This window comes from Carlito syrichta, unplaced genomic scaffold, assembly GCF_000164805.1.
Source record: "Carlito syrichta isolate Samal-C Ts95f unplaced genomic scaffold, Tarsius_syrichta-2.0.1 Scaffold306578, whole genome shotgun sequence".
Taxonomy (NCBI): domain Eukaryota; kingdom Metazoa; phylum Chordata; class Mammalia; order Primates; family Tarsiidae; genus Carlito; species Carlito syrichta.
Window position 1 is genome coordinate 352,900 of NW_007250674.1, and position 144,179 is coordinate 497,078.

At 40.9% G+C, this 144,179-nt stretch overlaps 2 protein-coding genes across 2 annotated transcripts; one reads left to right on the forward strand and one right to left on the reverse strand.

Moving 5' to 3' along the window:
• The first annotated feature begins 47,178 nt into the window (after positions 1-47,178).
• Positions 47,179-48,093, forward strand: LOC103265432. The gene has a single exon (XM_008063097.1). The coding sequence runs from the start codon at positions 47,179-47,181 to the stop codon at positions 48,091-48,093; it is 915 nt and encodes a 304-aa protein (XP_008061288.1).
• A 20,063-nt stretch (positions 48,094-68,156) lies between these two features.
• Positions 68,157-112,626, reverse strand: SP110 (SP110 nuclear body protein). The gene is made up of 18 exons (XM_008063098.1): positions 112,593-112,626; positions 109,636-109,783; positions 107,538-107,706; positions 105,077-105,343; positions 104,427-104,510; positions 103,503-103,586; positions 102,044-102,121; positions 99,557-99,625; positions 93,374-93,523; positions 91,379-91,459; positions 88,306-88,374; positions 81,020-81,118; positions 80,388-80,530; positions 71,509-71,624; positions 70,702-70,810; positions 70,331-70,402; positions 69,626-69,766; positions 68,157-68,270 (listed from the first exon to the last, which is right to left on the reverse strand). Exons 2-18 carry the CDS (start codon positions 109,780-109,782, stop codon positions 68,157-68,159), a joined length of 1,992 nt encoding a protein of 663 aa, XP_008061289.1. The 5' UTR covers position 109,783; positions 112,593-112,626.
• Between the last annotated feature and the right edge of the window lie 31,553 nt (positions 112,627-144,179).

Consider the following 144,179-nt stretch of genomic DNA (forward strand, 5'->3'; position numbering starts at 1 on the left):
AATAAAATGAAAAAATTAGCCAGGCATGGTGGCACATGCCTGTAGTTCCAGCTACTTGGAAGACTGAGGTAGAAGGATCACCTGAGTCCAGCAGGTCAAGGCTGCGATGGCCATGAGTGTGCCACTGCACTCCAGCCTGGGTGACAGAGTGAGACTCTGACTCAAAATAAATAAACACATAAATAAATAATAAAAGTGAAATTTAAAAAAATTCTTATGTCAGGTGGGGACCCTGGTTATGTCTGGTCTTTGGCAAGCATCTTTAGTCTTTGCCTGCTACCAAACCAGCTTCCAGGGTTTCAGACTTTAGCAAGGCTTGGGAGGCAGAAGGAGGCTGGAGGTCTTATAGCTGTCTGGAGGCTCATGACAACCGCCACACTGGGACAACATTGGTGCTCCATAAATGTATTTTCAGACTTCAGTGAGGCCTCATTTTTATGCTTTATCCATGAATCACATATGCTAGTAGTTACTCTTCAGCTATTCATTTATTCTTTCCTTCTACACAAATTTGCTGAGTGTCCATTATGTGCTTTTATGAAGTGCTAGGGATACAGCAAAGGGCAAAACCAATAAAAGTGTTTTCCCTAATTGAACTTATGTTCCAGTGAGTGAATGACAGATGATAAACAAGACAAATAAGATATATGTATGTGTATAGATATATGATATCTATATATCTAAGATATATATGGCTAACTATATATCCAACTGTATATATCTACACTATATGCATTTAAATATATATATATATAGTCAGATAGTAATAAGTGCTAAGAAAAAAAGCTAAACAAGGACAAGAAATTTGAAGGATTATGATGGTGAGAAATCTTAGATGAGAGAGAAAGCTTCAACAAGAATGTGTTAGCCGGGCTCGGTGGCTCAGCCTGTAATCCCAGTGCTTTGGGAGGCTGAGGTGAGTGGATTGCCTGAGCCCGCGGGTTCAAAACCTGCCTGAGCAACTTGGCAAGAGCTCATCTCTACAGTAAATAAAAAATTAGCCAGACGTGGTAGCGCACGCCTGTAATTCCAACTACCTGGAAGGCTGAGGCAGAAGGATCACCAGAGCCCAGCAGGTTGAGGCTGCAGTGGCTGGGAGCGTGCCCCTGCACTCCAGTTTGGGTGACAGAGTTGAGACTCCAACTCAAAAAGACATGTGATATCTGCAGAAAGTGCAGGAAGGAGCCATGAGTGTATCAGCAGGAAGCTTATTCTAGCAGAGGAAATAGCAGGTGCAAAGGTTCTGAGGCAGAGGAAAGTGCCTGAAGCCTTGAAAATCATAGAAAAAAACTGGCATTTATTCAGAGACAAGAAGCCATTGGAGAGTTGAGAAGAGGAGTGACATGAGGATAGTGACATTTACCAAGATTCCTCCGGTTGCTAGATTGAGAAGGGATTGTGGGAGAACAGGGAAGAAGCAGAAAAACCAGTTAGAAGATGATTGCAATAATCCAAGGGAAAGACAATGGTTACTTGGACCATACAGGTTGCAATGACAATAGTGAAAAGGGATTGAATTCTGAAAATACTTTGTAGGCAGAGTTGCAGGATTTGTTTAAGAATTAATGTGGGGGCCGGGTATGGTGGCTTACACCTATAATCCCACACTTTGAGATGCCAAGGTGAGAGAATTGCCTGAGGCCACGGGTTTGAGACCAGCCTGGGCAACTTGGCAAGACCTCATTTATACAATCAATCAAAAAATTAGCCAGGCACAGTGGTGTGTGCCTGTAGTTCCAGCTACTAGGAAGGCTGAGGCGGAAGGATCACCTGAGCTCAGCAGGTCGAGGCTATGGTGGCTGTGAGCGTGCCACTGCACTCCATCCTGGGTGACAGAGTGAGATTCCAACTCAAAAAAAGAAAAGAAAAGAAAGGAATAAATGTGGGGTTTGAGAAAAAGAGGAATCTAGGATGACTCCAAGGTCTTGACCCAAGTTATTGAAAGAATGGAGCTACCATTAATCAAGATGGGAAGACTGTAGAAGGAACATATTTGGAGAGATATTAGATCAGATTTAGACCTGTTAATATTTTGCTTTACTGTGGCATATATATAGTCACACAATGAAGTATTATGCAATGATCAAAGGGATAAACTGCATCAACACACCATAATATGTTAAACATTAAATGGAAAAAACCCACAACAGTCTTTACATAAAGTTTTAAAAATTTAAACCAAATATTTCTGGAATACATCTAGATGCAACACAACTATATAAAAAGAAAACAAGAAAATGATGAGTATGGGTTGTAGGATGATAGCCTAATCACCTCCCAGTGGCCCCACTTCCTAATACCATCACCTTGGAGGTTAATACCATCACCTTGGAGTTTCAATGTGTGAATTTGGGATTGCAAGGGACATAAGTTTCAGGCCATAGCAGAGAATAATGGTAATAATAATAATACCTACCTCTTGGGTTGCTGTGAATATATGATGTCAACATAATAAAGAACACAAACACATGATCATCTCAACAGACACAAAGCAGCATTTGACAAGATCCAATAACCTTTCATGATAAAAACACTCAACAGACTAGCAATAGAAAGAAACTTCCTCAAACTGATAAAGGGCATCTATAAATATCCACAGTTAACATCATACTTGACGTTGAAAGATTAAATGCTTTACCCAAGGATCAGGAACAAGACAAGGATGTCCACTCTCACCACTCCTATTCAGTGTTGTATTAGAGGTTCTGACTAGAGCAATTTGGCAAAAATAAATAAATATTTTAAAATTAAGAGAAATAAAGGACATCTACATAGGAAAGAAAAAAGTAAAATTATCTTTATTTTCAGATGATATAATTTACATATAGAACAAAACAAAAATAGGACCAATAAATGAATTCAGCAAAGTTTCAGCATAGAAGATCAGTGTACAGAAATTAGTGGCATGTCTATCCACTAACAATTTCATTTACAATAGCATCGTAAGAATTTTCAAAATTTGGAATAAAATTAACAAAAGAAGGGACAAACTTGTACTCTGAAAATTACAACACACTACTGAAAGAAATTAAAGACTTAAATAAATGGAGAGACATCTCTCTGAACACCAGTGGTCCTTCCAGCCCATGCTGTTTCTGTAATCCTAAACCAGTTCCCTGCTGGGCCGGCTCTGGCTTCTCTGCAAGAGAGAATTAGACAGTTTCAATGTATTGCAAAGACCAAATACCAGCATTAGGGAACTCTTACAACTGTGTAATCAGTGATTATGAAAACAGGAAGCTGTCTTCTTCCCTGTTGCAGAGCATGTGTGGTGAATGCCAAGAATGCTCAGGGTTGAAGTGTTTGTGTTCCAAGGTCAGCCGGACCTGAGCTGGAAGTGCAGCTCCTTCATCTGCATCAGCTCTAGAGTGGGAATAATACAGAATCTACATCGAAGGATTATTGTGAAGATTAAATAAGATAACACATGTAAAGCACCGGGCTTGGGACATTATTTAGGGGACTTATTTCTGAAGTAGTATTAACAGTGTCATCCAAACCCATTCTCCCCATAGACTAAAATTGTCTGATATGAGAGCCTTTTTGAGAGGCAGCATACATTAGTGGTTATAAGCATAACACCTGGAGCCTCATTTGTTGAATTGAAATCCCAATTTTTTTCTTTTTCTTTTTCTTTTTAGTTGAGGTCTCAATCTGTCACCCAGGCTGGTGGCATGCTCATGGCCACTGTAGCCTCGACTTACTGAACTCAGGTGATCCTTTCACTTCTGCCTTTCAAGTAGCTCGAACTACAGGTGTGTGCCACCAAGCCCAGATAAATATATTTTTTTATTGTACAGATGAGTTCTCACCAAGATGACCAGGCTGGTCCCAAGCCCCTGGACTCAGGCAATCCTCTCGTCTCCGTCTCCCAAAATATTGGGATTACAGACATGAGCCACCGCACATGGCCAAAATCTCAACTTTCACCACTTAACTCTTTACCTATTAAAGAGGTGACTTGACTTAGCATCTTTACATCTCAGTATCATCCTCTATAACATGAGAATGTCTCAGTCCATTTGCACTGTTGTATCAAAATACCATAGACTAGGTAGCTTATAAACAATAGGAATTTATTTCTCACAGGTTTGGAGGCTGGGAAGTCCAAGGTCAGCGTGTCATAGATTCAGTGTTTCCTGGTTTGTAGATGACACTTTTTTACTGTGTCCTCACACAGTAGAAGGGGTGAGGACACTCCCGGGGGTCTCTTTTATGAAGGCACTAATTCCATGTGTGAGGGCTCATGACCTAATCACCTCCCAGTGGCCCCACTTCCTAATACCATCACCTTGGAGGTTAATACCATCACCTTGGAGTTTCAATGTGTGAATTTGGGATTGCAAGGGACATAAGTTTCAGGCCATAGCAGAGAATAATGGTAATAATAATAATAATACCTACCTCTTGGGTTGCTGTGAAGTGTAAATGATTTAAAGTCTGTGAAGTCAATTCACCTGTGCCTACTAATGTGATGAAATACACAGCATCCCTTCTGTGAGATTCTTGACAAAAAGAAATAACCTAAGTCTAATGGCGAGGAAACATCAGGCAAACCTGAATTGCAGGACATTCTACAAAATAACTGGTCTGTACTAACATCATGAAAGACAAAGATTCAGGACTTGTCCAGATTAAAGGAGACAAGAGAAACATAATAACTAAATGCAACATGTGATCCAGGATTGTTTTTACTAATTATAGTGGGCCATTGGCTACATCTGATTAAGGCCTAGAGATTAGGTAATAACACTATAACTTTGCTAATTTTTTTATTTTAACAACTGCAGTACTGTGGTTACACAAAGAATGTCATTTTTTAAAGGAAATTTTCACTGAAGTATTTAGGAATAAGAAACAATTTGTAAAATATGTAAAATTCTTAGAACAATGCCTGGCACATAGCTCACATGAGTGTTAGCTGATATTTTCTAACTGAATTTTTGCAGCACTGAATCCCACATAGTATCAAACAGTGCTATTGTGACCTTCATTAACAATGCTGCAGGAAGCTGCTAATCTAACTGCTTTTTCTTTTCCTGTTTCCCAGTGTTTGGTTTCCAATATTATGCAGTTCCAGAAAATATAGAAAAGCAACAAGGTGTTTCCTTTGCCCATACTTAACACCTCTCTGATTCTCTTGGCTCATCCTGCCCTCCCTCCCTCTCTTCATTTCTCCTTTAAGGTCTCAGTTTAGTGCATCCCCCTTTATGGGTCTCAGTTTAGTGCAAGCTGAGCCTGTCTGTAGCACCCAAGGGACGACTGGGTGGATCAGACTCCTTTGCCACAGCAGAGCGACCTGCGGCTGAATATGGAAAGGGTTACTCAGCAGAGAGGCATGGGATGATTACAGAGAAAAGCATCCCTAAAAGATGGCCTTTAAACAGTGTACTATAGTTCCCTCTCCCATGTGGGATGGGATTAACAAGTGGGATAAGGCAGAGGGATAGTGGTAAATAAAAAAGCCTACGTAAGCCATGTGTTGGTTCCCATGTGTGACTAGCTCCTAGGGACCAAGATGGCCAGACAAGGGCAAAAGAGCTGTTTTTCAAAACCCTTATCATACATGGATGGCTAAATCCTGAACACAATTCTCAGTGATTTATACCTTAGGATGAGTTGACTGAATTATTGTGGTTACCTTGGTTACTTGACTGCTCCTACATAAAACATAGTAACCTGAATTCATTGTAAGAAAGGTCAGCTTTTGACATGGATGTATTACTATGCTGGAATCCCACCCATTTGAACCATATTGTGATCTTCAGGATACTTAGGGTAAAAAAAAAAAAAAAAAAATATATATATATATATATATATATATATATATATATTTGATTATATATATATATAATCAAACATATTTCATAGGGTTTAAAAGTCTCTATGGAGAGAGGTCTGCCAATGAGAAGGATGAAAAAATGGCTTGGCCCTCCTTCAAAGTATATATAGCTGAGAGGACCAAGCCATTGTTCATAGAGGTTATACTGGCTGCAAAAATAGGAGAGTATTCTTCTTGGGTGCCAGAATTATTTGTCACAATGATTTGAGGTAGTATTTTCCAGAGGGTAAGATGGAAGATACCTTCATAATGGCACTGCCACGTGCCTTCAAGGTGGCCCTGCCACAGAACACTGGTGATTTTAGACTTACGCTGACTAGCAGTGACTAGTAGTCTCCTTCATGCAAACAAAAAATATTATTGAGCTTCTACAGGGTACCAGGAACTATATGTTTCAGTGCTGACAAATCATCAATAAACAATGCCCAGTTATTTTTCAGTTCTTTGAATCATCAAAGAGAAAGTCAATTTGAAGTTGTAAGGTCTTAACACCTCTACAATTTATTAAGGGAGAGAGTAGTCTTCAAACAAGTAGTCCTATCTAGTTAGAATTTAATAACCATGTTTTGTTTTCATTTATTTATTTGTGGTTTATTTTATTTATTCATTTCTTTAACAATAGTTATTGACAGATTACTGTGGGTCAGGTGAGTTTCAGGTGATAGAGAACACCCCCTGGACAAGCTGACAGTTCCTGATCTTGTGGAGCATATATTCTAAGGGAGAACAAAATAGGCAATATTTCAGGTGCTGATAAAGTAAAACAAAGCAGGTATGGAATAAAGCAGGTCAGCTAGACAGGGGACTTCACTTGCTTCCTCCTTTCTTCCTACCCACCCGTTCTCATGTTTGTCTCATCTTGTATTCTACTAAACCTCCAGAACAACACTGAGATGGAAACATAAGGGCAATATTTATACATATCCTTCTCACTTTCAGCTTTACAAAAATCTCTGGAACATTTAGCTTGTGTTGGACACATTCTTAAAGACTCAAATGTTTATAATTTCAAGGCCAAATTCAAGGTCAAAGTTAGGTAATTATATGTTTACCTGATATTGCTAATCCAAACCAGTAAGTACTAAACTAAATTGGACTATGAATCATCAGATTCTTTGGGATTTCAATGGGGGAAAGCCCAGGATCTGTTCCAGTGCTAGGTTAAGTGTGAGTGCAGCTGGTTTCCTCAAATTGGAATATTATGTAGTAAGGTTTTTTTTTTAGTGGTTGTTACCAACATTAATTGTTATAACATGTTCAGCCTTGATAAAGGTTCATACAACAATAAAGTATATAAATATTTTGATAATTCTATCAACTTCCTGATACATGCAACAAAACATTGTCTATATTATATGAATGCCTGATAAAGTATGAACAGAAATCTGTTTGCTAAGGGTTTAGTCATAGTCCTTTTAAAGTATAAGTAGGAACTTGGTAAATCAATAATCTTCATCAGCAAATACCTACTAAGTACCCTCAATAAAAGAAAAAAAGAAAGTAAAACAAAGCAGAGTGAGGGTATGGCTTTTCTCTTTTACAAACTTAGGTTGGTCTTGACAAGGGGTAGATTTACTTCCTATTTACATTAATGATATGACACTTCCTATCAAAATAACATTTAAGTTAAAACTGATTTCATTCAAATAAAATGAGAAGCAAGTAGTTGTTCAGCAAGATGGTAGGCAGATAACTGACATTTGGCTAACATTGCTTTAAGGCACTGGTTCCCAGCCTTGGCTGCACACTGGAACACCTGGGGAACTTTTGAGAAATGCAGATAGTCAAGTCACACTCTAGACCAATTGCATCAGAAAAATTGGCCAAGTAATCCTCATCCCTCAACCTTACGTGAAGTTGGGTTTATTTTCTGTAGAAATTGAACCAGCAAAGATCCAGCTTCAGATATCAGCAGGACAGAAGGTGCAGCTGAGGATCCACAGAGCTGTAGTAATGAGTGACGTCTAGATGCCCACCATCCTTGGCACCTCTCCTGTTTCCAGAAGAGCAGTCTGGCTTATATTTCCCGAAAGGGAGACTAGAAGATTCTTCCATGAAGAAACTGAAGGGGTTCAAAAAGAATGATTCGGAAATAATGATGTTTTGAGGACACCAATGAAAATGTTGGCTTTCTACCCAATAATAACCAGCAAAATACACCGTTTGGCAAACACTTCTCTGCCCAAGAACACAGAGCTTCTAATCATCTATGTCCGCGAAGTTAGATACCATGGTAGAATTGAAGCGATGGTCCCTGCCCAGGGCATGGGCACTGACAGACCCCATCATGAATGATGGAGATTAAACGATGGCATCAGCTGGTTGAAGGTGACTCTCCACTGGCCCACCATTGGTATGTGCTCATTAATAAGAATAATGACCACATGTCTATTGTGAGCCTGGCTCTATTCTTGGGTCTTTACATACTATTTTGCTTAATTCTCACAACAACTTCACGAGGGAGATAATATTATTTTCCCATTTGCAGGTGGAAAAACAGAGGCGCAGACAGGTTAAGGAACTTTCCCTGGAGCAGCTAGTAAGTGACTGAGTTGGCATTTGAATCATAGTAGTCTGGTTCCAGAGTCCCTGCACTCATACACTAAAAAATGTTACTTTTAGATGAGAACACATTTCCAAGGGGGGGAAAAAAATCTCAGAGGACACACTCCTAGTTCCTGCAGGCTACAGTTGTCTTGAAGAACAGGTGTCCCCATTTCTCTAACCAGGAACTCAAAGGCCTCCTTGATCTGACTCAGCTCATTAGTGTCATTGTCTACTACACCTCTGTGTCATCATTGTTCCAGGCTAAGTGAATTTCTCTCAATTTCCAGAGGATGTTTATACTTTTGTGCTTCTATGTGCCTTTTCCTTGGTCCAGAATTCTCTTCTACAGTACTTCTTTATTTATTAAACTAGCTCCTTCACATCTCTCACATCAAAATAGATAGGACCTTTGGACAAGCCCATGGCATTTGTGTGCACCTCTGGTATTCTGTACGGCACCTCTGCTGTTTTTGCCTCCCCAGTACCCATCCTCCCTTCTCTTAATAGCACATTGGTTTACCCCTTAGTGAGCTATCTCTGGAGAGGGTTGAGAGGCTTTGATAGAATCCATGCCCATTCTATCAGGGCATTCCTTTTCTCTGACTATAGAAATTGGCTTAGAAATAGACTCATGACTCAAACCAAGCCAATTACACCCAATCTCAACTCTTTAGCTGTAACTGTTGGGAAAGTTACAACTATTGGGAAAGTAACTGCAGGGCTTGCCAACTTGGTAGGAACCAAGCCTTAAACTGCTGGGGGAAACTTTTGCTGCCTCATGGCGTCTTAGCTAAGGTTAAAGTCAGCACAAAAAGAACAGGCCAAGAGTTAAGGAGACCAAAAAAAGGAAAAAAGAAAAAAAAAAAGATGCCCTCATCTGAACAGTTGGGACTAGCCCTGCTTTCCAGAATCTCATTCTGTGCTTTGCTGTTACTTGAATCTAAGTGTGCTTTGCTGTTACTTGAATCTAAGTGTGCTCTTGAGCCAGGTTGAGTTGTAGCTCATCCTATGCAAATCAAGGATCCTGACTCATACATGGCCCATATGCCTTGTATTTTGATGGATTCATGGCTTTAAGTTCTAGGGGACAGGGACACATGTGATTCTCCATACTAGCGCCAGGTATAGCGTGGGTTTTCGGTAATGTATACAGATTCGTTGAACAATTCATACTCTTTGCTGTTGGATATGCCAAGGGTTCTACACAATTCCTAGGGGACTCGGAGAGCAGTCTCTGGTTTGCTGATCTTGCCCTCTCTACTTAATTCTCTGGAATCAAACTTTTCCTGACTGCTGTTGGCAAAACCGTTATTGTGGGAAGGCATCTTTTTACTTGTTCAGTCCAGAACCATGGCTCCTCTGTTCCCTTTTCTTTAGAAAAACCCCACCTTGGGGATTAGAAGGGTGTGCTCTTCTCTTGCAGTTGGTCTCAGAGCATTTTAAACACCATCACAGATCACTGGTAGATAATCTCTATGTTTTGTCTAAATTTTGCAGGAAACCCAAATGTGTGAGAAGCACAGAGAGGATGGGGTTTAGAGAGAGCTAACTCCTGAAGTGGGGAAGAGAAGAAAGAAAAAGGTTCAGCACAGGGCCTGAGGTTCAGAACTTAGATGACCATCTATAAACAGGAACTGTCCAGAACAAAGTTGTGGAGTAAATTAGGTGTGTCTTTGGAGACCAATCTGTTCCTAATTCAGTGGCCCATCTTCTTCCTCCATCGTTCCTCTCTAGGTAACTTCTTGCCCATCAAGCCACTGGGATCAACTGGTCTTCATGTCCGGCTGGCTCACTCACACCCTTTACCTTAGACTGCTGGAAATTGCATTCCTCATTCTCAGCTGAATCTGTCCACCTCCTGAGACCCCAGTGTCTTAGTGGTACTATTATTGCTGGTCATTTCAGACATAAATGTCAGATGGCACTGTGGCTCATACTCTCTGTTGAATCAAGACTGCCACTTGAAGCATTCATTTCTCCATTTTTCCCCTCCTCCCTCAGCCTCAGTTCCTACAATTTAGACCTCGGGCTTTTGCACATCCTGGGCTGTAGCCAGACTGGATCCTCCCTGCCATATTCATCACATTCTCTGAATATGGCCTTGTATTTTTCCACCTGTGTGCCTTTTGTCAGACAATTCCCTTTTCCTGGGATGCCTTTCTTTCCCATCTTTTCCTGAAGGTCCTTTCCATACCTCAAGTTCACTCAGACTGTCTTCTGCCACTCAGCAGGAGTGAGTGTTCTCGCCATCCCTTGAACTAACCCATCACTTGGTATGTGCTTTCTCATGGCATCTACCACATTCTAGCTCAGAGTATAGCTATTTATCATCATTTGTCATGTTTCCCTCGAGTCCACTCTTTAAGAAACCAGGTGTTACCCATTTTTGCAGAGCAGTTCAGTGAAGTGGTTATGATCATGGGCTCTGGAGCCAGACTGCCTGGGTTTGAACTCTGGTCTGGCTACTTACTAGCTGGGTGACCTAGAGTATTTTATTTAACACTTCTGGTCTCAGTTTTTATATTTTTATTGTGCGCAGAATAATAACACTTGCTCATTGAATTGCTGTGAGGATTCAATAAAATAATATGTGTAAAAAGACCAGGACTGTAAGTAGCTACTTATAATGTTAACTCTTGTCATCCTCATCACTGTCATTGTCATCATTGTCGTATCATCATCTTAGGGTCATTCATTTAACAAATATTCAAGAAATGCCATTATGTGCCAGACACTGTTCTAGGCAGTGGGATTACAGTGATGAACCAAATCAGACTCATGAACATTTGTGAAGTTCATACTGGGGAAAAGGAAACAGGTAAACAAATGGAGAGTGATAGATGGAAGCACCAGAAAGATGATGTGATAGAGAGGAATGGAGAGGCTAATGCATTTTTAATCCCTCTTATATGATACCAGTTGTAGATGTCTTGCACAGTCCCAATGCTCAAAAATATTTGGTAAAGATGAATAGATGAACGAAAAATGAGTTAATATATTACTTCCCCAAGGGCTGTGTTTTCTTTTATTGACTTTGGAGTCTTGAGGAGCTCTTATGATTCAATAGACTTGGGGCATCTGATTGAAGGTGGAATGGGAAGAGGATATTTTGAGACAGGGACTTCTTCCCTTCTCCATCCCCTCATTTCATATGTTGTAGGGCTTCCTTCATCTTCAGCTCAAGTCCTCAAGTTCAGACACTTTGTCTGGCTGAATCATATAGCCCCAGCTTCCTGATGTGGCTCTCTTCAGTCAGTCACCCAGTTGGGGTAAGATAGCTGCATGGTGGGCAGTGAAAGGCAGCGTGACCAAAGAGGGAATCCTCATATTAATCTGACTTAATCCCACAGAGCCCAGTAAGAATGTGTTCTTGGGGACCAGGGCCAACTTTATGCAGACGGAATAGAACTAACCCCTTCCCCCAACCACAGAGCACACTTTGAGGTTTTTCTCCCTTAAAATCCACCTGTATGGGCCCTTGAGAGCTTTTCTTTTGGGGCATTCACAGCAGCTCTTACTCCTTGGGTGTTGCTGGGAGAGTCCCTCTTTCTGCTGTAGGCAGCTAAACACAGATGCATTTCTCAGATCCTTAACATAGAGCAGAAAACTAAGGGAATGAGATGAGGGCTCAGACATTTGCATATAGGATGACTGTATCAAGAGTATGAGCGATTTCTCCATGCATGGAAACATCTCAAATGGGAAACAGAAAGCCTGAACCGAGTGCCTGAGGCTGAAGAAGGCCAAGGCCAGGAAAGAGTGAGTGTGTAGAGAGGGGAGTGAGATAAAGGAGCAGCTGGGACAATCTTAGTCTTTGTCCTACCTTGCCTGAAGCTGGTCATGCTATGAAGGCTAAGTCTGAGGTTCCTGCGCTCAGAAGCTCGATTGTGAGCAAGGTACTGAGATTTAAAACAACTTAGTACTCTTTGCTCTTATGAAGTGATTCTTTTTTTTTTTTGAGTTGGAGTCTCACTCTGTCTCCCAGGATAGAGTGCAGTGGCATGCTCACAGCTACCGCAGCCTCGACCTGCTTAGCTCAGGCGATTCTTTCACCTCAGTCTTCCAAGTAACTGAACTATAGGCATGGACCATCATGCCCAGCTAATATTTCTTGATTTATTGTAGACATGAGATCTTGTCCAGGCTGGTCTTGGACCCATGGGCTCCTGCAATCCTCTCACCTCGGCCTCCCAAAGTCCTGGGGTTATAGGCGTGAACCACTAAGCCTGGCTCTAAAGTGGTTCTTCATGCATTGGAAAATGATAATTATGACCAGTCTTGTTGCCATGTGATCGATCCAAAACTGTCTTCTGGTCCATTTTGAGGACAGCAGGACTGATGCCCAACTGGTATTTCCAGTATGGCCATACAGGGTACTAAAATGTTGACATATTACTATCATAACTGGTAAATAGGTAAACAGCTGCTTCCTCTTCCCACCTACCCCTCCCACCCCCGCCAAGACTGGGTCCATTCTGACTTGGTGGGTGATTTTGCCTTACCAGATATGAAATATTTTGAATATCATTCCTGGGATATTTAATATTGTTGCACAAAATAGCTATGACTCTATATTAGACATTTACATGTATTGAGTTAAGTTATTTGCAGCAGAATACTTTTTGAGTATCTGCTATGTGCAAATCTTCTGAGGAGGTCTACATGCCAGGCCTAAACAATGCAGGAGAGAGCCATGCATCCCCACACGGACATACTGTACCCCAAAAAGCCCAGATGCTTGAACGTCTCAGGCTCCTGTTTCCTGGGGTACAGAAAAACAGGAAGTGAGAAGACAAAAGGTGAATACCACGATGGAGAGGCCACTGAGACCAATTGTCTGACAGACAGTTGGAGGCCTTGGGGGTTAGGTGACTTTGTGTCAGACTTTGTAGTGTGTGGTGCAATCTGCAGGGTGGTGGTGCTGGAAGTGGCAGTAGAAAACAGGCCACACAACTTGAGAAGAACCTCCTGACACCCCGGGCAATTGGGAACAAGACTCTCTTTCAAGTGTCTGACAATGGATAATATCTTTGCAGTGAAGGCTTTCCCCTGTCCTGAATTCTTTATTTTCCAAAAAATGCACAAGTTATTTTTGGATGATTTCTATGACATCAACTCTATTTGAAATGGCATAAAATGAAGGCAGTAGATAGAATTTTTTAAAAAACTAATGGGAAAAAAATGCTGATGTTCTCATTTTTTTCGTGTTATTAATCCTTAGAGAGTCTGTTTTATTCCTCGGTGGGTCTGCAGGGCCCATCTCAGTAGCTGGGAGAACTCAGGTTCTCCTTGTTAAACGGACAACTGAGAAAATCTATGCAGCATAAAGGTCCCTATTCTAGAGATGAACAGACTTTGTCTTTCAAATTGCCTCACCACTGGGAGATGATGAAATTGGCTTTTCCCCCACTCTTGCTATGAAGATGTATTTATGTCATTTATTTCCACATACAGGAGCAGGGTGGGGGATGGGGTGACTGAAGCAAGTAGCGCTCTCTCTGTTCCGGATCTGCAGCTGTGTGGAGCAGGGGGCAGAAGGGGGCTGGGCTGGAACAGAAGCTGAGCACACGGAGATTGTCTGTTTTTAGGTCATCTGCACCCCACATGTCAAGCAGGGCCAGAGTTTTCAGGAACTCTTTCTCCTCCTCTGCACACTGACTCTCCCCAACCACCTCTTGGGCCTGCCTATGTCCATTCTCATGGGCCTGGATTGCAAATCCCAGGCTAATGTTCAAACTGTTAAGGGACCACTGCTTATGGTGTTGACATTTTGAAAGTTAATTTATTGGAGAATCTGCGGGTTGAAAAAAGGATGTTGGAGATTATCCAAGGTAGGGATCAGAAAATTGGCCCAAATCCAGTTTGTTACCCATTTTGGAGAAAAAAGTTGCATTGAGTATAAATCCCATTCACTTAACGTATTGTCTATGGTTACATTTGCGCTACAATGGCAGAGTTGAGTTGTTGTAAGAGAGACCGTATGGTCTGCAAAGTTGAAAGTATTTCTTATTTACTACTTTCCAGAAAAGCTTGCCAAAACCTGATCCAAACCAATCCTGTTTACCTTTTCGATATGTGATTGTCCAATTATTGAACACTTTCTGTGACAGTTCTCTTTCTAACACTCATCAGTTCTCTAATTCTAGAAGTTTCCTTCTATGTTAAGCTGCATTTGCTTTCTTGGTTTTCAACTCTCTTTTATTTTTTACTACTTTATTGGAAAGTCAAAACATCACATAATCCCAAAGAGCTAGTTTCCTCCCTTCTTCCCTCCCTCCCTCTCTCCCTTCCTCTCTTCCTTCCTTCTTTTTTTCCTTCTCTTTCTCCTTTTCCTTCTTCTTCTTCTTCTTTTTTGAGTCAGGGCTCACTCTGTCATCCAGGTTGGAGTATGGTGGCCTGATTATGGCTCCCCGCAGGCATGATTATGGCACAAACTTCTGGCCTGAAGTGATTCTCCCTCCTCAACCTCCAGAGTAGCTGGGACTACAGGTGCTCCCCACCATACCCAGCTAATTTATTTTTTATTTTCTGTAAAGATAAGGTTTTGCTCTGTTGCCAAGGCTTGAACTTCTGGAATCAAGCAATACTTCCACCTCCACCTCCCAAAGTGATGGGATTACAGGCATGAGCCATTGCGCTTGACCCCAAAGAGCTAATTTCTAATGGTAGAACTGCAAACATCTTTACAGATTAGTGAAAGAAATAATGGGTGAGAAGGAAATGAAGTAACTACCTTTTAAACCATATAACATAGGTAGTCACCTCTATTTTTCCAACTTCAAGGTTCACCCTAGTTCTAAAAATCTAAAGATTCGGTTTTATTCTAAAATGAGTCAAATTAGCATCTGGAGGTGGAATTAACTACATACCAGCATTCCCTTTTCAGCCCTTTGAAAATCATCAGTTCATAACATCTACAGAGTGTGGATTCCAGATCCCTCTCTTCCAGTAAAGGAGAAATAATAAAACTGAAATAATTATGCAACACAGGAAAAGAGTCTGAGATTTTGTAATTTCAGGGTTTCACTCAGATACTATTTGCTTTATTATTGCTGTGTGACAAATCACCCCCAAAGGTTAGCTGCTTAAAATAGCCATTTAATTTTGTTCAAAATTTAATGGATCAGAAGCCCAGGAAGGCCTCCACCGGTATTTCTGGTTTGAAGTTTCTCCTGTGGACAGTCAGGTGTCATCTGGGCTGGCCCTGCAAGATGGCGCACCCTCATCGCTCTCTTGACTGGCAGCAGATATTGTCAGCTGTATGCTCAGCTGGGACATTAACTCCAATATCTATACATAACCTTTCAAGCATGACAGCTTCAGTGTCACTGGACTGCTTACATGGTGACTCAGGGCTCCAAGTGCAAGTCTTCCAGAACATGGCACACTTGCCATGTGCCCTAATTGGTTGAAGCAGACACTAGCCCACTCAGATTTCAGGAGTAGGGGAACGTGGGTCCTACCTTTCAATGTCAGGAATGGCAGTTACATTGTAGAAGAGCAGGTAGGATGGGAGATATTGTGGTGACCGTCTTTGGAAAATGCAATTGGCCACAGATATTGTCCTAAAATTGTATTTCCTGCTTCTTCAGAAGCTGTGGCATATTCAGAATACGACCCAAGTGAGAGGAGCTTTAAAAGTTTTGTCCACTTTCTATCACTAAGTCCTTCTCATTTGTTTTCCATCCTTCATGTATAACAATGGCACAAATGAACTATCTAGCACACCCAGGATTACAATATTATAAATTATAATATTCGTTTTGGACATCAATAGCAGTGTCATTTTTAGTTCTACTCTACTTCGATACTAGATTTATGACTTTGCACAATCATTTTCTCTATTGCATAGTGTTCAACAGCTTTGTTTTCCTGATGTTTATTTCAGGTTTGGTTGACAATAGATGGCAATCGATCATTTTCTGGAAGTTCTTTCAGAAAATTGTCAGAAGGGTGAAAGGACCCATTCCTTACCCTCTATGGGAAACTGTCCTTCTGCCCTAAGAAGGTCATCTGACTCTGGAGCTCTGGATAGCATGGCCTATGCAGTCTTGCCTTGCATAGCTCCTGATACACTGCCATAAGGCACACATCTACTCTTCCTCCTCTGACCTTACAACTATTCTATTGGTTTGTAGAGTTTTTAGTAGTTGCTTTGGGAAAACCCTATTTATGCAAAATATATAAACACATTAATCATATGCAAATATTTCTAACCTGTACCAGCACTTCTAGTGCTTGGCAAGCTATTTAAGAGAAACAAGTAAGAGCCTGTGGGAGAAAAAGTAGATTATTTACTGATAATTATCTTATTCATCACGTGTATATGACTATCTTAGTCTGCTTTCTACTGCTGTAACAGGATTTCCACAGACTGGGTAATTTATAAGAAAGAGAGTCTTAGTTGACTCATGGTTCCAGAGGTTTGGAAGTCCAAGGGCATAGTGCTCAGTCATTTGGTGAGAGCTTCTTGGTGCACCATCCCATGGAGGAAAGTGGAAAAGTAAGTGAGCACTCAAGACAAAGAGAAAGCTGAACCTATCCTTTTTGTCAGGAGCTCATTCCCAAGATAACTAACCCTCTCCTGAGATAATGACGCTAACTCATTCATGATTGAAGACCCTCCTAACCTAATTATCGTTTAAAGGTCCCACCTCTTAATACCATCACAATGGCAAGTAAATTTCAACATGAGTTTTGAAGGGAACAGTCAAACCATAGCAATGACTAAGCTGTTTTGTAACTTGATATAATTCAGATCTATATCAAAATTAAAGAGTTTTCTAAAAATAAATAAAATTTGCAATGTTTTATGATAGCATTAGGCAAATATGTGTGTGTGTATAATTTTTTTACACCCATCCTAGGGAACTGTCACATGATTTGTGAATAATTTCCATTCCGTATGCTAGTATAATTGCTTGCTATATCAGCTAATCCACCTCTACTTGGTTTTCATCCAGTGTATCTTCCATCAAAGACATGTACTAGTCCTCAGCAATGCTCAGACAACCCAGGCAGCAGATAGGAGATGTAGTTTGGGGACCTGTCATTCCCAGTATCTAATTTTTCCATCTTAGAGTTAAAAAGCATTTGCTTATGCTATAAATGCACTCAAACTTTATTTGCATGAAAAAAGCATGGCAAGTGTTTTAGGCCCAACCCCGAAGATTATGATTTAGTAGGCCAGGGTGGGGACCAGGATTCATTTACCATCAACTGCAGAACACATTTTGCCAAGCATTCTGCCAATTCCTGTTCCTAATGTCTATTGCCATGTTGACTCACACGTCCCCCTTCCACTCTTATCTTAAGGTTCCACTTTCTACTACGTTATGCCCTGATTATTTTAAACTATCAGAGAGAGAGGGAGGGGGAGAGAGAGAGAGAGAGAGAGAGAGAGGGAGAGAGAGAGAAGAGAGAGAGAGAGAGAGAGAGAGAGAGAGAGAAAAGACTTTAATTTCCTTCTCTATTGCCTTCATTTCATTTAGTTTAGCATAGGCCTAATTTCTTAGTCTGAAGGGCATCTGGCCAGAGACAGAATTAGGACAAAATAAGTACTTAATCAAATTATCAACACTTTCTCTCTCTCTCTCTCTCTCTCTCTCTCACTTCAGCCTTCCAAATAGCCGGAAATACAGGCGTGCGTTACCACATCTAGCTAATTTTTTAAATTTATTGTAGAGACAAGATCTCGCCAAGTTGCCCAGGCTGGTCTAGAACCCACAGGCTCAGTCAATCCACTCGCCTTTGTCTCCCAAAGTGCTGGGATTACAGGCTGAGCCAACGATCCCAGCCTAACCCTTCTCTTCTTCCTCTCTCTAGCTTCTTGTTGAGGTACTTGTGAAATTACCTGGCAACAAAAACAGACATTTCAGGGGCATACCCAGAAAATGAGAGGAGGTAGTGCTTTCTTCCCCGGGCTTGAGAAGTGAGAAGTTTCTTCCATTTCTTCCATACTTCTAAGCTCAAGGGGAAATTGGATCATCCTAACACAACTCTCACTGATCTCTAGATGTGTTCTTCTAGGGCTTTAGTTTGCCTACAAATCACCTGAGATCTTGTTAAAATGCAGAGTGTGACTCAGCAGGTCTAGGGTGGAGCTGAAGATTCTGAGGTTCTAACAAGCCCACAGGAGATTCCCATGGTGCTGGTCCTTGGACTACACTTTGAGGGTGAGTAATAAGGAGGGTGAATACCAGCGTCTTGTTGAAAGAGAGTACCATTTTCACCCCAGTCGTGTCTTCAATGGACTGTCAAACTAGGGGAGGCTGGCAATTAAAAAACATTGTGGAACTGAGGCTTCCTCAGAAATAAGATGGGTGGAGGATGGCAAAGGACCCAAGATAGGAGAACAAGTAAAGAAAAGCAGAGTGAAGTGGAAAAAAATAGTCTGGGTAGGAGATGACTAGTTTGCAAAGGGGGCTTTTTATCAGATCTGTTTGAAGGACTCGTGATGGCTGAGGGCATGACTCTCCCGGGGATCCTTCCCTGAGATATGGTGTTGCAAGACTTAGTAAACAAAAAAAAGTTTCCAGTTACATTTGAACTTCAGATAAACAGTGAACACTTTGTAGTATAAATATGCCCCCAATACTGCATGAGATATATTTACGTGAAAAAATTACTATTTGTTTATCTAAAATTCAAATAAAACAAAACTTCCTGTGTTTTTATTTGCTAAATCTGTCAACCCTATACCTGATCCCCATACTCTATTCCCTCCTAATATGCTCCCAGAGTAACAAGTTATCTGTCTGTTTCAACGCCCATCACACTGTATTGAACAAAATCACTGTTTCATTATGTCCCTCTCATTTGTAGGCTTCTAATAATTGACAGTCTTTTGAAAGTTGATTCGTTATCATCAGGATAAAGTGGCAAAATACATTTGACGTGTACTTGCACAGAATATGGCTGTGTTTGAACGTTTTTTCTTGCTTCAAAAAGAATTTTTTTTTTTGGTCTTAGACTTCTTTGCTTAAAGTATAAACATGGTTGAGGGCCCTTAGTCACATTTGTACTACAGATAATGTTATTGAGAAATAATAAGCGTGTTAGTGCTTTTCATAGCCTATTAGTTATTGGTCTTAAAGCAATCAGTTAAGACTGAATAAATTTAAACATGATAACAATACTAAAAATGACATAAAAGAAAAAGAAACATAAATTGCTTTTGCTTGTTAGTAAAATATCTTTTCAGAGATTTCTCTGGAACTCTTTTTTGCAACCACCTAAGTCAGACAGAGGAAGATCAGGTACTGAAGCCCAAAACTGAGAAAAAGATTCTGTTGAAAGTTTTAGACTGAGTGACTGGCATTCACAGAGGAAAAACCCTAACAGAGCTTTTCTGACATTTCTGTATATTGCTATGCTCTGGCAAAAATGCTCACTGATGCTTTGAATCCCATCTTTTTTTTCAGTTCAGTTAGATAATTCTTCATATCTAACATAACAAAAACCCCAGGCTGGGCACCAGAGAAGATAAACTAATGAAAGACCCAGGAATTCAAGGAAGTGAAAACCCAGTTAGTGGAGATTAGTCTGGTACAAGTCATGCCTCAAGGGATTCTTTTATTTCTCTCTTCTCCCACACATCAAATTTATTCACAAGTTGAGCTCAAAAACATACTCTGAATCTGTCCACTGATCTCTCTTTCATCATCTTTGCTGGGATGTCAACAGTGGCTGCCAATATCTCCTCAGTTCCACTCTTGGCCCCTGACATAGGCTGAATAATGTCCCTCAAATACATCGGGTCATATTCCCTTGAACCGGTAGATGTTGCCTAAATACAATCACAAGTGACCTTATAAGAGGGAGGTAGGGGGAACTTGGACACAGAGGAGAAGTAAATGTGATGACAAAGGCAGAGATTGGAGTGAGGTAGCCACAAGCCAAGGAATGCCAGCAGCCACTAGAGCTGGAAGAAACAAGATACAGATTCTCCCCCTAGTGCCTCCAGAGTAAGTGTGACCCTGTTAACACCTGAACTGTGACCCAGTGATACTGATTTCCTTCTATGGTTTCCAATATCAAGAGAGAATAAATTCTTGTTGTTTTTAAGACATCTGGATTGTGACTATTTATTTATCTTTGAGTTGGAGTCTCACTCTATTATTTATTTATCTTTGAGTTGGAGTGCAGTGGCATGCTCATGGTCACCGTAGCCTCAACCAGCTGGGCTCAGGCAATCCTTCCACTTCAACCTTCCAAGTAGCTGGAATCAAATAGTGCGCCACTGCATCCAGCTAATTTTTAAAAATTTATTTATTGTAGACACAAGGTCTCGCCATGTTGCCCAGGCTGATCTCAAACCCATAGGCTCAGGCAATCCTTTTGCCTCTGTCTCCCAAAGTGCTGAGATTAAGGTGTGAGCCACCACACCTGGCATGATAATTTGTCACAGCAGTCCCAGGAAGACAGTTCCTCAATCCATTCTCCAAGCAGAAGCCAGAGTGAACTCTCTCTCACTCTCTCTCTCTCTCTTTCTTTTCTTAGGATCTCACTCTCTTGCCCAGCCTGAAGTGCAGTGGCACGATCTCGCCTCACTACAGCCTTGACATCCTGGGCTCAGGCAATCCTTCTAACTTGACCTCCTGAGTAGCTGGCACTACCACTACAGTCGCACGCCACCACACCTGGTTAATTTTTTTTTAATGTTTTGTAGAGATGATATCTCACCATGTAGCCCAGGCTGGTCTTGAACTCCTGGGTTCAAGTGATCCTCTTGCCTTGACCTCGCAGAATGCTGGGATTACAGGTGTAAGCCACCATGCACAGCCCAGAGTAGACTTTTAAAGGTGATAATCAGACCATGTCAGTCTTTTGCCTAAAATCTATTTATGATTATCATCACATTTAAAATAAATCAAAGTCTTAGAGACTTGTTGAATAACTGGTAAGTCTGAACATGGGTTAGAAATTTGAGGAAACTGAGGAATTATTGTTAACTTTCTCAGATGTGGTAATGTTATGGTGGTTATGAAGGTGAAGGTCTCTACTCTTGGGAGATATATGCTAAAGTATTAAGAGGCGAAGTGTCCTGATAGCTGAAACTTACTTTCACGCAATTCATTTAGACAGTATATATATTTTTGGGGGAAGCCTGGTTGGGTGGTTCCACTTAGAGCCTGTCAGATGTCAGCTGAGGCTGCAGTTATCGGAAGGCTTTTCTCGGGCTGGTAGACCACTTCCAAGGTGATTTACTTCTCTGACTGAAGACTTACTGCTGTCGAGTTTGCTTCTCTCAACACAAGTCTCTCTCTGTGGGAATTCTTGAGTAGCCTTGCAATATGGTGTTGGCTGCCCCCAAAGCAAATGCTATGGTTTGAATATTTTCTCCTCCAAAACTTATGTTGAAACTTAATCCCCAATGTGGCAGTATTGAAAGGTAGGGCCTATAAAAGGTGAATGTATTAATCCACTCATGGATTAATGGGTTAATGGATTAATGGGCTATCATGCGAGGGAAACTGGTGGCTTTATAAGAAGAGGAAAAGAGACTTGAGCTGGCAAGCTTAGCCCCCTTGCCATGTGATGCCCTGCGCCTCCTAGGGTCCCTGCAAAAGGCTCCCACCAGAAGGCCCTCACCAAATGTCATCCTTTAACCCTGGATTTCCCAGCTTCCAGAGCTGTAAGACATAAATTTCATAAATTTATAAAGTTGTTTCATAAATAACTCAGTTTCAGGTATTCTATTATCAGCAATAAAAAATGAACTAAGATGGCAAGAAATCCCAAAGACAAAAGCAGAAGCAGTAATGTCTATATGACCTAACCTTGGAAGGGTGTGCCCAGGAAGTTTGGGTCATTTGGACCCATGTTGGATGCTGGAAAATAAACCAAATAAAATCATAACAAAACACCTTGCTCTAGCATATAAAGTCCTACATGATCTGGCTTCTCGTCTACGTCTTTTCAAATCATTCTTCTCCTTGTCCACTCTGTTGTAGCTACACTCATCTTTCAGTTCCTTGAAATTATCAAGTGTACTTAGGTTTCAATTACCTTAGGAACCTTGCACTACCCTTCATCAAGTATGTTTTTCCTCTTCCTCGTGACATGGCTGAAGTTAGTCAAATCTTAGTTTAAATATCACCCCATCAGAGAGGTCCTCCTCACCATTCTTCATTCACCATTTCTTCTTTTTTTTTTTTTTTTTTTGAGTTGGAGTCTCACTCTGTCGCCCAGACTGGAGTGCAGTGGCCGCTCCCGGCCACCACAACCTCGCCTGCTGGGCTCCGGCGATCCTTCCCCCTCAGCCTTCCAAGTAGCCGGAATTACAGGCATGCGCCACCACGCCCGGCTGATTTTTTGATTTATTGTAGAGATGAGGTCTCGCTGCCCAGGCGGGTCACGAACCCGCGGGCTCAGGCAATCCACTCACCTCAGCCTCCCAAAGGCGCGGGATTACAGGCTGAGCCACCGAGCCCGGCTCCACCATTTCTTCTTAAGTAGCTAGCTACCTAGACCCTTGTAATGACTCCATCCCTTTTTAATTCTCTGCATAGCAGTTCCTACAATTCGATAGTTTTTTAAAACATATTTGTTGACTTGCTTATTGTTTATCTTTCTCACATAGCATATACATTCTGTGAAAACACCTCTGTGGTAATCATCTTTGGATCTCCAGTGCCTAAAACATTACCCGGCACAAATTGGCACTCAATGAATATTTGTTACATGATGCTGGAGGGGAGAAATAAGTGTTCTAGCAGTAGTTCTAAAGAGTGCTGTAGGAGCACAGAAGAGAGGGTGTTTTCTGGACCCATAACTATGATAATCTATCAGGTAATTGCTTCCTGGAACGGCCGTATGAATAGGTGAATTAACTGCCTTTAGACGCTCTGTGACGTGGTCTGACAAAACAATCTGTTTTTTTTTTTTTTGTTTTTTTTTTGAGTTGGAGTCTTACTCTGTCGCCTAGGCTGGAGTGCAGGGGCACACTCATGGCCACCCCAGAATCGATCTGCTGGGCTCTGGCGATCCTTCTGCCTCAGCCTTACAAGAAGCCGGAACTACAAGTGCACGCTACCACACCCAGCTAATTTTTTATTTATTGTAGAAACAAGGTCTTACCAAGTTGCCCAGGCTGGTCTCAAACCCACAGGCTCAGGCAATCCACTCGCCTCAGCCTCCCAAAGTGCTGAGATTATAGGCTGAGCCACCGCGCCTGACCACAATCTCTTGACAGAGCCTAAACAGACCACAGTCTTCCTACCAGCAATCATTGGTTACTAGTTGCCACCAGAATTCCTTTTTAAATGTTTTGATGTGGTGTGAAATCCATCTTAGTTCTCCAGCTAAAAGGCACAGCAGCATCCCCCATTGTGTGTTCATGGCTTCCAGCCTCCCTCATTCTGTCCCCTTCCCACGGCTCAGAGACAGGTTGCTGATCATTGCCTTTCAGTGGTCAAGGAGGCAGGAATTTCTTATGCCTTTCAGCCCATAAATACACCTCCATCACAAGAATGCCACCCGAATTCTAGGGCACTTCTGAAACTTTTGTAGATAAAAACCCTCTGTAGCCTGCCTGTGGAAACACATCTTGTCTAGGGTGTCCTCTGGGCTTTTTACTCTTGCCCTAGACAAAGAGGTGAGGTGTAGGAGCCATTGGATAGGTCCTGCAGGGAACTCTGAAGAGTCCCTTGCCACTTAAAGTGGGATCTGCAGATGGGCAGCATTGGCATTACCTGGGAGCTTATTAGAACTGGAGAGTCTCATACCTCATGCATCAGAATCTGCATTTGACCTTGATTCCCAGCCAATTTATATGAGCTTTAAAGAGTGAGAAGCACTGATGTGAAACACACTTTGGAACTGTCTTATCAGGAGCCAGGGAGCTGAGGTATTTATACTCCTACATTTGCCAGTCACTAGTTAAGGGCTGCCCCCAGGGGGAGTGAATTCTCCCCAGGAATATCTGGCTGACCAAGTGCAGCAGGGAGGTGGATTCTGGCAGCCTGAGGACAGTTCTCCAAGAAAGAGAAGCAGATGTTGAAGACTGGGAGGAAAAGCACATGGCTAGGGAAAATGGAAAGGAATGGGGGAAAAGTGTGGGCAGAGCACAGGTCTGTTGGCCTCGCTTCTCAGATGAGCAGATTAGATTCGATTTTCTCTCTCCTGATTTTATCCACCATTGCTCACATCAACCCAGTCTGAGAGGAAGTGAAAATACTTGAAGCAAAACATCCTTCCAACTAGAAGCCAGGCTGCCAGCCTTAAAAAACTGTGACTAGGTTGGAGGAGCAGGGAGAGACAATCTTAGCAAAGGTAATTTCTTTCTCAAAAAAGTAAGTAGTCTGTTGTTAAACATTTTTGCAAAGTGAGTGAAGTGTGAATGTTCATAGGTGTTCAGTTGTGTTTTGGAAAATGAGAAAGGTAAATTTTCAAAGGAGTAAACATACCTGGTTTTTCTTTCCCTCTATGGAAATCTTCCAAAATTTCTTTTAATAAGTTTAGTGCAGTTTTTGTTTGTTTGCTTTTATTTTCGTTTTGGGCAGAGGAGTAGAGGTGGATTGATAATCGAGTTTATTTTTTAATAATCAGAGTTATTGAGGTATAGTTTAAGAACAAGAATAAAGAAGCCACCCTTTGAAGCATACAGGTCTCTGAGTTTTGACAAATGTTTATTATTGTGTAATGACCACAATCAAGACAGAACAATGTCCATCAAAACACGAGTCCCTCTGTAGTCAGCTCTTTCCCTCACCCGTTAACACCTGGCAACCACTTATCAGACTTCTGTCTCTAGAGTTTTTGCTTTTCCAGAATGTCATGTAAATGAAATTATATCCTTGATATCCTTTGGTGCCCGGCTTCTTTCACTTAGCTTAATGCCTTTGAGATTTACCCATGTTATGTGTGTCAGTGAGGATTTCTAGTTTAAATATTCCTTCTTTCTGCTGAGTAGTATTTCATTGTATGATTAAACCAAGATTGGATTATCCACTCACCAGTTAATGGATATTTGGTTTGTTTCAACTTTTTGACTATTAGTGAATAATGCTGCTGTGAACATTGTGTTTGTTTTTTGTGTGGACATATGTTTTCATTTCTCTTGGGTCAATACCTAGGAGTGGAATGGCTGGATCATGTGGTAAGCGTATGTTTAACTTTTTAGACAACTACCAAACTGTTTTCCAAACTGGCTATACCATATTACATTGTCACCAGCAGTGTATAAAAATTCCAGTTGATTCACGTGTTTGTTAATAGTTGATACTGCCAGTTTCTCCCCTCGCAATGTTAAACATTCTAGTAGTTATGTAGTGGTCTGTCATTGTAGTTTATATTTTCTTCATGACTAATGGTGTTGACTGTTTTTTTGATTTGCTGTAGCAGTTCTTCTATTCTTTTCTTTTCTTTTTTTGGAATCTTCTATCCTTTTAGGAAATAGGTTATTTTCTTATTATTGAGTTTTGAGAGTTCTTTTATTTTCTGGTTACCTTTTCCTTTATCAGATCTATATTTTGCCAATATTTTCTCTTACTCCCTGGTTTATTTTAATTTTCTTAATGTCTTTTAAAGATCAGAACTTTTTCTTACTGCTTTACTTAAAAATGGAGATATAATTCACATACCACAAAATTTATCCTCTTAAAGTGTACAATTCAATTATTTTTAAACATACACAAAGTTGTGCAATCATCACCATGATCTAATTCCAGCTAATTTCAGAACATTTTCATCACTCCAGAAAGGAATGCTGTACCATGGCCAGGTGTGGTGGATCATGCCTGTAATTCCAGTACTTTGGAAGGCCAAGGCAAGAGGATTACTTGAGACCAAGAGTTCGAGACCAGCCTGGGCAACACAGCATGACCTCATCTCTACAAAAAATTTTTTAAAAAATTAACTGAACATGGTGATGTATGCCTGTAGTCCCAGCTACTTGGGATGCTGAGTTGGAAGGATGGCTTCAGCCCAGGATGTCGAGGTTGTGGTGAGCTGTGATTTTGCTACTGCACTCCAACCTGGGCAACACAGTGAGATCCTGACTGAAAAAAAAGAAAGAAAAAGGAAAAGAAAAAAAGTACCAAATAGCATTCACTGCCCATTTTTTTCTTCTTGCTAGATCCCAGAAACCACTTATTTTCTTTGTGTTTCTATACATTTGCCCATTCTGGATATCTCATGTAAATGAAATCACACAATATGTGGCCTTTGTTTCTTTCATGCAGCATAATGTATTCAAGGCTCATTCGTGTTGTAGCAGGTATCAGAACTTTATTTCTTTTTATGGCTCAATAATATTCCATTACATAGATATATTATATTTGTGTATTCATTCATTAGTTGATGGACATTTAGATTGTTTTCATGTTTTGGCTATTATGCACTATGTTGCTATGAACATTTGCGCACAAGATTTTATGGGGACATGTTTTCATTTCTTTTGAGTATATAACTGGGAGTGGAGTTGCTGGGCCATATATTAATTCTACATTTAATTTTTTGAGGAACTGCCAGTACTAGTCATTATTTGGCCTTTTGATGCCAGCTATCCTCGTGGGTGTGAAGTGGTATTTCATTGTGGTTTAATTTGCATTTCTTTAGTGACTAGTGAAAATGAGCAATTTTTCATGTCTATTTAGTTCTGGGCATATTTTCTTTGGAGAAATGTCTATTCAAATTCTCTGTCCTTTACAAAATCTGGCTATCCTTCTTCTTATTTTTTTTTTTTTAAGAGATAGAGTCTTGCTCTGTGACCCAGTGGTGCAATCATAACTCACTGCAGCCTTGAATTCCTGGGTTCAAGTGACCTTCCTGCCTCAGCTTTCCCAGTTGGTATTACAGGCATCTGCCACCACCCCTGACTCTTTTTATTGCTAAGCTGTAAGAGTTCAAAGAGCAGCAGTTTTAAATTTTGGAAAAATATTATACATTTTTATTTTATGGTTTGAAGCATTTTGTGTCCTATGTAATATTTGGGGTTTTTTTCCACCTTTAAATTTTTTATTTTAAAATTGTGGGGCACAATTTTAAATTCAGGGTTAGGTATACAAATATTCATTGTGTAGGTAACCTTGCTGATGAGGTGTGTCCCCTCTTCCCCAGGCAGATTCCCACTACTGCCAATCCTACCTCCCCCTGCCCCGCAATTTCCTGCTACTGTCAATTCTTTTCTTATAGTATTATGATAGTTGTTCAAGGTCCACTTATGAGTGAGAACATGTGATACTCAGTTCTTTATTTCTGTAAAAGATTACTCAGTATCATAGACTCTAAGTCCATCCAGGTTGCTGTGAAGTTCATGATTTTGTTCTTCTTTATGGCTGCGTAATATTCCATTATATATATGTAACACATTTTTTAATCCAGTTCTCTTTTGATGAGCAACATGGTTGGTTCCATGTTCTTGCTATTGTGAACAATGCTGAGATAAACATATGTGTGCAGGTCTATTTTTTATAGAGTGATTTGAGTTCTTCTTCAAGCATATATATATATATATGTACATATACACAGAGGGCACCAAAAGATGTATACACATTTTAAGAAAGGAAAAATGTACTAAAATTGTAATACTTAATATACACCTGCCTGTCGCATGGTGATGCTAGTATTTGAGCAAATGTCATACTACACATTGTTACTGTAATTCAATTCGACTTCAAAAAGTGATACATAGATAACATCTCTTAAAAATATGTATATATTTTTTGACACCCCTGGTATAAATGCACATACTTTTTGGGTATATAGTAATAGTCAATGAAATCAATAATCAATAGTAAATACATATGTACATACATAATACTTCCATCTATCTATATATGTATTTGCATAATGTAATTATCGCAACACTATTTTTTGAAAGTTTCCCCATTTACCACTGATTTACCTTGGCCCCTCTGTCAATAATGACCAAATATGCATGAGTTTTTTCTTAACTCTATTTGGTTCCATTGAGCTGTAGGTCTAGTCTTACAGCAATACCATGCTCTCTCAATTACTGTAGCTCTATAGTAAAGCTTAAAATTCAGTAGTATTATTCTTCCAATTTTGGTCTTCTTTTCCAAAGTTGTTTTGGGTATTTTAAGTTCCTTGTTTTTCTATATAGATTTTAAAATCAGCTTGTCAATTTTTATTTTAGAGAATTTTCCTAGGTATTTTTTTTTATTGCAGTATCAATGAATGCAAAGGTTTGGGGAGAACTGAGATTTTTTTCTTTTTTTTTGAGTTGGAGTCTCACTCTGTTGGCCAGGCTAGAGTGTCGTGGCACACTCACAGCCACCCCAGCATCGACCTGCTGGGCTCAGGGAATACTTCCGTGTCAGCCTTCCAAGTAGCCGAAACTATAGACCTGCGATACCACACCCGGCTTATTTTGAATTTATTGTAGAGACGAGGTCTCGCCAAGTTGCCTGGGCTGGTCTCAAACCCATGGGCTCAGGCAATCCACTCATCTCGGCCTCCCAAAGTGCTGGGATTACAGTCTGAGTCATCAAGCCCAGCTGAGAACTGAGACTTTAACAATATTGATCCATGAATATATTCATGAACAGATAGTTTCTTAGGAAGGCTTATTGCTTTGCCCTGTTCCTGTATGTTTCGTTTTCATGGTTAATGATCGCTCTAAGTCATAGAGGGTAATTCTCCTCTTGCTGTGGTTGGCTCAGAACAGGGCTTGTTACTCAATTCTGGCCAATGAGACTGAAGGGAATATCAGCACCAGGAGTTCCAGGAAAGGTTTCTCAGTCTTAAGAAGGTGTTACAGGAATAAGGGCCCTTTTGGTTCTCTGGATGTCTAGGTATAATGCCAGGAACTGTTGCAGTCACGCTGGACAACAGAGCAAGACCCTGACACACACACACACACACACACACACACACACACACACACACACTCACACTCACACTCACACTCACACAGCCTGAACATATGACTCAGTTGCTGCAATCTCATGATAAAACTTGAACAGATGAGAAGTTGCTTCTTATGGAAAGAAAGCAAAGAAAGTGGTTTCTTGAGATAAAGATCTAATTCTTGTGAATATTGTTGAAATGACAACAAAGACGTGCTCACTTATTTGTGGAGTTAAAAGATGTGAATACATGGAAGTGAAGAGTGGGAAAAAAAGAACAGAGACTGGGAAGAGTGAGGGGAGGGAGGGGGATGAGGAAAATAAGTGGGTTAAAGGACACAAATATACAGTAAGACAGAAGAAATAAATGCAAAGTTTAATAGCAGAGTAAGATGACTAAATTTAACAAAAATGTGTTGTACTCAGGTGATGGGCATCCTGAATACCCTGACTTGATCATTACACATTATACACAACAAAATTTCTCATGTACCCCATAAATCTGTACAAATAAAATATAAGGCCGGGTGCAGTAGCTCAAGCCTGTAATCCCAGCACTTTGGGAGGCCAAGGCGAGAGGATTGCCTGAGCTCAGGGGTTCAAGACCAGCCTGGGAAACTTGACAAGACCTCATCCTTACAATAAATCAAAAAAATTAGCCGGACATAGTAGTGCATGCCTGTAGTTCCAGCTATTTGGAAGGTTGAGGCAGAAGGATTACCTGAGCTCAGCAGGTAGGAGCTGCAGTGGCATGAGTGTGTCACTGCATTCCAGTCTGGGCAACAGAGTGAGACTCCAATTCAAAAATATATGTGTGTGTGTGTGTGTGTGTGTGTGTGTGTGTGTGTGTGTGTGTGTGTATAAAGGCTATCGAAGAAAAAATAATGTAGAATATTGCATAAGTTAAGCTATATTACAGAAAGTAGCAGGGTTTGAGAAGATTGACTCCAGTTTTGAAAGCAGTTTTACTGGTGATAAGATGCTGTCAAACAGCATTGCACACCACAGAGAGATCATTCATGAAAGAAGAGTCAGTCAATGTGGGAAGAATCGACAATGAGGCAAGCTTCATTGTTAAAAAGATGAGGACTTGAAGACTCAGATGATCATTAACAAGTTTTTAGCAAAGTATGTTTAAATTAAGGTATGTATTTTTTTAGACATGATGCTTTTTCACATTTATAGACTGCAATATAGTATAAGCATAACTTTTATAGACACTGGAAAAACAAACAATTTGCTTGACTTTTATTGTGATACTCATTTTATTGCAATAGTTTGGAACTGAACCTGCAACATCTCTGAGGTGTGCCTTATACATATATTTCAAAAAGATAACATATTTGCATGTTTGTAGGCACAGGTGAATAAATATTCAAAATTTACAAGGACTTTTTAAACATAAGAACTTTTTGTTATGTGAGTATTGAAATGGTTTTAAAGATTTTTTTCTTTAATAGGAAAAACACTATACAGTAAGTCCCCTACATATGAACCTTCAAGTTGTGAACTTTCAAAGATGGGAATGTGCATTTGCATGTCCAGTCATGTAAATTAGTTCACGTGTCTGGCACACATGCATCCTATACAAGTGGTTGTGCTTTTGTGTACTTTATTGTACAGTGCTGCATAGAGTACAGTAGTACGGTAATCTATTTCAATACAAGATGTCTGGAAACAAGTGTAAAAAGCAGTGGTGATGACTGGGCGTGGTGGCTTATGCCTATAATCCCAGCACTTTGGGAGGCTGAGGTGAGAGGATTGCCTGAGCCCACAGGTTCAAGTCAGACTGGGCAACTGGTGAACACTCATCTCTACAAAAAATCAAGAAAAATTAGCCAGACATGATGGCGCATGCCTGTAGCCCCAGCTACTTGGAAAGCTGAGGCAGAAGGATTGCCTGAGTCCAGCAGATCGAGGCTGTGGTGGCCGTGAGTGTGCCACTACATTCCAGTCTGGATGACAGAATAAGATTCCGACTCAAAAAGAAAAAGCAGTGGTGATGTAGCTGGTACTGTATAGCCAATTGTGTTAGTTGGGTACCTAGGCTAACTTTGTTGGACTTATGAATAAAATGAATTTACAAACATGCTCTTGGAACGGAACTCGTTTGTATGTAGGGGATGTCTTATATTGAAATACATATGATATATGTATTATATTTCAGAATCCCATAGATTTTCCTGCAGTAACTTTCTAGTAACATTTTAAAACTTGATAGACATGCACATCAAAAAGAAATTTATGAATGTCACTGAATATTGGTTCGTAGTAGTAATGAAACACCCATTAGTTATTGATGATAAAGTTCCAATCTCAACCGAGCCTGTTAGAGTTAGAAACTATTCCACCTGTGGTAAATTTTGCACCCTTTCCTCAGTTACATTTTTCTTCCATCTATAGAGATGAAGCTGTAACTTTTAACTAAAAGAATCTATTTTAAAAATAGAGGTATTCTGAGTTATTAAGTCAGGGCTATCCAGATTTTTTTAAGTGTTAAAAATTTGTTAAACAAATCCATGTTAAAAAGAAAAGTTTATAATTTTCTTCCAAACTCCTACAATCCCAATTCCTGAATTAATTAACGTCAACAGTTTGAGTATGTAATTTCTTTATTTTCTCTCATGCTGCAGTGTGTATATGAGTATGTGTGAAATGTGGCCATGCATTTTTGTAAAAAAATCTATATGAGTCATTTACGTTGCATCTTACAAAGAATAGAAAACTCAATTTAAATTGGCTTAAATAAGCAAATTCACTTTTCATATCTAGAAACTTCAAAGTAAGACAGATTTTGGTGTTAGCTTAATTTAGCAGCTCAGAAATTTCTTTAAGGACCTAATTTCTTTTTATATCTCCCCCACCCCCTTTGAAGCTTAGCCTACATCTGAAAGCTGGTTCCTCAAGTGGTAGCAAGATGTCCACCAACAGGCTCCAAGACGATCTCGCCCAAACCCAGAGGTGTGAAGTTCTCTTTTCCAGCCACTAAGCAGAGTCCTAGGCTTCCCTTTGATCGGATCTTGATCATGTGTCTTTCCTGGGTCCCAGGGAATGCTGTGCATTGATTGGTTTAGAACTGGGTTTAGTGTTGGCTTCTAAAACAAATCCTGTGTCAAGGGCATGGTATGATTGCTGTACAGTTGAGCCAAGACAGGATCCATGTGGGGCTGGAGCAAATCCCCGGAAAATTGCCTGGAGGTCTCCAGTGGTGTGAGGTGAAATGGACGCCGAGAAGCTCACCCTAATATCCACCTCATCACAGAAAAAAACGGGAAGGATGTACACCAAAGTGCCCACAATAGTTATCTTCAAGTGGTGGTATTATGGGGAAGTTTTATTTTCTTTTGTGTTCTTATCTGTATTTTACATTTTTGACAACAAACATATAACTTCAAAGTGAAACGAAGGCTATAAATATGAGAAAGAGCTGGTATGGTACACTTGCAATATATAATTAGCAGTTTGAGGGATTTAAAGCAGACATGTTGGCAAACAGGAAATATGAATTTTCAGAATGGTACCAACTGTGCCTTGCAGAAGCTTCCAACTGTCTTTCTCTTGTCTCTGTTATGCAATTGTTGTCATTTCTACAGAAATAGTCTGAGATCTTTGAAAGACAGTCTGACTTAAAACCACCAGTTCCAGTGACTTGAAAGTTCCGCTTATATTAGAGTGGTAGAGACTCAGAGTCGGTTTTTTCTTAGAGACACTTTTCCTTGTCATCTTTAAATATCATGAGGTGGCTCCAAACCCTAGAAGAGGTTCAGAGAATGTGCCTCTTTGTAGAAGGACCCCTGTGTGCAGCAGGGGGCAATGGCCCTGGCCTCCTCCACTTCCTCTTGAACAGAAGGTGCTGAATATTCTTTCAGGAAGTGGCCACCTCAGAGAGTCCCTGGCTTTTTCAGTTGTCGTGCAGCTCTCCACATGATAAATCACGGTGTGACATTGTCCCAAGCACCACGGAAGGGACCTTAGGTCTGAAGGCTCAAGGTCCTGGGAAAAGGTAAAGTTGGGGCATACTCCTTGGTTCCCTACAGTTAGATGCCGGGTGTTGGAAGTTCTTCTTCGGAGTCACAAAGAGACAGCTGCTGTTCTTCCACATTCTTTTTCCTGGAAAGAACTCGTTGTGCTGGCAGAAAAGATCTTCACAGGTAAAGTAAGAAAAGAATGTTTCATGTCAGACTAGGCATCTGCATTTTCACTTTGATTTCTGCTTAAAGTTGAATCTCAGCTCTGCATATTCAGAAACTCGATTTTGTCTGATCATGCCCTGCTGGAGTTATTCCATCGTGATGGTAAGCAATATACTGGCATTTTTGTGTCATGGGGATAGTTGTACTTTTCCAAAGGATCAAAATGCTGCAGGTCGAGCAGTCAAGGCACTCTAGTCTCCATAGGCAAATACAATGTGGGGAGGAAATGAGGCCAGAAGATAGACACTAGATAGTCTTAAGGAGAGCCATTCTGTGTTTCTCCTGTTAATGTCCTCCATTCTTCCAGAATGCGAATTTTAGGAGATAAGGGCCTCATCTGTTTTTTGGGGGGGAGTCCTCATCTGTCTTGTTCAGTGTTGTATCCACAGCTTCTAGAATAATCACAGATACTCAACATATACAAGATGAATGAATGAATGGAAGACCAGCTAGCTGAAGGGACTAATCCTTGTCATTTTTCAAGTCAGGGTCCTCTGGGAAGGCTCTTCTATTTCTTCTAGGAAGATTAGATTCTCTTCTTTGTGTTTCCACAAATGCAGGGATTCATTTCTTCACTTAGTTGCAGATACTTTGCACAGGGTTTGGCACATAGTAGATACTCTTTGAAAAAATAATAATACCGAGAAAGCTTCATAAAATATCTCTCAGCGTGTAAAAATACTTGGATCTTATATTAACCAGGGCACCTTTACTTCTTCAGTGTTGGTGATGCATTAGCAAATTTTTGCTCTTTGCTTTTCATGGCTTCTAAGGGAATAACCACCCTTCTATTTTCAGCTGTTATTACAACCCCCTCTAGATTTGTTGGACCTACAAAATGTAATGAGCAATTTTAGTGAATTACATTTCCAGGATCAGATATTTCATCTCCTGATGTGGCTTAAAGAGATAACTTCATCCCGTCAACAAATCATCTGCAAGTCTTAGGGTAGGGTGTGTTATTTCTAGGAGGACCTCTGAGAGACAGCACATCCCTCTTGGGTTATGTGGCTTCTTACAACTTTGGTCACACAAGCTGAAGCCCCTGATATGGTTCCCACTCACTTTTGACCCACCTCTTTTATTGCCCATGGTCCTCTGTCCTCTATCAGGCCACACTCCCTCTGATAGGTATACTTGCCTTCTGGCCAGGCCTCCCTTCCTTGGTAGGGATTTGCATGGCACCTCTCTGACCACCTTGAAAGAACAAATAGCTTCACGTGCCTCCCAGTCCTGATAATCCAGAAATAGCATTCAATGTTTTAAGACCAGTGATCCAAAGATCGAGACACAGACTAAGTGGCAAACATTTTAAGGTGAAGGCAGGCCAAAAGTCTGAAACAACAGATACTCAAGTTACCTAAAGTTGTCAATAACCAGAGAACAATGACGTGGGCCTGATTGCTTAGTAGAGTTTGTTATGGCCAAGGATTCCACATTATCTGTTAATTTATGTGGATCTGAGCCTATGGATGTGGATGGCTTACGTGGTCAAAGAGGCAGTGAAAAAATAGGCAGGAACCTTAGAGTCCTATTGGAAGGCTTTTTGAGTACTGGAGCAATTCTCAGTAGACCAGAGTGATAATCCTGCATTTGCTGGGTACACATCACAAGATTTATGCGTTCTAGCCATTGTTCCCTTATCTAAGGGCTACTCTCCTGTCCCAGGAGGCCTTGCATTCTGTACCTGTGTCATCACTGGATCTGTCCAGTTGTGTTGCACACTAAGAATCCCTGCAATGTTCTGTGATTAGGTAACTTCTTCATACCTTGCAACCTGATGACTTTGAAAACCTAAGTTATTTGGGTCAAACCCCAATGTTGGCCAGGATCTAGATTTAACTGACAATACCCTTCAAACTGTGTTTACTTAAATTAGGTTTTTTGTTGCCTGTTTCTCTTCTGCGGGCATCATTTACAAGTTTGCCTTCATCAGATTTGCTGTCATTTCCTGTCCATAGTGCCAGCCTCTTTGCATAGCTGTGGGTTTCTACTCGCTCTGTCTTTCTTCAAATAACCTTACTAAACTTTTTGGTGCCATTGTATTTTTTTCCAGGTGGATCCCAGGGGGCTTGCTAGCCCATGTCTGTACTGACTAGGATTCATCTCAACAACTCCTTCCGTGACTTTTCATGTAAAAGAAGAAAGAACACATGCTCCACATCCTCTTCTTGGTAAAAGGAGGGAGGAACTGACTTTTCTCTAACTAAAGGTTTGTGGTTTTCATACATTTCCTCCGGTTCAAAAAATTTGAAATTGATCTGTTTTTCTCGCTCACAAACCATACCCTAGTGTTCACGCCTTCTGCACCCCCAAGTCAATGAAGTAAATTTTTCGAGGTCAAAGGCCCTATCTCATTCATCTCTGCAGATCCAGCATTTAGCACAGTACCTGACATATGGTAGGAGAAAATACATGTTCATTGAATAGATGAATGAACGTATACATGGACACATCGGAATAAGAGCATATATTGAAAAATTCTAACCGCTTATAAATTATTTGCTCATTCAAAAGTGGATTAATGATAATATAGTGGGGTTTTCAAAGTTAATAACTTTCTTTATACTTTATACTTACAATATAAGTTCTTTTGAAAAGTATAAAATATAGTTATTTGCAAACTAATGTTTGCAAAAATAGCATTAATAATGAATATGTTTTTCTACTTGGGAATAAGTTCATTACTAAAAAAATATAATGGTTATAATTTTTAAAAATCACAAGGAAAAGTATTAAAACTACTATTTGCTCTCTACATACGAATTTATAATATGATTCAAATTTCTAAACCAATTCTAAAAGGTAAATATAAATGCTAATGAAAATAACCAAAAACATGAATAACTTGGCATAAATGGACGTCGTTATGGAAAAATGCAAGTCCATCCAAACAGTAATAGAATGCGCTGTGTTAGATGAGCTTGTATCTCTGCCAAAGGAACTTTATAAATATATAGGCTTCCTATAAGTGAGAAACCAATCATACATTAATTAAGTAAAAGTTCAAGTTAAACAATTATATGCTAAGCAAAAGTTCTCAGAGCAGACAAAAGGGCAAGTTATTCTGTAGATTTTCAGTTTCAATGATAAGATTTATTTAAAATCATACAGTTTTTAGATCTGGAAAGCTGACTTTGCATGGCATGTACAATCAAGTACAGTATTATTATGCAAAGATACCTGATAAAGATAGAGGTACTTAACTAAGCAATGTATACTATAAGCAGATTTCAAAACAGGCTTTTCTTTTTTATCAGTGAAACAGATCATAGCATATATAAAAGTTTAGTAAGAATAGCTGTAATTAAATTGTACTTTGATTTGGAGAAATAGAATTAAGCCTGACAGAAAGTCCACACAAATACTAAGTCAGAGAGGGAAAACAGAAGAGGTACATGGAACCTCCCGATTTCAACTTTGCCAAGATTGTTCCAATAAAGCATCTGATTTATGGATAAAGCCAGGTGTGGCCTGCTGAGACAGAAAAGGTGTGTCTTGTTGCTTTATGATGGGGCAACTTAACTGCTATGAGAGAAAAACATTGACTATGGAGTAGAGGATAGCCTACCTTGGAAAACACAAAACTCATCATCTTAGCTGCTGGGTGTTGTGCTATAAACTTTAATCATGTTAAAGTCCTACATGAGCAAATTAACTTTTAATTAGTTTAGTAATTACAATAATGCAGCATTAAAATAGCTTTAGCATATTTCAAAATAAATATTACAAGATGAACTCAACAGAGACAAATTCATTGACCAAAGGCAAAATCCTCTGAGATTCTGGGAAAAAGTATTGGCAGCGAACCGTATTCTCAGCAACATACAGACTGCTGTTTGCTCTTTGTAGTTTATTGCCATCAATTGACTTTTGACATCTGGAGAGATAAGAAGAAAGGGAGGAAGGCTACAAGTTTACTGCCTGCCAGGTAATTGTCATAAGATTTAGGACTGTGTAAATTCTACAATATGAGACTTGTATATTGGCCACTTAAATCCATGCTAGGAACACACAGGTAGGTGGAATTCAACAAATAATTGAATAAATATTCATCTGTTGAGCTTGCTACCTTTTATTTATTTTTGGAGGGTTGGAGTCTCACTCTATTACCCAGGCTGGAGTCCAGTGGCATTATCTCAGTCACTGCATCTTGACTTGCTGGGTTCAGGTGATCCTTCCATCTCAGTCTTCCAAGTTGCTGGAACCACAGGTGCATGCCACCACACCTGGCTAATTTTTTTGACTTATTATAGAGATGAGGTCTTGCCATGTTGCCCAGGCTGGTCTTGAACTCCTGAGCTCAGACAATCCTCTCACCTTGGCCTCTCAAAGTGCTGAGATTACAGGTGTGAGCCACCATGAGCCTACATTTAGCACCTAGAGCCTGCTACTTTTGTTCCTTGGCTAGTCCCACCCCAATGCAGAGAACTCCAGCCTAGTAAAGTGGAATGACTTTTATTTTAGCCAGTGTATCATCATTTCTTATAAATTCATTGCTTATTTAAGTGTCATTATTTAAGATTCATTGACTGGGCATGATGATTCATGCCTGTAATCTCAGCACTTGGGGAAACCAAGGTGGGAGGACTGCTTGAGACCAGGAGTTTGAGACCAGCTTAGGCAACATAGTGAGACCTTATCTTCACAAAAATAAAAAAATTCTCTGGGTGTGGTGGCATGCACCTGTGGTCCCAGCTACTGGGAGGGAGGGGAGCGTTGAGGTAGGAAGATCCCTTGAGCCCAGGGAGTTAAGGCTGCAGTGAGCTGTGATAGTGCCACTGCACTCCAGCCTGGGTGACAGAGCGAGACCTCAACTCAAAAAAAAATTTTTATGAAATATGTTCTTTGTTATTCATTATATTATATGAACATTGAATAATGTTTTTCTGAAATCCTGAAATGACTCTTATGGTTTATTTCTATCTCTATGTGTGTGTGTGTGTGTATATATATACAGGTGTGTGTGTGTATATATATATATATATATATATATATATACAGGTCTCGCTGCCCAGGCGGGTCTCAAACCCGCGGGCTCAGGCAATCCACTCACCTCAGTCTCCCAAAGGCGCGGGATTACAGGCTGAGCCACCGAGCCCAGCTAACATAGTACTCTTATGAGTACTTAAAAGAATGTCTGCAGTCAAAATTTTGGTTAGAAGAAAGTGGAGAAGAAAGCTAGCGAATTCCCTTTGTATGAAAAGCGGCAGCTTAAGGCTCAAAAAGTTAACTGCCTGGGAAATCATTCATTAAAAAAATATGCCATTTTTCTGTCTTCAGCAGTCACAGGATATACCTAAGAGGCTTTGTGATTTTGCCCAGTTCTCCATGTCACCCCGTAAGTTGTTTCCAGATGATTAACAATCATAGCTGATATATATATATATATATATATTTATTTATTTATTTATTTTGAGTTGGAGTCTCACTCTGTCACCCAGACTGGAGTGCAGTGGCCGCTCCCGGCCACCACAGCCTTGACCTGCTGGGCTCCGGCGATCCTTCCTCCTCAGCCTTCCAAGTAGCTGGAACTACAGGTGCGCGCTACCATACCCGGCTTATTTTTTGATTTACTGTAGAGATGAGGTCTCACCAAGTTGCCCAGGTGGGTCTCAAACTCACAGGCTCAGGCAATCCACTCACCTCAGCCTCCCAAAGCGTGGGATTACAGGCTGAGCCACCGAGCCCGGCTAGCTGATATTTAGTTAAGTGCTTATTTTTGACAGTGAGTGCCTGGTGCTCAGCAAACACTGGTTCCCTTCTTGCTTCCTGCTTGATTTGAGGAGAATAACAGAGGAGATTCCTGAAGCATGGGCTAGAGTGATTTTTAAAATGCCAAAGAAGTCCGCAATCAGATCAGAGGAAAAGACAAGTTTAAAGAAAAAAGGGCATGTTTACTGTGGGAGGGGAAAAGGTCTGATCATCAGGAGAGGTTGTAAGAGCCATCTGGAATGGCCTTTTGCCAGCAGCTGCTGAGCACTTGAAATCATTTCCAAATTTCTTTCTCAGCTGATGTGTTCTTCCCATCGGTGGTGAGTCAGGTTCTGGCCCTGACCTTAGCGGCAGACGCTGCCTGACTGATGGTAAGCACCTCTGAAAAGGCCCTCCCTCTCTTAGAGGTCAGAGATCTTTCCTCCTTTAGAAATTCCATGAAGCCGGGCTCGGTGGCTCAGCCTGTAATCCCGTGCCTTTGGGAGGCTGAGGTGAGCGAATTGCCTGAGCCCGTGGGTTCGAGACCCGCCTGGGCAGCAAGACCTCATCTCTACAATAAATCAAAAAATCAGCCAGGCGTGGTAGCGCATGCCTGTAATTCCGGCTACTCGGAAGGCTGAGGCGGAAGGATCGCCGGAGCCCAGCAGTCGAGGCTGCGGTGGTCGGCAGCAACCACTGCACTCCAGTCTGGGCGACAGAGTGAGACTCCAACTCAAAAAAAAAAAAAAGAAATTCCATGTGTAGGTTCTGAGGGAGTCTATCTGGACCCACCAGGAGCTGATAGCTGCTCTTTCCTGCTGTGTTATTGTGCTCGGGCTACTGTTAATAAAACACAGCAAACTGGTTGGTCTAAATAATATAAATTTATTTTCTCACAGTTCTGGAGGCTGGAGGTCCAAGATCAAGGTGTCAACAGGGTTGGCTCCCTTGAGGTCTCTCTCCTTGGCTAGCAGGCAGCTGCCTTTGTGCCGTGTCGAGGCTGCGGTGGTCGGGAGCGGCCACTGCACTCCAGTCTGGGCAGCAGTGAGACTCCAACTCAAAAAAAAAAAAAAGAAATTCCATGTGTAGGTTCTGAGGGAGTCTATCTGGACCCACCAGGAGCTGATAGCTGCTCTTTCCTGCTGTGTTATTGTGCTCGGGCTACTGTTAATAAAACACAGCAAACTGGTTGGTCTAAATAATATAAATTTATTTTCTCACAGTTCTGGAGGCTGGAGGTCCAAGATCAAGGTGTCAACAGGGTTGGCTCCCTTGAGGTCTCTCTCCTTGGCTAGCAGGCAGCTGCCTTTGTGCCGTGTCGAGGCTGCGGTGGTCGGGAGCGGCCACTGCACTCCAGTCTGGGCAGCAGTGAGACTCCAACTCAAAAAAAAAAAAAAGAAATTCCATGTGTAGGTTCTGAGGGAGTCTATCTGGACCCACCAGGAGCTGATAGCTGCTCTTTCCTGCTGTGTTATTGTGCTCGGGCTACTGTTAATAAAACACAGCAAACTGGTTGGTCTAAATAATATAAATTTATTTTCTCACAGTTCTGGAGGCTGGAGGTCCAAGATCAAGGTGTCAACAGGGTTGGCTCCCTTGAGGTCTCTCTCCTTGGCTAGCAGGCAGCTGCCTTTGTGCCGTGTCGAGGCTGCGGTGGTCGGGAGCGGCCACTGCACTCCAGTCTGGGCAGCAGTGAGACTCCAACTCAAAAAAAAAAAAAAGAAATTCCATGTGTAGGTTCTGAGGGAGTCTATCTGGACCCACCAGGAGCTGATAGCTGCTCTTTCCTGCTGTGTTATTGTGCTCGGGCTACTGTTAATAAAACACAGCAAACTGGTTGGTCTAAATAATATAAATTTATTTTCTCACAACTCTAGAGGCTGGAGGTCCAAGATCAAGGTGCTGGCAGGGTTGATTTCCTCTGAGGTCTCTCTCCTTGGCTTGCAGATGGTTGCCCTCTTGCTGCCTCCTCACATGGTCTTTTCTCTATGTGTGCATCCCCAGAGTTTCTCTCCATACATCCTAATCCTCTCTTATAAGGACACAAAGACACCAGTAAGACCATATTAGGACCACCCTAATAGCCTGATTTTACCTCAGTTAAAGGCCCTATCTCTAAATACACTCACATTCTGAGGCACTAGGGGTTAGGACCTCAACATATGAATTTTGGGAGGGACACAATTCAGTCTATAACACCTGCTCACTCACTCAGTCGTTTTCCTTTTTTAAAAAAAGTGTGCAATTCACACACATTAATATGGTGCTATTGGGAAACAAAAAAACGAAACCAAGAGCAGTAACACAACATGGTCTCACAGATTGGAAGAGATGGGTTTGAAGCCAGGCTCCGCCAGTTACCAGCAACTCCTTTTACCTCAATATTCCTGGGTCACCTCCTCTCATGAAGCAGGAATGAGAATACTACCTGGTCTCCCACCCAGTCTTTGCGGTCTGTTGGGATGGCCAAGTCAGAGGATATGTAGGGAGCCTTCCACAGCCATTCAGTGTTGACCATCACTGACATGGGGGCCCCTGGTCCAGTGGCTTAGCAAGTGGGCCTCAGAGTTGGATTGCCTGGTCCAAATTCTAGAGTCACCATCATGAGCTGATTAACCTTGGCCAGGTTACTTCCTTCCTCTGTCCTTCAGTTTTCTTTTCTGAAAAATGGGAATAATGATAGCACTGACTTTATAAGTTTGTTACGCAGATCCAAGAAATAAGCTCTAACGAAAACTGTCTCATGGTAAATAATCAACACATGCTTTCTACTCTTAAATTTTGCACACATCATCACTCCTTTTCTTATGTCCCCTTCCACTCCAGCCCATCACTCCTTTGGTTTCTCTGAAGGGGGTGGAGGGTGTCTGATTAGCAAGGTTGTGTTGTGGTCCCTCAGAGGTGAAAGAACTGGGAAATTCCCCTAACCCAGTGACCTACAGCCCTTAATGAGGCCAAGGTAATGGTTGCCCTCCATGAAAGGAATCTATCTCACTCCGCCCATACTTTCTGGCAGATCCCCGTTACTGGCTAGGGGGGCACAGGATGGAGAGGGAGCATGGACTCCCACAAATTCATCAGCTTCCTTGGAAAAATGACTCAAAGTACATGTCCTGTTGCAGAGCCGCCAGAGTCATCTTTTCTTACTGATGTAGAAATAAATGAAGACCAACCAAATGATAACAGGCAAAGGTTATATATTCAGAGCTTGCCTTTTGGCAAAGACTCAAGGGCAGGCAGAGGGAGTGAGAAAGCTTCATAGTGGAAAAAAGAAAAGGTTTCAAGTGTGCCCTCGTTGGAGGCTGCTAGCATGGGAAGGCTGTAAGCAGCTAACTAGAAGCGGGGCATCCTCTGTGATTGGTTGGGGGCACATATTGGGCTTTTTCTGGTTGGGCCTAAGTTGGAAGTTTGGTCAAAAATTAGGAAAACTGTCAGCATTAATCAAGTACTGGTCATTTTGGGTCTGTTGTTATAGGGATTATTGCTTACTTCCTGGATTGTTACTAAAGATAGCAATCTGACCTCCTGTGAGTCTAATTTACAGCGGGCTGCCTTTCTAAGCTGGTTACTATAGATAAGGGATTGGTTTCCTGGGCTGGTTGCCGTAGGTTGTGAATTGGAGTTTTATTTTTTATATATGGTCTGGCCATATCTGTTCATATGTTCAGTCTCTCACCAAGGGCAGCACGTTGCCCTCAGGAGTTTGCCTTGAGCATGGCTCCTAGGACAAGCCACTCACTGCACCCACCACCACGGCTCACTTGCTTCAGTGTGCTTGTGTGTACCCAGGCCAACCCTTAACATACATCTGCTTCCTACGGAACTTTTGCAGAGTGTGGTGGCTGCTTCTGATTTTGTCAGGGTACTTGTGGATAGAATGCCATTCTTTGCTGAAGTCTCTAGGCTCCATAGTTTTCTTTCAAAGCTGAAGTCAAAACAACATTTTGGGCTAAAAGGAAACAGGCCTTCCCCGTTTTAGATTTTTTTTTTTTTTTTTTAGTTTTTGAGTTGAAGTCTCACTCTATCGCCCAGGCTAGAGTGAAATGACATGATCATAGCTCACTGCAGCCTTGATCTCTGGGGCTCAGGTGATCCTCCCACTTTAGCCACCCAAGTAACTGGGATATAGGCACGTGCCACCATGCCTGGTTAATTTTTTTTTTTGTATAGATGAGGTCTTAGTGTTGCCTGGGCTGGTCTCAAACTCCTGGGCTCCAGCAATATGCCCGCTTCAGCCCCCCAAAGTTCTGGGATTATAGGCTTGAGCCAATGCATCTGACCCTATTTTAGATTTTAGAAGAAGAAGAAGGCTATAAGAACTATGACTAAATGGAGTAAATATGTATAGTAGGGGCAAATTATAAAGGTTTGGTTGCCACAAGCTCTTGATATGCAAATACACCTCTGAGAAGGAATGTGAATTTGGAGACTGGGAGATTCTTTCTGGATGTGTGATTCTGAATAAATTACTGATCTTCCCGAGTCCTCATAAATAAATGAAAGGCAATCAAACTTGCCCTCATTGATTTTGCAGATTTCCAGCCTGCCTGGAGATTCCACGTGCTCAAAAAGTATTCTAAGCCACTCACTATGGTAATAATGTCTTCACTGTGAGAATTTCTCTTTTACTGAGTTTCCTGCTCTGCAGATAGAACTCATAGCAGATGCTACCATGTGCAGGTGGGCATCTCATATTGGCTTTTAACCTGTGGCATATGCTGTTCCTTACTGCCTAGAAAATGAATTTTCACCCTTGGAATGGTGTCAAGGGCTTCCAAATCTGGTTGTGCTCTTAATCTGTCCCAAATACACCAAATAATCCCTTTACTCCCACAAAACCCATTCACTCATTGTCCCCTGGACACAGCAGCTATGGTTCCACCTTGGTTCTAATGATTCTTTTGGCCTGGAATCTGCGTGAGTCCTTTCTCCTTTCCACTTCAGCCCTCATGCTACTTTGTTCTGCTTTTCGTCCATGAAAGGTCTGATTCAAGGAAGTCTCTCTGACTGTGTCAGACCACAGGGATTCCTTTTATCTCTGAACAATCCTCCTGTAGCACACTTGGCTTTCTTATTCATTTGGTAAATGAGTAAAACTATACAAGATGTTTTTGGTTATTATTTAACTACACCGTATTCTGCCTCTTTCACTGGAGAATAAGCTTCTGTATGTCAGCAACTCTTTTACGACCTTATAACGTCACTGCTTAGGATATGCACTATATGTTTCAACGCTCAATAAAGGTTGGTTGGGTACCAAGACAAAGCAATGTGCTATGTTGATTAATGTGCTACATATTAGAAAACTAAAGTAACTAGTCTCTGCCTGGTCTCAAAAGTAAATAGTTCCCTGAAACCATTTCAGATCCGGGGGGGGGAGGATTTTGGTGGTTTAGCTTTTATTATACTTGCAGCTGTAGTAATTTGGGGAGGGCAAAAAAACAGCTTTTAAAATTTTATTTCTATTTTTTATTTTTTGAGCCAAGGTCTCACTTTGTCATCCACACTTGAGTGCAACTCACCATAGCCTCCACCTCCTGGGCTCAAGTGATCCTTTTGCCTCAGTTTCCTGAGTAACTGGAACTACAGGTGTGCACCCCCACACCCAGTCAATTTTTTTGTTTTTTGGAGAAGTGAGGTTTTGTTGTGTTGCCTGAGCTGGTCTCAAACTCCTGGGCTCAAGCAATTCTCTTGCCTTGGCCTCCTAAAGTGCTGGGATTACAGGCGTGAGCCACTGAGACTAGCCTTAAAATTTTGTTCTAAAGGAAGCTCAGTGATGGCCACTGCATGCTCTTTGTGGGATTTTGGGTCTTGGAAGACAGCTAGGCAAAGGGGAATATGTAGCCCATCAACTGGGCCAAACCTGGCAATAGTGAGTCTAGGAGTATGTATAGCTGGGAGGTCCATGCAGACAGGGAGGCCATTACCACTGTAGACTTTGATATCCAAAGTCACAGTCTTTGTTAGCAGCAGATCTAGGCTTAGAGCCTGGTCCATGTGATCATGTGATTCCCCCAGTCCAAGTGCAGAGTGTTTGTTTCAGCTTACCAGGGTTTTCATACAGACTTCACTGGGGCTCTCAGTTTCTATGGCAATGCCTTGAGAACAGTTTTGGGGTGTGCTCTGGGAGTGAGCGATTAAAGAGAAAGAATTTAAAGACATCAGATATGCATTTTTATGTTTAATATTGAGGGGTTCTTGTGTAAGACTGTGATTGAAAAATCTGCCCTTAAAAGAAAGCTCGATGATGACTTTGACAATGACAATGGACATCACAACTTAAATTCCTCTCTGGAGAACTGAAGAGAAAATAAATGCCTGGAGTTCAGAAATATGATAATGACACCAAAATTCCACATAAAAAAGAAAGTTCTCCACAAAAGGGAACAGCACAATACCCAGGGAGAACAATTATGCCTATAACGAGAGATTTTATAAGGAGTTACGGTATTTCAGATTCTCGGGAAGTTGAAATAGTTGTATTTCCATTGTGATATGCCCTTTAGGAAATCGATATAATTTATTTTGCCTCTTGAGGGTCCATTTTATATACTTTGTAGTCTAGAGGACAGAATAAAGAAATGGAAATCCATTTAAACTAGCTCAAATAATAGAGGATGTGTTATATTTTTAGAACCCAAGGACAGAAATGTCAGGGCATCTCAGTGAAATAAGACATTCAGGGGCAAGGGTTGTTCTCTTTGTCTTGCACGAGCATTTGTGGCCACCTAGGGGCCTTGTGGTCTCACTTCTCTGTGCTTCTTTCCATCCTCTCTGTGCCTCTTTCTTCAACTCACACTGTGACTTGACACCAAGTATGAGATGTCACTCTCAACTGCATTCTTTGTGTGCCTTGTGTGGATTTTTAAGAAACTGACTCCAATTTGACTCAGTGTAGTCCATGAGTCAGATGACAATCAACTTTGATAGGGGAGGAGGTGATGCTGTCGTTTATGAAGAAGGAGTGAGACACCTTGGAGGGGACATAGGTGGGGAGGCAACAGTTGGTATCTCCACTGTAGACTTTCATGGTGACAACAATGATGCAATAATTTGGGGGTTCCCAGGCTGCTACACAGTGTGTGGTCCATGGCTGTGCACACTTGAGAAGGCTTTATGAGGTAGGCATAAAGTGACCAGTTTGTTGGTTACATTTCCCCAGTGACCCCGAGATCCCAGTACCTTCCTAGATGTGCAGTCTTCTAGTTTCCTAAGAACAAAAACAATATTTCTACACATGGAATCAGTTTGCTGGTCAAATGACAATGACCAAAGGAGAACTCAGAGAAAAACATTTATTTGACCTTGCATTTGACATAAGCTTTCTTGTAGGGGTTGAGAATGTAGGCTCCAGAGATAATCCTGGTCCCATTATGCAATTACCATATGCTCTTCAGCAAGTGATTCAGCCTCTCTAAGCCTCAGTTTCCCCATTTATGAAAAGTGGATAATAAAACCTCATGGTATGAAATAAAACATACCCAGGGATAGTGAGAAATGTGCTCTGAAAACAGTTTTTGATCCCTAGAAAGCACTTAGTAAATTGCCATCATTATTGTTACTTTCCCTTTCATGTCCTATGGACCTAAATGAATTCAAGGCTCTGAGTCAATGACTTCCCCCATTCCTTACAGCTCTTGCCCTAGCTTCTTTCCAGAGTGCTTTGCATTTATGAAATGTTTACAAGAGTTTGGTGGTAAATCAACTGGTTTGATAATGTGGTGCTTTGTGCTCTGAATTGAAAGTTATCACAATCAAAGATGGAAAAGGATGCATAAACAGTAAAACCTTGACCTGAATTTGAGCGATTTGCTGAGTACCAAGAGTACATCTTTCAAATCTTCCTTTTGGATGATTTGTGTGTCTACTCCTCCTCTGAAATAAAACAGAACCAAGATGATTTTTCCAGTGTCTTTGATCCCTATTAACACTGTCTAAAATTGTCATCTTCTGTACTGAAGAATATGCAATCTGTTCATTGAGCTTGCACACAAAATCTGAGAGCTGGAAAACTGTATAAGAAGCTTTAACCCAGGTTCACTCTTTCTTGTTCTTTTCTCCTCCAGGAGCCAAGCTATCCCCGAAGATCATGAACTTGTCTTCTGAGCACTGCAACATCTCAGATTGGCTGAGGCTAGAAGCAACAGTGAAGGCCTCTTTCTATGTGGTTGCCTTCACCTTTGCCATGTTTGTCACTGTCATCATGACCAAAATAGTGTCACAGAATTCGGAACTGCGGAGAGAGGTCCGATACATACTCCTTTGTCATTATCTGCTGTGCATCTCTTCCTTCTACTGCTCGGGGATTGTTTTCCAAGGAATGCGGGCCCTGTCGGCCAACAGCCCCCTGCTGATATGCTGGGTGGTGTTTGGGGCACATATAAGCTTTGGAGATGGGATCCTCTTTACTTTGACTTTGATGGCTGTCAACACTTATATGATGATTTGCTGGCCACTGACATCTCTGTCCCTTGTAGATTCAGTTAAGTATAGAATTCTGACTGGGACTTGGATAACTATTATACTCAAAAATATTTGCTTGTTCTTCATAGAAGGCACTAACTTCACTGCAGTTGCTATTTTAAAATCTGAGCCCCTTTGCCCTGTGATCTTGAATGGCATTCCCACCAGGGTCACTGACATGGTTTTCTTTTTCCTTCTTTTGACTATCATTCTTATAAGTTACTTTCTGATATACCAAGAAGGGAAAAGGGCTGGCCATTTTAATAGGTCAAATGCCAAAGCAAGGAAAACAGTTCTTATTAATTTAGTGCAGATAAGTTTACATATAATACCAAACCTGATAGTTGTAGGTTTGGGGAAGATATGTGGGGTGTTTTTCTTTGCTTTAAATCTGGTGCTTCTTGGTATTTTTGCATTTGCCCAGTGTTTTAACCCTCTGATCTATGGGCTCTGGAATAAAGAGCTACAAAGAAGACTACAACATTGGATGTGCTGTCAGCTTTGGCATGGTCCCACTGTGAACAGTAGAGGGCCAGTTTAAACAAAACTCAGCCATCTTGAATCAATAACTCTAACCGTCATCAACTCATCAGCTAGGGCTGAGGGCGTGCCTTTTGCATAACCTAAAATTAGTGTCTTAATTTAATTTTGAAAGTAACATAATATGGGGACCAAAGTGATCCCCAAACTTTAATGACCATTTGTATACCTAACCCTGAATTGTACCCCACATCTTTAAAATAATAAAATAAAAAAAGGCAATATGAGTAAGTCAAAGTTATTTGTTTGACTTACAAAATTCACTGCTATGTACACTGAGTTGGCCTCAGTGAAATCATTTCTGTGTCTTTAATTTTAAAACTACATCAACATTTTTGGCAGCATGCCTACTGTGTGTGAGTAGTTAGGCAGCTCTTGAGAATGTACTTGTTTTTAGAAACTGAGAAATAGTCCATGGCTTATATAAAGAGAAGTCTGACTGTTCCTCTAATATTAATTAGGGGTAGTTTTTTGCTGCATTTAATAATAAAGTAGCAATAAAATAATAGTGACTTCAAAAAGTTAGAGATAGATTTTGTTTTCTTATGTAAAATAAATATGGAGGTATGCAGTCCGGGCCTGTGTGGCAAACCTGCAGTCAATAGGTTCATTTTCTTTTGAGTCCCACTCTGTAACCCAGGCTGGAGTGCAGTCTTGACCTCCTGGGCTCAAGCGATCCTTCCACCTCAGCCTCCTGAGTATTTGGGTCTACAGGCATGCGCCACTAGGCCCGGTTAGTTTTCTTTTCTAATTTTTTTTTAAAGATGACATCTCACTATGTTGCCCGGGTTGATCTCAAACTCTGGAACTCAAGTAATCCTTCTGTCTTGGCCTCCAAGGTGCTGGGATTGCAGACGTTGAGTCACTGAACCCAGTCTCAGTTTTATTTTCTTTTTAAAAAAATATTATTATTATTATTATTATTATTACTATTATTAGAGTTGGAGTCTCACGCTGTCACCCAGGCTGGAGTGCGTGGCACACTCATGGCCACTGCAGCCCTGACCTGCTGGGCTCAGGCGATCCTTCCCATCTCAGCCTTCCAGGTAGCCTGAACTACAGGTATGCGTTACCACACCCAGCTAATTTTTAAATTTATTGTAGGGACGAGGTCTCACCAAGTTACGCAGGCTAGTCTCAAACCTATGGGCTCAGGCAATTCACTCGCCTCAGCCTTCCAAAGTGCTGGGATTACAAGCTGAGATACAGAGCCTGGCCCAACGTTATTTCAAGGACAATTTTCCTCTGAATCAAATGTGAGGTATAGAGAAGAACAATGGATAGATTATGATCACCCCAAACCTATACATATAATCAATCTGGCTTTCAATATGATATGCAAATAAGAGTTAACTATTCAGGATCTCAGAAAACTTACACTGTGTTATGTGAACAGCTTTCAAAGAGAATGGCATCACAAGGAAAACACCGAGCTGGTTTAAACATGGGAATTAACTCATCATTTAAATCTAAGCAAGTTTAAGGCAACATTATGAATAAATTCTTTCACAGAAGTTTACATGCGATATTTTTTTTAGAGGAATCATCCATTTCTGAATCGGTCATGATTCAGTTCTAGAAATAAGAATCATCACTCTAGATATTTTAAGCAGAAAGGATTTAATACAGGAATCAGATGCCAATATAGTCATGAGAATAGCTGAAGGAGTGGAAAATTAGGACTCCACGCCCGCCCCCGCCCTGACTGATGTCAAGAACAAACCACTGCAGCTTGGTCTGAAGGTCAAGTAGCTGCCTTACCACAACTTCGGCTGCCTCTCGACACTCTTGTCTTTGCCATTTTGCTTGCCAGAAGAAACAGTAGCAGGGAGATGGCTTCTACCTCCTTCCATCTTCCAATCTCACATGATTACCTCTAAATGGCAGAACCTAATTCACATTCAGAAGGCTCAAAATTTTTTTAAAAAGCTGGGAAATGTGGCCAGGCTAGGTGGGTCAGTCTGTAATCCTAGCACTTGGGGAAGCTGAGGCGAGTGGATTGTCTGAGCCTGAGGGTTTGAGACCAACCTGGGCAACTTGGTGAGACCTTGTCTCTACAATAAATAAAATATTATCCGGGCATGGTAGTGCATGCCTGTAGTTCAGGCTACTTGGAAGGCTGAGGTGGAAGGATTGCTGGAGCCCAGGAAGTCGGTGCTGGGGTGGTGGTGAGTTTGCCACTGTACTCCAGCCTGGGCAAAGGAGTGAGACTCCAACTAAAAAAAAAAAAAAAAAAAAAAGCTGGGAAATGTACTTCTGAGTTTCATAGATTTGGCATTGCAGAAATTACCCCCAAAAAAGAGTAAAATGAGAACTGACTGAGCCAAGATGTGGAATCCACCATTACTTTATTTACTTTTATTTATAGGCAACAACAACAGTAACAGCAAAAGCAAGAGATAGCATTTACTGGGCAATGATTATGTTCCTGACATGTTGAAAGCTATTTTATACACACTATATCAAATCCTCAAATCCTCACAATTTTATTTGCGGGTATACTTATTCTTGATAATAATTTTCTTGAAGAGAAAACCTGAGGCTTCAGAAGGTCTTACATGAGCTTAGGATGTCAGAGCCTTCCCTTTAATAGATGCCATATATATTATCTGGCTCAAGGTGATCATTTCCTCACTGTTGAGAGCTGGAACAATTGATTGGGAAACTCAGGCCTCAATTCTCCACTTTGCTTTGGGTGTGGACACCCAGATAGTGGAAGAAAGCATTGTTTTGACTACATGCTTCCCTCCTCAGGCCTTCCTTGTTTTCAGGTTCTAGAGGTTTCTGTGGTATGTCTCTATTCCGGTTAGACTTCAAGTCCTTTCGGTCCTCGCTAGGTGTTCAGTCTGTCATGCCTCTTTTTTTTGTTTTTTGAGTTGGAGTCTCACTCCTTTGCCCAGGCTAGAGTGCATTAGCACACTCATGGCCACCCCAGTGTCAACCTGCTGGGCTCTGGCGATCCTTCCGTTTCAGCCTTCCAAGTAGCCGGAACTACAGGCACGTGTTACCATGCCTGGCTAATTTTTTTTTAAATTGTAGAGATGAGATCTCACCAAGTTGCCTGGGCTGGTCTCGAACCCGCCAGCGCAGGCAATCCACTCACCTCAGCCTCCCAAAGTCTAACCACTGAGCCCGGCCGTCATGTCTCTTTCTCCAGCCCCAACTCTGAGAAGGCAAGGAATCCCCGTCCCTTTCCAATGTTCAAGTGTGTTTCCAGGGTCGGCACTTGGTCTTATTTTTTCCTTTATCCTCCAGCACCCAACACAGGGCCTGGTGGACTACACGCCCTAAGATGAGGAATAGACCTATCAACCAATAATACATGACTTTCTTTCTACAGACCCCTATCCCAGAAAACCGAGCTCTGTTTTTTGTTGAAATATTAATCAATCTGAGAGCAAATAATATCTTTGTCCTCCAGAAAGTGAAAGTCAGAACAGTTAGTAAGCTTAACTAATTTATAAGTCCTAGATCTAATATAAGCCATTTAATGTATCCTTAAAACTATTAAAACTCTATTTTCTGATATCAGAAGGTGACCTGGCTATAGGATTGAGTGCTAAATAGGTAGTTTTATACTTTCAAATACACTTTTTTATTTTAAAAATTTGAATTGGGAATCTAAATAGCATAAAATTCAAAAGATTCAAAATGATTTAGTAAACTTCAAGTCTTTCTCCTCCCCATTTCCCCAGGTCACAACTCTCCTCTAATAGTCAACAAATGTTATCCATTTTTTGTGTTTCCCTCAAGAGACGATCTACAAAAAGCAAGTAAAATTTTCACTTATAAGATAATTTTGGTTTTGATATCCTGGATTTGGATTAAAAAGATATTTAGGCTGCTGTTTGATCGGGGGCAGGGTTTCACTCTGTCACCCAAGCTAGAGTACAGTGGCACGATCACCTTATGATAAGATCAAGACATTTACTGATGACTAATATCTTTTTTTCTTTAGGCCAATGGGAAATTTGAACTTCCCCATCTCTTTGAGATTAGGTGAAGCCATGTGAATTGTACTGCTGCATAACAAATTATCCCTCAAAACTTAGAGGCTTATTATCTCACTGTTTCTATGGCTCAGGAATTCAGATGGGACCATGGGTGAAGTGGCTTTTCTCTTCTCTGTGATGTCCAGGGCCTCAGCTGGAAGACTTAAAGGCTGAAGGGCTGGAATCACTTGATAGCTTGACTGAGGCTCGAGGATTCACTTGTGCGGGGCTCACCAGCAGGGCCTGCAAGTTGGTGCTGGCCAACTGGTTTCCCTCCACGTGGATTTCTCCTCACATGGACTTCTCAAAGGGCTGCTTGAGTCCTCATGACCTAGTGGCTGCACCTCACTGGAGTAAACAATCTGAGAACAAGAGTGAGAAAGCGGTGCCAGGTGAAGTCATCCTTTTTATGACCTAGCCTCTCAGGTCACATGGCTTTACCTCTGCCACAGTCCTAATAGTGAGGCACAAGGTCTGGCCTACCTGCACAGGAAAGGGAATTAGGCTCCACCTTTTGGAGGTGGGAATGTCAGTAAACTTGTATATGTATGTGTGTGTATATATATATATATTTTTTTTTTTTTTTAATTTATTTACATGGACAAAATTTTAGAGAGAAGGTCTTGGCATCACTGCAGGTGAGGAATTGTAGGGATTTCTAGGGCTTGTAGGGACACAGAAAAGTGGGACAATGGTAGCTTTAGACGCCTGCCAGTCTGTGGGTGGAGGTGGAACACACAACCTTGTTTTCTGACTCATCAGCTGTAGTCATACCTAGGACAAAGGAAATGATTTAAAAAATTGAGAGGGACTTGCTCACGTCCAAGGATTCACTCATCAGAAGAATTTTTCCTTCAGCAGGGTTTTTCATCAGGTGCTGGGCTTTCCCTTATGCAGGTGCTCTTTCTCAGGTGCAGGATTCTTCCTTGGGTTCTGGGTTCTCCTTTGAGTGTATGGTCTCTTCATCAGATGCTTGTGCTCTAACATGCATGACTCTCCCTCAGTGCAGGACTTTCTCTTAGGTGCAGGGGCCCTTCATCAGGTGCTGGGCTTTCCCTCAGGTTCAGAGACTTTGTTTCAGGCACAGGGCTCACGCTCAGTTGCAGGGTTCTCCATCAGGTGCAGGGATTCTTTCTCAAGTGCAAAGGTGTTTTTTAGGTACCAGAGCTCTTTATCATGTGCAGGTCTCTCCCTCTGGTTCAGGGCTTTCCCTCAGGCGCAAAGCTCTCCCTTAGGTTCTGGGACTCTCCCAGGTGCAGGACTTCCTCAAATGCTGGGCCCTACCTCAGGTGCAGGACTCTCTCCAGGTTCAGGGCTCTGTATCAGATGTAGGACTGTCTCAATCAGATGCAGAGCTCTCCCTCAGGTGCAGGTCTCTTTCCCAGGTTCATGGCTCTGTCTCAAGTGTAGGACTCTCTCCATTAGGTGCAGGACTCTCTCCATTAGTTGCAAGGCTCTCCGTAAGGTGCAGCACTCTTCGCTTCATCAGTTGCAGGACTCTCCCTTCAGGTGCAGGACTCTCTCCCAGGTCCAGGGCTCTGTCTCAGGTGCAGGACTCTCTCCGTCAGGTGCAGGACTCTCTCCCAGGTCCAGGGCTCTGTCTCAGGTGCAGGACTCTCTCCATCAGGTGCAGGGCTCTCTCCATTAGTTGCAGAACTCTCCCTCAGGTGTAGGACTCGCTCCATCAGGTGAAAGACTCTCCCTCAAGTGCAGGACTCTCTTCCAGGTTCAGGGTTCTGTCTCAGGTACAGAACTCTCTCCAACAGGTGCAGGACTCTCTCCATCAGTTGCAGGGCTCCTCCTCAGGTGCAGGACTCTCTCTGTCTCAGGTGCAGAACTCTCTCCCTCAGGTGCAGGACTCTTTCCCAGGTTCAGGGCTGGGCATTCCCCACCCTCCTTTGTGTGAGTCTTTAAAGAGGAGGGGAATGCGAGCAGCCCCCCCTGGCATCTTCCCTGCCAGCAGCCACAGTCTGTCAGCAGCCAGTCATCCAGATACTCTGGTGGTGGTCGCCATCCTACCACCTGGAGCTACATGAATGCCAGGTCCAGAGTGTCTGACTTGGCCACACAACTGCCAAGTGCTCTGGGCAGTTCCCGCCCAGATTTCCTGGGTCACCATTCCTGATGTCACAGTCCCTGATGTCACAGTCCATGATGTCACAGTTCTTGATGTCGCTGCTCCCTATGTCACATCCCTGATGGCCCAGGGGAGGCAGCTGGCACTTGAGAACGGAGGGTTCCTCAGCATTCCAGAGTGAAACCAGATGACTGGGCTTTGAGACCAGGTGGGCGCCCTTCTGGTCCAGAGGCCTTTGGAACTGTCCTCACCTCCCAGCTCACCACCCACCTCCAGGAGTCAACCTTAGAGTTGGAGTTTTTCCTGGCTTCTTGTACAGCTTCAGGCTGTGATGCTGACCCAAATTGAGATTTAGGTAACAAATACTGGTGATGGCGGTGACCGGATGAATTAACCCCATCAGTGCCAAGGACACCACGGAGCCTCCGCGGGCAGCCATCTTATGGCCGCTGCCGGCAAGCGACAACACAAACACACAGGACTGCCCTTCCTATGTATATTTTTTTGAGTTGGAATCTCACTTTGTAGCCCAGGCTGGAGTGTAGTGGCACGCTCACGGCCACCGCACCTCTACCTGCTGGGCTCTGGTGATACTTCCGCCTCAGCCTTCCAAGTAGCTGGAACGACAGGCATGTGCCACCGTGCCCCGGCTATCTTCTTTTCTTTTCTTTTTTGATTTATTGTAGAGATGAGGTCTCACTGTGTTGCCTAGGCTGGCTTGGAACCCATGGGCTCAGGCAATCCTCTCATCTCAGCCTCCCAAAGTGCTGGGATTATAGGCATGAGCCACCACCCGCTGCCTGTAGATATATTTTAAACCCCTGTGCCATGTGACTGGTTTTGCAAATAGGAATTGACACCTGTCACCTCTGAAGGCAGGCCCATAAGAGCTGATGTGTGCTTTTCCACATTCTTGTCTCCTGTCAGCTCCATATGTTCAGGCATATGGAGGAGCAAAGCTGAGTCATTACACGGGGCAGCTGACCTGCAAAGTAGCCCTGACCCTCAGGGGATCTTGCATGAAAGAAATAAACCTTTGTTTTCAGCCTTTGAGGTTTTGGGGGTGGTTATTACAGCATAACCCAGTCTACCCTGATGACTATTCTTCAGCATCCACCTTTGCAAAACAGATGTCAGCCGTCCAAAGTCAATCCTGGAGACGCGAGTATATCTTTTTAAAAGAAACACTGCATTACCAGTGCTCCCAGTGGCACAGAGCCAGCCGGGGATGGTAAACCATGGCCCGCAGACCCAATCCAGTCCACCATCTGTTTTTGTATAGCCTGTGAGTAAGAATGGTTTTTACATTTTTAAGTAGCCGAAAACAATCAAAAGAAGAATAATAGTTCATGGTGTGTGAAAATTATATGAAATTCAAATTTTTGAGTTCATAAATAAAGATTTTTGGGGAACACACCCCCCCCCATTCATTTCAGTCTTGTCTGTGGCTGTCTTTACTTCACAGTGGCAGAGTTGAGTGGCTGTCACTGGGAGCATATGGCCTGGCAAAGCCTGAATTATTTGCTATGTGGCCCTCTGCAGAAAATATTTGCCGATCCCTGACTTAGCAGACAAGAGAATCTGACAAAACATGAAATTTGATGACTTTGATTTTAAATGTGATTCAGAAAAATCAGGTTCTGTAAAAGTTTAAGGAACACCCTAGCCAACTTATTTTCTTTTTATTTTAACATCCCTGAAGATGATACAATATAAAAATCTGTCTGAATAAGTTTAAAAGCTCTTTGAATTCAAGTATCCGGTGCAACTCCTAAGAAATAAGAAAGCATGATGGGATAGTTTAATTTGCAACTTATCTTCCTTCCATACACAATCTATGGTGCCTTAGACACAATGAAACATAGTAGCTTAAGAAATAAAAAGTGAAATAAGCAGCTTCCTGGAAAAGTCTTTGAAAGCAATTATGACTAGCAGGCATTCCAAGTTAGTCGCTCTTTCTTGTACTCTGGAGTAAGCTGTCGGGAGTGTCCGAATGGGTAACTGAAGCAGGATTGCCTCACAGATGCTATATTTACTCTTTCTGAGAAGGCCTTCCTCCACCAAGAAGGTCGACTGCCACCAAGGAGGCCTGGGTTGAGCGTGAATTTGCTTTCTATGGTCTCTGTTGACAGTGCTTCCAATGATGCCCTCGTTTCAGAGAATTCAACAATGTGTTTCCAGTAAAATAAACAGACCACGTGCCCTAAGTTGAGATAAGCTGCGCTTTCCTTAAAAAAAAAAAATTCCTCGCCTACTCTGGCAATGAAATATTAATTGTGGATGAGAGGAAGAAAAGTAGGTAATTAATTCTAAATCATTACACTGGGTCAAAGCAGGGACGCGCTCATAATGATACATTGCATTCTCCTGGGAATTGCTCCTTTCAGGGGACCCTTCACTACAAGAATAATTGCAGAAAAAGCCGAGAAAACATATCTGCTACCTTGGAGAGTGAGAATAATAAGAATGCTCAACTTAGGGAACCACATGGGCTAGGCCGAACCAAAATATGGGGTTTTATTTTGAGTGGAAGTGAGGGTCAGGCTGCTTGATGATGTAGCTTTTTGTTTTTGAGTTGGGTTCTCACTCTGTTGCCCGGACTAGAGTGCAGTGGCACGATCACAGCTCACTGCGGACTCGACCTCCAGGGCTCAGGTGGTCCTTCCACCTCAGTCTCCTGAGTGCTGCAGTCACGTGCCACCATATTCAATTAATTTTTTTGCAGAGATGAAGTCTCATTATGTGGTCCAGACTGGTCTGGAACTCCTGGGCTCAACCAATACTCCCCCCTAGGCCTCCCAAAGTGCTGGGATAACAGGCATGAGCCACCGTGCCAGGCAGTCATGTAGTGTCTTGAAGTCAGGTTTATTCGGGTATAATTGATATACAATAAAATTCACCCTTATTAAACGTAGGTTTGTTAAGTTCTTTTCTTTCTGAGTTGGAGTCTCACTCTGTCACCCAAATTGAAGTGCAGTAGCATGTTCACGGCCACCCCAGTGTCAACCTGCTGGACTCCAGCGATCCTTCTGCCTCAACCTTCCAAGTAACCGGAGCTACAGTCGAGCACTACCACACCTGGCTAATTTTTTAATTTTATTGTAGAGATGAGGTCTTGCCAAGTTGCCCAAGCTGTTCTCAAACCCATGGGCTCAGGCAATCCCCTCACCTCGGCCTCCCAAAGTGCTGGGATTACAGGCTTGAGTCACCGCGCCCAGCCTAGGTTTGTTAAATTGTGACAAATGTATAGACATATGACATCAATACAATCAAGAAAGAACCGTTCCTCACCCTGGAAGCACCCTTGGGACCCTTGGCAGAAGATCCCCTTTCACCACCCCACTCCCAGCAGCCACCAATACCCATGTTGTCCCTATAGTTTTGCCTTCTTTAGGATGTCATATAATTATGTCACTGCTGGCCTTTGAGTCTGGCTTTTCACAGGTAACCTATTCTCTTGGGGCACACCCCTGCTGTTGCTTGTGTCAGTAGCTTGTTACTCTTTATTGCTGAGTAATATTCCATTGTATGTAGGTACTAAAATTTGTTTACCAATTCACCAATAACCCAATGATGAACATTTGGGTTATTTCCAACTTTTGGCCTTTACAAATAAAGCTGTTGTAATCATCCATGTACAGATCTTTATGTGAACCCATGCTTTTATTTCCACACCTAGGAGGGGATTGTGGGTCAAATGATAAACATACATTTAATCCTGCAAGAAGCTATCAAACTGTTTTCCAACATGACTGTATCCATTTGCATTCCCATCAGCCAAACATGAGATTTTTGGTTGCTCTGCATCCTTGTCTGCTCTTAGTATTGTCAGTTTTTCTAATTTTAGCCATGCTAATGGGTATGTCATGATATCTCATCAGGGCTTTAATTTTCATTTTCCTGATGACTAGTAATGGTGAGTATCTTATGTGTTTACTTTGCATTTGGCAGGGCAGCAACACAGATAAGAGGGGCACAGGCAAGGACATCGGCAGGGAAGGACACAGAAGGGAGTTCCAGGGCAGAACCAGAACGTGAGCCCGGCCTGCCAAATGTCAGGATGTGGCCTGGGTGCTAGGCGTGAGACTCCAACTACCAACTGAGGGGTCAGGGAGGCGGATGCTGTTTGGAGAAGCTCTGGACCCACAGGCCAGCCTGCTCAGAATAACTGGGAGGCTACAGGCATTCATTCATTCAACAAATATTTATTAAGCACCGGTGAGTCCAACATCCAAAAACAAAAACCCCAAACATTAGCAATAATGAAAACATCTTAAGCCTCTCGAGGCTGTGTCAAAGCAGGATCCAATCCATGACCCACCTCAGAGCATCCTATAGATCATCTCCACTAGCCCATCTCTCTGAAGTCCTGATGACAGCTGCTCAATAATAATATTCTCCCCATATACCTGCCCCCTGCACCCCCAAATCTCACCTCTCTTTCTCGTTACTTTCAACTTCTTTCCCTTCTTTAATTTTTTTCTTCTGTAGATGACTTCATATTCTATTCTTATTACTGTTTCTGAAAGTTGGTTATATAATCAATGTTTAAATAAACTACAAAATGTTCATCCAACCAGTAAATCAACCAAACAACAAACACCAGGCTGTCCTCTTAAAAGGTATGGGGCAGCTCTTGCTATCAAGTTGCAGGCTTTACTGCTGCCAATACCATGGATACTTTGGCCAAATCTGCTCATTTGTCAAAAGTTTAAGTCAGATAAAGGACCAGTCTTTGGGCAGTGAGTCTCAAACTTAATCGTGGCACACACACACACACACACACACACACACACACACACACACAAAAGGTCACCTAGAAAATTTGTTCAACTTGTTAAAAACACCAGTTTCTGGGCATTGGTCTTAGTGATTCTCATCCAGGGACAAAAATCCCACAATCTGCATTTTAACAAACTTCCTGGTGATTCAGAAGCAGTGGTCTATAGACGATGTGTTGGGACATGGTTGGGTGTCCTGCCATCTCAGAGGACCTCCTCTCTAAACACTTTGGTCAACTTTGCTAGTTTGGTCCCAAAGACCCCCCTCTAGTGAACTGGCTTTCTTACCCCCTCTTTGCCCTCCAGCATCCCTGAGAGCAGGTCAGCTGGGGCACCTTGCAAATGGGAGCATCTAGAATCCAGGTGTGAGCCAGCTGAGAGCCATCCCCAGGCTGGGCCTACTAGCAGGCACCAACCTGCTTAAATGAACAACTAACAAAGCACAATGCTCTTTCCAGCCCACATTACCGAGTGCATCTCAGTTGTCTCATTACCATAGCTGTGAGGTTTTAAACTCATGACAAACAACAGAAGGGACCTTTTGTCACAGTAAGGAAATCCTCAAAGCATGTGCTTAAACATGACTGTTCTGCTTGCTTATTCTTCACCAGCCTAGTCTTGGGAGGACCTGGCACATGCTCTTGGTTAGCTCTGCTGTTTCTGGGTGCTCGATTATGGAGCCATTAAGAGCATCTTTGCCCCTTTAAACGCCTTCACTAGTTCCTTCTTCTAGCTTCTAGTTCTTGGAGGAGTTAACACAGCAGTTCCTTTCAGACTCTGGAGGGGGTCCACACTGCCCTCTGGTGGTGGAATAATAGCACTGTATACTTTTTGCAGAAATCCATGGCTCCTGCTGCTCTCAGAGCTGGCTTCTGCACCTCTCCTGGAAGAATAAGAAAACCTCCTCTGTGCATTTTGCTGTACTCGAACGCTCTGAAGAGCTCAGAACCAGGCCCAGGGGTACAGAGTAAACGTTTTTGAGGAACTGGAAACTGAGATGATGTTGATATTAGGCACTGGCTATGAATATACATGGAGTCAAGGTCGAGATACAAAAATAGTCAAATCTGACCTGTGGGATCTGTCTGGGAAAATTTAGGGCACATTTAGGATACATTGTCCCCTTGTTTGGACCAATTCTTCTACCTTCCTAGGAGGACATGGCACTTCTACCTCAGGGATGCTAGTATGTACTTTCCTCTTGGTTTTTCCTGCTAGTGAGTACTAACATATGCCCATTAACCTAAACTCACATGTTTCCAGAACTCACCTGCTTGAGGGCAGAAAGACCAAGCTGAAACAGGCACTACCAGGACACTTTCGTAGGCCCATGAATCAGTTCTGGTTAAGTCATGGGGCAGTGGAGCCAACTCAGCTCAGTCCAGTCCTTGACAGCTGGACACAGTTGCAGCCCTGGGTCTGAATGTTGCAACCACAATACCTGACGCCTGCCTGAAGGGCTGTGAAACCTTGAGAGCCGATGCTGGGCCTAAAGGCTAGAAACCTCACTGCTGCCCTTGAAAAATAAGAAGGATGTTTCTACCTTACCCCCTAGATCAATCTAGTCCCCAAGTCCCCAGGCTGTGGACCAGTACTGGTCCATGGCCTGTTAGGAACTGGGCTGCACAGCAGGAGGTGAGCAGAGGGCAAGCTGAGCTCTGCTTTCGTCATATCAACTGCGGCATTAGATTCTTATAGGAGCGTGGGCCCTATTGTGAATTGCACATGTGGGGATCTAGGTTGCACTCTCCTTATGAGACTCTAATGCCTGATGATCTCTTCCTGCCCCAACTCCATATAAAAAACTGTCTTCTGGGCAACCCCCTTGGGTTCTCTCCCACCGTGGGAACATTTTTGTCCTCTCAATAAATTCTGCTTTTAAAAAAAAACAAAGAAAAATTGTCTTCCACAAAACTGGTCCCTGATGTCAAAAAGGTTGGGGACCGCTGCCCTAGATTGTAGAACATTCAGGGAGTGAAAACTTCACTCTACATCCAACAGACTCTTGGTTCTAGAACAGTGGGTCAGATGGCTCTAGTATCATGTACCAACCTTCCTGCTGATACTTCCAGGTTTGGGTCATGGTCTTCCCTGAGCTCTTGCTTGAGGCCAACGTGCTGCCTTACTGAAACTGGCTACCTTGCCATATCTGCATAGCAGAGGAGAGGGTTCCTTTGGGGCTCTGCCCAACCTCTCTGGAAATAATCAGATGTCAGTAGCTGCTAAAGGGGAAAGGTGTCCCCAGTGCTAACTGATCTAAGCTTTGGTCTTGTTCAGTGAGTCCACCTGGTGACATGCTGCTTGGAATCCTGTGCTGGGAGGAACTTCACTAGGTGGCCTTCCTTTTTCTAGATGGCTCCAGAGATGCAAATGGCCTACTTGAGACCATGGTGAAGTGAGCAAGACAATGATTTCTGGGATTTCATTATCTTGCATGTCACTTCACAGTGGTATGACTTAAAACGAATAAGGTCCGTGCTTTTCTTTTTTCAGAAACAAGGACAAAAGGGAGAGTTGGGAATCCTATAACCCACACACCCATTTCAAGAGGAGAAGGATTCCATGGGGGGGAGTGCCAGCATTTTTAGGAGGAAAGAGAAAAAGTCAGGGTCTTCAGGGCTCAGGGGAAGGAAAAAGACTCTAAGGCCCCCAACCAGGTGTGACCCTGCACCCCAGAGGCAGACTCCCATAACTACTTGCAGAATTTGAGTTTGCGCTAGAGGCTTGTTTCTGTGAAGCTGGAAAGCATCTGAGAAATGTCCTCATCCCAGATGCTGATTGCCATGAAGCCTACCTCTTCCGAGGACAGAAGCACTTGATCAGGAGAAAATGTCTTTCTAGTTCCTAAGAATGAAGCTTCCGGCCAGGCACAGTAGCTCACGCCTGTAATCCCAGCACTTTGGAAGTCCAAGGTGGGAGGATCACTTGATCCCAGGAGTTCAAGACCAGCCCGGGCAACAAAAAATAAAGAAATTATCCAGGTGTGGTGGCACATACCTATAGTCCCAGCTACATGGGAGGCTGAGGCATAAGGCTTTCTTGAGTCTAGGAGATATAGGTTGCAGTGAGCCACGCTTGTGCACTGCAGTCCAGCCTGGTAACAAAGTGAAATCTCAACTAAAAAAAAAAAAAATTTTTTCCAGGTGTTACTGGTATCAGCCAGAGGGAAGAATATATTTTTATATATAATTTCTCCAGTCACTACTGAGAAGAAAGCTTTTCTTTGTTCCATTTTTTGCAACTTTGGCCCTGCCCAGCTTCAGGGAACCATTTCAGAGTCATTCAAAACCTCCTGCGTCATAATTTGAATGGAGGCAGTCCTGTGTCGAACGTGCTCTCAGAGTCTTGTCCAGTGAGGGAAGGATGGGGTGGAACCCAACTGGACCAGGGTGGGTCTCCGGGGAGGGACAATTGGCATTGTCTTCAGGGGTGTCACTGACATTGGGTTCATTACAAGCTTTTAATGTCTAAGGAGGCGGGTGCCGAAAGTGGGTGAGGCCTGGGCAGTGGGAATCCACCAGGAGGGTAAGGCCTGAACCTACAGCTCAGAAGTTCTAGGGGAAGATAAGGATAGCTGATCCTCAGCTGAGCTAAGCAGGATAAGCCAAACTCTGCACTTGCAGGTAGAAATTTGAAAACTGGGGGCGGGGTATGGGGGTAGGGGGAAGGAAGGGAAAGGAAATGGGAGAGTACAGCAATAAAAGGGAACCAGAGGAAGAGGGTTCCAGGGACAGGAGTCTTGATTGTCAAGGCAACCACACTGCTAGTGGTTGAAACTTTCAATGTGAAATAAATAAATGACTCATTAAGGTCTCCCCACCTCCTATACAAATTGTAGAGCAATTCAGAGCCAGGTTAGGTGATAGACAGGTAGACCTGGGTCAGCATACCAATGCCAGAATGGAAGAGGGTCACAAATGCATGTATGATTTTTTAAAAAAAAAAACACAACAGTCCTGCCCATTGGTAAACTGGTAGGAAGTGGGATCTTTTATTATAATGCATTGATATTATGGAAGGAAGGGGAATCTTTAGTGCACCTCTTGGAAGGACTTGGAAGCCTGAAGCTTACATTGTTGAAATTATCATCTTTAGGACCTCCAGAATGGTATCAGGAGTGGCAGTCTTTATGGCCGCATTTGTCCTCTTCCCATATAATAAAAGGAATTCTCTCTCATTACATGTGTTTCTTGAGTCAGTGCTCACAGCACCTCCATCCTTTTCTGGATCATAGGCGAAGTCAATCTATTTCAAGGTTCACTCTATTGTGAGAACACTGGGACATAAATAGGAACTGAATGGATCTCTATACATTTTCTGTTTCTTAGTCTGTGATACTAGGTACCTAGATGAAAACTCCAACCCTCTTCTCCTCGTTCCTCACTGGGATACTGGGGAGAACCTGGTGAACAGGTTCTGCCTCCCTAGGAGGAGGGAATAGGGGCTTTGAGGCCTCACAGCTCCATGAAAATGAAACAAGGAGGAAAAGCCAGAGAAACAAATTAGATAACTTAGTAAATTGTAAAGATTTTCTATTTTTGTATTGAAAAGGAAAAGTATTGTGTTAAGAAAAGTTTATATCCTTCATGCCTTGGTTAAAAGATAGCAATCAACATTATTAAAATGCTAAAATGCTGGGCCCAGTGGCTCAGCCTGTAATCCCAGCACTTTGGGAGGCTGAGGTGAGAGGAATACCTGAGCTCAGGGGCTTGAGACCAGCCTGGGCAACTCAGTGAGACCTCGTCTCTACAATAAATCAAAAAATTTGCCAGGCGTGGTAGCATGCACCTGTAGTTCCAGCTACTTGGAAGGCTGAGGCAGAAGGATTACCTAAGTCCAGCAGATCGAGGCTGTGATGGCCGTGAGTGTGCCACTGCACTCCAGCCTGGACAACAGAGTGAGATTTCAACTCAAAAAAAAAAAAGCTAAAAAGTAACTAAGTTTAAAATATTGGCTATCAAACTCCAGTTGTATTAGGTTAATATATTTAAGTCTCATACTAATGGCCTAAGAGGAGAAGTGCTTCCTGGAACTTTTTTTTTTTAAATGATAAATAGGGAGGACAAAGAACCGCCAACCAGCCTACAGATAATAGATGTTCTTGAAAGTGAGCCCAGAACAAATGGATCAATAAGACTTAATGGGGCTGTAAAAAGAACCAGGTATAAATACTAAAAGGGCTCAGTATGCCAGGCAAGATGAATGAAAATAATACTATATGAAATCACTCCTGGCAAAAATAACTAAATATAAAACTATAGGGATAATGGTGGACTATCATTAGTGTCCACACACTAGTGAAGAAACAGAATTCTAGCTGGACTTAGGCTTCAGATATGTAGAACAAGAAGCCCAAAGACAGTCGAACAAAGTTTAAATCAATTTTGAAGGTGAGAAATTATAATAAAATATATATGATAGCAAAATATGTTGTTAATCTATAAAAGCTATGGAAGACTTTCTGAGATATGCTAAGACTCAGAAAACATGCCACCCTGCACCCTTCTTTTGATTAAAAGAAATTTAGAAACTTCAGTTAACTGAAAGATGGACCAAAAGGAAAGTGTGGAGAAGTCATGGCAAGAAAAGACCAGTAAGGCAATTTAAACAGTGAAAACAGAAATATATTAATATTGTTTCTATAAATATGGGTTATCATGTAACACAAATGTCCACTTTTTGCTTTTTAATGATGGTATATGACATATGACATGACAAATAGTTTACATGATAAAAAACAAATAATGACATATAATTGAGTAGAATAAAAATAATTATATGCATTAATAGCTAAAAACTTAGTAATAGTAATGCATGCCCACATTATAAGACAGTGAAAAGACATAAACTAGGGAGCTAAGGGGTATAAAAATAATAAACACATTGCTTTAAATATGTAGTACATTAAAGATATTTTATTTTTGGCTTTGACATTAAAAATAAGTTAAAATGCATTTGGAAAAATTATGAGTAAATATTAGTAAAAAATGCATTTGGAAAAATTATGAGTTAATACTGTTACAATGCCTTCCAAAATAGAAGGAAAAATGAAATTTAAAAATAACATGAAAATGCTAAAAAAGAGAAATAACAAAATAATATAACAGAAATAAGGCCAACCACATTAATTTTAACAGCAAATGCAATAGATGACTTCTTAGAAAAATGTAAAAGTAGAATTGACTAAAAGAAAATAGAATATCTAAATAACCTAATAATAACCATTTTAAAAAACAACAACAGAGAATGTGGTCATTATTGTCTTCCCAAAAAACTCTGGGTAATATAATTTTGAGTTGGCTAATCTAAAATACTATAAACTATTCCAGAACATACTAAAAGGTAGAAAGTTTTACAAGTCACCATACCAAGCTAGGAGAACCTTAAATCTGACTAAATACATTTAATATGCAATACAGTATAAAAAACTATAGACCAATCTTATTTACAAATATACATGCAGAATCCTAAAAAATACTCTCTACAATGGCATAGGAAATATATAACAGAAACAAAAATAAGTTGTACACAACTTCAGAATTCAACTTTTTTGGTTTTGACATTAAAAATGAATTAAAGTGCATTTGCAAAAATTATAAGTAAATATAGGTATGAGTATAGTAATTCTGTAACTATTGTTGTTGTACTTTGAGATTGATTGAGCAAGTAAGTAAACACACTGTGGGAAAGAAGAGACTCCAATCTAGAATGGAGGAAGACAAGGAAGAAGGTTGTGGTGCTGGATGGGAATTAGAGGTATATAATACATATACATCTTGTTAGTACATCCTTACCAAGGGAATTTTCCTGCCCTGGGATCAGGAGAATCTGGCAACATCTGCCAACTGGACTTCAGAATTGCTATAGACCGGTGACTGCTGTCTGTTTCTTATTTTACCCTATTTGAATGGAAGTGTCTATAACAGTTATTCTGTCCGTGTTTCATCACTGAATGCTGGGAATAGGGGAAAGTCAACTTGTCTTTCAGATCACCGTTCCCTAGCTCAAGAGAAGGTTCACCTAAGGAGCTACACCCAATGAACTGTACCCAAGGAATTTTATCAGATCTGAACCTGATTTAGATGATAAGGTCCTGGACTTACGCTGCCATGAGTGACACTTCCAGGGGAGGGGAGTGAGTGTTCTCTGCATATGGGAAGGATGTAAACTGCTTTGGCCAGAGGGTTGACTATGGGAGTAACAGTGTTTCTTCCCAAGAAATATTCTCCTTTGAAATGTGACTTTGCCATTCATCCTATCAAGAGGTAGAATCTACGCTGGGCATGGTGGTTCACACCTGCAATCCCAGCACTTTGAGAGGCTGAGGGAAAGGGATTGCTTGAGTCCAGGAATTTGAGATCAGCCTGGGCATCATAGTGAGACCTCATCTCTACAAAACATACAAAAGTTAGTCATGCATGGTGGCATGCACCTGTAGTCCCAGCTACTTTGGAGGTTGAGGTGGGAGGATCACTTCAATCCAGGAGTTCGAGTCTGCAGTGAACCATGATCATGCCACTGCATATACACAACCTAGGATTTGAGACAAGTCTGGGCAACAGAGTGAAACCTTGACTCAAAAACAAACAAACAAAAAACAACAAAAGTAGAATCTATTTTCCCCCTTTTTGGATCTGGCCCTGTGACTTGCTTTGACTGACAGAATGTGGCAGAAGTGACATTGTGGAGGCATGGATGGGGTTAGTCAACATCATGTGGAGCAAAGGTAAACACTCTTGTGGATGACACCTGAATTCTTGATCCACTGAATAGTGAGCAATACACTGGTTTTTCTTTAAAGCAAATAAGCTTTGGGGTCATTTATTACATAGGAATAGTCAGCTAATACACTACCAGAGAAATGGGGTCACTTCAGAGCAACTCAGGAGCCAACTTGAAGAGACTCACCACTAGAGATGGGTGATCTGGGCATCAATAAAGAAATTAACTGCAATGGCTTACAGCACACTAAATATATTTAAACCCATGAATTCAAGATACTTTAAAGAAAAAAAGTTTGTTCCCCTTTAGGGAACCAACTAATTTTGAATGCTGCTAAATGAAGCAAGAAAGCATTTATTCTTTCTTGTACAAACTGTATGTCAAGGTAACCAAATAATGGTGAAGAGAAATTATTTGAGGAAGAATTCTAATACATGTTAAAAAAAGAAAAGAAAAAAAATTCTGATTGGGCACGGCGGTGGCTCATGCCTATAATCCCAGCACTTTGGGAGGCAGAGGTGAGGGGATGGCCTGAGTCCAGGAGCTTGAGACCAGCTCGGGCAACTTGGTGAAACCTTGTTTCTACAATAAATAAAAAATATTACCCAGGCTTGGTGGCATGCTCCTGTGGTTCCAGCTAGTTGGAAGGCTGAGGTGAAAGGATCATCTGAGCCCAGAAGGTGAAGGGTTCAGTGGCCGTGAGAGTGACACTGCACTCCAGCCTGTGTGACAGAGTGAGACTCTAACTCAAAAAAAAAAAAAAAAGAAAATCTGAATATCACCAGTTTGCAACCCCTGATGACATCATGGACTTAGGTGATGAGCATCAGTGGCTGCTAAAACCTTGTGGTGATGTACTGGTCGGGCTGACAACACCTGCACCTGTTGCTGATCTTAACATCAAAAGAAATGATGCGGTCCCCCTGTGAAGTCTGCTTGCCAAAAACCACATTAAAAAAACCCCAAACCTGAGTTAAAACAAGCCTTTAGATTTACTTCCAGTTTACAAAAAAGTGTGACGAGAGAAAATTGCCATTAAGGAAATGCAACCAGAAAATTCTAGCACGTGAAACATTTTATAGGACAAAAGCCTCGGTGTTCTTCAATAAATACATAGCAAGTAAAGAAAATGGGCGATCTTATAGCTTAAAAGGGACTTAAGAGCAGATGAGGCAAGGGCAGCATGTGGAACTTGTTCGCATCCTGATTCAAATACATCAACTGTAAAAAGATGTATGAGACAATGGGGAGAATGTGAACTACGATGCAAGTATTATGGAAGTACTAATTTTTCTTAGTGTTCAATATTATCTTTTAAGGGCAAAAAAGAAACAATAAAGAAGGTGGAGGGTGAGATGATGCAATGAAGGGTCTGGGCTTGTGTCAAGAGGGCAACCAGTTACATCCCAGGCTCACTGGCGATCAGTGTACTGGCCCAGGATCATGTCAACTGGATCCTGAGGTTGGGGTGTCTGGGTGTTTCCAGAACAGGTCAAATAAGAGTCCGGAAACCGTTCTTATTGGCTTCATGAAAACCAAATACCTCTTTGAGATCCTTTTCAAATTCTGCCTCTAAGTCAAGTCCTACCTGACCAAAGTCAGAAGCCTGAAAGAGAAAAACGCAAACAGATGTCTAAGGATAAAGGATCAGAACCATCTCTCATTTTACTTATTTTATTTTTTTAAGGAGACCTAGCAGTCAGGCAGAATGGGGAGATGCTGCTACTAAAATATTAAAATAGATGAATCTCCACCTGGTTGTTAACTTGGACCTGACAGGTGATCTGGACTGAAGACTTGGTTTTGATCACAGCAAAACCTGAGCATGGTGCAAGATAGAATTTGTTTTAAAAAGGCATTTCTTGAGAGCCCACTCTTTGAAGGAAGGATGACTTTCTGTTCTACAAGGCTAAGGCTGTGCCAGGCATTGAGGGGCTCTCTGGGTCAACTCTTTCTCCCTCCAGCTCCATGAGTGGATACCAGTTTACAATTTATGGTTTGGCTTGGAGGAAGAGAAGGAGGCTGGTTTGAAATGGAAATCTTTCTTAGATACCTCTCAATAAATAGCTGTACAAGTGAGCATACAAGTCACAATAAACTCCGTAAACTAAAGTTAAAAATGCCTTAGACTGAAAGATAGCTCAATTAGCTGTCTCTAATAAATAAAGGAGAAACCAACACTGTATCAGAAGGCAGTTCTAGGCCGAACTCTGTGGCTCAGCCTGTAATCCCGCGCTTTGGGAGGCCGAGGTGAGTGAATTGCCTGAGCCTGCGGGTTCGAGACTCGCCTGGGCAACTTGGCGAAACCTCATATCTACAATAAAGCCAAAAATCAGCCGGGCGTGGTAGCACATGCCTGTAATTCCGCCTACTTGGAAGGCTGAGGCGGAAGGATCGCTGGAGCCCAGCAGGTTGAGGCTGCAGTGGCTGGGAGCGGCCACTCCAGTCTGGGCAACAGAGTGAGACTCCGACTCAAAAAAAAAAAAAAAAAAAAGAAGAAGGTAGTTCTAGATGTTTGGGTCTGCTAAGAAATTTACGTAAAAAAATTACATGGGCATCCAGGAAGTTTAATTGATTTCATTTTGTTTACTTAATGCATTGAGGTCCGTATTTCTGAGATAGAAAGATCAAAGCAAGCATGAGCTGCCGTCCTTCCTGTTTGAACAAGGAGGTGAGATGCAAACTACTGTTCTCAGAGGGAGTGAGCAGCCTATTTGGGACCTGAGGATGAATTTTTTTTTTAGCTACTGTTTTACAAGGGCCTCCTCCCCACCTCCCTGGCTGCCTTGCCACCCTCATTCCCCGCCTCCAGGAATGCCAAGGTGGTTTTCTTCTGTCATTCTTGCCTTGTTTGAGCTCTCCCCAGGGATAAGACTGGGTGCAACCTTGCAAAGTTCTTCTGTCCCAGAAATTAAGGGGAAGTAGAAAGGATGTGAAAAGAAAGCAGGAAATGTTCTTTACCTTGTAAAATGTTTTATGGTTGTGAAAGATAAGGCGCATGTCCCTCACAAACCATGCCACTGTATATACTTCCTTAATCAGCCTTTCCTTGATCAGGTCCAACCACATGGCTTCCTTAAAGGGCTCACCGTAATCCCAAATCTGGGGACAAAGTCACCAGAGGGGTGACATTAGCACAGCTGTCATCACCAGAATGGATCCAACTTAAATATTTCCCGGGTAATAATGATAAGAACATCTGACATCTCTATGCCAGCCATTGTTCTAAACACTAGATGAACTAAGTTCTAAGTCAAGTATTTGAACATATGGTCTCCACATTTATGGATACCATAAATAGTCATGTCCATTTCATAGATGAGGAAACTGAGGGATGGAGAGGTCAAGTAAGCCACTCAAGGTGTCTAAGCTAGAAAGTGGTAGAACTGGAACTGGAACCTACACAGTTTGGCATCTGTGCTCCTAATCCCTAGGCTATCTCTAAGAATGGCAGTTCTACTGAAGATGAAACTGAGATACACGGGAGGAGAAGGAGCGAGTACATGGTGGGCTGAAGTTTGAACCAGGTTGTCCCTCTCTTAGTGTACAGTTAAACCCCCTACTCTCCTGCTTCTTGCCTCCCCAGCAAACCACAGCACATGGAAGACTCAGACCCCACATTTCTTGAACCTATTTTATGTGACAGAACCATAAAATGTGACTTACATTATGTGGGATCTCCGCAAAAAAGGTGCTTTGTGGATGACAGTAGGCCCTCAAGAGGAGGAACTCACATTTCTATAAAATGTGAAGAGAACTTTAAAGTAAAATGCAGCTTGGAGACGGTTGAAGCAGACCTGCACCCAGACATGCACATGAACGACACAGTCAAGCCCAGTCAGCACTCCTACTGTGCTTACCAAGGCCCATGGGGTGTGTGGAATTTTGTTTGGGCTCTGTGTCTGAACATTGAATTGGCACCCCCTAAAGTGAGACACCGAGGGCTCCCCCTTGGTGCATTCCCCTGAACCTGTGCTTGTTCGTGCTTCTCGTGTGTGAGGGGAAGGGAGAAGGCTTGGACTTCGCATCTGACTCACTAATTGCTCCTCAGGCCGCATCTGCCTCTCCAGCACCTCAGATTCCTGATGACACTGTTGGCTTCCTGGAAACCCCTTCATCCTGCAGAAGGTGCAACTCCATGGGGTCCTAAGAGGTTGGACATGAGGTGAGCAGGGGGCAAGGCCCCTGGACATGGCCACTGTTCCTGTGACTGTCACTGCCCTCCTTCAGAAATGACCAATGAGCTTGGCCATGGGGGCGGAGGACATCTCCCAGAGAGTCTAAGACCCCACATGGGGTCTCTAGCCATTGGCAACCATCCCTTTAGTGGCAGGAACAGGCCAGCAGTCTGAGGAAGATGATGCCACTGTGGTGGGCTCTCCCTTCTCTGTCTGAGCTGCCGGGAGCACATGGAGCCCTGCCTGCCCAGTCTGAATATCAAAAGCTGGGCTATAACTCCCAGGGACCTTGGGCTTCCATCGGCCCGATGAGACCGTGGTGAAATGCTGGACCAGGTCATGCTTCCTACCTTTCTGGAATAGGCACAGAACATAAACAACTGGCTTTCCCCATCCCTGGCCCTCCTTAGACAGAAGTCCATGCTGTCCAAGGAACAACATCCGAGGAAAGGGCATCTCCCAGGGGCATTGGCTGTGTGGGGTCAAGTGGCTCAGTTGCAGTCTCAGGATCCAGAAAGGCCCAGAGTCACTGACAACAGACTGCTTTATGTCACATCCTCCTACACGATGCTCACAGGGTTTGCCCTTTCCACATAGAGACGAGAATGCAGAGGCAGAACCACTGCAGAGCACTGTATGCATGAGGCAGGGCTGCGTCCCACTCACCTCTCAGCTTCCACAGGTGGGATGTGACAGTCCTCATGGAAGACTCGTGGACAAGTACCGCAGTAGAGCAGCGGTCCCTCTCTACAGCACACCTCACATTCTTCTGAGTTTTTCCACTAGAAGAGTAGATAACATGGGCATCACTGGGATCAGGGAGATCCATGAATGCTGACACTGTGGGGCTCTAGAACACACTGATTTTGTGTGTACCAGAGTGGATATCCAAACCTAGTTTTTGGTGGGGGGAGCTGATCCTACCTTCCTGAGGGGAAACCCCAAGATCATTGGCACAGCAAGCAGAGGGTCTAGGTGATGACCACTGCCACCAGGGCCTTTCTTCTCTGGCCTTTGCTCGCTAACTGGCTCCGCTGTACCTTGGGTTGTATTACTGCCTGCTGGCAAGCCTGTGCTTTGAGCTGGGCTGCTGTATGCTGCATTTGCTGAGCCCTACCAAGTTCCTGACCAACGAAATAGATTTAACTGACTAAAGTCAGAAACGATGATAATTGGCATTTAGGCGCAGGAGTATGGGTGCTGTGGGGGTACCTTGCCTACATGCCCCATGGTCACAACACTTATGGCCCTAAAATGTTCCATAATGGCCATGGATACTACAAACCAGTGAATAATATCTTAAAACAATTAAAATGCAATGATCTTTGGCACTTACAATCAATCGCCTTTACAAAATGGAACTCCATAGACCTTCTCCCCTGTTGAAATAGTTAATACACTTTAGAATGAAGGAAAACAGGGCCCTCAGGGATGGAAACTCATTGTATAATATCTGTTTGGAGAAGGAGTGATCATCTCCACTGTTTCTCCATTTAACAGCCCAATTTGGTCTGTTGTTTATTTATTCATTTATTTATGTTTTTTGAGTTGGTGTCTCACTCTGTCACCCAGGTTGGAGTACAGTGGCACACTTACAGCCACTGCAGCCTCGACCTGCTAGGCTCAAGTGATCCTTCTGCCTCAGCCTTCCAAGTAACTGGAACTACAGGCGCACATTACCATGCCCGGCTAATTTTTTGATTTATTGTATATACGAGGTCTTGCCAAGTTGCCCAGGCTGGTCTCAAACACCTGGGCTCAGGCAATCCTCTTGCCTTGGCCTCCCAAAGTGCTGGGATTATAGGCGTGAGCCACCATGCCTGGCTAGGCTGTTTTTAAACTTGGAAATAATGAGCGGTGTCTCGTGGTAGATTACCAAACCCTGAATGCTATGACCCTACCCATGAAAGGTCCCTATGCCCAATACTATTATAATTACTGACCTCATCCACTTAGCAAATGGCAATTACTCTACAGGCATACATTTGGCTAATATGCTCTGTTTGGTGCCTATTTCAACAGCATCTCAGCTACAGATTGCCTTCACAACTGAAGGGACACAATACCTGGTCACCATGGGAAACCTCAACAGCTCTGTCACCACACACTATCTTTGCAGGCAGGATTTGAACTGCATCCAACTTTCTCCCGGGGCACAGCTATGACACACATCGATGACACCCAGCAGATTCTTCTGATACACTCATTCAGGACATTACTCACAAGGAGCTTTCCCAATATATGGTATACAGACCCATCACCACAGAAGATTTCTGGGCATTATCTGGTCTGTTGAGGAATGCTCCATCTGTGCCGCTGTCAATAAATAATCATTGGCCCTCTAAGTACCCACAATGTCACAGTAAGCCACCCAACATCTTTTTGGCCTTTAGTGTTCGGAAAGCAGCATATCCCTCACTTACAGGTTTTATTTAAGCCCATTTATGCTGTTACTTGCAAATAGGCCCACTTTGAATAGGGACCCCTCTAACAGAAGCCTCCAGAATCTGTCCAATAGCAATACAATAGACATTCCCATTCGTGCCCTCCAGAGATCCATTCACTACAGAGGCTTTAGCAACCACATCTCAAGCCTCCTGGAGTCTCTGGACCACTCCTAATGGCCACGGGCTTATTGTGCAAAAAAAGCCAAAACTCAAAAAACTGTTTTCCTCAGCCCCATACTATATGCCTCAGGGCAGCCCCTATTGGCTATATCCTGGGCTCTTCTGGAGAGACAGGCTCTCATTGGCCCTGAGTCCATGACTCTTTACACCAGCTGTCCATCATGCCTTGGGCCATGGAGGCAGCACCAGACAGGGTAAACACAAAACACATTTTTGGAGTACCAGCATCAGGTCTTTTTATTGTCCCCATATGCAGAGCTAGACACCAGTGGAGACTGGGCATGTTGCTGGGCAACAGTGATATATTGGATGATACGAATGAGAGCAAGGTTTGATTGATCCATTCTTACTCAGAACTAACCTTCATTCTTATTATTCCAAAGTGGCCCTGGGTAGAAAGGTTGTGTCAAGTGTACTCCTGGCTATCATGTGTTGATGTGTGGCATTATAAGAGTTAGAGGGTACTATAATGTTTGGGCTTTAAAGGTCTTTATTTTTTTTCTGGTTACAAAAGTAATAAATGGTCATTATGAAGATTCCAACTATACACAAATGTATAATACAGAAGGCAAATGTCCCTGAAATCTTGTCTCAGAATCATCACAGTTGATACTTTCAGATATTTCTTCAGTCATAGACCTAAGTATTCACATAAACAAAATGGGGTTCTTCCCATACACATTGCAACCAGCATAAACTTCCTGAAGTTCTCCTGACCTTGAAACCTTTTGGTGGTTTTTCACTGATTGACTATCAGATGAGTCCATAATTATGAATCCATGTGTTTAAAAAGATACCTATGTCAAAAATACCATTCTGTAGATATCTATTTTACAATACTGATGTGTCCTTCCCTAATCTTTTGCTATTAAGATGTTTCACTGAGCATCCCTGATTCCCACTGTATTTCAAATTGACATGGAAAAGATGATTTATATAATATAATAGATTGCATTGGGGGACCACTGCCTTAAACTATGAATGAATCCAGCCAAGGGTGAGGCCAGCCTCCAGGGCGAGATGTGAGAAACACCATTGTCTCTGCTAGAAGTTCATATCTTGTGGGAAGCCATGAGCAGAATTTATGTCTGGAGAAGCAAGTATCTAAGCAAGTAAAGAAGGCTGAACAGGAAAGTCAGTACAGCCAATGGATGACTGCCATTTTTACCTGCAGGGAGCCTCTGCAGACACAAAGCTCAGTTCAAACACATCAATTCATCCTGGTATGACTAATAATATGCATGTAGCAGTGAGCAGTACTTGGTGTGTGATCAAGTATGATCCTCTTGTCCTTTCACATACTGCTCTTGACTATTTCAATACTTTGCTTTTCATACTACAGTATTCTATTTCTGACACCTTTGTTTTATAGTCATTTAAACATCCAGATCTTTTTTTTTGAACACACGAACATCATCAGTTTTTGTCCTAATTTTTATTTTAAAGAGCCATTTTCTTCCCCATCCAAAATTAACCATGAAAATAATGGTAGCATTTACATGTAACAGTGTGCTAGAGAGCAGTCATTATGACGATGCCATGCCCCAATCTGAAGGTGACTCAGAGCTGGAAAACTCAGGGGCTCTCAGAGGAGCCTTCAGACATGGAAAGTCTGCAACATGGTGACTGAGAATGTAGAAAAATTCACCTGCTATTTACCTCTCTCTTGAGACTTATTCTTGGAAGACAGAGCAAAAATCCTTTCTGAAAGATAGAAAGAGTCAATGAATGAAGTTATTCTGGAGGCTCTTCTTTTGTAGATATCAAAGTTCCTACTTCCTAGTTAATATCTGTACCCGGACATCACATTGAATCTCAAACCCAAGAACAATTAGCTCCCTCCCCCAATCAGTTCTTTTAGATTTCACTTAATGATAAATCATTCTTTCCTTGTTACTCAAACTCAAGACCCAAGTTGTTTCCCAATCCCTTTCTGATCCATTCCTTTCCTCTTTCCATTTCTTCCTCTCTAGATAAAATCCTTAAGATTTCATTCTAGTGATAATTTTTTGAGTATTATCAGGAGCCTTTGTGTTGGTTCCTGGGATCACAAAGACCAGGGCCCTCTGCAGTTGTTCCCAGGACAGAAATAGTGTATGGTGGAAGTGTGGAGGAGAGACAGACCATGAACAGGATGGCTTGTAAATGCTTCAAAAAGGGGTCCAGATGAGCTAGATCTTGAATAGATGTTTATTAGGTAGAGGATGCAGAGAAGCAGTGACAGGCATCTATGTCTTCAGTTGGTTTCTTTCTAGCTTCTTAAATCTCTCCTGACCTCAAAACCCTTTGCTTGCATTTAATGCTCCCAAATTTTACTTGCATTTAAAGTTATCCACCAACTACTCCTATTTAACATAGTACTGAAATTTCTAGCCAGAGCAATCAGGAAGGAGAAAGAAATGAGAGGAATCCAAACAGGAAAAGAGGAAGTTGAATTATCCCTTTTCACAGATGATATGATTCTATACCTAAAAAGCCCTAGAGATTCTGCTGAAAACCTCCTAGTACTGATAAACGACTTTGGTAAAATCTCGAGATACAAAATTAGTGTACAAAAATCACTTGAATTTCTTTCTTTTTTATATTTTTTTGAGTCAGGGTCTCACTTTGTTGCTCAGGCTGGAGTACAATGGCACAATCACAGCTCTTTGCAGCCTTGACCTCCTGGGCTCAGGTGATCCTTCTGTCTCAGCCTCCTGTGTAGCTGGGACTACAGATACATGCCACTGTGCCCAGCTCATTTAAAAAAAGATTCTTTGTAGAGACCAGGTCTCACTATGTTGCCCAGGCTGGTCTCAAACTCCTGGGATCAAGCAACCCTGTCTCCTTAGCCTCTCAAAATGCTGAGATTACAGGTGTGAACCACTGTGCCTGGTATCAGTTGGAATTCTATACACCAACAACAAGCAGACTGAGAGCCAAATAAAAAACACAACCCCATGCATGACACACACACACACACACACACACACACACACACACACACACACCCCTCAGTGTTCATCCAGTCAAAAAGGTGAAAGATCTTTATAATGAGAACTACAAAGTATTGGTCAAAGAAATCAAAGATGACACAAATAAATAAAAAATATCCCATGCTCATGGATTAGAAGAATCAATTTCAGCAAGATGTTCATACTACCCAAAGCAATCTACAGATTCAATGCAATCCCTATCAAACGACCAGCAACATTTTTCACAGAACAAGAAAAGACAATACTTAAATTCACACAGAAGCAAATAAGAGCCTGAATAGCTAAGGAAGTACTCAGAAAAAAGAAGAAAGCTTGTGGCATCACACTCTCAGACTTCAAACTTTACTACAAAGCTACAGTAACCAAAACAACATGATAATGGTACAAAAATATACACACAGACCACTGAAACAGGATAGAGAACCTGGAAATAAAGCCACAGGCTTTCAACCAACTTGTCTTTGACAAAATGGACAAAACAAACATTGGGGAAAGGAAACCCTATTCAGTGAGTGGTTCTGGGAAAACTGACCAACCACTTGCTGAAGAATGAAACTGAATTCCTACCTATCACCACATACAAAAATTGACTCAGAATGGATCAAGTACTTAAATGCAAACTCCCAAACTATAAGAATCTTAGAAGAAAATCCAGGGTACATCTTCCTGGACACTGGCTCAGGCAATAAATTCATGGTCAAGTCCTCAAAAGAAAATGCAGCAAAAACTAAAATTGACAGGTGGGACTTTATCAAGCTAAAAAGCTTCTACATAGCAAAAGAAACCATCAAGAGAGTGAAGAGACAACCTACAGAGTGGGAGAAATATTTTCAAACTATGCATCCAACAAAGGCCTAATATCCAGGACCTATGAGGAACTCATATGAATTGACAGGAAAAAAAAAAACAACCACATTAAAAAGTGGGAAAAGGATATGAACAGGCACTTCTTAAAGGAAGACATATATGCAGCTGACAAACATGAAAAAATGCTCAGTTTCACTAATTATCAAAGAAATGCAAATCAAAATTACAATGAGGTACCATCTCATACCAGTCAGGATGACTATTATTAAAAATTAGAACAAAAAACAAAAAAAAACCCCAACCAAACAAACAATAACAACAACAACAACAAAAACAGGTGTTGGTGAGGCTGCAGAGAAAAGGAAATGCTTATACACTGTTGTTGGGAATGTAAGCTAGTTCAATCTTTGTGGAAAGCAGTTTGGAGATTTCTCAAATAACTAAAAATAGAGTTAACATTAGACCCAGCAATCCCACTTCTGGGAATATATCTGAAGGAGCACAAATTGCTCTACCAAAAAGACACTTGCACTTCTATGTTTATTGCAGCACTATTCACAACAGCAAAATCATGGAAACAATCCAGATGCCCGTCAAAGGTAGAGTGGATAAAGAAAATGCATGTATACTATGGAATACTATGCAGCCATAAAGAAGAACAAAATCATGTCCTTTGCAGCAACATGGATGAAGTTGGAGACCATCATTCTAAGTGAATTATCACAAAAGCAAAAAAACTAAATACTGCATGTTCTCACTCATAAGTGGGCACAAGACATTGGGCACACATGGGCACAAGGATGGGAGTGACAAAGCCTGGGCATTGCTAAAGGAGGGACAGAGGGGATACAAAACCACCTACTAGGTACCATGCCCACTACTGTGGGGAGAGGGCTCATCAGAAACCCAAACCTTACCTTCGCCTATACATGTGTAAAAAATCCTCACATATACCCCACAATTCTTTTTTTAAAATTTGTTTTAAAGATGTGGGGTACAATTCAGGGTTAGGGATTCAAATGTTGATTATGTAGGCACCCTTGTTGATGAGGTGTGCCCATCCCTCCCTAGCAGTTTCCCTCAACTGCCAATCCTACTCCCTCGCCCAATCCCACAATTCTAAATTTAAAAAATTAGTCTGACAGTTTCATACCAAAAATAAATAAATAAGAATAAAATAATGTTCTCCACCATTAGGACCAATCTGTGTTCCTAACTTTGCCACCCTTAATTGTTTTCTATGAATGTTTAGCTCTTTTTAAATCATGCTGTTGAATCCTAATGGGAACTCTTCACATTTATGCTGTTAAAATTCCAATCCTCCTTCAAGGATTTAAACCTACCACTTCCATTCACAATAGCAACAACAATGACAACAACAAAAAAATGAAATACCCCAGCATCTTCCTAACTAGAGAAGTGAAAGACTTTTACACTGAAGACTACAAAACACTACTCAAAGAAATCAAAGATGACACAAGCAAATGGAAAAATATTCCATGCTTATGGATGGAAGAATCAACATTGTTAAGATGTCCATCCTACCAAAGGCAATCTACAGATTCAACACAATACTCATTAAATTACCAATATCATTCTTCTCAGACTGGAAATGACAATATGGAAATTCATATGGAAACATAAATGACCACAAATAACCAAAACAATCTGTAGCAAAAGAAACAAAGCAGGAGGTATCACACTTCTAGACTTCAAACATTACTATATGGCTATAATAATCAAAACAGCCTGGTATTGGTACAAGAACAGGCATATAGACCAATGGAACAGGATAGAGATTCCAGAAGCAAAACCTCAATTTCTCAACCAACTCATCTTCGACAAAGCCTCTACTAACAACCACTGTGGAGAGGAGAACTTATTCAGTAAATGGTGCTGGGAAAACTGGCTGACCACATGCAGAAGATAAAAACAAGACCCCTACCTATCACCATACACAAAAATCAACTAAAAATGAATCAAAGACCTAAATGTAAAATCTCAAACTATAAGCATTTTAGAATATGCAGGAGATACCCTTATGGAAATTGGAACTGGCAACCAATTTCTTATCAAAACTCCAAATGTCCATGCCATAAGAGATAAGATAGACCAGTGGAACCACATCAAACTGAAAAGCTTCTACAAAGCAAAAGAAAACATCAAGAGAGAGGGGAGACAGCCCATAGAATAGGAAAAAATATTTTCCAACTGTATATCTGACAAAGGCTTAATATCTAGGATCTACAAGTAACTCAAATGTGTCAAAAAGAAAAAAACAAACAGCCCTATTAGAAAATGGACAAAAGATATGAATAGACACTTCTCAAAAGAAGACATAAAAATGCTCAGCCTCACTAATCATCAAAGAAATGCAAATTAAAACCACGCTGAGATACCACCTAACTCCAGTCAGGATAGCCATCATCAATAACTCTAAAAACAACAGATGCTGGAGAGGATGTGGGGAAAAGGTAACACTTCTACACTGTTGGTGGGAATGCAAACTAGTACAACCTCTGTGGAAAACAGTGTGGCAATTCCTAATAGATCTAAAAATTGACCTTCCATACACTCCAGCAATCTTGCTTCTGGGAATATACCCAGAGAAACTCATATCAGTCTATGAAAAAGACACCTGCACACTCATGTTTATTGCAGCATTATTCACAATAGCAAAAACATAGAGCCAATCATGCTGTCCAGCAAAAGTGGGCTGGACAAAAAAATTTTGGTACATATACATGATGGAATATTATGCAGCCATAAAGAGGGGCAATATTATGAACTTTGCAACCACTTGGATGGATTTAGAGTCTATAATACTCAGTGATCTATCACAGAAACAAAGAACTGAGTACCACATGTTCTCACTCATAAGCAGACCATGAACAATTATCATAATACTATAAGAAAGGGATTGACAGTAGTGGGAAACTGTCAGGGGAGGGGGGGGCACATAATATCAATAAGGAATCTCAAGTCAGGCAAAGCGGGAACCAAAGTAAGGCCCAAACTTTATCTGTACAATGACCATTTATATACCTAATCCTGAATTGTACCCCACATCTTGAAAAGAAAAAAAGAAAAAAAGAAAATAACCCTATCACTTATCTGTCCTTTGTCACTATAATACCTTCTGCAGTTCGCTTAGGGTCTTTCCTCTGCAATGCACATTCCGCTTCCAGTTCTTTGTGTTTCTTCCTTTTCCTTCAAATTCAAATTCTTTTGGTGTTAACCAATCTCCCTTCTCATTCTGAATGCACTTCTCTGAGGATCCTGTAAACAAAAAAAGAAAGACAGCTGATTCTGGATTCCTCCTCTATCCTCTGTAAATTCACCCCAAACTTCCAAACAACTAATTGTAGCCTTCCACCTTTCTGGATTAGCAGAGACACTTTCTGTGAGATGCGGGTAGTAGTAGGCATTCTGGATTCTTCTCTTAGTTTGAAGGAAGCCTTAAAACTTGCCTGAGTGGTGGAGGGGGTAGGATAGAAATTGCTTTCATGTGACACCTACATGCAGCAAGGACATGGTGATCAGTATTGCAGGGTCCATTGATGACTTCCATGTGGGAGTAGAGTGGTTTGGTTGCCAGAAATACCACGATGTGGAAATGTTTGGAAATTCCATCTTAACAAGCATTCTTTTTATGCAGCCTAGCTAGTAGGGTTCATTTCCTGAACAATTATAGATATAGGTATTTTCCTTCTTTCTAGTGGTTCCTTCATCTAGAGGCTCTGAAGAGCAGAAGATCAAGGAACTCACCTTTTTTAAATTTCTCCTTATATAAAATCCCTTTTGCCTCACCACATGTCACAGGAAGTTTAGAACAGTGAAAATCCATAGTGTCATCTTTGGGTTTTTCTGAAAGTAGAAGAGAACAGTTTAGCATTATTCAGTCTTCATTCTGTCTTCCTCTTGAATTCTCTCCTCCATGAATTTCAATAATAATTATTAATAATAATAATGTAAGTAATATTGGGAACATTCTCTGGTTAGTTCCCAGAAAGTCTTCCATTTTGAGTGACAGATTAGCTACATGTAAAGAGTGGTCTGCAACAAACAAAACCATCATTGCCACCAATACTACCTCAAATAAAACATGCTAGTATAACATATAGGCTTCTTTGGTGAATGTGTTTTAATTTGCAAACTAATTGGCCATCACCTAATGTTCTTTTATTGCATAAATACCCTGCTTATCTCTCTGTGCTGATGGAGTTGTCTACCTAAAGTATTTTTTTGCATTCATGTTGCTGGAGGAAAAAAAAATCTTTGTTTATAGTCTTATTTCATGATTCAAATGAAGACTTGAGTAAGTGAGAGAGTTGGCAAACACTGAGAGGATGGTGTCAGTCTTCACTGTTTGCTGTCTTTCTTCGTTTTGTTGCTTCTCTATTTCTTCCTCTATGAATACAAGAAAACCCTGGAGAGTTCTAGATGAATCTCCAAATTGTACATGGAGACATTTGGCGACTCAGAGCCTCTGAGTAGGAGACTGGGGTTCTGATTTAGGAGATGTAGTTGAAAAAGGGTTTAAAATAAATATCAGTAGTTCCTACTGCCTTCCCCTCCAACTTCACTGTGGGTGGATTCATTAAAGAGAGCCTGCAGGTCTTGTTTCTCAGGGAAGAGAGGAAAAAGCTGTTCACATCTTTGGTTGAGATACCGAGAACGTTACACCTAAAGTGAGTCTGGGAGAATGCCTGGTCCAACTCCCTCTCTTGTTTCAAATACTTACTGCAAGAGTCACAGAAAAATGTATGAACAAAGTAGAGCACTATTGAAAAGAGGAAAGAGCACCATCAATGGCGAGGAAGATATTTACTACTTTGGAAAGATATGGAACAGAAGTGCCATTTTTTTTAAACCAACAAAGGCCTTCCCAGAAAGAAGCTGCCAGGAGAGACTGACTGAGTAGGGACTTGGGAACAAGTGGCCAGGGCTGTCCTGGTGAAGTGGCTGGTGCTGCAGTTGCTCTGCTTGGTCCCTACACTTCCTGGGGCGCAGAAGCCAAGCACTACTTTTTTTAAACCAATAAAGGCCTTCCTGGGAAGGAGTTGCTGGGAGAGACTGTGGCTTCAGACTCTGTTTCACCACTGCAGCAGGAAGAACTGCTGGCTCCAGGTTCTGCCTCACCACTGCAGTGCTTAGCTGGACACTGGCAGCTAGGGCTGTGGAGGGAGAACAGCAAGGGAGCCCAGAGGCAGAATTCCACTGGAAAAGATGAAAGAGGCATCCTGCCATCATCTTGAAAATGGGGCAGGAAAGTACTCTGGCTTACTCACCACAGAGCAACAGACCTGATCTCTGTGACCAGCGGATTAACTACTCAGGGGTTGATTGTGACCCAGAGGGAATATCCTGAAAGCACATCTCTGGAGTGACAGGATGAGTGCTGAGTCTCAGATGCCCCACTCCCTACCCTGATTCAGTTGCAGGACAAAGGGTGTGACCAGAAAAGGACGAGGAAGACCTCCAGAGAGATCAGTGCCCTGTTTCAAAACAGAACAAATCCAAGCTCAACAGAGAATACATCACAATTGCAAACTTGAAAACACACACACACATCAACCCCAAAACTAAAAGAAAACAAACAAACCATCAAAGAAAAACTTTATAAGAACCTCATGATGGGGATAAACAATCACATTTCAATAATCAGCCTGAATGTGAATGGACTAAATGCACCATTGAAAAGACAGAGAATGGCAAACTGGATTTTAAAAAAACTATGATCCAATTATTTGCTGCATTTAGGAAACTCATCTCACCACAAGGGACACACAGAGACTCAAAGTTAGAGGATGGAGAACAAGTTTCCAGGCAAATGGATTACAAAAGAAGGCAGGAGTCATGATCTTAATATCAGATAAAACAATCTTTAAGCTATCAAAATTTTAAAAAGATATGAAAGGATACTATATAATGATAAAATGCTCAATCCATCAACAAGAAATATTCATCCTAAACATATGTGCACCCAAGTCAGAAGCACCAGCATTTATAAAGCAACTACTAAGTAAACTAAAAAAAAGGTATTGACTCTAACACTATTATAGCTGAGGACTTAAATACCCCACTGACAACCCTAGATGGATTACTGAGGCAAAAAAATCAACAAAGAGATCTGGAACTTCAACTTGACACTTGACCAAATGAACTTAATAGATATCTACAGAATATTCCACCCAACAACCACAGAATATACATTCTACTCACCACCGCATGGAATATACTCCAAGATTGATCACATCCTCAGCCATAAATCAAGCATAAACAAATTCCATAAGATCTAAATACTGCCATGCACCTTCTCAGACCATAATAGAATAAAAATAAATATCAACACCAACAAATTCCACCAAAATCCACAAAGACATGGACACTAAACAGCATGATGCTGAAAGACTACTGGGTCAACACTGAAATCAAAACAGAAATTAAAAGAATTCCTGGAAACAAATAAAATTGAAGAAACATCTTATCAAAACCTCTGGGATGCCGTGATAACTGTTTTAAGAGGGGAATGTATATCTCTAAGAATACATATCAAGAAAATGGAAAGATCACAAGTTAACAGCCTAACAAATCACCTAAGGGAATTGGAAAGTTAAGATCACCAAAATCCTAACTTTAGCAGAAGAATCCAGATCACCAAAGTAAAAACCCAAATATGGGACATAGAAGACAAAAACATAATAGAAAACATCAACAAAACAAAAAGCTGCTTCTTTGAAAGATTAATGAACCACTAGCCAGAATGACCAAGAAAAAGAAAAAAAAGTCCAAATAAACACAATCAGAAATGTAAAAGATCAAATCACAGCTGACCCAAAGAAATACAAAAGATTATAACAGATTATTATGCATACTTGTATGGAAACAAACTTGATAACCTAAATGAAATGGAGGACTTCCAGACATCAGACAACCTCCCAAGATTGAAACAAGGAGATACTGAGGCATGAAATAAACCAAAAGCAACCCAGGAAATTGATTCCATTATAAGAAAACTACTTACAAATAAAACAAAACAAAAATCCCTAGACTGGACGACTTTCCAGCAGAATTCTTATAAAACATACAAGGAAGAGCTGATACCAATCCTAATTGAAAGTATTCCAGGCAATTGAGAAAATGGAATTCTCCCTAAATCATCTTATGAAACTAACATCACACTGATACTCAAACTGGGTAAAGATCCAACAAAAAAAGAGAACTACAGACCAATATCCCTTATGAACTTAAATGCAAAAATTCTCAACAAGATTCTAGCAAATTGGAGCCAACAACACATCTCAAAACTCATCCACCATGACCAAGTAGGCTTCATCCCCAGGATGCAGGGCTGGTTCAAGACCATAAACATTAATTAAATACATCAATAGATGTAAAAACAAGAACCACATGATTATATCATTAGATGCAGAGAAAGCTTTTGATAAAATCCAGCATCCTTTCTTGATTAAAAACCCTCAAACACTAGACATAGAAGGAACATACCTCAAAATAGTAAGCACCATCTACGATAAACCTGAAGCCAGCATATGGCTAAATGGACAGAAACTGGAAACATTTCCCCTGAAAACCAGAACAAGACAAGCCTGCCCACTCTCACCCCTCATTCAACATTGTGTTGGAAGTCCTAGCTAGAGCAATTAGACAGGAGAAGGAAATCAGGGGTATCGAAATAGGAAAAGAGGAAATTAAGTTATCCCTCTTTGCTGACAATATGATCCTATACCTCAAAAATCCAAGTGAATCAGTCAGAAAATTGCTTTCACTGATAAAGGACTTTGGCAGAGTCTCAGGGTACAAAATAAATCTGCAAAAGACAGTTGCATTCTTATACACCAACACCAACAACAACCAGACCGAGAATCAAATAAAAAGCACAATCCCATACACAATAGCCACAAAACAAAACAAAAACAAACTAACAAAAACCCTCAGCATCTTCCTAACCAGAGAAGTGAGATACCTTTACAATGAATACTACAAAATACTGCTCAAAGAAACCCAAGAAGACACAAATGGAAAAATATTCCATGCTTATGGATTGGAAGAATCCTATTAAAGGCAATCTACAAATTCAACACAATACTCATTAAATTACCAACATCATTCTTCTCAGACTGGAAATGACAATATGGAAATTCATATGGAAACATAAACGAACACAAATAACCAAAACAATCCTTAGTAAAAGAAACAAAGCAGGAGCATCACACTTCCAGACTTCAAACATTACTATATGACTACAATAATCAAAACAGCCTGGTATTGGTTCAAGAACAGGCATATGGAACCAATGGAACAGGATAGAGATTCCAGAAGCAAAACCTCAATTTCTCAACCAACTCATCTTCGACAAAGCCTCTACTAACAACCACTGCAGAGAGGAGAATTTATTCAGTAAATGATGCTGGGAAAACTGGCTGACCACATGCAGAAGATAAAAACAAGAACCCTACCTATCACCATACACAAAAATCAACTCAAAATGGATCAAAGACCTAAATGTAAAATCTCAAACTATAAGCATCTTAGAATATGCAGGAGATACCCTTATGGAAATCGGAACTGGCAACCAATATCTTATCGAAACTCCAAATGTCCATGCCATAAGAGATAAGATAGACCAGTGGAACCACATCAAACTGAAAAGCTTCTACAAAGCAAAAGTAACCAAGAGAGAGGAAATGCCACAAGACTCCACATCATACCATCAATAACAGCACAGATACCTCCGTTTGATTAGAAGTTACAGACAGGGTGGAAGCACTAAGGAGAAAGGAGAAACACTGATGCTGGCAGACAATTGTTGGTATTTGTCTGGGCTCCTGCATATACCAGTGTTTCATAAAAAGACTAGGTGGTATCTGAGTTTATTTATTTACTTTTTTAGTGTAAAGAACAAAGGACTTGGGATTAGAACAGCTAGGTTGATCGTAATTCATGCAAGTCTTTTACCTTTTTATTTAATCTGCTAAATAGACTGATAACACTCATTGTTAGGGATAAATGACAAAATGTAGAGCAAAGGGCTTTGCTGACTGTGAAGTGAGGTGCACACTTACATTGTTATAAGGTTTCTGTAGAAGGTTGTATGGGTTGTGTACTAAGTAAGGACTCCATCTTTAAAGGGTGCTCCAATTCACATCAGAAACGATTGATTGTCGAGCTTGGCGGCTCAGCCTGTAATCCCAGCAATTTGGGAGGCCGAGGCGAATGAATTGCTTGAGCCTGCGGGTTCGAGACCAGCCCAGGCAACTTGGCCAGACCCCGGCTCTACAATAAATCAAAAAATTAGCCGGGCGTGGTAGAGCGCCTATGGTTCTGGCTACTTGGAAGGCTGAGGCGAAAGGATTGTCAGAGCCCAGCAGGTCGACGCTGGGTTGGCCACGAGTGTGCCACTGCACTCCAGCCTGGGAAACGAAGTGAGACTCAGACTCAAAAAAAACAAAAACAAAAAAAACCACACCCAAACAAAAAAAACAAACAAAAGATTGATTTGTATGCTTAGTACAACAACCTTCCAGTAGAGGGCAGCAAAGGGCTTGGTTTCAAGAATCAGTTCTGACGAGGTTGTGCATTGAGAAAGGGTACCTTTTTCTACTGGATATTAGCACTCACACTCAGTGAAGAAGTATGAATAACGTATTGATTCATCAGTTATTTAAGTGCCAACTGTGTGAGGCACGGGGAGCTGGACATCCAGGGCTGAATAACATTAATCCACTTTCTGACTTCATGTGACTTTCACACAGCCAACAGCCTGTACACAGCTCATTAATTACAGTTGAGATACATACTATGAAGGAAAAATGCAGAGCCTGTGAACTATGACTGGGAGACCCACCTCCACCTGCAGGGACAGAGACTGCCTCCCTGTGCAAGTGATGTTTAAGGTGAAGTCAGAGGGTGTACAGCAAAGGCGGGGGGGGGGAGGGTGAGGGGATTGGTTTTGGGGAGGGTTGTGTGAGAGGGGAGACCCATGTGAGGAGGCTCTGAGTAGGAAGGAAGATCAAGCATTCAGTGTCCAATGACCTAAGTTGCAAGAGATCAGCTGGCATGAATCTAGATGTGTGGGTAAGGATTGGACTCTTGGGGTTGGTTAAGTTCTGTTCCTTGGCCTGGGTGCTGGGTACATGACTGCTTTGTGTGTGTGTGTTAATCTGTCAGGCTGTACACGTGCATTTTTCTAAAAGCATGGTACACTGGTGCTACTTAATAATCTGGCCTGTGATGATTCAGGACTTGATCAGAATCCGCACTGCTATCTCCACTGAGGAGCCTTGCAATGAAAACAGTGTACTTAGTGTCACAGTTGATTTACCAACTCCTTATTCCTGCAGACCTGCAACAAACAGGCTTGAAGATGGAAGCAGTCTGGGGACCCTACTGTGTGTAGCAATTATTCTACTTCAATAATGAAAAAAAGGCCAATGTGGCAGGAGCCTAAAGAGGGAAGAGAGAGTGACATGAGGTGATGCTGAAAGGATAGGCATAAAAGCAGAAGAAAAATGAATGCAAGAAGAGGAGTGGAAGGGAGAGGAAAACAGTGATGCAAAGGGGCTCAAGAATGCAGAGGGTCAGAAGCAAGCCTAGGCCCGGACTGCAGAGCTCAGCCCACAGACCCTGACCAACCAGGAAGAGAAAGCTCATCCCCCAGGAAATGAGAGCACAGCCAGGTTCTTCTTGGATAAGGGTTTCCTTTAATTTCTAGAGTGGAAAAAGCAGGAGTTTATATTAGCACTTGACTTATGAGTTCAGCCATCTCCCTGAGACATTTTTGGGTCTTTGTTCAGTCCTGTGTTAAAGAATCCTTCCAAGTGTGGGAATAGAGGGTAGGTTAGGCAGCCAGCACTCCTGATGTGGATGTGCCATCATTCAGTACCTTGGAAGGGTGGAGAAGAACCCAGGAGGAGAAGGACAAGGGGGGACGGTGGGAGAGAAAGAGGAGGAAGAGAGGGAGGATGGAGACTGCAGCAGAACCTAGGGCCTGGAGGAGCCCGAGGGGGAGGCGCTGTCATTTGCTTGCTTACCCTTTTGGTGAGTATTTTTCCGAAACTTTTTTTTTGAACTTGAACAGATATCATTTTTCCTGTTCTTTCCTAAAAAAAGATGAATAATCACTTATAGCTATAAACATAGATTTATAAGCTGCATATATCAATACTTTTAAAGTACTTTTCCCTATCTTTCTACCAGTTTGGAGAGACAAGTTATAAATGAATTGCTATAAAAGGAAAATTATAGCATTGACTAAGGAAAAATCACAACCTTGTGTTAATAGACAGGAAGGCTAAAAATAGCCCAGACGCCAAACTTTCACAAATGAATGCATGTATATACACTTGAATCTCCCCCATTCACAGAGGGTATGTGCCAAGTGTCCTAGTGGATGCCAGAAGCTGCAATAGTACCTAACCTCGTATACATGATGTGTTTTTCAATCTGATAGCCGAGATGGCTGCCAAGTGACTAATGGGCAGGTAGTGTACACAGCAAGGACAAAGGGATGATTTATATCCCCTGGCGGGACATAATGGGACACTGCAAGATTTCATCATGCTTCTCAGAACGGCATGCACTTTAAAACCTATGAATTGTTTATTTCTCTAGTTTTCTATTTAATATTTTCTAACTGCAGTTGACTGCCAGTTACTGAAACCATGGGACATAAAACTGCTGATCGGGGGAAGGCTACCGTATAGCCTTAAACATATTACATAGAAAGGGCTTGCTAAGGAAGACGTTCAGGGCATGACTCATTGGTTAATGCTGGGTGATTTTGCTCCATAGGAGATAGCTGGCAATGTTTGGAAATCTTTAGTTTGTCAAGACTGGAAGGCGGGTGCTACTGGCATCTAGTGGGTAGAGGCCAGGGAAGTTGCTAAACACCCTGTGACACACAGACGGCCTCTACAGCAAAGAATTATTCAGCTCAAAATGTCAATAATGCCAAGATTGAGAAACTGCAGTACCAACCATACTGCTAAAGGTAAACTGATGTGTCCATCTATTTTTTTTTAAGTCTCCAAAACCAAAACTTTTAACTTTTTGTAAGTTAAAAGACAAAAAAAAGAAAATTGCAGTAAGTATAATGAATGGATAATTTTCGCAGCTGATTACACAAAAATGCCTAGTACTATATAAAAATGAGCAAATCAAACAAGTGGCTCCCAAAAGAAAAAAAATTCAAGTGACAAATTTATTTAAAAACAGGTAAATTAATAAAGATAGGATAGATAATGTTGTGGTAATTCATGATTCTCCCAAATCTCAGTGGTTTCTTAAATGTGTCAGCAAACTATGGCCCAAGGGTCAAACTGGCCTACAGCTTGCTTTTGTAAATAAAGTTTTATTGGAACACAGCCACACCCATTTGTTTAGGTATTTGTCTCTGGCTGTCTTAGTGTTACAAAGGCAGAGTTGAGTCATTGAAATGGATTGTATGGCCAGCAAAGCCTACACTGTTTGGAAACTTTGAAAAAAAATGTTACCAAACTGACTTACAACAATAAAGATTTATTCATGCTACTTTTTCATGAATGAGATAAGGCTCAGCTCCATATCATCGACACTCATGGCTCCTAGAGACAGAGGAGCCTCTGTCGAGAAGATCACTGGTCTTGGAGCAGAGAGAAAGAAAACACGAGGACTTTTAAATCTTTGGAACACAGACTTGCTAACTGAACACTAGTGAAGGGAATGTCACATGCTGAGGATGGTGGAGCAAGTAAGAATGAGCAGGGACTCTATGGTACAAGACATCAGACCTTGACCACCTACTTCTGTACAGGAAAGAGAAATAAACTCTTTTGCATTAGCTATTATTATTATTATTTATAGTATGGAAATGTTTTTGTGTTAAAAAATGCTTTTAAAAAGGATAAGTCCTTTTCTGGCATGGAGGGCACAATAAACAGTGAGAGTAACATCAATTCCACCCCAACAGAGATTAAGTAGGTTCTTCTCTACACTTATACTCGTCCACAGGAGATTTCCCCAAAGAAAATCCTATTATCCATAGGATCTAGAAAGTAACAAAAAAGAAAATAAATTTTAAATAAGCACATTACATATTTTTGTGATCATTCTCATTTCAGGCAATAGTGAATTAGCAAAGGTTTGACAATATTTCTGTCTCTTCATTTCTAATGAAGAATGACAGCTACTGAAAAGAGTTCCTGGGACCAGGATACTAGTCCTGTGCCAGTTAGCCATTACCCACAGGATCTTGGAAAAACTCATCAATCCTTTCCATGTCTCAGTTTCCTCATCTGTAAATTGGAATAAGTCATTCAACCATCTCCAAAGGTTGTTGTGAGAATAAAATGAAATTATCCATGAGAAAAGTTGAAATAGTGCAATGTAGGAGAAACTGTTTAAAATGATTATTTGAATTTTAAGTTGCTAAAATCAAGGAACTCTTCCTGACAATAATTAGATAGTTGCTGTTTGAAAGTCAAATTTGTCATGCAAGAGTTCTGTGACACAATGACCATATCACCAACAAACAGAAGCATATTCAGCTGCTTTTTTCCCTCTAAGGACAGTGGTATCAATTTACTCCAGAAATATAAATATGGTAGCAGTGATGAGGTGTGAATTAACACGCACCATTTTACCAGCACACGCCCATAACAACGTTAGTGGCACACGCTCAATCATGGTGTTACATATGTGTTTATGATGAACTTTTTGCCCTCTAATTTTCTTAGAAAAACAACATGAGAAATACGGAGATTGAAATTCAAGGAACAAGCCTGATTCATGGATTGGGTACTTTCAGTATAGTCCCAAGAATTTACTTAAGACATGCATTCTCTGTCATGTCCCCAATATTGCAAAAATTGGTTCTTCGGTGGTGATAAAAAGTTTATGAAGCACAGATACATATACAGATAATATGTAAATATAGTGTATAAATTGACATATATTGGTGGTATTAAAATATCATGGATAGAGTCATGGTTAGGGAAAAACATGCAAAATGGCTATGTAGGACAGTAATAATGAAAAAGAAAAGTTGAGAAACACTGGTTTTGAGTAAAACAGCTCAGAATTTGGGATCCTGATGACTGTACTCTGAGACTGATTCTCAGTCTTTACTTTGAGTGACCCTTGGTGGTATGCTAGATGTCTCCTGGGACCTCTTTCCTGCATTCATTTCTGAAGTGCCATCACTGGTCTCTGGAAAAAAAAATTCAGTAGTGTTCCCTGGGAAGTTCCCCAGAAATCTCCCAGAGACCCAGGAAGGACCTTGTGCACCCTGGAGCTCAGGGCTGGAGGCTCTAGATCTTTCCTTTCTGAGAATGCATGTATCAGGAAGTTTGGTGTTGCTCCCATCACTGTGCCTCTCTGCCACTCAGAAAAGAAGCCGACCGAGGTTGGTCAGCAGTGGTTACTATACTAATAGAGACATTCACAGGGGGACGCAGCCATCTGAGCCCCTTGGCCAGAGGCTCTCAAAGTAAGGTCTGTGAACCCCTAGGACGTCCCTGAAACCCTTTCAGAAGATTTGCAAGGTCAAAATTGTTTTCATAACACAATGTTATTTGTCTTTATCTCTATTTCGACCTTTGCACAGATTAAGCAAGAGCAATGGCAGGTAAAACGGCTGGTACCTTAGTACAAATCAAAGCCATGTCTTCAAACCTTAGCAGGAATCTTTATATTCATCACTGCCACCTGCTTACTATATAATAATAAAAGCCAGGTTCACTTGAAAATGTTCTTGGTGAACCAGAAAAAAATCATTAATTTTATAAATACCAGTAAAAATTATTGTTATTAAATTTCTACCCTTGAATACAGTATACGTCTTTTTAATATTCTATGTAAAAAGCTGGGGAGTACATATAAATCACTTCTGCTGCACTTTGAAGTACCACAGTTGTCTCCAGAAAGATCCTTGTGTGATTGCTTGAGTTGCATGCTCACTGTATAATTCAAGTGAACCAATATTTTCCAAATGTCTACAATATTATAAAATCTTGCAATAGCAAAAGCCATCCAAAATGCAAGGTGGTATAATGTATTTTATTGCAACAGAGTGTGAAGTTCATTTATATGGTTTTAGATTCTATGTTACAATGAATGTTTAAGAAACTACCACTTGTTGGGTTTGGGGTAGTGTTAAAAATGAATATTCACAGACATCTCAAAAGACTGTTAAAATATTCTCTTTTCAACTACATATCTATGTGAGGCTGGTTAGCCGAAGTAATATAACACAGTTGATTAAATGCAGAAGCAGATATGGGAATCCAGCTTTCTTTTATAAGGGTAGAAATTAAATATATTTGCAAACATATCAAATGATGCCATTCTTTTCAATGATTTTTCTGTTTTAAAAATATATTTTTCATAAAATAATGTTACTTATGTTAATAGGTTTATTATGGCTACTTTTAAATGAGTTAATAAATAAATATTTAAGCCGGGCTCGGTGGCTCAGCCTGTAATCCCGTGCCTTTGGGAGGCTGAGGTGAGTGGATTGCCTGAGTCCGTGGGTTCGAGACCCGCCTGGGCAACTTGGCGAGACCTCATCTCTACAATAGATCAAAAATTAGCTGGGCATGGTAGCGTGCGCCTGTAGTTCCAGCTACTCGGAAGGCTGAGGCGGAAGGATCGCCGGAGCCCAGCAGGTCGAGGCTGCGGTGGCTGGGAGCAGCCACTGCACTCCAGTCTGGGCGACAGAGTGAGACTCCAACTCAAAAAATAAAATAAAATAAATAAATATTTAAAAATTATTAGTTTTAATTTCTAATAAGATATAGACAGACATAAACAACATAAACAAAAACTCCTAGGAGTCCTCAGTAATTTTTACGAGTATAAGGGAGTCCTGAGACCAAAAAGTTTGAAAGCTGCTGCCCTAGGCCACAGCTGTCCCTCTGAATGTACACATTTCTTCAACAAAAACTACTGAGATTCTTGTTTTTGTTCTTTTTTTTTGGTCCCTCTTGTCACACTTCATCTTCATTCTCTGTACTTCTGCTTCCTTCTACTGTTAACTTTACATATTCGCCTAATGCGGAACCTGCTCCAGGAGACTCTCCCATGCCAAGCTATCTGAATGGTAGATTCTATCATCAGCCTTACCCTTTGCTCTGGACGTTTGGGTACAGTCAATTTTCGCCTTTTGGGCTCTTGTCACTACCTTCAAGTTCCAGGTTGAGTCGTCCTTCCTTTGAGTCACTTGATCCATCACTTGGATCTTCTCCTGGATTCCATGCCTAGGTGAGGCTGTCCCTGGACCAAGTAATAATTTGTCAGTAGTTTAAATTGGGGTCCCCAGTGAGCCTTTTACTCCGATCAGTGACTTCTCTTCACATACTACAAGCCCCCATACTTTCAAGAGATCTCTGTATTCTTGTGCCTAATTTTTTTCCCTGCTATTTCTCTATAATTATATCCTTTTTCTTATGTGCCTTTCTTTGTCCCCCCGAATCACCATCTGCTGTCCCTCCAGGTACCTACTACCTGTTGAAATCAACTAGGTAAATTTTGGGGAAATCCCAGAGCAGTAGGGCTTATTTCCTGATTTTGTTTGTGTGACCCTTGCACCATGAGAAGTCCACATTTGTAGAAGGGCTATGGCCGTGTAGTCTTGTTTAGGGGCCTTAGAAAGCATCTCTCCAGGGTCCCCCAGGGCCTGTGTGTAGTATGGGAAAAATCCAAAGGTGCTTAGGTGCCTCTAAGGGGAAAAAGTGCAAGGTTTCAAAGAATTGGGCAAAGACTCTGCCAAAATGTGTGAGTCAACTTCACTGTGTACAGATGAGAACACGATTTTCACTGGCTGTGGACTTTAGAAGCTGAATCCACAGGATGACCCTAGCCCAGTGGAACAATGATATTTCTGGACAACTGCAAGAACACAGTATGTGGCCTCGCCTCCTCCAGGCAGGTGGAGGGGAACTTTTTCGGATACCCAGGGGTCACTTCCAGAGGAAGCAGGTAGGTCTATGTGCTTGAGAAGTGCCGGAAGCAGGAAGAGGGCAGGACCTAGGCCTGGAGGGAAGTTCAAACGTGGAAGCTACTGAACATTTATCCAAAGGAAACTGGGGCAAATATAAGAGTGTAAAACTTGCCTTTAATTGGCAAGTTTAATTTTTTTTCCTGCATAACAAAAGGAAGGTTTCAGAGAAGATGAGAACCCTTATAGAAAAAATGAGAATGTGCTATGGATACTTTCAGCACTACTATATGGTGTTTTGGGGTTTTTTTGCCCCTCTCTTTAAATTTTGAAACATCTTTTTAGGTGTTTTGATTTTTAAAATAACGGTGATTAGTTAAATGTAAAATAATGTGTCTCTTAAAAATACCTCTGTTGGGCTAGGGGGAGGGAGAAATGGGGAATTGGGGAATTATTGTTTAATGGGTACAAAGTTTCAGTTTTATAAGAAAGGAGATTTTGAGATGGATGGTGGTGATGGTTGCAAAATATTGTGAATGTATGTAATACCATAGAATTGTACACTTAAAAATGAGATGATGAATTTTATATCATGTGTATTTTATAATAAAAAAATTGGAAGAACAATTTTAAGCACACTATCTGTCACATTTAAAATAAAGAGATTCCTTACAAGAAAACTTGTAAAAAAAAATTTCATTTAAATACAATATAAAAAAAGAGAAATCTGGATGAGTCAGTCATCTACTACTCCTTTCTGTAGCTTCACAGAAAGTTTTAAGAAAGTCAGAGTTGCTTCAATAGAACTGAAAGTCTGACACCAGCCCTGGACTCTTGAGGCTTCCCCTTTCTAACAAAGCCATTTCTCTGACCCAAGAGTGTTTATTATTGCATAGTTGCATAGACATCCTCTGTCTCTGACCCTGTAATGTGTAGAGCGTTATGGCAGTGGGCATCTCAGTACTGGGATGCCATTTATGCCTGCCCTAAACTTGAGACAATAAGAATTTGGAGGATTGCATAGCCTCTTCTTGTCTACTATGAAATTTTCCTCCAGTAACTTTTAATTTCTATCTATACCATGTGGTACTCTAAGCATAGCACAATAATACATTCTTAAACTATCCTTTCTCAGATTATTCAAATTTTGTTACAGAAAAAATGGGTTCTTTCATTTGTTTTCATACACGAAATCTTTCATTTGTGCATGGGTATTACTATCTAGCCTAGAAAAGACACATTATATAAGTAATTACAATAACGTATGTGAGATCTTCCAAAAGAGCCAGTGCTGGGTGCTATAGAAACCTACAATGGGACCAAGTTGACTAATTTAGAGGTCAGAGTATGCCTTTTTGAGGTAAATATTTATACCAACACCAGTGATAAAAGGAGATAACCAAATATTTAGAGGGAGTAGTGAATGGTAAGAATAATATAGCATTTGGCCAGGCTTGGTGGTTCAGCCTGTAATCTCAGAACTTTGGGAGGCTGAGGTGAGTGGACTGCCTGAGTCCGTGGGTTCGAGACCAGCCAGGGCAACTTGGAAAGACCTTGTCTCTACAATAAATAAAAAAATTAGCCGGGCATGGTAGCGTGCCCCTGTAGTTCCAGCTATTTGGAAGGCTGAGGCAGAAGGATCGCTGGAGCCCAGCAAGTCGATGCTGGGATAACCGTGAGCATGCCACTTCACTCCAGCCTGGGTGACAGAATGAGACTCCAACTCAAATAAAAATAGAATAATATAGCATTCGAAGAGAACAGCACATACCAGGGGCCAAAGGGGAGGAAAGAAAATGAAAAGAAATGAAAGTTCAGAGTGGTTGGCTCAAATTTTGAGTGGAAAGAGACATAGTTGGAAGGTGACATAGTTGGAAAGTAAGGCAAGAGTTGGACTGGAGAGAGCTTTAACATCACATTAAGAACCACGATTGTTGCTGAAAGGGCAATAGGAGGTCATGGACAGGATTTAAACATGAAAATGAAATAATCAGATTTCAGTGTAGACAAGAGAAGGTAGAGTCAATAGAACTCGTAGTATACTAACAGATGACAGGTTTTTGCTTGGCATCTGGGTAGTGGGGACTGTTCCTCTTAAGTTAAATAAAATCCAAAATCCTCTCAAGGGCCTGTGGGGCCCTACATGATCTGGCACTTATCTACTTTCGCATTTTGTATCACCTTGTTTTCTTCATCATCGCCCAGCAACACTGGTCTTTCTTCTCAGCCTTGGGTCCTTTGCACTTTTGAGACCCTCTGCCTGGACCATCCAATCCAAAGTGACCTCTGCTCCAACATGCAAGTCACCATTGTAATCCTATACTTTATTTTCTTTTATTCTGTCATTAGTACCTGAGATTATCCTGTTGATGTGCTTTCTAGCTTATATTCTTTCTCTGCCCCAACCAGATATAAACTCTATGAACTTTCTTTTTTCTTTTTTGCTTGCTTTCCCACCTTAAAAAAATCTGCCTTCAGCATGGATATATACAGAGTCCATTCTCATTGCATATTTGTTGAATAAATGCCTGAAGACCAGGTTTTTGATGAAGAAGATGAATTCAATTTCAGACATACTGAGATTGTGGTGTCAATGGGAGACTTGCAAATAAAGATGCCCAGTATGCAGCTGGCTAAGTGTTTCTTGAAGACAAATCTGAGTTGGAGATGTAGATTTGGGAGCCAGCTATGTAGAGGTAGTAACTGAAGAACTGAAGTTGTGAGAGTGATTGACATAGCTCAGGGAATATGAGTTGAATAATTTGAGTAGAACTGTGTAAATCAAACTAAGGAGGCCCATTGAGAACACACAGCATGATGAGAGGTCATTGACTTGAAAGTAGAGTTGCGGGGAGAGCAGCTTGTCTCTCCTCCCTGTCCAGGAAGGCTACTTACCTTTGGGGAAAAGGCACAAAACAGAATCATTTTTATGAAATACCTTAAAAGGAGACCAGCCTTGTGATTTTGGACACTGGAATCATGCTAAGGGTAAATTAAACCAGGGAAAAGGAGCTTCAAGCCCCACTGGCTTGGGCCACCACCTGTTGCTCTCTTTCCCTTTACAGCTAGAGTTGTCTACAAATTTTATTACCTCCCATTTATTATTCTTCCCTTTGCTACTGGCTCCTGCCTCCAAGTGTCCCAGTGGTACCTTGTGACCCAACCCAAGGTCTTCTCTGAATTTATCTTAATCGCCTCAGTATAGTCAACCATTCCCTCTTGGCTTACTGTCATGTTCTCTGTTGGTGCTCCTCCCCTCTCACTGGTCTCTCTTCCCCTTGGTCTGACTCGCTGGATTCCTCTTCTATTGGGATTTCTGAGAACAGGGCTAGGTCCTGGGTCTTCTCTTTTCTCTCACAGGTTTGAATGCATTCAATTTACTGATGGTTCCTGTACTTATCTCTCTGGAACAGATTTTTCATTGAGTGCCAGAATGGCATATAGGGAAAAATAACTTTCTGATTTCTCAGTGCTCCTATAAAAAGCCTTAGCCTCCTAAGACACAGGAATGTACGTGATATATAAAATAGGAAATGTTTGCTTTCACGTCCCTTAGAAATATCTTACTTTTCATATACTATGAGACTTAGATTTATAGCTATTTTTCTAGTTAGTTGCACTGATCTAAAAGGATAATACAGCCTCTCTTCTCTCCTGGGATGGCCAAAGTACCAGGAAAACTGGAAGGTTCTTTCCCTAGGTACTTACATATCAAAAGGGATAAAGTCCAGAACGTGAGACATTTTTAGGTTGTAAAAGCTAATGACACTAGGAGTTTCTTTGAAAAAAAAAACTTTGGAAAGCCTCATTTAAATTCCAAAAGGTTTGAGTGAGGATCCACGATCTTTTCCCACTTTAACAGCAGCAAAGTTTTTTCATCTCCTTTCAGGAGAGGAGGAGGATGGCTGTATCTCTCTTGTATATAAATAGCAAATCCATCATTCTTCACCCCTTGTCTATGGGATGTAATCTGTCATCTAAATAGAAAGATTCTATCAGCTCTCTAAGCATTGCCTGTGGGTTTGTATATGGGGGACAGATGTTGCAGTGTTACTCTAGCTGTTGAACTGGTTATGACTGTCAATAAAGGATTTCCCCCCCCCCCGACTTGGGTACCTTGCATTTCTGCAGTATTCATACATATATCTGCAGTATTCATACATATAAAGAACAAACCCAGACAAGTTGAGTAAACATCTCAGACCTTTCACGGTTTTTGGCAAAACATATCTATAGATGGCTAGCAGAAACCTCTAAACGAACAGGTACAAAACTGAACACTAAAACTCCCTCCGCCCCAGGCCAGGTGGGTGGCTCACAGCTCACAACAGTAATTCCAGCACTTGGGGAGGCCAAGACAGGCGCATTGCTTGAGCTCAGGAATTCCAGGCCAGCCTAGGCAACATAGTGAGACCTTGTCTTTACAAAAATGAAAAATAAATAAAATAAATTTTAAAAACTAGCCAGGCATGGTGGTGCATGTCTGAAGTCCCAGCTACTTGGGAGGTTGAGGCAGAAGGATCTCCTGAGTCCAGGAGGTCAAGGCTGCAGTGAGCCATAATCCTGCTTCTGCATCCCAGCCTGGGCAACAGAGTAAGACATCAATTAAAAAAAAAAAAGTTCCCTTAAACATGTTTAAAGCCTGGCTCGGTGGCTCAACCTGTAATCCCAGCACTTTGGGAGGCCAAGGCAAGTGGATTGCCTGAGCCTATGGGTTCGAGAACCATCTGGGCAACTTGGTGAGACCTCATCTCTACAATAAATCCAAAATTAGCTGGGTGTGATAGCACACACATGTAGTTCCGGCTACTTGGAAGGTTGAGGTGGAAGGATTGCCGGAGCTCAGTAGGTCAAGGCTGTGGTGTCCAGGAGAGTGCCACTGCACTCTAGTCTGGGCAACAGAGTGAGACTTCAGCTCAAAAAAAACCCCAACATATTTGCATTGACCCTCAGCAACAAGCATTACCGTTTACTCAATCATTCAAGCCAGAAATGGAACAGTAACCCTTGATTTCTCTCTTTGTCTCTCATCCCAAACTTAAAACTTATCAAGTAATGTAAACTTTACCTCCAAAACTGATCCTGAATCCCCCCTCTTCTCTGCATTCCCACTGCCAAATTGGAATCCAGGCCGCCCATAACTCCTGGCATCTGCCCCCCAGTGGTTGCCTTGCCTCCATTCTTGCCTGTCTCCAGTTCATTCTTTTCACAGAAGCAAAATTGGTCTTGGCTCCTGTCACTTCACTGATTAAACCTCTTCAGTAATTTCCCAGTGCATCTGGAATAAAATTCAACCACACACACCTTGACCTACAAGGCCTTCATGAGCTGTCTCCAGCCTCCAGTCTCCTCTTGTACACTCATCTTACCTCTTTGGAGGCTTTTTTTCTGACGTCTCTTTTTTGGAGTTGACCAGATGCTTCTTTTTCTTTTTTTTCCTAAAAGGAAAGAAAAAAAGATAATATGTTATAGTTTTTTTTAATTAATTTTATTTTAAAGATGGGGGTACAGTTTGGGATTAGGTATACAAGTAGTCATTGTACAGGTAAAGTTTGGGCCTCCCTTTGGTCACTATTCACCTGGTTTGAGATCAGGTACCCTTATTGATGTTATGTGCCACCCTCCTCTGGCACTTTCCTGCTACTGCCAATCCCTTTCTTATATGGTAAATATTCAAGGTCCGCTTATGAGTGAGAACATGTGGTTCTCAGTTCTTTGTTTCTGTGATAAATCACTGAGTATTATAGACTAATATTTTATAGTTATAGACATAAACCTGCCAACTGGTTAGAAGGTCACTGGTGATCTTAAGTGATGCTACTTCATGATGTAATAGGGGAAGAAGAAGCTTTAAAGTGACAAAGGAGAGAGAGAAGTAAATAAATGTGGACAGGGGATTTAGGTAGCTCATTTCTAGAAGTTTGGTTGTGAAATGAAGAAAAGAGTATGGAGGCAGTTGAAGTGAGATGAGAATCAAGAGAAAGTGTTTCTTTTTGAGCTGTGATAGGCTTAAGCATTGGCTGAATGCAGAGCCTTGTGTGAGAGAGAGACACTGCTATATGGAGTAGGCGAGAATGAAGGGATCATGGAAACTATAGGGTGAGGTGAAAGGATTGCCTTAGGGAGAAGGAGGGAGCTGGACGGGAGAGAGACAGATGCAGTTAGGGCTTGCAGGGCTACAGCAGGAAGTGAGGGGATTCTCATTTAATACCTTTCTATGAAGCAGGAGGCAAAGTCATCTGTTAAACAAAAAGGAAGAGGCAAGTGGGTCAGAGATTTGAAAAATAGAGCTCAAAGTTTGAAAGAATCATTGCAGGAAGTGGAATTGTCACACAGTGTGGAGAGATGTTTTGTGCTGGCATCATGGAAACATAGCGAGTACACTCTGCCCTGCTGTGTGACTCTTTTCAGTACGGCCTGCTTTCAGTTGCAGTGTGCAGAGAGCAGATAAGGAGGTTCCTCCAAGACTTGCCAGAGAGTTCCAGGAAAAGGCAAGTGGAAAGGCAGGTTTAAAATAATGGCAATAGATTACTGAAATGATGGCTTGTGAACTCTAAGCTTATAGAAAGGGTTGTGAAGAAAAGCAGACGATGGACTAGAAGAGGGAAAGGCCAGTGGACAGTGATCCAAACAAGGCTGGAGGACAGCTGCAAAGGAAATAAATTATAAGAACACAGAAAGGGATATTTTTAATTTTTTTTTATATTTTTGAGTCAGAGTCTCACTCTGTCACCCAGGCTGGATTGCAGTGGTATGCTCTCAGCCACCCCAGCAGCAACCTGCTGGGCTCAAGCAATCCTTCCGCTTCAGCCTTCCAAGTAGCTGGAACCACAGACATGCACCACCATGCCCAGCTAATTTTTGATTTATTATAGAGATGAGGTCTTGCTATGTTGCTCAGTCTGATCTTGAACCCAGAGCTCAGGTAATCCTCTCTCCCCTGCCTCCCAAAGTGCTGGGATTACAGATGTGGGTCACTGTGCCCAGGCTTATTTTTATTTTTTTAGGATTGGGCTGAGAAGGAGCGATCAGAAGTTGAACAATAGTCCAGAAGGAGAAAACTTCAAGGATAGGTGTCAAAAAGGGAATTCTTAAGTTAACTATGGGGAAATTGACCAGGTTTGAATGATGATAATGTCTGTGGATTGCCTTTGGGCATGGGAAACCAAGAATTGGTGGAGGAAAACGTCACTGGAAATGAAGAGGGATTTGAGAGGCCAGCATCTTGGATGGGTTGCCTGTTATCTATGTGTACCTTGAAGGCATCCAGGGTGATGGCAGGACTTGAGGTGACAGAAAAACAGCCTCTGAGGTTTGCTGGGAAGTGATGTGGAAATCAATGAGTGATAGTGGTGAAGATAAAGAGTGAGTGTTTTAATTGAATGGTTAAGCCTCAAAAGAGGATATGGAGCAAGGGACTGAATGGGGACAGCGAGTAGCAAGGGATGGACATCCAACCTGCTTCCCATCATGAAGTGTGGTGGTGGATGGCAGAGAATGCCCAATCATGTCTTAAGAGGGGGTGATGTCCTCTCTGGAGAACCAACATTCAGTTAAAGAGGAAGGTGCAATTAATTCTCTAAAAAGTTGTGGATAGAGGAGACCCATGGTTTCAGAACAGGCAATCCCAATGGATGCATATTTCAGTGTCCTTAAATGCCTTCCAGTGTTCCTATAATTTTCATAAAGACCTTTAAGAAAAGTGCAGTGAATGGAAACTGAAGAAATAAACTGCTGGACATCATGGCTGTAGTTGCATAGCGGGTACTCGTGACAAGATATGATCAGGAAGACAGAAAGCAATTCAGCAACTGAATTCACCCTTCTGACATCTATAGGAGAAAGGCCATCCTTACCTTTCGTGTTTGGAGGTATGCTGGGTACCTCCTGGGGCTCTTCTGGGTCACTTGATTCTGTAGAATCATCTCTCATCACTAACAAAAAAATATAATTTACTTCAGAGCTCAGAACAGGTTAAAGAGAAAGTGCTGAGAGACATCCATAGGAGAATGAGAAAGTGGAAAGCACATGTGGCCCTGGGCTGCGAATCTGCCAGTCCTAAGGGTTTCCTGGCTCTGCCTTGATTTTTAACTTGTGGTTATTGTTACCTATGTGACTGTCACAGTGGACCAGGGGACAACTGCCCCACAGCAGAGACTCAATCTGTGCCATTTGGAGAAATTCTTTTACCGGGTGGAAGAGAAGTACCAGGGTTCCCAGTAGCCCTTGCTCAGGGAATGGAGCCGAGAGCAGTAGGAAGTGGTGATACTGAATTCTGAAGGCCACAATGAAGGGGGATATCTTTGCTGTATGAAAAATACATGTTAAAAAAAAAGAAAAGAAAAATACATGTTATTGCTTAGATGCCTGTGTATGGGTATTCTTTAACAGCTCTATCTGTGATTATTTTTCTTTGAGAAGTTGTGGAGAAAGGTATATGCTTTGCATGTGTCTGTATATAAGGACCATATGAAGAAAGCAGGAGCTAGCTTGTGCTTGCTAACACCTGTTAATGCAAATATATATGAAGTTTTAGTTTTTGCTACACTTGCAACCATAACCAAGGCCTATCTCATATAATGTCATCACCTTGCTATGAGAGCCATCTAAAATTCTGGCCTACTTACAAAGAGGTAACTTTGTGGCAAGCAGTCATTAGATCTTTGAAATAGTTTATTACCTTTTCAATTATTTTAATAATATTAACTCTTAAAATCCAAGAGATATAGAAATGACCAGGATTGAAAGTTCCCAACAGTCAGGGTGGGGCCAGGAAGGGGGACCATCCACGTCTGCTGCACCAATTCATAGTTAGGGCCACATAGGGTTTTGTTCATTTGCTTTGCATTTTGACAGAGCCATTTTGAGTGTTACCTTATTGAAGTGGCCTCAGTAGAGTGTATCAGTCTAACAGTTCATCCTGACTCAGTTTTCTGTTCTTTTCCCCTGGGGTTCCTGCCACAGCCCTTGCAGCAGATGAATGTTCCCCCTTTGTAGACACCTATGGCATTTGGATTTCAAGCCTAGTAGATGCTGGTGGGGCTTCTGCCCTATCATCAGTGGCCCTCTCCAATGGGATTGGTGTGGCTCTGTTCCATTCCAGACTTTTCTCCATTCACAAGGACTCTGTATCCATTCTGAGAATGGGTCTCCTGCCTGTCCAAACACCCACGTGCTGGGTCAGCAGCCAGAAGCTGGGCTAAGATGGCATTTGAGAGCAGGGAGGAAAGTCCCATTTCAAGAAGATCCAAATGGTTTTTGCTCTTGGTAGACATGAACACAAAGGTGAGCTGAAGTCGCCCAAATTGAGATTACCTGGCGTAGGTCGTGAGGGAGTGTGGGGCATCTCTTGAAGTTCTGCTTTATCCTTTTTTTGGAGGGTCAGGTTGTCACTGAACACTGAACAAAGGAAGAAAAAGAGTTACAGATCCCAGGACCAGCAAGCAGGAACCACAGTGAGGCAAAACAGGAACAATCTATTCCAACTAGTAAAAATAAGGGGGTGACCAAGCACCAATGCCTGGCAAGGGTGGGATAGAGTGGGAAAGTGGACAATCATTTACTTTCCACTAGCCACTTGTTAAAAATAACAATATTTACTGTTTTCTTTTGAAAATCTGTGGAATCTTCCATTGTTGTTAGTTTCCTGATTATGTTAACCTTTTTTGGAGGGTAGGTATTAGAGGAATGGGGGAAACATTATTTAGATTAAACAGGACCTCTATTATCAGTACAGGAGAGTTCAGAATCCACAATATCATTTTAAACAATGCCCAATAATATACCACTCATATTTCATGTAACCAAACTCTATTATAATGATGATTTGAGGAGGATAAGTGACACAATTTTAGAAATTGAGTATTGGGTCCAGCATACCTTTAAATATTTCATCATCTTTTCTAACAATTTTTATAACACTGCTCTTAGACTCCAAACCATATAAAGATGGAGAAGGTTGAAACTCAAAGGTCCTCATCATCAGGTGGAGGCAAGAAATCAGGTAAGGGTCACCAACACGGGTGTCACACAAGTTACTTATCAATTCAGAGCAGCGTTTTGACTGTTGGTTTATTTTGCATTGCTGAGTCTGTGGATCAGCCCCCTATGTTTCTTTCTCTTTGTCATGCCCAGTTATTTTTCCCAGGATGTTCCTGCCACAGCCTCTTGGTCAGCAAGTATGTGTTCTCCCTTCACAGTCACCTTGGGCTAAGCTACGTCAGCCCCAATCAGTGTTGCCTTGCATAGTGCCAGGGGGAGAGCTGGGAATTTCTTGTGATTCTTCTTTCTCATTTATTCTGGATGTTAAGTTGTCACTGGTCACTGAATGGATGAACAAAGACCATTACAGCTTACAGGGACTGGGTGTTAGGGAGGAGAGTGAATGGGTAAAAATGTCCAGAGCAGACGGAGCACCAAAGCCCAAGGGCAGAGGGTTGGGATGTTCCAGGAGTGTTCTGGGCTCTAGGCCTCACCCAGGCCCCTGGCAGTGCTTGTGAGCCTTATAGAAAAGGACTGTGTACAGGAGTTCAAGACCAATCTACGCAACATAGTGAGGCCTCATCTTTACAAAAAATAAAAAAGTAGCTGGACATGATGGCATGCACCTATAGTCCTGACTCCTCAGAAGGCCATGATGGAAGTATTGCCTGAACCCAGGAGGTCAAGGCTGCGGTGAGCCTTAATTGTGCCACTGCACTCCAGCCTGGAAAACAGTAAGACCCCAATTGGAGAAAAAAAGAAAAGAAAGAAAAAAGAAGAGGGCTGTTTATGGGTAGGTGGGCCCAGGGGAAGAACCAAATCAACATAAGCCAAAACCCTGGGGTGGTAGGCAACATAGAACAAGCACTGTCAGCTGGGATATGCAGGTGTTGGGGTCTGTTTCTTACCTGGAGTCCTCCTTTCTTCTTGGACAGGTCCAGGGGGAGGCAAGGCAGGGTCAGAAGGGCTGAGTGGTTCTTCCAGGATCTCATTACTTTGCTGCAAGGATGCTCCAGGCTCCCTGATTCTGGGCACACAGCGTGGATAGCTTGGAGGAAGGGGTTGTGGTGGGAGCTGTGGCAGCAGAGTCTGGAGGGAGCTCCCTTCTGCTGGGCCAGCTGGAGCTTCAAATAGGATTGGTGTGGCTCTGTTCCACTCTCCATAGGAAGCACCAACTAGAATTGGTGAAGGAGAACACATCAGCACCCTGAAGACTTATCATCATTTGGCGAAGGGAATTTCTTAATATATGTCCCCCAACAGGATGAGGACTTGGAGTTATTTCTTCTCCCTCAGGTGCATGGAACCAGTTCACTGTCATCATCCATTTGTAACCCGTTTCTGTTTTATTTATTTGATTCAGGCATTCATTGCTACAATAACTGCATCTAACCCCACTCTTATACCAAAGTGACTTCATACTTAAAGTTGAGTTTGAGTCTGTACCCAGGGATTTAATTATCTTTAATTGTGACTTCATAGAATTTAGTCAATTATGTACATGAAAGAATTTTAATAGAGTCTCTGTTTTAAAAAATACACATATTCCTCCCCAGAACAAACAAGATAAAAAAATTGACTTCAACAGGGTGTGTTAGGACCTTTATAATCTGGTTTCTGCTTATTTCTGCAGATCCAGCTTCCAAGCCCTGTGTTGTACCGTATGATCTGGCCACGCCAAACTTGCTCTCCCACCCACAATACTCCAGACCCTTGGCTTTCCACATGTTGTTCTCTCACATGGCTGGGCACTAGGTTTCTCCTATAATTCTTTTCCATAATTTATTTCAAAGGTAAAGTCATCTCAACCAGTGAGCAGAAAAAGGAAAGCAACTTTGGATTTTTAAAGGAATCCAGAACAAAAGTGCAGAACTGCAGATCCAGGAAGATGCTTGAGCTCAGTCAAGTCAGGGACGCATCAGCGCATGGGTCCCTGTGGCTCTCAGATGTACTTAGCATAGCCTTTAAGGACATGCTTCTTTTGGTTCTGCACAGACGGGGCCAGGACAATGGGCCCACCTAGCAGCTCCTGCCTGGAGGCAGACTTTCTCCTTTTCTGCCCCTTTTGCTCAAGGAGTCAACTCTCCCTTTGGGAAATGGCCTCTTGATGATGAAGTGTCAGGCAGCAGATGAGGAACTGTCAACAGTGGTAACTGCACTATTGAGAACATCCTAGTTCAGTGTGACCTGGTGATTCTTCCCTTGTCATTCTCAGGTAGGTGAACATACGCTTTGGTCAAAGTGTTTTTCCTACAATAAAATGATTTTACTGTCTGCCCCTCTTTACCTGACTTCTTTCTTCTCAGCTCTTTTTTCTATCCTTCATTTACCTGAACTTTTCTCTTTAATACTTCATTCTTTCTCAGATTCTCTTTGTCTGTGTCTATGTCCACCAATCCCTCCTTTCCTTGTCAGCTACTTTTCTTCCTTCCTCCCGCTTTACAAAGTCTGAGTTGCAACTGCTCTTGTCTAGACTAGTGGTTAAAATCTAGGGCCCTTGTACTAGGAGACACAAGTAGGACCCTGAGTGTACCGCATAATAGACAACAGCTTTGGGAAAGTAACCTCTGAGTTTTAATTTCCTTGTTGGTCAAGCGGGGATAGCAATGACTTCATAGGGTTGTTTTAAAGATGACAGGAGATAATCATATAAAGTGGGATAATATATGAACAAGAAGTAAGATACTGAATTTTTTTTTTCTGAGTTGGAGTCTCACTCTGTCGTCCAGACTGGAGTGCAGTGGCCGCTCTCAGCCACCACAGCCTCGACCTGATGGGCTCCAGCAATCCTTCCGCCTCAGCCTTCCAAGTAGCTGGAACTACAGGTGCATGCTACCATGACTGGCTAATTTTTTATTTATTGTAGAGATGAGGTCTCGCCAAGTTGCCCAGGCGGGTCTCGAACCCGCAGGCTCAGGCAATCCACTCACCTCTGCCTCCCAAAGGTGCGGGATTACAGGCTGAGCCACCGAGCCCTGCTAAGATACTGATTATTAACCATCTTATTCATTTCTCTTTCTCCCTGGCTTTCCTTGTTCTTCCACCAGAATTTTTCTCTATAACTTTGCATTTCTGACATCTAATGCATTTCCTAGAGATTGTTCAGTGTGCTAAACTGTATTATTTTTTTCTACATTATAGAGCACTTAAGGAAGAAATGTTTGTGTCCTCTAGAAATTCATCTTGGAGACTTGGGGTCAGCATTACCAAGGGGCTGCTTCTCCAGCTGTACCTGAGAGATTATGGTCCATTTCTTCCCAAAGAGAAAGCGGGGGATTGACATGCATATTCCACAGGGCTAGAAATAGACCCACACTTTTATCATAGCAACTTCTTAAACGCAAAAAAGTATTCAAGAAACCTCATTACCACTTTTGAATCTTCTGAAAATTGTCCTCAGATTGGGGTATTCACGTAGGTTAATTTGGCTGAACAATGCCACCAGAACAGACAGATTAAAAGTCTTCTCCAGTTTGGTGAGAATGTTGTGCACCACTTTGGATATAGGGACCAAATTTCCACAGGCTTCCAGAGATTCCTTAGAAAATGGAATGAAAGATTATTATAAATAATTGTATAATTGAATGGGGAGTTGTTATACATTTGTGGCATTCTAAGTTGTAAGGAAACTAGTTTACTATTTTAACAAGAAATTTAACATAAAGTGTATAGTCAAATCTTCTAAGGTAGAGAGGTAAGTTTCACATGTTTATTTTTGGAATTTTACATGTATGTGGATGGCTAGTCAAAAGAATAACATTTAGCTTTCTTTAAAATAAGTCTGTTTTGTGAGTCTTACTTTTAGATACATTTGAGGAAAGAGAGAACTTTTAAGGAAGGAAGGAAGGTGGAGTCAAAGAATGCGGGATTAATTTTTTTAAGTCTCTGGCAGGATATTTCAGCAGTGGATCCAACAGGTAGTCGCAGGTGGCAATTTTGTTAACTACTTGTTAGTCTCTGCTCTCTGTGTTTCAGACTTGAGATGTCCTAAGTGGGTTCCAGCCATAGAGAGGTCACCCTGGGAATTTCTTTTACTGAGAGGATGAATAAAGGAAGAAACTGGCAGGAGAGAATTGATTGCATTAGACTCAGTCAGCTAGTCTTTGGTTACACAGCAGTGGATAAGATCAACGGGGTGCTGCCCATGTCAGGGGGGGATGCACTGTCAGGTGGAGAAAATGGACATTAGACGATAAACAAAAATTCAATAAATACACAGTTGTGATTGAGAGTAGTGTTATGAAAGTAAGCATAGATTGCTATGAGAGAGAATAACAAGGGGGCTCTCGTTAGATGAGTGGGTCAAGGAAATCCCTCTAGGGAGTTATGTCTAGGCTGTGATCTGAAGATGGAGTTGGAGCCAAACAGGCCAAGATTGGGGGAAGATTGTTCTACCACTTCTGGCACTTCCCTGGTCTGGGGTTCAGGAAATGCATAAAAAAACAAAACTGCCGGGCTCGGTGGCTCAGCCTGTAATCCCGCACCTTGGGAGGCTGAGGTGAGTGGATTGCCTGAGCCCGCGGGTTCGAGACCTGCCTGGGCAGCTTGGCGAGACCTCATCTCTATAATAAATCAAAAAATTAGCCGGGTGTGGTGGCACGCGCCTGTAGTTCCAGCTACTTGGAAGGCTGAGGCGGAAGGATCGCCGGAGCCCAGCAGGTCGAGGCTATGGTGGCCGGGAGCGGCCACTGTACTCCAGTTTGGGAGACAGAGTGAGACTCAAACTCAGAAAAAAAAAATTATATGAGAAGAATTCCCCTTTTGTCCACAGAGTACATCTCCCAGTGCTGGTCCACCTCACATCAGAATGAATGGGAAGCAATAAGCTCTTATACATTGGGATGACACCCATAGTAGGTTGAATGGTGTCCTCCTCCCACCAAGATATATTCATTCAGAATCTATGAATGTGGACTTACTTAGAAAAAGGTCTTTACTGGTGTAATCAAGTTAAGAATCTTTAGATGAGATCATTCTGGATTACAGTGGGCCCTAAATCCAAGTGTCCTTATAAGGAAAAAATAGGGGAGAAGGCACAAGAGAGAAAGCAGTGGAGAGATGGGAACAGATGGGAATGATGTTTCTACTATCCAAGGAACATCAAGGCTTGCCAGCATCCACAAGAAGCTAAGAAAGAGGCAAGGAGCAGATTCTCCTTAGAGTCTCTAGAAGGAACCAACCCTGTCAACACTTAATTTTGGACTTCTGATCTCTAGAACTGCAAGAGGATACATTTCTGTTATTTTAAACTGCCTGGTTTGTAGTCATTTGTTATGGCAGCCCTTATGACACCCTAAAAACTAAAACAAAAACAGCCTCCATAACGCTTCCCCCCCCCCCAACAACCACTACCTTCTATGATAATGAACATTCCTGGGCCAAACCTTCCATTTGTGATTTAAGACCTCAATATTTGAGCATACTTGATGCGGGCTGAGCTGCTATGGAAGAGGTCAAGGTAACTCACCCTATACGTTTTCTCGTTGATGAAAGATTTGTCTCGAAGGCCTTCAAAGAAGGGAAATGGCTTGTGTATGGCATAGGCAATCTCCAGCTTCTGGTTTATGAAGTGCTGAAGAAGAGCCTCTTCCAAGGCCCTGGTTATGGTGAACATCCTACGGAAAAAGACTTGATAAGAAAATAGAAGCAAAGACACTGAGGAGTGTGGGGAGCTGCTCTCTACACTGAGAAGTGTGGGGCACCTACAGGCCGACATTCTGGTCCCATTGACAACTCCTAGCAGCCTGAAAAGCAACATTTTCCTAAAAGTCTCTTGGGTATAGTGAAAAAATGTCAATTCCCAGTAACAGTGGAGGTCGAGAGTGACTGACAATATGATGCTGAAATCCCAAAGGGGCTGCTGGTAAACATAAGATAGATATTAAACATACTAATATTTATTGAGTACTTCCTGTGTAACTGTTCTAAGGATTTAATATACAGTAGCTTATTTGATCTTCAGAAAACCCTTGTGAGATGGTTATTAATTGCACCCATTTATACTGTTGAGGACCTGTGATGTAGGGAGGTTTAATAAGTTGCTCTAGGTTGTGCAGCTTGGAAGTAATAGAGTTGAGAACAAATCCTAATTCCTGATTCCAGGCTTATAGTTATAACTATGAGCTTATTTAAGCAAAATGACAGGGAATCCAGCTTAAGGCCGTACACTAGAAAGACTCATGAAAAAGTGATCACCCCAAAATGAGTAGGACAGAAACCTGATAATACTTAGAAACTTTAATAAACTACCCACAATCTTCAACACAGATTGAGTCAAACATAAATAAAATCAGGAGAGAGGTGAAAGGCACACTTAGTAAGAGGAACTTAGCTGACTTGTTTGATGTATCCATTTCATATCTCAGAACTGCAAGTGCCTTTTTCCACGCCCATGCAACATTTGTGAAAATTAACCATTTGTGGATCACAAGAAAATATCAGGAGTTTATGACAGGCAGAAAATTTACAGATAATGATATATTGTTAAGAAAAGGGAAGAACTAACAAAAAATTTAATCACCTTGAGATTTTTAAAAAACAAAATAAATTTCAATCCCATTTTTCCAATTTCATTTTGTGTCAGACAGAAAATTAAATAATAATTAACAACTATTTCCAGGGATTTAATTCCAGTGGTAGATTGAATACCCTGATCTCTTTCTCCTCATTCCCAAATTTTTTAAACTTGGCAGAAAAAAAACAATATTGTGAAAAAGAATAATTCACAATAATACTGGGAATTTTAAAAAATGATGCCATTGGGAGTCTGTGATAGTGAGAAAATTCTGGAAGATGGAGAATAGATGGGAGAGAAACTACTCGCCACAATATGCATAGGAGAAGGAGATAGCGCAAAGATCATTGCATAGTCAAAGAAGATCAGAATGAATACATGCTGAGAAGAGGAAGGGGCCCTGAGTCTCCATTTAGGAAAATTTATTATACAACAGCATTTGGAACAGGAAGTTGCCAGGTTCCTCACTCTTTATCCGTTATGATTCTCAAAGATGAAAGTGAGGCACAGAGAGATTAAGAAACTAGCCCAAGGTATTCAGCAGCAAAGCAGAACTTATATGACTTTAAAGCTCTGTTTCTCACTGTGGAAGATACTGCATCTCATACATTTAGTCTTCAGATTTTAATTCTGTAAAGGGATCTTACAAATAAATAAGGAAAAGATAAAAGCCAAGAAGAAAAAAGCAACAGACATGAACAGGCAATTAATAAAAGCATAAGCCAAATGCTCAATGAAGATATGAAAAACATGATTAACTGGCTAATAGTCAGAAGTGCAAGTGAATATAATTTGAATAACATATTTGCCTATCAAGTTGGCCAAGATAGAAAATACCTGAAGAAACTCAAATCACTCCATGAAAAAGATACCTGCACCCACATGGCTATTGCAGCATTATTCACCATAGCAAAAACATGGAACCAACCGTGCCTCCCAATTGAAAGAGGACTGGATTAAAAAATGTGGTACATATACACGCTGGAATACTATGCAGCCATAAAGAAGGACAAATTATGAACTCTGCAGCAACTTGGATGAACTTGGAGGTTATAATACTGAGTGATCTATCACAGAAGCAAAGAACCAAGTACCACAGGTTTGAACAATTATCATAATACTGTAAGAAAGGGATTGGCAGTAGTGGGAAACTGCCAGGGGAGGGGCAGGGACGGGATTGGCAGTAGTGGTAACTTGCCTGGGGAGGCACACCTCATCAACAAGGGTACTTGCATATTGAACATTTCTATAACTAACCCTGAATTGTTCCCCACATATTTAAAATAAAAAATTTAAAAAAAGAAAAAAGAATAGCAATAATCCCACACACTGAGAGTGGAAATGTAAACAGGTCCAAATGTTCTGGAGGCTAATATAGTAATTAGTTTTAAATGCCCTAAAATAGGTATTCCTTTGAATCCCCATTTTTAGTAATATATTTTAAGGAAACAATCATCAATCTGCTTAGAACAAATATATAAAAATGTCATGACACACTGGAAAGGAAATTAAACATATTCTCCATATTTCTTCTTTTCCACTAGCTTCCCAGCTACCTCTAGTCACTTGCACAATGGATAATGAACGAGTTGCCTGTCAAGGGCAGAGTGCAGGATCAGAGTTTAGGAGAGGGTAGAGGGCAAATCTGGGTTCCATCCATAACAACAGGCTAGAATCTACCCCCCAAAAGTTGAATATGTGTCAGTTTCCCCTCAGTGTCCCTCTTTTTAAACAATCTCTGTAATAAGTCTTACATATCCACTCTACATCTTTGGAAAACACTATTTTACAAAGAGAGAGCCTCAGAGTTTAAATAGTTGAGTTCTACTCGGCGGCTGCTGCCAGGATATTCATTACAAAAACCCCAATCGCCAAGAGTGAAGAATAAAGGAGCAGAGACAGAAGCTCACCTGGACAACGTTCCTGTCCCTTTCCTCGTTCCGGGGGCTGAGCCAGGGATCAATCCTGGAAGACGGGGAGAATTACAAGGAGTTTCCAGCGGGAGAACCCGGAAGTCTGTGCTCTGACACGCAGTAAGGGGCCAGGCTTCAGAGGAAAGAAAAGTGAAAGCATTTGGAGCGGCCCAAGCAGGAAGCGGACGACAGGGCAGTGCCTGCAGCCTCCCTCCGCTTCCAGGCCAGCGCCTGAGGCTCCCAGAGCACCGCGGGCAGTTGGGGAGTGGGAGGAGGGAAGAGGGTGCTGCTAATGGGGGTCTACCTGGAGAGTGGGGTATGGGGGAAGGAGGCATAGGGATCCAGCTCTGGGGGCTATAGAAACTAGGAATTCATCGTCTGGCCATCTCCCTACCCACCTGTTTCGCCATGACTTGCCTTTATTCCATACGTTTCAGGGTGATGAAAATGTTCTCAAACCGGATTGTGGTGAAGGTTACATAAGTGAGTAAATCCACCAGAAGTCTCCAAACTTTAAAAGCAAACAAAAAGTCAAAGGGGATGTGTCAGAAATGCTTAGGACTTGTCAGGATACGATTATTACACGAGAAAAGTGAAATAAAATGGAAGCTGCGCTGAGCTGAAATCATACAGAGCTGGACAAACCTCCAGGCAGAAAAATGTCCGAGAGCCGGGCAGGCAGGTGGGAACCAGGAATGTGTGGAAGCTGGGTCTGGGGCAGAGCTGGAACCAAAGCAGCAGCTGAAGGGCCGGAAGAGACACTTCCTTCTGCATGCCCCCTTTAAAGGTCCCTAATGTATGCTGGCAAATGGAGTCTATGAGAAATCCTAAATTATAGAAATCTATTTAACTTCAATGAAATCAATTGTTCTCATGTGTATTTGATCCACAAGTTTCCCCCTACCGAGATGCCCACAAAGCCCTCAGAAAAAAGATAGGAAACATGGAGAAGCCTTGAGACCAAAGCTAGCCTGCATGGGCGTGAACTCTTCTGTGTTTCCTATGGAGACACAAACACAGCATATCCCACCCAAGTATGTACAAAGCAACAGATCCGGCCCTGTGGGTCACGACTGTGGGGGGGAACAGAGGCATGGAAGCCTCAGCAAGGAAAAGATGTGATGGTAACAACTGAGTAGAGGGTGCATTGATGCCTCAGCACTCTGTAACATACAGCACTCTGATGCCAGGGAGAGTGGTGTCAAGAGTGATTAAGATTATTTCATAAAATAATCTTATAAATATAAAAAATCAGATAATAGGGATTGAACACTAGACAACAGATCTTCAAGGAAATATACTCAATCTGAGACTGGTTATTTAAATAATCAAACAAAAGGTCGTGAACATCCCATTAGTTCTCAAAGACAAGAATGTGGTAGACTTTGGCAAGCAAGAGCAAGTTGGCAAATTAAACTACAGCACTGGATTGTGATCAAGACTCTGCACAATTCACTCTCCAATTCCTAGTGTCAGAAACTAGCATATTTAGCAAAAGTGGGATAAATCTTTCAGGTAGAATGAAAGCATTGAATTACCTTTGAGAATTATCACCTACTTGGCCTAAATTTGTGTGGAAGAACAGAGCCAGGAGGTAGGCTGGAGCCTTACGGCCCCACTGGTCACATGGCAGTAAAGGAAGACATTAAGAACCAGGGATGATCTGATGGCCCTATATAGTCTTGGCCCAGGCATCCCTTATGTAGGAGAAGTTTGTAGTGAATAGAGGGAAAACAAGATAATAAGAAATAGAGCTGAAAGTCCAGGCTGTTGTTATCTGGGCTAATGTGTGGTGCTGCAAAGTAGGGCTTTCTAGTAAACCTGGACAGGAGTTCCCCTGAAGTCCCAACCTTACCACCACTCAGCTGAGGAACACCAAAGACTTTGTGTTCATAAGCAAAAGAAGCTAGTACATTTTCAGAAATGTCAGCTCAGTTGTGGCCTGGGTTCTTTTGCCACCTAGGGGCAGAGAAGAGAGAGAGGATGCCAGAGCTGGTCGATGTGATCTGTGTCAGGCCTTATTGGCACCACTGTGCCCCATGGAGGAGGGGAGCAGACAATAGCTGTGCCGGACAGAAGCTCAGGTTACCAGCTCCTCTGACCCATAAGGTGAGGGGGAGAGAGAGACAGACAGACAGACTGAGATAGATAGATAGATAGATAGATAGATAGATAGATAGATAGATAGATAGACAGACAGACAGACAAACCCAGGCATATGCGGTACCTGGTAGGCACACTGACCCTGCTACTGGAAATGGTGTCCTCATCGGTATTTGAGTGTTTCAGCCAGATTGGTATTTGTTTCTTTGGGAAAAAGAAAGCAGAAGTAGGCTGAGGGGTAGAAATCTCTTGCCCTTGATATTTTGCCAATGTATGTATGCATATTTCCTAGGATATATATAAAATAAGCCAGAAGAAGTGGGATTTGGTGGCACATATTTTGGAAAAATGCTGCTTTATCTCTGGCTTCCCAATCCTCACCAGTGCTCTGTCACTGGCCCTGGATTCTACCAATACCCTGGCTCCCAACTGCCCTCTGTCTTTGACCCATTGTTCTGCCAGGATGAGTCCTCTTTTGGTTTTATGTATTTATTTTAGTTGTCCTTTGCTCCCATTTCTGTATCTTTCAGCTTTATACTGATATAGTGTGTTTTTGTGAATTGTTTCAAAATCTTTACAAAATGAGGACCCCATATAAGTGAAAGAATTTCATGTAAACATAAATATAATGCACCTATTCTCTCATGTCACATTGTTCTTTCTTTTTTCCCCCTCAGCTTCAGAGTAACTAGGACTACAGGCATGTATCACCAGGCTCGACTCATTTTTTTTTTTTTTTTTGAGAAACAGGGTCTTGCTATGTTGCCAGGGCTAGTCTTGAACTCCTGGCCTCAAACAATCCTCCTGCCGTGGCCTCTCAAAGTGCTGGAATTACAGGCATGAGCCATCATGCACTTTGTCCTTTAAGGTCTAGATACTCTTAACTCCAAACCCTTTCCCCATCAAATGAAAAGCCTCACACTCCTCAGATTTCAGTGAGTTAGTTGAAGCTCAGTCTTTTCCCAGTCACCCCTGCAGCTGTAAAGTGCCCGTGTATTCAAGAAAGCTTAGAATTGCACCTCAGACTTTTCTGCCTTGGCATTTACATTTGATTGGAGGAGTTGGAAGAGTTGGGGGTTTTTTTTGGTTTTTTTTTTTTTTTTTTAACCTTTGCCTGCTTTTCATGAGTGCTGAGAACATCTCCTCCACTTTATAATGCAGGCATTTTGGCTCTCTCCTGCCCCACATCCAAACACTAGGCCTACTCCTTCCAGTCCAGGCTTTTAATGTGCCCAGCCAGCTCTTGAACCCAGTAAAAGATTTGAAACACTCACTTCTCACGTGTTCTTCTCACTGTGATCTCAGCAAAGGAAAGGGACCAACTTTTACTTCCTCCATATAAACGATGCTATGATGCTACTTTGCCATGAAACAATTTTGATCCATTTTGGTTGAATGGACTTTTCCATCCTCTTCCTTGACATGAACAAGTGGCCCCATCTTCTGTAGACTTGTGGGGCTGGCCTGACTCCTCCTTCCTGGGCTAAGAGACTCACGGAGATTGCGCAAAAGGAGGGCTGACATGTCAGGTGGTTAGGCAATTTCCCCTGAGGGATCATTCAGTTGGCAGTGCTTCGCTTCAGAGCCTACTGAAGGCTCAAAGGCAGTTAAAATCTAATCGGGTGTGATCCTAGGTCCAGCAGGGACAGATGGCAGCTGGAGGCAACGATCTCAATTTCAGGTAAGCCATCCTCTCCTCTCCTGGTCCTTCATCTCTGGTAAGGTCCACATTTAGTCTACCCAGCCTCATTCCACAGGCAAGCAATAGAATGAGATTACAAAGAAATAATGAAGAAATCAAATTTTTAAAATTCCAAGGGATTAGCTGTTGGAGAAAGTCAACAAATAGGACAGACATCCTATTTCCTTGTACCTGCCACATGGCCGGGTTAGTGTTATTTGAACTTCATGACCTTTCTGAGGCTTTGCTGCAGGATTGGATGACTCCATGACCTCTGAACCCTCTCATCTCCCCCAGGATCCTCACCCCAAAAGACAACTCCGTCCAAAAAAAACTTTTAGAAAAATTAAAATCCAAACCAAATATCTGTTGTCACATTTGTTCCACTCTGTGTAGAAGGGGACCTCTTCTCCTTTGGGCCGATTGTGGCCCTGAGCCCTAGAGTCAGTTCAGGATGTTGGATGACTAGATAGGAGGAAATGAAAGTAGATGGGGCGGGGGCAGGGAGGTGCAGGGGGGAGGGGATGAGTTTTTATTGTATTTTTTTCTATTCTGTGACATGTTACATATCTGGTTAGAGAAGGATGGAAATAATCTTTTAAAAGTATAAGCCAGCCGGGCACGGTGGCTCACGCCTATAATCCCAGCACTTTGGGAGGCCAAGGTGAGAGGATTGCCAGAGCTCACAGGCTCGAGACCAGCCTGGGCAACTTGGTGAGACCTCATCTCTACAATAAATCAAAAAATTAGCCAAGCATGGTGGTGCATGCCTGTAGTTCCAGCTACTTGAAAGGCTGAGGTGGAAGGATCGCCTGAACCCAGTAGGTTGAGGTCGTGGTGGCCATGAGCGAGCCACTGCACTCCAGCCTGGGCAACAGAGTGAGACTCCAACTCAAAAAACAAAAAACAAAACAAAAAGTACAAGACAAGTACATTAGTACAGTTGATTTTTTTACATCTATGGGTTCTGCATCCATGGATTTAACCAACTATAGATGGAAAATATTTTTTTAATTAAAAAATAATACAATACAAAATTTAGCAGTACAGAATAACTATTCGCATAACATTTACATTGTTCCTCCATAGGTATTATATTATAAGTAATCCAGAGATGATTTAAATTCCCTTCATATTGAACTGTGTTTTTATTTTTAAAATGACGTATGGACAACAAAATATAGGTGGATGGGGTTTTTTTAAATGTATATATAATATTTATTTATTTATTTCAATAATCAATATCTTTTTATTATGATGCTGTAGGGTACAGTTAAGGGTTAGGTATACAAATACATTTCATTCAGGCACCCTATTGATTAGAGGTGCTTCCCCATCCCCAGACAGATATTTGCTCGTTAATCCCATCTCCCTCCCCTCCCCCATAGTTTCCCACTACTGTCAGTCATTTTCTTATAGTATTAGATTGGATGTTCAAGGTCCATTATATGAGTGAAAACATGTGATACTTGGACCTTTGTTTTTGTGAGAGGTCACTCAGTATTATAGACTCTAGTTCCCACCAGGTTGCTGCAAAATTCATGATTTTATTTTATTTTTTTTATGGCTGTGTAGTATTCCCTCGTGTATATGTACCACATTTTTCTAATCCAATCCTCTTTTGATGGGCAGCATGGTTGCTTCCAGGTTCTTGCTATTGTGAAAAATGCTGCGATAAACATTTGTGTGCAGGTGTCTTTTTTGTAGAGTGATTTGTGTTCTTCCAGATATATTTCCAGTAGGGGGATTGCGGGGTCGTATGGGAGGTAGATATTTAGAGATTTTAGGAATCGCCACACTGCTTTCCACAGAGGTTGCACTAGTTTACACTCCCACCAACAGTGTAGAAGTGTTCCCTTTTCTCCACACCCTCTCCAGCAGCTGTTATTTTTTGAGTTGTTGATAATTGCCATTCTGACTGGAGTTAGGTGGTATCTCAGTGTGGTTTTGATTTGCATCTCCCTGATGATTAGTGAAGTTGAACATTTCTTCATATGTCTGTTGACTGCTCAGATGTCTTCCTTTGTGAAGTGTCTGTTCAAGTCTTTTGTCCATTTTATAATGGGGTTGTTTGTTGTTGAGTTCTATCTTTTTACTGGTGTTTTTAAGCCATTCACATTTAAAGTGTTTATTAATATAATTAGTATCTACCATGTTTGTAAATGTTTTCATGTGCTTAAGCCTTCTATATTTGTCTTCCTTTCTTTTCTGGTTTGAGCATTTTATGGTTCTATTTTCTCTCCTTTCTTACAATATTGATTATAATTTTTTGTAAAACATTTTTAGTGGTTTCCCTGAAGTTTGCAATATATATTTACAGCCAACTATGTCTACTTTAAGTTACACTATATCACTTCATGAGCAATGTATATACCTTATAACTGAATGCCACAAATTCCTCCCTTCTGTACTTTTTAATATTACTGTCAGTCATTTTACTTATCCATTTGCTATATGCAATACTTTGAACAAACAACTATTTCTTAGGTCAAGTTAGAATAGGAACAGTAACAATTTTTATTGTATCTGCATTTATTTCTTCTCTGATGTTCTTTCTTTATGTAGGTCTAAATTTTTGACCCATATTTTTCTTCTGCATGAACAACTTCTTTTAATATTTCTTGCAGGATAGATTTTCTGGCAATGAATTCCCTCAGTTTTTGTCTGAGAAAATCTTTATTTCTCCTTTATTTGGAAAATTACTTTTACAGGTATAGAAGTCTAAACTGGCATTCCCTTCTACCTTCTTTACTTTAAATATTTCTTTCCACTTTCCTTGCTTGCAGTTTCTGATGAAAAATCTGATGTAACTCTTATCTTTTTTCCTCCTTAGGTAAGATTTTTGCTCTTTTTCCTCTTTCTGGCTTTTTTTTTTTTTTTTTAAGAGACAGGGTCTTGTTCTGTCATCTAAACTGGAGTGCAGTGGTTTCATCATAGCTCACTGCCGCCTTAAACTGGTGAACTCAAGCTATCCTCCTGCCTCAACCTCCCAAGTAGCTGGGACTACAGGAATGTGCCACCATGCTTGGCTAATTTTCTCTCTGGCTTTAACTTTTTTTCTCTGTCTTTTGTATTATGTATATGATATGTCTAAGTGTGGATCATTTGATATTTGGGCAGCTTGGCATTTGCTAAGCTTTCTAAATCTGTGGTTTATTGTCTATCATTATTTGTGGAAAACTCTTGCCCATTATTACTTCAAATAGCTCCTCTGCTTTATTTTCTTTTTCTTCTTCTGATATTCCAATTCCATATCTGCTACATTTATTGAAATTAATCCAACATTCTTAGGTATTGTGTTCTGTTCTATTTTTTTTTCCTGTTTGCATTTTAATTTGAGAATTTTCTATTGACATATCTTCAACTCACTGATTCTTTCCTTGGCTATGTCCAGTTTACTGATAAACTCATCAAAGACATTCTTCATTTCTGTTACATTGTTTTTGATTTCTAGTATATCCGTTTTCATTATGTCTTTGAGTTTTCATCTTTCTGCTTACTTAACCATCTGTTTTTGTTTTTGCATGTTGTCTGCTTTTTCCTTTAGAGCCCATAACATATTAATTAATCATAGTTAATTTAAATTCCTATCTAATAATTTGCAAATCTATCACATCTGAATCTGGCTTTGATGACTGCTTTTTCTTTCAGACTGTTTTTTCTTGCTTTGTGGCATACCTTAAATATTTTTCTTGACATCAGACATGGTAAATCAGGTAATAGAAACTGAGGCAAATAAGCCTTCAGTGTGAGGTTTTATATTAATTTGGCTAGGAAATGGGCCATGTTTAATGTTTGCTCTAGCTATGAGTGGCAGAGGCTTCAAATTCCTCTAGTGTTCTTCCCCCTCCCCCCATTTTCTTTGTGTTTCTCTAAGAACTCCTTCTTAAACAGTCTGTGCTTTGTAGCTCTCAGCTATTATTATACAGGAGCCCTATTTGTGGAATGGTAAGATATCAGAGGAAAAGTGGTCTGTAAGTTTATGATTAAACAAAAGATCAGCTGAACAAGAACTGTTCCCTGGACTATAATTTTTTTCCAGGGTTCCTGGAAAAATTTTTCTTGGGTTTCCTGGAGATAAAAATGTTAACAAAATGTTAAGGGCCTGTTCTGAGATGATGGTCCCCAAGAGTTTCTTACTCTAATAGTATTTCACATTCAGCCTTTTACAATTCATGAAATGTATACCTACCAGTCTATTCAGTGGCTTCTGCCCCAGGTAGCTGATCTTGGCTTGATTCTTTGGGTTTGCCTGTCTGTTCAGGTTTTGGGGTGGTAGTTTGTCTGGTTACTTCAGTCCTTTGATAGATACAAGAAAAGTCATCGATTTACAGTTTGTTCAGCTGATCTTTGTTGTAAGAATGGGAGTGATGGCTTCCAAGTTCTTTGCATGTTGAAGCTAAAACCAGAAGATGTTTTCCTTAAGACAAACTTCCTTTTGTTTTAAAATTTTGGTTTTCTTGTAACATTATCTTATAGCCAGTGCATATAATCTGTTCAATTTCATCTTGTTTATTGAAATTACTTCAGGGAAAAATGTGTGGTGTGTTCTTGTGTTTTAAGACAAGATTCATTTTAAAAAAATCAATTTTGGCCAGGCTCGGTGGCTCAGCCTGTAATCCCAGCACTTTGGGAGGCTGAGGTGAGTGGATTGCCTGAGCCCGTGGCTTCGAGACCCTCCTGGGCAACTTGACGAGACCTCATCTCTACAATAAATCAAAAACTAGCCGGGCGTGGTAGCGCGCACCTGTAGTTCTGGCTACTTGGAAGGCTGAGGCGGAAGGATCACTGAATCCCAGCGGGTCAAGGCTGTGGTGGCTGGAAGCGGCCACGGCACTCCAGTCTGGGTGACAGAGTGAGACTCCAACTCAAAAAAAAAAATCAATTTTGCTAATTTTAAAAACTGACATTCTCTATATCTTTGTTCTTTTTGCTTATACATGAGAAGTTAAGAATTGGAAGTAAAATTTTTTTAACAACCCCATAAAATATTTGTCCATTATTAAACCTAAATCTTATGTTTTAAATACAAGTATTATGAATTTTTCTTTCTACCTTGTTTGTATTTACTTAATGAAATTTACCCATCTTTTGGCTGATAACTTATTTATTTATTTTTTTGGAGTCAGTCTCACTCTGTCACCCAGGTTGGAGAGCTTGAAATGACCACAGCTCACCATAGCATTGACCACCTGGGCTCAAGCGGTCCTTCTACCTCAGCATCTTGAGTAGCTAGGACTACAGATGCATGCCACTTTGCCACTAATTTTTTTTTTTTAAAGATGAAGCCTTGCTATGTGACTTAGGATCAAACTCTTGGGTGCAAGCAATCCTTCTGCCTCAGCCTCCCAGTCTGCTGGGCTTACGGGCACAAGCCACTGTACCTGGCCCACTAAATTTTTAGTCATTTTGTCTTTGTTGTGTCTCTTGTAGTTAGATTCTATTTTAACCATTTATACTTTAAGATGGTAATTTAATCTATTTTAAATGACATATCTTCTTGCTTATGGATTTTTTGGTTCTTTTAATATTGTATGCCTCTTTGTTTTCTTTAAGAAAAACAGTATATTTTCTTTACTTTTTCATTATTTTGTAAAATTTATAGTTTCATTTTTCATTTAAAGATGTGGATTACAAGTCAGGATTGGGTACATAAGTGGTTTATGTACAAGTGAAGTTTGGGCCTCCTATTGGACCTCACTTTACCAGGATTAGGATCAGGCACCCATATTGATGTTGTGTGCCTCTCCATCCCGGGAAGTGTCTCGCTATTGGCAGTTCCTTTCTTGTAGTATTATGAGTACTACACACAGTGAGTATTATAGACTCTAAATCCAGCCAAATTGCTGTAAAAGTCCATAATTTTGTCCTTTACGGCCACATAATATGCCATCATGTATATGTACCACATTTTAAAAACCCAGTACCCTTTGGATGGGTGGCATGGTTGGTTCCATGTTTTTGCTATTGTGAGTAGTGCTGCAATAAACATACATACACAGGTATCTTTTTTGTAGAATGATTTGAGTTCCTTTGGGTGTATTCTCAGAAGGGGGATTGCTGGGTCATACAGAAGGCCAATTTCTAGATCTTTTAGAAATCACTACACTGTTTTCCATAGAGTTTGAGCTAGTTTGCTTTCCCACCAACAGTGTAGAAGTGTTCCCTTTTCCCCACATCTTCACCAGCATCTGTTGTTTTTTGTTTTATTAATGATAGGCATTCTTACTGGAGTTAGGTGGTATCTCGATGTGGTTTTGATTTGCATTTCTCTGATGATTAGTGAGGCTAAGCATTTTCTCATGTATCTACTGGCTGCTCTTATGTCTTCTTTTGAGAAGTGCCTATTCATGTCGTTTGCCCTTTTTTTGTGTGTGTTGTAGTGTCACTCCATCACCCAGGCTGGAGTGCAGTGGCACATCACAGCCACCTCAGGGTTGAACTGCTGGGTTCTGGTGATCCTTCGACCTCAGCCTTCCAAGTAGCCAGAACTACAGGTGCCCACTACCACACCCGGCTAATTTTTTATTTATTGTAGAGATGAGGTCTCGCCTGGGCTTGCCCACTTTTTAATGAGACTGTTTTTTTTTTCCCTTTTGGCACTGTTGAATTCCTTATAGATCCTGAATGTTAGGCCTTTGTCAGATTTACAGTTGGCAAATATTTTTTCCCATTCTGTAGGTTGTCTCTCCACTCTCCTGATTGTTTCTTTTGATTTGCAGAAGATTTTCAGTTTGATAAGGTCCTACTTGTTTATCTCTTATGGTATGGGCTTTTGATCAAGAATTGGTTGCCTATTCCAATTTCTGTAAGGGTGTTTCCTGTGTTTTTTAAGATTCTTATAGTTTGAGTTTTTACTTTTAGGTCTTTGATCAATTTAGAGTTGATTTTTGTGTATGGGGATAGGAAGGGGTTCTGTTTCAATCTCCTGCATGTGGTCAGTCAGTTTTCCCAGCACCATTTACTGAATAGGTTCTCCTCCCTCAAGAGGTTGTTATTGGCGGCTTTGTCGAAGATGAGTTGGTTGAGAAATGGAGGCTTTGCTTCCGGAATCTCTGCCCTGTTCCATTGGTCTATATGCCTGTTCTTGTGCCAATACCAGGCTGTTTTGATTACTGTAGCCTTATAATAAATTTTAAAGTCTGGGAATGTGATACCTCCCCGCTTTGTTTCTTTTGCTGAGGATTGTTTTGGCTATTTGTGGTTGTTTTTGTTTCCATATAAATTTCTGTATTGTTGTTTCCAGGTCTGAGAAGAATTATGATGGTGATTTAATGGGTATTGTGTTGAGTCTGTAGATTGCTTTGGGTAGGATGGACATCTTAACAATTTTGATTCTTCCAATCCATAAGCATGGACTATTTTTTCATTTGTTTGTGTCTTCTCTGATTTCTTTGAAGAGTGTTTGTAATTTTCATTGTAAAGTTATTTCCCATCTCTGGTTAGGAATATAGTTTCATTTTAACTCTACTTGTTGCCCTTGAGATCTCTTATTATACATATTTTTTCACTAATATATATTTCTCTAGTTGAAAGCACTGAAACTATATCATTTTAATTCGCCCTCTTGAAATGTCATTTAACTCAATTTTTTTACATACCCCCATTCAATTAAAACATTTAAATATAATATTAATATCAAAATTATTAGTATTTCATTATTATTATATATGGTATCTATCCTCTCTTTCCAGAATTTCTCAAAAATTTTGCTTTCTGAATATTTTATATATTTAAAAATTGTTGATGACCACAAAGAGCTAGCTTTTGTTTAATGGGTTATGTCTATTGCTATTTACTACTTTAGAAATTACAATTTTGAATATTTAAAAATATTTATTCATGTAGAAACAATAACAATTGAACTTATTACCTGTGAATATAGATGACATTTTTAATGAAAAATATAAAAACTTTCCAAAATAGAAATAAATTAGTAAGAAAACTAGACTTGTTTTACAATTTTACAAATCTTTTTAGTATCTGGTTCAGTAGAAGACAGCTGGACTCTCTCATCTGCTTCTGCATTCAATCTGTTATGATATTCCAGACCATTTAGCCTCTGGAAAATTCCATTGCATATTTATGTGAGAATGAGAGAGACAAAGGATAAATAATATATCATTGTGAAAATACTTTTATCTTAGTGACACCTGAAGAGGTCTTGTACAATCCCCCAGGGTCTCTAAACCATGCTTTGAGAATCATTGTTCTAAAATAATTTACAATTTTTAGGCATCAGTATTTTAACTGGTTTTTGTGATATTTTCCAGCTCTTTTACAACAGTACTTTGCTGGTACTGATTTCTTTATTTTTGTTATTGTAGTACATCATCAAATAATTTGTTCCAGACAATATCGGTAAAAATGGAGTAGATTACTCCATAGGAACGAGCAACTCCCAAAGCTCAGTGGGTCATCAGGCCTCTGCTTCAAAGGACTCCCATCCTAGACTCGGTCTCTGGCTGGAGAGTAGCGGCTGTCTGATATGACAGCCACTGCAGCAAAGAAACAGAGAGTATACCTAACCTGGGTGACACCCATCACTCCAAGGAGGTAGGGAGTTGCTCGCTTATCTTTGCCCAGAAGAAAAGAATATTGAAAAATGTGTGACAAACACAGAAGACGCCTGAGTGGAATATTTTTTGTCCATGAACATCTAAATACTGATTTTGTCTTCATACATCAATGATTGAACAAAGCATACTTACTTTAGTCATTTCCTTTTACCTCTAGATCTACAGACTCACATAAATATTTTAGATATTTAGCGTTTCAGATTTACTTTTTATTTTTCCCTTTAGTGTTTCCTCCACATATTCTGAGAAATCCTCTACCCTTTATTTTATAACAATTTTAGTTCACTTTTATTTTAAAATTTCAGCAATTATTTTTAATTTCCAGGCCCTCTGTCTTACTTTTTGGTTGTTTCTTTTCAGCAGGGCATTCTAGCATACAGTACATCCTCATATCTGTATGATAATATTTGTTTTTAGAAATTCTTTTCTGTTCCTTGCAACATTTCTATTTCTGCTGGAGTAGTTTTTGGCCCTTTGTTTATATTGGTTCTGCTTCTCCAGGTTGCAGGTTTCTATGAATGTCTGTGGTCTGTTGTACCTTGTTCATACTTACAAGTGATGTACTGACAAGCTAACTCAGAACTCCATTTAATGAAATGGGCTTGCAAACTTGTGGGCTTCACTGGGGAATCCCAAATGCCTGAAGGTGTAGGACTTTTATTTGAGTTGGTACTTTTTTCTTAAGAAAAAACCTCTAGTCTCTTGCTTACATGTAGATTTTGTGTTGAAGAGCAGATTATTCTTGTTAATTTGCCTTTCAAGCAGTACCTAGGTTTTTATCCCTATATCTCCTTTCCAACTACCACTACCTTTCCAGGAATCTGCAGAAACAATGGGTCCTTTTCTGACTTTGGAAGCATTCTCCACTCACGATAGCAATTAGTGGTCCTCTGACCACTTTTTCTCTCTTAGACTTTGGTTGACATTTCTCATCTAATTTCTTTCTCTTTGTCATTGTGACTTTAATTCTTTTACTACCATTTGAGGGGACACTCTAGTAGGCAACACTTGTCTTCAATCAACCATCTTAACCAGAAGTTGTTTTCATTTTTAAGGGGATTCAATGGAGAAATGAGATTCTATTCTATCCTGAAGCATGTCTGGGGAATGGGAAGTCCCAAGGTCTCTCTTTTGGTAGGACTATAAATAAAATCCAGCCAGGCTCGGTGTCTTAGCCTGTAGTCCCACGCCTTTGGGAGACTGAGGTGAGTGGATTGCCTGATCCCGTGGGTTTGAGACCCTCCTGGACAACTTGGCGAGACCTCATCTCTACAATAAATCAAAAATTAGCCAGGTGTGGTAGTGCGCGCCTGTAGTTCCAGCTACTTGGAAGACTGAGGCGGAAGGATCGCCGGAGCCCAGCAGGTCGAGGCTGTGGCGACCGGGAACAACCACTGCACTCCAGTCTGGGCGACAGAGTAAGACTCCAACTCAAAAAAATAAAAATAAAAATAAAATCCTATAAGTCTTTTTCCTTTTTTTCTGAGACAGGGTCACACTCTACAGCCCAGGCTGGAGTGTACTGGTATGATCATGGTTCACTGAAGCTTCAGCCTTCTGGCCTCAAATGATCTTCCTAACTTAGCTTCCCAAATAGCTGGGGATCTACATGTGTGTGCTACCATGTCCAGCTGATTAAAAAAACAACAACAACAATTTGTAGAGGCAAAGTCTGATGATGTTGCCCAGGCTGGTCTCAAACTCCTGGGCTTGAGCAATCCTCTTATCTCTGCCTCCCAAAGTGTTCGGATTATAGGCATGAACCACTGTGTCTGGCCATGTCAGCCATTACACTGTGTGAGAGGAAAACAAAGTGGCCTTTTCCTTTACCCCCTCTCTCATATGTAAAATGTCAAAGCAGTAAGCACAGATCAAAAGCCTTCACAAGAAGGTGAACCATTTTCCCCAGCCATACCCTCTTTTCCCTCCCTCCCCCCTTCTCCTGCTCACTCTTTACCTTTCAAATACTGCATTTTTTCAAAGTCCTCTTGGGAAAAAGAATAAATCACAGACACTGCTGTGATTCATGTTTCTTTTTCCTTTTTATGACCTAAAATTTTGGCAAAAAGAAACTTTTAGGTTTATAATTTGGTAACCAGATCTTTTCAATTTATAAGTTCATGAGCTAAAAGGGGTCTTATTATCCTTTCTATGGCTCTTTGATTCCTGGTACAGGAGCCACCTTGATGGAGTTTTTCTTTAGTGAGCTGAAGGGATGAGGTGGACTGGGAATTCACACTGAATTCATAATCCAGTCCGAGGGCCATTCACCCTGCCGATAGAATGTCTGGACAATTTCTAAAATTTGTCTACAAGAATTTTATCTGTCTTTTTCTAACCTGTACTAGCTATCCTGCCTCACTGCCTGCTTTAAATTCCTTTTGAGAAGAACAATGGAGGCTGCCTCACCTTGTAGTCCTGTGACTAAGTGAAAGGGTAAAACTCCAAAAATGGAATAATCTAAGTAGCAAATCACCTAGCTTGCCTTCTAGCCAAGAGCAGAACTGGTTTCCCAGAGGTTGCTATTGGTAATTGTTTTACAACCCTCTCCCCAGCTTGGTTTGTGTTCATTTGCTTTTCGATTCCAAGTATTTGTCTTCCAGTCACAAAAGACTGAGTTGACCTAATCTATTATGATCAGCCCTTTGAAACCTATGTGACACAGACAGACCTCATCACCATGGCAACAATTTTATGACTAACTCACCCATTTGCCTGCCATCTATCACCATGACATTACTGTGCTTACCTAACAGATCACAACCCAATCACCTTAATGACCTGTCCTCATCAAAGGAAAGGTTTAAAAAGCATTCAACCTCAAGCAGTGACAGTCATGCTTTTGTTAAAGTTCTGGTCTGGCCATGTGTTTTGTGAACTCTGGCTGGGCCATGGTTTTCCCTATCTTTGGGAAGGTGAATCTTCTCTCTCTCTCTCTAATATATTTTCCAAATAAACTATATTTTCCAATCTAATATCTGTACAGTTCTTTGCATCTTACCTGTGGCACTGGCTCAGTGCCACCAGCTCATCTCACCAACCCACTACTGATCTAACCTTTTCACCAACCTAACATTTTTGCTCTGACCTGATGCTAAGATTCTGCATTTTCACTTCAGTGACCTGGATTATATTCCTAGTTGGTGAATGAGTTCTTCCTGGTTTGATATTTGTGCAATGTTTGCTATTTAATAATTTTTACCCCTTCCACAGTCAACTTTTGAATTCCTGTTTCTCATCTGTAAGGGTACACAGAGTTTTTGCTCTTTGTATGTAGGTGATCAGCTGAGAATCTGAGATCTTAGGGAAAGTGGTCAGACAAATGTGGGTTGCACTCCATTTGTGGCTAGTGAAATTTTCTTTTCTCTGAACTGTCTTTGGGATGACTCTGAACCTCTTTGGAGGTGCATCAATGGTTAAGTCATAAACTTGGCTAAGGTTCTTGGAAAGATATCTTTAGTAAAAAAAAAGTTTAGAAGCCAGAAAATATCAGCTGTTTGTCCTAGCTAAAATCTGGTAATGAGGTTTGAAAGACTTTCTTTTTAGAGGTCTATGTTCAAAAGTCTGCTTAATTAAAAGCTAATATTCTAACTATATATATGTCTTTACATAGGTTTCATGCTTTTCCTCTTTTTGGTTTCTGTTTTGGGAATTTTTTCAGTTGACTAAATTTTGCGGGATTAAAAACAATTTTTTTTAAAAGAGACAATATCTTACTTTGTTGTCCAGGCTAGTCTCAAACTCCTGGGCTCAAGCAATCCTCCTACCTCAGCCTCCCAAAATACTAGGATTACAGGTATGAGTGACTACACCTGGCCAGGGGCTGGCTACCTTAAAACTCATTTGTAAAAGAAACTTGCATCTTTAAAGAAATTTTCACTTGTATGAGTGTCTGCCTGTTGTTTTAATGCATTTCATATGTGTATAAAGTGCTTTTTGTGTCTATCTTAACTGAACATTTACTTGTATCATTTTTTTCTTAGTTTGAGCAAATGATGATATAATATCCAAGCATGTCTTAACTCTGTGCTTTTAAAATGTAAAAAATGTCTCTGTCATGTTTCACCTAAGAATTATCCTTTTAGAAATGCAAACTGAGACCAAAATTGGAAAGAGGAACTTTTAAAACTGGCAAATTAAGAATTTTATCTATAAGGCTTACTTCTGTCTATGTGTCTGTACACCTATATATTTATGTGTCATGTGTATGTGATGTTTCACTACCAAAATATATGAAAGATTTTTGTTAATTGTCCTAAAGAAAAAGTAAGCACTTAAATAAAATATATATATTTTCTGAGTTGGAGTCACTCTGTCACCCAGGCTGGAGTGCAGTGGCATACTCACGGCCACCCAACGTCGACCTGCTGGTCTCAGGTGATCCTTCCACCTCAACCTTCCAAGCAGCTGGAACTATAGGCATGTGCTGCCACTCCCGGCTAAATTTTTTTTTAATTTATTGTAGAGACAAGATCTCACCAAGTTGCCCAGGCTGGTCTCAAACCCATGGGCTCAGGCAATCCACTTGCCTCAGCCTCCCAAAGTGCTGGGATTACAGGCTGAGCCATCAAGCCTGGTCTAAATAAAATATTTTATCAGGAAAATAGAAACTCCAACTAAAATGCCTTTTACTTCATGTAAATCAAGACAGTTCAAAAATTATTGGTAAAATAGAAACATCTTCATAATTAAATTTGTATATTTTTCTGAGTATATTGGTCTGTTAGTCAGATACTAGCTCTGCTAGATGTTTTTAGATATAAAACTCTGCTTGTCTATAAACTTATGCCTTTAGATTTAAGCCTTTAAGATATTACAAGGCCTAATCCTAGACATTGTCCTATGACATGGGCTCTGCATCTGATACATAATTAAAATTACTTACCTCCTAGATTTTTCACTAAAAATGAGTTACTAGAGTTAATATTGTAATTAATTTATAGGAAACAATTTTACATAGAAAATATATAAGGAAAGTAAGATATGTTTTGTTATAAGAAAAATAAGATGTGTTTTGGTAAAAGTTATAAGGTGGCACAGGAATGTGTTTTTTTGTTCAAGGAAAAGTAATTTTGTTTAGTTTAAAGGTTTTTAAGTTGTTTTAAGTTAAATAAATTTTAAAAATACAACTAAAAGGATGTAGAAAATTAGAAAGGAAGGGAAATTTTCAGGATAAAACTGGAGATTTAAGCAAGTTGTAGAAGGCTGACAGTAGATTAATCTTGTGAAAAAAGAAATTTTATATGTGATCAAGTTGACTAACATTTAAAGGGTATTATTTAGTTTTTCTATAAATTAAACGCACTGATCATTGTAGGGCCAGAATCTGCCCTCCCTCGTGTTGGAATAACAGGGTTTTCTTGGAGTTCTTTAACAGAAAATTGTAAAAGGTTATAAAAGGACTATGAAAATCTTAGCTTGTGGTCAAACTGATTAAAATTAGATAGATTTGTTTATAAGGTTTTATTTAAATTAGCTTTAGTGTTAATAACACACAATATAAAATTTGGTTCTCTCCTTCGAGCAAGATTTTCATGTAAAATTAAGAGATAGTAAACTTTTCTTCTTCTTCTTCTTCTTCTTTTTTTTTTTGCCTTTTGAATAAGCTGTGAAAAAAAAGAAGAGGGAGAGAGATGTTTTAGTTTGGCCTCATGCTTTCTTTATTAGGTCTTATTGTTTAAAGAAAGTGAGACTCCTCTATCAAAAGAATAAAAGGATTTTCTTTTTAAAATCCTTGAATTTTTATTTTGGCTAATGAATTATTTATTTTACAGGTGCTTTGTGATCCTATTTTGTGATAGCAAGTGTTTTTAACTTTTGATATTTGACACACTTTCAAAAACCAAAATTTCAAGTTTTAAATTCAGTCTTTTTGACCTCATTGACTTTTTATAGATATTAGATTTCCCTGAAGTCTATTTTTTGGTATGCTAAAATCATATGGAAAACATTGTCAAATATAACAGAGTGTTAACTTTATATGTTTTATTAGTATGTGTTTCAAAACTGTAGGAAATTCCTATAATTCTGTTACGTCTTACTATATGTTGCCAATAATAATGATTGTTATGCTAAATTGGTATATACCATAAAATAACCAAATTTCCTTATCAATTGTAACTTTTACCAAATTTCCTTGTCAATTGTGTCTTTGATCATGACTGTCCTAAGATTTTGCTATTCACAATTATTGTTTTACCTTGATCCTTTTCAAATAGCAGTTTATAATAAGCTACAGGAATTTTACAGGTGCTCTTCAATACAGTGTTCTGATAACTTTGGAGATTGTATCATTGGACAAAAGAAAAACAAGACAAAACAAAAAACCAGCAACAAAAAATCCTTCCAGAACTCTTATTGGAGTTTATGAGGATTGCTGACCCAATATTCAGCAGAACAGGAATCACTTGCATGAACTGAACTAACAGAAGGCTGAAATAATTTTTACTACTTTTTTGTTTGGAACATTGCTGATTCTTTTTGTTTTGCTATTCAGAGATAATAAAACTTTTTTCTTTTGAGCATTTTTACAGCTTTTAACAATTGAGTAAAATATGCTCTTGTGAGTGAAATTTGAAGCATATTTCTTTCTCTGTACCTGATTTCTCCAGAATTTGGAAATTATTTGTGAGTATTCTTAATTTATGGCAATACAGTTATTTGCATAAGTTTAATAAGAATCTGTTTTCTTTTGTAATAGGACACAGTGGGAGACACAGGTTATTTTACCAAGGTTTTCACTGGAGCAGCATGTTTTTCAGATATCAGCAGACTGCTTTGAGGAATTGAGGTTGACTATAGAGGCAAAAAACAAAACAAAACAAAAAAACACTTGGAAAAACTGGCCTTGTGCCTTGTCAGTGCCTTTGTAGGGTTCCTGACCTGTGGCAAGTAAAGAATGTCACTATCTGACAGGTCCAGAAACCCGAAGTTATTTTGGGACCTCGAGAAGAGAGGAATTCACCCAACTCATATAGGTGCCTACAGGTACAGATAAATCCTTATCTGGGCTTGAGAGTATTTTTAAAAGTCTAATCTGACATTACTTATAAAAAAAGTTTCAACAAAGCCAATTTCTTTTAAAGCCTATATGGCAAAAAATTATTCTTATTGCACTTTATGCAAATAATCAGGCCTGGCACAACACTGAAGCTTATTTTGCAAATAAATTAGTCCTGTTGTGATTTTGTCTTTGATAGAAATGGAGGACCAAAGAGAAAAAACTGTTTCAAAAGAAACTATAGTACATTTGTTATTAGATTCTAGCCTTGTTCGTTGTTCTACAGTTTTTATTGTTTGTCTACCATTTGTTTGGATTGAATTCTAATTCTTTCCTGGCTACAAGTCTCCACACCAACATTTTCAGTTTTTTTTCTTTTTCTTTTCATTTCTCCCATGCTTTTTCTGACTTGGAATTGCTAGAGATTAAAATAGAGATTTTTAAAAATACAGCTCTGCAAACTGAAGACAACTTAAAACTCAGAGAGATAAACACAAAAGATAGATAGATAGATAGAAATAATAAGATCAACAGATATGGTTATGGATATATAGATACACTCATAAACACACACATACACTACCTTTGTGCTTGCCTACTGAGTAGATTTCCTGGTAACATAGTCTGAATCAGTTTTTCAGGATTGCTTTCTCTTTTTGCTGCTATAATCTGAACTTGGTCCCTCCTTTTTTAAAATTTTTCCTCCTCTTTTTTTTTTTCCCTATGGAACACAGCTCCTAAGAATGATTCTTCCTAACAACGTGGGACCTGACTTTCTAAGAATAAACCACCAGCAAAGAAAGACCAGATATTTATTTTCTTATTCAACGCTTTTTCCAACAGACTTGAAGAATGGGGAGAAATGTGAAAGAAAACAGAATCTGGGAATCCCAAACTCATGATGCCAAGGGGAAAACTGAGCTTGGGAAATGAGTCGCCAAAAAACTGGCTTCCTTGTATTCCCATGATGGGGGCCTACCTGTCACCCCAGATGGTCTACTTCACAAGTTTCTCACAGGGAAATTCCTTGTGGGCTCTGAAATTCTTCAGAATCCACATCCTCCATGTGGACAAGTTCTCAAGCAGAGTTCTGGGGAATCTCCCTCCATTCTGTCTTTCCACATGTCATCTTATGTGGGTTGCAGATTAACTGAGGGCAACACAACACATTACTGAGTGTTCCTCTCTCCCCTCTTTCGTATACTGAGCCCAGATAAAAATCTTTCACAAGGATGTAAAGTGTTTGCTTCAATTACCTACCCCCCACCCTTACCCCATTTTTTTGCCCTCCTTTACCTCCTGTTTGCTCTTTCCTTTTTAAATACAGCACCTTTTTGAAGTCCTCTTTGGAAAAAGCATGAATCACAGATGCTGGTGTGATTTATATTTCTTCTTCCTGGGCATGTGCTAAATCTTTGGCAAAAAGAGACCTGAAAATGACTGAGACATCTCAGTCTTTTATCCTTTCTCTCTCTCTCTCTCTCTCTCTCTCTCTCTCTCTCTCTTTCTTTCTGGCTTACAACACCATTTAGAAATACATAGAAACTTGTTAAGGCCTTATTACCAAGAGAACAATTTACTAAGTAAGGATCAGAATTACAAATTTGTGAGTTTAAAAATTACTTTTCCAAGGCAAACCCTTAATGTAAAAAAAAAAATATATCCAGAGGTCTTAGAGGTCTCCACATATCACTTCTGCAGGCAAAGTTAGACACAGAATGACATGTCTTAGTTTTGAATATTCACATAAATCTCCATATTGAACTAGAAGAAAAGGAGTAATATTCTTGCAATAATTCTTAATTCAAGCATTATTGGATGAGAGTCTTTGAGCCAACTTTATGATACAGAATGCCATTCCTCTCTCTGCAGTTACAGTTGGGAGAGGCGAATCTCCTTTACATCTTCCTTAGATATCTTCTCTTTGTTGTTAACTAAGAGGATCTGTAGTTCAGTACTAGGTTTTATAATATCTCAGTCAATTTTTTGTTTGTTTCTCTGTAACTAAAAAAAACTGTATTAAGAGTTCTCCAGATAAACAGAACACATGCGTGTGCGCGCGCGCGCGCGCGCGCACACACACACACACACACACACACACACACACACACACACACGAAGATTTGTTATAAAGTATTGGCTCATGCAATTATAAAGTCTGGCAAGTCCAAAATCTGTAGCATGGGCCAGCAGGAGAAACCCAGGAAAACCAACAGGACAGTTCCAACCTTAATGCAGTCTGCTAGAGATCTTTCTTAGGGAGGCTGGTCTTTTTGTTCTCCTCGGGCCTTCAGTTGATTGAATGAGGCACACCCACACAATGGAAAGCAATCAGCCTTACTCATAAGTTCACCAATTTGCATGTTAATCTTATCCAAAAAAACCCCTCCAAGTTGACACATAAAATTAACTATCACAGTGTCATGCCAATTCCTGTAGAGATTTTAATGTATTTTAATTCAATATTTTCTCTACAGAGCTCAGGTAGAAGGTCTCTTACAGTAGTTTGATTGGAACAGGGTGAACCTTTTCTCTTCAATGTGCAGGTCTTTATTAAACTCATGGTTTTCCTCTATTCTACCCTTGATTTTTTCCAAAATAAGTAAATGCCATTCATTCTGGTCTCCCCACAAAAGCACTTATTTTACTCTTGTTGGCCCTTCATTGACCATCCTTCATGTGTAAATTCTTCTAGCCACCACAGACCTTTTGGAAACTCAATGTCTTTTTCCACATGGATCTTTGTTTCTTAGGATATTCACAAAGAACCAGAACCTAGAGCTCGTTTTCAGGCACTTCAAGGAACGTAAGGTGGAGATTGCAAGTGCAATAACACAGCCATTTCCTTTGCTTATGAGCCTTCGAGATCGTGCCTTTATCTCTCAGCAGATGTTTGAAGTAAGTGAGGATTTTCTGACAGTAAACCAGGCCCACACCATATTATGCCAAACTTCAGGATGCAATGAACAGGCTGAATGGCCTCCTGTTAAGTGAGGGCCTTCACCATCCTGTAAATTAGGAGATGACAGGGGAAATAAGCCTCACAGAAAAACATTTCTTCTTCTGTAGTAAATGTTGGGGGAGCGGCATGGGATGGAGCTGGAGCAGGACAGGGAATGCTTCATCTGTGCAGAGTGTATAGACATACTTATACAGTATACTAACAGGTGCTACAATTAAAGTAAATAAATGAGCCAGGCAGTGTTTCGTTACAAAGCCCATTTATTTGAAACACTTGAACCTGCAATGTTTGAAACACACAAGGAGGTTGTATCACATTAGGATACATTTGGAAGTAGATGCTTGCCATTCTCTCTCAAATCATTTCTTGTTCTGTAGACATTTCTGGAGCTCAAGAATGCAAGTAAATGCTAGCAGTGGATGCCCCTAGGGATTCTGAGGGCAAGACTTCTTGTCTGTGTGAATTTTCCTTGCCCTTTGTGCAGGTTCACAGCAGAGAGGGTGGTCACTTGGTTTCCTAGTCAGACCATTTGGAGCTAGTCAAGCCAGGCCAATCCTGGCAGTGGTTTTTGTCCGTACGACAGAACTACCTTTCATGACCTGTTAAGGCCACTCTTGCATCATTCTGGCCAGGCTCTTAAAACCCCACACAACATTCAACTTTAAACTCACATTTATTATTTAAAGTGACTCTCTCCTCTGAAGTGCACAGCAATGCCAGAGAATCAGGTTCACAAAATTAGAGTCTATTTTTATGGAGGAGGACATTTAAGAAGTCATCCAAATATATGTAAAATTCTAACAATTCAGAAGAGAACAAATGTTCTATCTATAATCTAATAGTCTTTTATAATCCATATATCTATAGCTATGTAATTCTCCATTTAATATTTTTCAGAATTGTCAAGAAGTTTGTAGAAAGAAGCTCCCAAGAGTGATGTATGATATCCTCAGTGAACTGGAGAAGACATTAGACCTGTCATTTCTGAGAACATTGTTCAGCAAGGTTAACCTGAGGGCCTATCCTGATTTAATTGAGATTTACAAAAGCTTCCAAAATGGTAATTATATCTCTCAACAGCTTTTGGGAATTCAAGCCTATTTCATTCACTGATTATTTGTTTACTCTTCATTAATATTTGACAAATATTTTACTGAGTGACTACACCATGCTAGGCACAGAAGGAAGACAATAATAAAGAAATACTCGTGACTTGTGTCTTTGTGGAGCTTACATATAGTGTGAGTGATAGACCAAGTAATCCCACAGATGCTCAGCCAGGACCTGATTTTGTTGATGCAAAAAAGGGTTGAAGTCTATCCTTTTTTGGGGACAACATGAATTATGCCCTTTCATAGGAAAAGAAGAAATCCTTTGTGATTCTTGCAGACATGTTCAAAGATAAAAAGACTGTCTTTGTATTAGAACATTTACTATTCAGTGCAGTCCTTTGCCATCTTCTTCAAAGGAAGAGTGGAGAGGTCATGAGGGAAGCCCAGCACATACTTATGCACTGAGCAGGAATAACATGTGATTTCTTAATGAGTTACTATAGTCAGATATCTCTTAATAAGAAGCATCTTATTTAATTTGCATAATAATTATATCATAAGAGTTTTGTATTCTCATTTTTCAGGAGAAGAAACAGAGGCATGGGAATATGTGATAATTTTGGCAAGGTCACACAACTAAGAATTGGTTTACCTAGCACTCAAGTACTCTACTCCATGCCAGTTAAGGCAAGAATTCTGAGACTCTTGACCCAGCTTCAAATCTTGGCTTTAATACTCACTTACTTGGGAAAATTACTCAATTTCTCTGTGCCTCAGTTTCCTCACCTATAAATATATAAATAATAAGGTTATTGAGAAAATTAATTGATTTATATGAAACATCTATGAAAATTTGTGTCACATGGTAACTGCTATATGCTTACTACTATTCTTACATTGTATACCTAATATCAACAACTAGACATATAATCAGGGCACTAAATTTTCAGATTCTTCTCCTCAGACTCTCTCTGAGGAGAAAATTATTTCCCAGGCTAGAGAAGCAGTGACAATACCAACCTTTAAGCCCAAGAAAAGTTCTCCATCTTTAACCAAATGGTCTACAATACATTTATTTAATTGTTAAGTATTGATTTTCCTTGGAAATAACTACTGTAAGAAAAATATCAAGAATATAACCAGCCTTGTGTTTGGCTAAATTAATATTATGTTTTAATTTGGATTTATACCTAAGCTATTATATGTTGTTTACATGTATTAATACATTTGTATAAAAACCAAATCTATTTTAAAAATAATTATTCTTTTGAATAAAGGTAAATTGTTAAAGTATAAAATGTACATTAAAAAGTACAAAGTACATCAAAATATATTTAGAGATTTGTCTACCCTTGAGGGTATTAGGAATGAGAATAGGGTGGATGGAAGGATTGGTTGCAGTTATTAGAAAAGAAATTCATCATGGGGAGAAGGGGATACAAGGCTTTTTAGATTCCTAATGTGATCTAGTGATAACCCTACTTGCAGTTGGAGTCCCAGAGCCTTGCAGTGATGGGGACCAGACAGATATCCAGGAAGAATATTCGTTTCATAACCTAAATGGCACATTAAGAACACAAGAAATGACAAATGAATGTGCCCAAGAATCTGAACAAGCAGGTGAGACTGACTGACAGTACAGTATTTGTCCACATACCTGACCATGTGTTACTGCAGCCCATATAGGGAGGAGGTAAGGGCTGTGCCCAGTGCTCATAGGAAGGCTCCAGGGAGACCCAGAAGGAGGGCAGAGGACTAGACCAGTGCCTTAGGCAAGGAGACTGTTTAGTTTCAATGGCAAAGGAGAGAGAGAGAGAAACACATAGAAAAAGAAGGTAAGACACAAATAACATAGGTGTGGAGAAAGCTAGAGGGGAAACTATAGAGACAAAGGAGAAAGAGCTGGAAAGGCTCACCGAGGAAGAGACAGAAAACAAGGTGATCGCAGTGGCCATCAGAGGGAAATCTTCAGAGTCATGGGTAGAGGCAGCACTGGGACCAGAACTGTGAGTAAAAATGTGAGAAACAGGCAGAAGTAGAATGAGTTGTAAAAAGACTGAAAAAGAGACAAAGCCAACAAGGAAAAAGTAAACCTCCGCTCCTGCTACATACAATCCACATAATATAACTCAACTTGGATCATGAATCTAAAAGTTAAGGCTAAATCTATAAAGTTTCTAGAATAAAACATAAGAAGTTATCTTTGCAGACTCAGGGTAAGCAATAATTTGTTATCTAAGACACAAAACACATGGATCATAAAAGAAAAACTGGATAAATTAAACTTCACCAAATTAAAAACTTCTGCCTATTAAAAGGCACCATTAAGAAAAGGCAAAGACAGGCCATAGACTGAGAGAAAATATTTGCAATACGCACATCTAACAAAGGCATGTACCCACAATATATGAAGAACTCCACCAAATAAATAATAAAAGATACACCACCAATTCAGAAAATGAATAAAAGTCTTCAACTTCAGGACAGAAGATGTAAAATGGCCAATAGGCATGTAAACAACGTGTACAGTTTCATTAATTATCAGAAAAATGCAAATCAAAACCACAATAGGCTACCACTCACTAGAATGGCTAACATGGAAAAGGCTGACAACAGTAGATGTTGGTAAGAATATGGAGCAAATAGAACTCCCATTCCTTGCTTATAGGAATGTAAAATGATACAGAATACTTTGGAAAACTGCTTGTCAATCTCTTATAAAGTTAAACCTAACCTATGACTTAGTAGTTTCACTCCTTGGTGTCTACTCAAGAGAAATGAATACATGTCTTCACATAAAGATTTGTACAAGAGTTTTTATAGCAGCTTTATTCATAATAGCTCAAATCTGGGACCAACCCAAATGCCCATCAATAGGAGAGGAGGTAAACTATGATATATTTATAGAGTATAATACTATTGAGCAATAAAGAGGAATGAACTATTGGCACATGTAGCAATATGGATAAATCTGAAAAACATTATACTGAGCTAAAAAATTCAGTCACAAGAATACATATCATATGGTCTTATTTGTATGATACCAGTGCAGTTAAGTGCAGTACCAGAAAGGCCCTGTTGACATTGACAGAAATTAGAACAGTGGTGATTTAAGCACAGGGAATTTTCTGGGATGGTCGAAATGTTCCAAATATTGACTGGGGTGTTGGTTTTACAGTGACTTATGCTTAAGGGCATGTGCATCTCAGTAAAAATAGGGGAGAAGGGATGTGAGGGAATGTGGACAGCTCTGTTGGATGTCAGATTGAATTCTTGAAACTTTGAATGTCAGAGTTCATCATGAACACATGGAGTTCTCTCTTCTGGTCATTGTCTGAGTTCAGTCATTTTCATGTTACTCTCTTCAGTGTCCTGTGAATACTCATTTCTACAAATAAATAATTTGAGAGGATTCGATGATAGACGTGGATTACTGCCAGATGATGAACAAGGTAACTCCCAGTTAGCTGATCAGTTCTCTTATTAAATCTTTGTTTCTTTGTCTTTATGAAGGCAAAGCCTATATTTTGTCTCCTGTCTTAGGCCTCTGTTATCTCTCAGTCCTCCTCCTCTCACACAGTCATGGACCTGCCCACAGGTGTGAGAGAAACAGTAAGAAGGGAGATGTGAGTTCCTGAATAGACGGAGTCTCCACTGGAGTATATGAAAAAAGAAAACGGAAAAGGTAGACAGGGAGTAATACATGGCAAATTATCTAAAAGGATCCAGTTTTCTAAAAGAACATAAAATCCTACCCTTCCAGGTTATTTTCCATTAATTTCACAGAACCATTAAGAGAAACTCAAAAATAAATGCCATGTCAGGTTTATGTGGGAGATCTTTCTTATGGAGTTGGCCAGTTAGGAGTCCCTGGCTGCAGTTTGAGAGGAGAATTTTGGAGGTAGGGAGAGACAGGAACCTTAAGGATGAAATTGCACAGGAAAACAAAAATAGAAATAATATTGGCAGACAGAAGATCGAGGTAAAATGAGAGAAGCAGAGATAGAAAGGGAGGGAGTACAAGACACAGTAGAGAAAAGATCAACTGAAACATTTGTCAAGGATGAGAGAGAAAAGTGGAGAGAGAAGTATATGGAAAAAGAAAGATGAGGAAAAGAAATACCAAGGAATGGGGAAAGTTGGGTAGAGGTGTCAAAAAGAAGGGCATAAAATCAGTTGAGAGTGAATAAGAGAATAACAGAGGGAGAGGAACAGACTGGGACATTGAACGTTTGAGATGAGAACTCTAGATATCAACAACTTTGGGCACAGAGGTTGACTCCACTGGCCACAAATTTAAAAATTTAACTGTCCCCATTTGTCAAAGTGGCACTTGTAAAATACAGACTGCAATAAGCCTCTCTCTGAACAGTCCAACGATTCCTGAGCACAAATCTTCACCCTAAATTACCTTCAATGTACATTTATTCATAGACCTGAAGACTTTTACCTAGGGATCTGATAGACATCTACACTTGAATTTTTTCAAGACCCTTAAACTTGGCCTCTCCAGAACTGAAAGCAACATCTTCATTGCTCAAGCTAGAGCTAATGCCTCCTTAGCATTCTTTCTCTCAGCGATAGATCACTATTGTCTGATGATAGTTTTTCAAGTTGGAAACCTAGAAGCCATCCATGATTCCCCCTTGTCCTCATATACACTCCTGTTACTCATCCAGCATAGTCATTTCTCCTTCAGATCACCTCCTACCTGCCCATCTGTTGCATACCCAAAACCATGTTTCTGGTCCAGATCTTTGTCACTACCATGAATGTCAGGGCAACATCCTCTGCTCACCTCCTCCCTCTAATCTTGTTTATTCATCAGATAACTGTGTTATTTGCAGTTCAACTAGATGGAATATTTGGAAATACAAATTAGGTTGTATTATTTTCCTATGTCAGTACACTAAAAATTAAATAAATGTGTGGGGGATTTTTGGTGGCATCCCAGGTCATCCACTATGAGCCACCTGCTTATTTCCTAGCTTTATCACCCATCTCCTAAAATATTACTTCAAGGTAGAATAAATTTTGCCCCAATAATTTTAACTGATAAATCTCTTTCAAACGGAACTTTTTTATCTGCCTTCTGCCTTATCTTGAATTACTTTAATGTCTCCCTACTCTCATTTTACCCTTCTCTAATGTGGCTAAAACCTGTTTAAAATACACTAAGGAAGGCCTTTCTCCAGAGAAGGCTAGCAAGGAATAACTGAGAGAAAAGGAATAGGAGAGAGTGAGCAGTACAAGAGAAGACAAGAGAAAAAGTTGCAGGAGCAGAGAAGACAGAAATATATCTAGGAAAGAGAGGATCCAAGAGACACCAGCAGAAAAAAAAACAGAGGCAGAGACTGAGAAAACATACAGCTTCAAATGGAAACAAATGCATGAGAAATGTGAAAGATAATACATTATAATAAAAGGAAACTTCTCCAACAGTGGGTGAATTATTCTCAGCCTTTGATGATGGTTACTGAAGCAAAGTGAACTTTCACTTGTTTGAGAATAGAAAGACATTTCAGTTTCTCAGGTTTTCTTATTACCGATTTTCTTGCTGTGATGCCTTCTTGGTCATGAATAAAGATATCTGAGGGATTTCATTCCTTTCTGCAGAGGGCATCAATGTCTATCATGACATGTGTGATGTAGCAGAGCCTCAGGGAACCTTGAGCTCCCTGCCAGGATGTGGGCCAGATAAGAAAAGGGAGGATTGCTCTTCCAGATTTCCACCGTGTCAGGAGGCAGAATTCAGAGCTGCTGTTTCCTGACGCATTTTATTCTAAGCACACTCCACAGTCAAAAGGTCCTTTGTCCTAGAGCTCAGTAACTTAGATAAATGTTGCTAAGTGCTCTTAATAGTAGAAAAATAGAGAAATACGGAGAAAAATTTATACCTACCCATCCTTTCTCTGCTTTAGAGAATAAAAACTAAATATTGTTCTGTTTGTTACTTTTATTATTTTGTCCTATCTTAGAAAGGCCCCCAAAGAAACATGTTCCTTCAGATCAACTACTCTCAAATGTAAATCCTAATGTTTGTCAAATAATTTCCATTATGTTGCTACCTCATATAGTAATTGTTCAAAGGATTTTGGCAATTAAGATATGATTTTATCTCCACAACTATAGATTTTGAAGAAAAAATTGTTGCTTATTCCTATTTTGTAGATGAGGAAGTAGAAGAACAGAAGTGTGTGAGTTCAAATTAGTCAAGCAAGAGCATGACCAGCATTCCCAGTGACTCACTGCAGCGATGGTTGTATAAGGTTGACTGAGGATCAGGGTGGCCAGGGTCACCAAGCAGAGTTCACACAAGAGATTCAGGGGTCTTGTAGGTTCCCAGGGGAGTGAATCAGGGCCCAGTGCAAGGAGACTCTAATTCAACACAAGTATTTCAGTGGCAAGAGCAGAAAAAAGCAGAGAGAAGAAGTAGAATTGGTGCCTGTGATGCAAAAAAATCCAGAAGAATGGAACAAGAAAGAAAAACAGAGACACAGTAGGAAATTTCATAGAGGGCACTGAGAAAAAACAGAAGAAAAAGGGAATTTCAGTGAGTCAGGCAGATAGACAGTATTGCATGATATAGGACAGCAGCATGTAGTGACCGAAAAGTGAGGAGAAAGAAAGCAGCAGAGGGATGACAAGAGGAAAAACAGGCAGGGCAAGGCTCTAGCAAGCCTCAGTTGAGGTCCTTGGAGCAACCAAATATATATTTCAAGAAGCTCACCTGAGCATGGAACACCAGAATTCTGCAGGAACACACAGCGGTCTGTTCCCCTGTCACTGTGTCTGACTGATCATTTTCCTGTTTCTTTTTGGTTTCATCTGAACAAGTAATTCTCCAAGGAACTAATGGAGAAGATGCCGAAGAGATAACCAAATGGCCACCAGGTGGTGAGGGAGGTAATTACGATTTTAATGACCGATTACTTCACTAAATGTTTTGAAATGTCTTTATACAAGGGGCACTTTCCTTCCTTCTCTCTCCACCACTCCCTGAATGCAAACACACTTGTGTTCACCCTGTGGTTGTTTTACCCAGGTGTGTGGGAGGCACGGGGGAATGGTGGGAGGGAGGGCTAAGTCTTTCAAAGGAAAGGTTCCTGGGTGGAGAACTTAAGGGTGCAGAGTAATAAAAATGTAGACTGGAGGCACCGAATAGAGTTTCCCAAGTGGGCCCAATTTTATTTAAATGAATATGGAATCTACATCCCATGAGAATAGGGCTTGAGAAGAGAAAGATACTTTTAAACTGACCTGCCAGGGATTATATAGGAACAATGAAATACTGTTCCTATCACTTATTTGAGATAATTTTAGATCTTAGATGTTAGGCCTTTGTCAGATATACAGTTAGCAAATATTTTTCTCATTCTTTGGATTGTCTCCCCGCCCTCTTGATGGTTTCTATTGCTGTGCAAAAACTTTTCAGTTTGATGAGGTTCCACTTGTCTACCTTCTCTTTTATTGCCTACACTTTTGGGGTTATGATCAAGAATTGGTTGCCTACTCCAATGTGCATAAGGGTGTCTCCTGCATTTTCTTCTGAAATACTGTGTATATGAGAGACAACACAGAAGTGAGTTAAAAGAATAAACAGGGAGATCATGGGCAAAGTGATAAAGAACATTATGGAGGAAGAAGACAGAAATGTAAAGAGATAGTAAAGTCAGGGAGAGTAAGTCTAGTCAAAGAGATTCACACATAGCATCATGGTACAGATGCAGCAATGTGTAAAGGTGGGGCCAGAGGGAGACAAAGAGAAGCAGGGAGCAGGAGAGAGGGAATAAGTGCCTACCAACATGCTCAAAGGATTGAAGCAAAGCTCAGTTGGTGCAAACATACTTTTATTCTCAGGGAGCAGTTTTATACTGAAGATCAGAATTCAGTATGATCACATCCAGGTAGATGTCTGGGTCACTGTCAATTGTATGTCATGTTCTCTTTCTCTCTCAGGGTCTAGGGAATCCACCCAACACATAGATGAAGAAGAATCAGAAGAAATGCTCGAATTGCTAGCTTATAATACAGAAAGTAATTGGGATTTAAATTACTTACTATCTAATTAAGGTTCTATTTTCATGTCAACGCCTATTCTTTCATCTCCTTCCCTGTTTCCCCATCCATCCATCCATCCATCCATCCATCCATCCATCCACCCATCCATCCATCCCCACATACACACACACAGACCATGCCCATCT

Excerpts from the sequence above, each read along its gene's own strand:
- LOC103265432 (XM_008063097.1), top strand. The coding sequence starts at position 47,179 with ATGAACTTGTCTTCTGAGCACTGCAACATCTCAGATTGGCTGAGGCTA.
- SP110 (XM_008063098.1), bottom strand. The coding sequence starts at position 109,782 with ATGTTCACCATAACCAGGGCCTTGGAAGAGGCTCTTCTTCAGCACTTC. Across the intron at positions 71,625-80,387 it reads CCCTAAGCGAACTGCAGAAG|TGGAAAAACTCAGAAGAATG; the intron begins GTATTATAGTGA and ends CTACTCTTCTAG. Across the intron at positions 69,767-70,330 it reads TTGCGGAGATCCCACATAAT|ATTTGGGATTACGGTGAGCC; the intron begins GTAAGTCACATT and ends CTTTGTCCCCAG.